This window comes from Thermobia domestica, chromosome 2 (assembly GCF_964235325.1).
Source record: "Thermobia domestica chromosome 2, izTheDome1.hap1.1, whole genome shotgun sequence".
NCBI lineage: Eukaryota > Metazoa > Arthropoda > Insecta > Zygentoma > Lepismatidae > Thermobia > Thermobia domestica.
In genome coordinates, this window is record NC_137455.1 from 316965322 (window position 1) to 317109500 (window position 144179).

Consider the following 144179-nt stretch of genomic DNA (forward strand, 5'->3'; position numbering starts at 1 on the left):
TAAATTGCCTTGAATATAACATTCTTTTATTCTTTTAAATAATGTTCGGTTAAAAATATCTAACTGTAACGTTCTTCATCGTTATGATTTTAATTATGAAAGAAACACTACAGTTCTCAGTATAAGCTCACAATTCCATCCTTTACCAAAACTGTGGCAAACAAATAAAATTATGCATTCCATCATTTGCCTTATTATGTTGATCAATTAGAGAAAGAAAGATATTTAATATTTACAGCCGCCTCAAATTCAATTAATAATGTCAGCCTGGTTTCATTTTTCTCTAAAATTAGCTAAATGTTGGATGTAGCTAGATATTTTAATATTGCCTCTTGGGCAACTAAGATTGAAGCTGTTAGTATCTGAAACTAACAGCAAACTCTAACGCACCCATAATCTGCAAGTAATAGTTTTCGATATTTGGACATGTTCCAACACTGCTTGTTTATTGGTGCGTAATGGAAGAAAATGCAAATGATTTATCTTATGAATGAATATTCATGATAAACTGATTTGTATGTGTGTAATGTATTGTCGTCGTACCAAGTCTGAAAGATACTGTTCTAGATGTCAGTGTCAGGTTTTAAAATGTTGTTGATAGGTTTGTGGTTGAAAGGCACATATCTTCACACCTTGTAAATATCCTGGGAAGAGGAAATAACGTATTCTGCTTCAACTTCCTTGAAGACTAATATACTCAGAATCGAGGCACAATGATAATTAGATAGAATATACTTTCATTGAATGAAACAATCTTTAAATATAATCTCTCAATATTAGTGAAGATAATTTCCGGGTACTGAAATGGTTAGAGGGCTTTAAATTCGTGCTCCCGAAAAGGAAATGAATTTCTCAATATATCTCTGAATAACTCTCTATAGCTCTGAATGAACAAGACAATAAGTTGAAGATTATATACTACTGGAAAGTGTTAAATTGTAGTAACACGGTATATCTATAATTGATTTTGAAATCTCCACATGCGTCCAAGATTCATTCCTGAAATATTGATGAAGAAAAATCTCCCTGACATTATCAACTTTGGCGTCGCACTAAAATTAAACATCTTTCAACATGGTGTCCGACGAGTGTGTTTTTGTTAACATCGAGATTATAAAATGTTTCAAAATGACACTACAGAAGTACTTGTCAACACTGACTTACAATACTAGATATTCGTTTATCATATACAAATACATAAAAATAGAAAATAAAATAAGATTGAGAAATAAAGTTAAAGCTTTTTCGTGAAATTATGATCCCCGACAAACTAAAACCTGAAGAACGTGACTTCAGAATTAAATATTTTTATCACCAATACTTATTCCAAATTTAAATCTAAAAATTCAAAAAAAACTTCTAAAATTGCATATACTAAGAAAAAGAAACGTTTTTGATAGCTAATGCGATGGTATTAATTAAACAAAAAACTTCAATATGTAAATGCAAATACCTCTGTTAGTATATGCACAGACCTCATTCAGTGTTTTAATCTCATTCGCAGCAATTCGTGTAATAATAAACCAATATGGTTAGTACTGTCATTAGAAAATTTATTTTGTAAATGCTTATATTTAATTCACTGAGTAAAGTTTATACCTTACGCAATTATAAATTTTAACAAAGAGTCAAACAATTCTATTAACTCTCATATTACCCTCACTAATCAGTGCAGAAATGCCAGACTCAAACTGATGTAGATTTACTCAAATCACTTACGCCATGCTTACAATTTTAATCCTATCTTATAACACTAAAACATATTTACAGCTCTGGAATAATCAAATTAGGAAAGACAGGCCTGGATCATATTAATACCTCCAGCAATATTTGTTTTTGACAAGTGATATTCAATTAGTTTACCCAGTTTCTTTGTGAGTCCCTTTGCACAATTTCAACTTGGCCTCAGTTGTGGCATCCTTATTGGTATGCAACCGTGAACATCATATTGTATCAGATTGAGGGAATATTATTGGTGAATTGGCAATGGCTTTCATATTCTTGACGCTAATCATTACTTTTCCGACACTTTGAACTCATGTTTACTGAGTATGAGTGCATTTATGGACATTTTTCGTTACGTGTTTCCACATATACGTGTTTCGTTACGTGTGAATCACCCTGCTTCATCTTTTGTGCTCTACCGACACTCCAGATGTCTTTCTAGAGCATTTGAGTACAAATGCGCTACACTTAATACTCAGAACGTCACTGTTGTCACCGTTGTTAACACTCAGAACGGCCAGCATCCGTACCTGGCGATTATGCAGCCATACACAACGGGCTTGAAGGTGTCCGTCATTTCGTATTTGTTCCAGATATCGATTTAATACAAATGAATTATTGTTACCTGGTAGAAACTCTATTAATTCATATCCATTTAGACCAATTTTCATTTAGCAGGTTATCCGGGATTCCCTACGTTCCTTTGGGGAATCCCTTGAGCGGGCATGGTAGGATTCTGGAACATGCTAAATTCAAACAGCAGGTATGACTTGTTCAGTGAATTTTTTACCCGCTCTCTTTACGTTGGATAGTTTTCGAACTATTGGCGTCCGATACCCGAAAGTTCAAGAGAACTTTTTTCTTGTCTCAGTGCTGGCAGGAGTAACTTCCCAAGAGATGTAACATATTTTGCAACAGCCGATATATATATATACATATATATATATATATATATATATATATATATATATATATATATATATATATATATATATATATATATATATATATTGTGGCAGAGCCTCCACTTTCAGATAGCAGAGCTCACAATTTAATGATTAATTTTATGTTTATTTGGAAATATTGGATTTATGAAAGATTTTAAATTTTTGTTTGGTGAAGGAAAAATAAGGAATATAATTAATGTCAAGCTTAAGATTCTTAATAATGCAACTCTCATGAAATTTATACAATTCTTTTGTCAGCTATTAAGAACAAGTAAAGCACATTATTTGTTGTCTGCGAATGCAGGAACTAAATTTAGAAAATGTGTTGGCAAGAACAATTTGTAGAATCCATTGAGTTGCTATTGTATAATGATTGTGAACACGAAACACATTCACGGGTATGTAAAAATTGTCTAGAATCATGAGATCAGAGCATTCCAAGTATTGCAGTTGTTGTTCGCGAAACAAGGAAACGAGCTTGTTTTCCAAAGAAAGGAGGCCACACGTGCTTGACGTCAGTCGACACCATCAAATTCCTGAGGATGAATTTCGAACAAAACCAGAGGACGAGAGGTCTCTAGATGAAAGAAGTTCCTATACAACGGAGACGTTGGTATGTAACTTAGTATAACAGATCCGATTACGAAGTTGAGACTGGAGTCTCAAATCGCTTATCTTGAAAAAACTAACTTTGGGAGTTAGTTACCGAGGACATTGGTAAGAGAAACACCGTTACCAATGTTAGCAGTGTCTTGACCAGAGAGACACCAATCTAGGATAGATATCAACTTGGCGATATCGACACTCAGAGACCAGCCCAGGAGAGGACCGCCGAAGACCGTCAACAGAAGTCAACATTCAAGATATGTGTGACCTCAAAATCAGTGATCAATTGCTCAATGCTTGGCATGCGTTACTCTTCTGGCAAACTTTCTAGATATCCGTATTAGAACACAACATTTACACCGCAACACAAAGTAATGAGAAATATAACTGTCAAATATCTATTTAATCTCTGAGTTGTCATTTTAAAGTTAATTCCAGAAATCAGTAACGTACCCACTCATTCTAGATGGTGAGTGGTAGGTAATCTTCTCAGTTCAACGATTACATCCCCATTTCAAAGACACGAGCTGAGGAGATTGTCAATATATATATATACAGATAGATAGTTATAAAAATATATATGGATATATCCCCCTACGCGAAGTTGTCGGTTGAATTTGAATTTAAACGGGATCGAAAGTATTATTGCTGATCTAAGTGACCTAGAAAACTGCAAATTCGATCTGATAGTGGCCATTTTCGATTATATTTATGTATCTCTTTCTCGCCCTCTCCCAACTATCGGGCCTTATTTTGGATTCAAATCGGATCGGAAATGTCACTGTTCTTCCGAATGGTCCCGAAAACTATGGATTAGACACTATATTTTGTCATTTTCGATCATTATTATATATATATCTTACCCTCCCCTTCTCCGTGCTGCGGCACACACTATCAGAAGTGTCACTGTTAATCTGAGCTACTCCTAAAACTATGGATTCGACACTAATACTAGTCGTTTTCGAAACTTTAAATGTTTATCCCCATCCCCTAGGTTGTACCCTTCCCGTCCCCAACTATCAGTGCTGAACTTGTTTTCAAGCTGCATCAGAAGTGTCACTCTTTCTCTCATCGACCCAGAAAATGATGAATTCAAGAATAACATCGGCAATTTTTGATCATTTTAGAATTTCTCTCCCTCCCCCCTCCCCTACGTTGCATCGCCAAAGTGAATAGCCTAAAATAATCCCTGCTCCTATATTCATGTATGTTAAAATTTGATTGAGATCGGCAGGGTGGTTCAAGCGGAATGAAATCAAAAAGGCAGTCATTTTTTATTTTAATTTTCTTACATGTATCTCCCCTTCCCCTCCAAAGATTGGCTCGTCAAAGTGAAATGATAAAAAACCTATAGGCCCGACCCTCATATATGTGAAAATTTGATCGAGATTGGTTGGGTGGTTCAAAAGTTATTTGGTTTTATTAGCTTTTATTTATACGTCCCCTTCCCCTCCACCTTTTCATAATATCTACGGTTAAAGTGAAGACACAGAAATGTTTCCAGATCCCAACCTCTTGTATTTTGAAAATTTGATTGACATATGTCGGATAGTTCAACTCTTATTAAGTTACAAAAATGGTCACTCTCCGTCTTATATAAATTGATATTTTATATCTCCTCCTCCTTCTCCTCTCCTCCTTTGTTCCATCAAATTTAAATTATGAACACGATCCCAGTCTTCAACATCATCTACGTTGAAAATTTGATCAAGATCGGTAGGGTGGTTCAGGAGTTATTAAGTTTTATTTATTTTTATACCCTCTCCTTCTCCCCTGACTTCTACCATCAAAGTGAATAGCCTACAATCAGCCCAGCCTCGATCCCAGTGATTTTCAATTTTATATATATACAGATAGCAGATTTGTGCCTATAGATCATATGAGGTTGATGTTACATGACGGAGAACTTACTGACAGTGCCAGTGAAGAAATGATCATATGGATGACTCCAATGCTGATCTTATTTATGCACTTTCAGAAGAAGAAGCACGGAAGACTGAAGTTATATGTGTGATAGTGAAGATAAAAATGAAAAAGATGATGAAATGGAATGTGAGATACCAGAGAAGACTTGACTACCTATTGATAATAGTATCCTTCCTGAGTATATGTTTTGTCCATCGAGAAAGAACGAGAATGGTTATTCATATCTGAGGTGCACAAAAGAGCAAGCTTGAAACAGTCATGTTCGAACTCCGGCGCACCATATAGTTAAGGGAGATTGCCAAGATTGACTTGTCACGCGAGAAGGATTGGAAATAATCCTGATACAAAAACATCTGGAATTTGAAATTTGAGTCTACAAAAGTTGACGCAATTGTTGTGGAGTTTAATGTGAAGTAATGTGTTTGCATTAGTAAGAAATGTTTACTGACCCATCATATAAATCAAACTACCGAGAAACAGACAATGTTGAGATCAATGTGGTTAAGATATTGCTACTTCCAACATCAGTTATGGAATCAAATTATGAAACTATGTTCTCAATGTTTCTGGCAATGTTCTCAAAATATAATTGCAATAGACCGTACTTCAGTGCAGTAAGAAATTGCTTAAGCGCAGTTGAAAGCAAAATTCAATATTTCGTTTCATTTGCACTTTTCCATATTTGTTTCCCAATTAACAAAAGTTCTTAAAAACATATACAATTATTATTATTGCATTTACGTATACTTTCACCAAATACTTGCGATTATAATATACCTTTCATGTACACTTGCTAGTTAAAAACAATATGTACTGAAAATGTTCATTCACAAAGTAACTTTAAATATTTTATATCATTGTGGACAGACTTAGGTAAAGATGTTTGTTTCCTTTTGTTGCTTAGGTGGTGTATACTTTATAAATAAAATTCAAAGTACCCGGCTCACAGACCGTGTATTGCAGTTAATGTTTCAAAAGTTATATTACGGTTACAGTGTTAAAGGAGCATGACATAATTAAATTTAACTCTTTTGAAGATTACCATTAAACAGAGTAATAGAAAACTATTGCTTATGTCACGGCGATTAAAACTGAATGAAGCACTCACCGCAGCTCGATATAATAAATCGCAAGAGACCGTTGTTGGTGCAGCGAACAAACTGAGAAATTAAATCAAAAAATTTAAATATTATCCGTATAAACACAAACGTGAAAAACTTTTAAAATTGTTATATAGCCCATGGAATTTGATGCATGAAGCAAGAATCATATGACGCAAGAATCAACTTTTAAAATCTAATCATTGGAATATCATTAAAAGCATCATTGGATATCTTCATTTTCACGTCGTTAACTTATAAAAACACAAATTGTTAATAACAAAGCAACGCTTTTTTTTAAAATGTCAGGCATTTATTGCAAACTAAACACACTGAACAATTTGATAATTTGTGTTGTTGTCGTCAGTTTTGCATTTTAAATTAGGGAAGGTTTAATTCTATTTCTTTGGTAGGCAAATAACATACTACAGGACATTCTCCTTCATCGAATTTATAAAGAAGAAAATAATAATGGATGATAGCGAGATTAAATAACTAAAACTTGGATTTTTTTTTAACAAATATTTAGGATGTAATCCAGTATTATGCTATAGTCTTCGTCTGTAAATTAAATTTCACATCGGTTCAGAAGTTATGAATAGAAACATCTACTCCTGTGCCATCACACAAATAAATGTACACCAGTTTGTGAGTCTGGCATTCCTGCACTAATTGGTGAGGATAATATGAGAATTCAATCAGTTTGGTCTGTAGTTTGGTAGTGAGGGGCATTGAAAGTCTCACGGACACGCTTAAGAGGGACAAAAGATGAACATGTAAATTATGCACAGTAGAGATATGTAATAGCAATCTCTGTGAGATACGAAGAATCTTTGAAACAAAATAAAATGTCGTAGAAGGCATTAAGTGACGTAGATAGCATTTATTTGTAAAGATGTGAGAAGCTAAATCTCCATCGCAAAGTTGTCATGATCAAATGATTAAGACAACAGGCAGTCAACACAAAAATCAATAGTTCCAAATCATAGAAAGATGTTTTATTATTTATAATTTTGTGGAATATCCCAAATGCTTCAATATTTTACACTGAAGTAAAATAGACACGCTATTCTTTGTAATTAAAATAGAACGAGGAAAATATATTTTTATTATCATAAACGTCTTTTTGCTTTATTTATTCTCTTACGATGTGGCACACTCAATATATTATTATTCGATTTCTTCAACCATTTTTCTTATTGGGTATTTCCATCTTACGTTTCTCATTCACTAAAGTTATATAAAGGCAAAAAATATAACTGAACGTCGGTTCTGATACTTTCGTCCTCAATGGGAATCAAACCCAAGATGAGGAGCATAAACTGTGGCAACAAAACGACTTGCAATAGAGAATTTCTATCGAAATTTTAAGGGAAAAGCTTGCATAAACTATATGTCATCGAAGAGTGCTGTACAGAATTTTAAGGTCTCCAAATAGTTGTGATATCCAGTCAAATTCCATTTCAAATTTCCAAAAGCATCAAACTGTCATCATGTTATATAAAGGAACTGATATTCAGTTTAAAGTAAAATTCAAAATAACCTGCATATACGAAGAAGATTTGCAGGAAATTATTATCCATATTTCACTGGTTTGCTCCTGTACATATTTCCGGTTTCCGTTTATACAAAGGTTGTTCAGTTCCCATTTGGGCGATTTCGACTTACCTAATAATTTAGAAGAATCCATGGCGCCAGGCCCGTAAGAGCACCATGTGTTTCCCTTGGTTCCTAACAATAGCCCGACAGCGTAATTTCCACTGTAATAGGCTTCTCTGAAGAACTGGGAGGGGAATCTTCTCCCATTCCCTTTGCACAGCTTTCCAAAGACCCTCCACAGTTGTCACACGTCATTTTCCCAAAGCCCACTTCAGCAATCCAAATCCAGATTAGTCCATAAGATTTGCATCTGGAGATTTAACAGGTACCTCATTGAAATATATCACCTCTATACAACTTGCCTCCTCCATCTCCCTATAGATTGCAAGTAACGATCGTGAAGTATGTGATGAGGCCTTGTCCATGTGAATGCGCACCAGATTGGCGTCATTTCCGTACATTGTTGGTATCTCTTGCTCGTAGATCGGTCGCATGATGTGCTCCTCAAACTACTGCTAATTTATTATGCAGTTCTTCGAATCTATTATGCCACCCTACGAATCTTCAGTTTACATCGGTAACAGAAGCCAGTAACGACCATGAATCATTTTGGGAAGGGTTCTTTACAGACACGGACCCACCTTCTGATGTTCTTGGCGCCTTTTTCTCGGTACATGATGGCAATCCGTTTGTCGCAGTTGGAAAGGTAAATCCATGCTTCATCGAGCGTTACGACGAACGTACATCCACCTTTGTTTTGCCAGATTCCTTTCGTACAGCTTCCGGGCGTTACTCTTTCGTTCCTTTTGGTGGGCATCCATGAGAAGATGGCCGCGAGCTTTCATGACTTTTTCGTGCTTGAGTTGATGGTGTAATTTCCGGCTCACAATCCCCAAAGACACGCCAAGACGATTAGGCATGCACTTTTGTGTTGGCGGGTTTTCTTGCATTACCATTTTACGAAGTTTCCTCTGCATGATGGAGGTGGCCTTGGTGCATTTCCGCTTCCTAGGCATCTTCGTTGGTGATCCAAATGGTGGAGCTTCGTTGCCCTCGAACTTTTTAATAACATTTTTTATTCCACTTAAACTGATGTTGCAACCACTCTTGCACTGTTTTCTAATGACAAAAGCACTAAAGTGTGCGTCATAAAGAGCCGCAATGTAGCCTTCCTAAAGCCGGCTTAGTTTGGGCGGCATTTTGGTCACAGAGCGGAAACCCACACACTTGGAAACAAATTTAACACAACACTCAAAACAATGGTCCTGGTTAGTGCGTTATTGTCGTCTGCGCGGAAAAACAACTCCGTTTCCAGGAAGCCACTGCACAACATTGCAGGACGCCACGAGCCAGGTCGGGTGAGCCCATTCTGCCCGGGAGGGGAATGAATGAAATCTGCCAAACGTAGGCTGAACAACCTACGTTTTAACCAATTCACATACTATTTGGTTTCGTAGTGCACATTTCTAAAGTGTCTTATACTTCAATAATTTAGAAATTATACTACATCCACAGGACGATCATTCTAAATTAAAATTCCAGACAGATTTCTTTCCTTATGAGAGCTATTTTCTTGAAACGAAAAATTAAAAGCAAATCTGTTGCACTTTTGGTACAAAACAAAGAAGATGGCTAATTCGTTACTACGCTCTTTTATCTCTCCTTTTATATGACAATACGTCACCACTGTCTACCTGGAAAAAATCGATTCTACTTCCTGAAGCTACTCTGAAGGGTTGAGGGATTCTCGACTATGCTTATTGGTAAGTAAAAGTCGGGAATAGATTCCAAATGTGCTAAATTAGAAGTTATAAAAATAAAGCAAGTGTAAAACATATTTAAAGTTAATAGACAAACGTAGTTACAATTTACAACACAAAGACCGAAATTTTACTTGTGCTGGATTCCGTGTGATTTTTTGGTTCTTTTTCTTCCTAGAAAATAACTTTTCCAAGAAGATAGTCCTGTTTGAGAATATTAGCCACAATATCCCGATTTGCTTCTAATGTATATCTTTCTTTTACCATAGTTTGTAGTCCTTTTAGCATTTCTTGTTATTTTGCCTCAATTCCGTCTTATCTTGATAGTATTTGGTTTTCTATTGATTCTGTTAAGAGTTTATGATGATTATGAAATAGTTGATCGTATTTGTAAATTATAACAATACCATATTTTACTTAATATATATTTTATCAGTGTATTGAATAAGATATATATATATATACAATATAGGCTATATTTTTCTAATATGTATAGATACTGTAATAAAAATATCACTAAAATTGAAAAATAATATAAAATGTCAATATGAATGTAAAAACACTATAGAAGTGTAACTACATATCATTTGAATCTCCTTTCTAACTACATAACAATATATAAAAGTTTTTAACTGTCGACTTCAGTCTGAATAAAATCAACTAAATTTCAAATATAATACAAACTGACACCCTTTATAACTCGTAAAACATATGGCTGCACAACGTGAAGTTTTACACACATGGGAATTAAGATCTTCCACCGTTCTAACTTACTGCTAACGGGATGAGTTGAATACGAGTTTGTGCTTTTAAAAATACGACGTAAAATTTGACCGTCGATAACCTGTGAATCATAATCTCAAAACTTAATATTTCACAGTCTTATATACTGTGTAGTAGCTTCAGTTTCACTAGCATGTCAAGTGTGATCCCAATCGGATTAGTTTGGCTTTCCAAGAAATGAAGCAATATTTGACCGCTTATAAGTCAAGAATCATACATGTGTGCAACATAATATTCCATATACTTACAGACCTCCATAATTTGAGAACCACAAACAGGAATAACATAACATCTGTGACGCTTCTATAGCAGGTAAAGTAATACCATAGAAAGTTTAATCTAGATTGGATTAGTTCAACGCGTGGGTATTTATTTTCAGACGTTGAGTTTTCGCTCAAAACCCAACAATCTGGAATATATATAAAAGTAACCAAGGAATTTCTGTCGCTTTTTCACCCACCACATCCGAACATGGATTTGTCACCTAAGACGTACCTAGCAGATCAAAAATAGTCCCCATCAGCATCAACGACCTTCTGCCAACGTTGTGAAAGACCGTGGATTCCATCGCGATAAAACTTGCTGGGCTGTGAAGCGAAGAAGATGTAAAGTGCATTTTGCACCTCTACTAGGGATTCGAGCTAGCGTCCTCTAATATGATTGTCCAAGGAATGGAATCCATTCATGATATGTACGGTGTAATATCTGGGAGTATAGCGGATACAACAGTGTTTCCCATACAAGGCATTGAATGGTATCCCGGGTCATCCTAACCATGTGTGGTTTAGCGCTTCCTGTAAGAGGAGAATTCCTTTGCGATTCATAGGTGCTAGCTCCACAGTTTTGAGTTTTTCTTGAACAAAGCTCCAAGGCTCAACTGCTCATAGTACACAGTCGCATTGATGCTCTAACCAGTTGATAGCAGTTCCCGATACACGATGCCACGAGCAGGCCACAAAAACACAAAGAAGGGCATTCTTCTCGTACAGTGCTGGTTTCGGCTGTTTTGGAACCGGGTCATGGGATGCTAACCAATGATGATGGCGCCGTAGAGCTTTGTACAGGATCCACTTCTCGTCACATGTCGACACCCTATCGAAAAATGGCTCCTTCCTCAGACGAGCGAGTAAAGAAACACAGTCTGCTGGCCTGGAGTCAAATCATGTAGGACCCACCGACCCATCTTGTAGTGCTTCTCAAGTTAGTGAAGGTGGTGCCGAATGGTTTCTCCACTCACGCTGAGTTGTAGTCCTAGGTCCTGTCATGTCTGGCCACTGTCAACCTCAATTGCTGCCTGAAGATCTCTATTTTGTACGTATGTTAGCCTTCCGGCAAGTGGTGCGTCTTCGAATGTTTCATCACTGTCCTTAAACTTGTTAAACCACCGCTGTACTGACCGCGTAGTCACGATTGCCTATTCAAAGGCCTGCCATATTTACCGCCCCATTTCCGTGGCGTTTGACCCCAATTTGAACTCGTACAGCATATATGCCATTATGAGGCTCTCGTCTTGGGCACTAAACATATTGAATTTTCAGACATCATATTAGGATGGTTTTCTTTATCTTAGATTTGGTGATTGACTGCAATAAATGCTCTTTCAAAAAAAACAGTCTGTCACCTTACAGTAGCATAAACGAAAAATTTGCAATAATATTGAATACTTTTAGCAGATCCATTTCTATTTATAAACATTTCATATTCAATTCGCCATAATGTATAGTTTATTCTCCTCAGCAGTACTTACAATACAGTATTACTGTTGGTAACACTCGAAAGTGCGGAATATTTAGATGACCGCAAGTAATGAATAAACAAGAACAAACATACGAAATTTGAGTTTGACTTAGGCATTAGCGGGTGCATTTGTTAAGTTGATTTGAATTTGATCTCTCCTTAGTAGGAGCTACTGCTGGTGCCGTCACAGTAGTTGTTTAAATGAGCATTTGAGAGAAAACAGGAGTTTACCTTTCATTCTACGCACGACCCCTTTAGCTCCCTTATCATTCAAAATCTTACTTACACTTCCCGAGTTTCAATAAGAGTCTTATTCAGATTCCAATTCAGTCAACAAAAAATAGGAAAGCAAAGGAACTTTGTAATTACGTATCGATGACTAAAATAAATAAACCCCTAGCAATTCAGACTACACTGTCGTTGCGTATTTATTTTTTGTCACACGTAAATGCAATTCACTCATTGCCAAATGTGAGGGAACTAATTTAAGCTTGTAATATGCCCGATGCTAACTCATAATTGATACCAAAATGGTGTTTAGCAGATTATATGTCCTCTTATTTACTCAGACGGAAAGTGAACATATATATCAATAAAGGTGTTGTGTATGTGGTATAAAACGTAATATAGCATTACCTTTAAATTTTCATGTAACGATAATGATACTTTATTTAGGTTTGTACATAGAGTTAACGTATTTTCAAACCAAAATGGAGGGACACATCATGCAGTTAATGGAAAGGGAATACCAGTTGTTCTTTTTTCCTACTAACATGTTCTAGGGATTGTGAGCCGGAAACTAAGTATTTTCTAGTTAATGATATTAATCAAAATGATAAAAGAAATATTGAATATATTCTACATCACACTATATAATTAAAAATATGGTAAATGTAAGCTACTAAAGAGGATAAAGTGTATGTAATTTATCTATTGTCAATCATTGATATCAATTAAAATATTTAGGTAATCAATAATCTCATATTTCGAAATACTATTCCAAAAATACAGAACTTCAAAATACGTACAACAGTGTTACGCGTAGAAATAGTTACCGGAATAATCTGAACATGACCAGTTGGTATAGAATTCTTTTGGTGGTGCAACCAACGCTTAATTTTCTCCGCTTACAAAGATAGTAGAATTCGCATTATTAGCTCAGAATTTGTTTTTCTGGCCACATTGCAAACTTCTCATCTGCGTCCTACTGTCCTTAGGTTTCCACTTATTTCGAAGACTACTCGAAATTATTATAATACTAACCTATGTCGTCTATAAACATGTAAGGTTGGCACTTTAAAGTCCTAAAGAATCATAGTCGGTCAGGGAACTTTTTCTTCGAAATCTGGATGGGTGGTAACTCTATCTGTACATCCCTGAAGGTCAAGTGTAACTTCTTTAGGGTAAATGATATATTGAAGATCTGTGCCTGTTTTCGCAATATAACAGAAGCATAATCCTACTTCTTAACCTATCTAATAGATTATTTTGTACCAACAGTTAAGAACAATATCACGTTTACAAAATAAACGTAATTTATTTAAAAATAAACTCAGATACATTATTCTTTCATTTTTACATAGAAATACTGTAGATAACTTGTACACTATGATATGTATGCGTTGATCTTCTAGGAAATCTATGTCGATTATTCGTTCGAAGCATAAGTGGCACATTATAGTATAAATGGCAAAAATTGTTTCTTCCATTCTGAAAAATAAGAAATAATACAAATTTTAAAATTTTGCATCCTCATTGTGAATGTCAAATTTTGAGAAATATACTGTTTTATCTCACATCCTACTAGATTAATCGAGAACTTATATAAAGTTTATTAAAATGCCATACTTATTATTTTTCTATTAACTTATCTATGCACGAATATATGGTAAAATTTGCAAATAAACCTCTAATTATTTAATATTAGAGTTTCGTGAACGGGAAACGTCATTCGAATAAAAAATACCCAGTATTGTTCTAATAGTATAAAATCGTCTTTTTGTCTAAGTGTTCTTGTAGATATACTATTTTGTTTTTTCTATTACACATAATTACATCATAAGATTCCAGTAGTAATCCACATTTATTTCTATTTATTTTATTTCTATGTTCATTTAATTTACTATTTTCTTTTTTCCATCTTCCACTGTTAATATATGATGAAATCAAGATTTCAGCTATTAACATAACTTAACTCCGCAGTATCTTTTGTTTGACTAAGAAAACTGGATTATGTATGTATATATATAATCTTAATAATATGTCAGTATAATTCATCTTTCTCCAATTGGTTCGCACAGTCAAGATTTCAAGTTGGCTGCTAATGTTTATTACTACGATGAAGTGACGTAGATATTATTTAATAAATTGTTGATTAAATAACCTTTTCCCCCAAACTCGCTCGTTCATTTGTATCTTATTTCAGTGATCTCTCAGTTCCCAATACTAACTGCAGTTTCAGTTCTTTATGGAAATCTGAATTGATAGTTATTAGTGGAATGTTTCTTCCTACATATGTGGAGCTGCATCTTGTGTGTCAACTGCTTTTCCTGTACAAAATGTATAAAGAAATTCAACAAAGATACTTATATAAAAATCATTTCCACCCTTCATCTCAAAAATCTTTCTCTTTCCTCTCTTTTGTGATCGCTACATTTAGTTTCACTTGCAAACTTTATCCACATTTATTTGTCTTCTTTGTCTATGGTGTCCACACATTTTGTAGAAGGTATTATTGGTTTTATTCAGCTCCAACTTGTGACTACGGTAATTCGTTCTCTAATCTAAAAACAAGCGAATGTTTAGTAATTGCTAAGGGACCACCGTTTGTACTCCGTGGGACTAAAAAGAGCAAACGGTTGTTTGGTTTATATCGGATCGACTCTCATCTATGTTGTTGAGACACAAACATGAAAAAAGATCTGTGTAACGTGCTCAGGATATTGCAAACTCCGCTGCCTTGTGTTGCCGCTACCTTTAAGAGTGCCAACATTATTTATCTATACAACCGAAAAGCGATACAGTCTAGGAAACATTTTCTACCATCAGAGTAATCAAGTCTAAGGATTCTGCTGTCAGAAAAATATAGATTGAACTTATACCGAAACATCAGAGAAGAAAATTATTCCCGTTCAAAATTACATCAAAAGTGTCGTTTCAGATAATCCACTACATAAAATTGAGATGACTATTGATTAAGTCTGGCCAAGTCTGCTAGCAGATGTAACTCTCTGGGTTTACAACCACCTCAGGGCAATATTGTTGAACACATGACAAAGTGTCCCAAGCTGAAGGAAAGCACTTAGAGTCGTGATCAAAATGAAAGATCAATATGAAGTTGTATGGGTATAGCTCGTTTGATAGTAGATAAGATAGGTCTCGCGTAATCTTATCAGTCCTGGAATTTCGTAATGAGACTTTTCTTGCAAAAAATTTATCCTATCACTACAGTGAAAATAATTGGCATGGAAGCATGATTATTACTTAGCACGTTTAGAGTAAAAAGTTGAAGGTACGATAGCTGAGAAAAACATTAATGTGGGAAACGAAAAGGAAAACTATTCTATACATGACGTTCGAGTAAAATCCAGGCTTATATCTCGTGCGGAGAGCGTAAACTTTAAAAATCAATAGAAAATCAGAAATCAGATTCAGACGGCGGACACTAAGATCTAGATAGGAATACTACGGGACTATGGATTTTACAAGAGACCATCATGCAATTTCTCCAAGACTCCATGTCTACGACAAGCCTCAATGACCTTCAGAAATTGTAAGTAACCAACACCTAAAATTACGGAGCAATACTGCAATCAAATTTAACCATATTTCCATAACTGTTCATTAATTAAGACTGGTTTTATTCATAATAACAGTGTAGGTAGAAGTTTTTTTGGTTCATAATATCCCGAGATTGTGCAAATCTTAAAATCATAGACGAGACATTGTCCTTCGTATGTCGTTACATTTGCTGTATATACTTACATTTCAAAATACCTCTGTTTCATGTTCATTTGACAGCAAACCAAACTAACAAATATTTGTGTATTTTGTTTTAATGTGATCTTCTTATTTAGTGACATGGGAGATACCGAGATAGATCTGTGTGCCAATTATGAAGGTTGGGTACACATCAGTCCGCACAACATTGGAGTTGCTTTCGTAGAGTACAGCCTGTGGAAGCAGCACGGCTTCAAAGTTGTAGCTGCACACCTATTGATCTAGATTTTAGAAATAGGCAGTATATAGTCAGAACATTCTGTCGTGCTAATGTACTCTAGCAATTGCTTCAACTTTCTACTTCTATATAAAGTCAAATGAAAACTACTTTAAGAACTTACAGCAACTGCAGAACAACATGCAATTAAAACACTGTATGAAAGACAAACACATAAACTATTTAAATGGAACCTCGCGTACCAGTAGAACATCCATGCCTACTGAAAATTAACCGCAAATTAATTTCTTGTTGGGATGTTTGAAGGCATCTAAGAGAGACCAAATTAAGTTATCATCTAAAAATGCAGGGCTGTTAAAAATTCCTTGCTATGAAACAGATGTTTATAAATTTCTTTAAAATAATAATATTGCTGTAAACACTTTCAAAATTGTTCCATGATCCGTAAATGTTTGGATGGCATATAATCTTATGCCAGACACATAATCTGTATTACTCCACTTTCCAACTCATTTACATACCTTGACAGCTAGCGGAAGAAGGTTGCTTTTCTTTTTCAATCGAGAAAATTCACTATGCATCTATTAGTCACTCCATTATTAAAACGAATGAATTTCTGAAGCTTAAGTTATACAACCCATGTAAGCTTTATCTTCTAGACACGTCAAGAATTGTTGTATAATGAGTATCCGGAATAAACTGGCATACCTATATCTTAATTCAGACGACCCGAACAGCGATCACTTTGTTTCATACATGTTTTGAACTGTTTCAGTATAGCCGTGAGAAAAGCAAAGCCCTGATTTTGGCTGTAGTCATACTCAAAACGGTATAACAATAGCTACGAATTTAACTCTCCATGTAGCGGACATCATCATCAGGGAGGAGATGCCGCTAAAATGATGGCTTCATTTATCATTCACATATATCCCCTCATATGCATGATATCGCATGTCCTCCCAGCCAGTGAATACCGCTACCAGACTCTCGGCTGGTTAGTTGGAGTCTTTGGAAATGAAGTCTGTGGATGTTTTCCTCCATTTCCGATGAACATTCTCCCATCCCGTCCTGCTGTTGTATGCGTCCTGTGTTTGAGTTGTCCCGATTCCAATCCTTTGATAATATGAAAAATACAAAAATTCTTATGACATAAAAAATTAAAACAAGAAAACAAAAAATCTGCATATTGTGTTTTCCTATAGGGCGGTGGGTTTTATTTTCTTTTTTATTAACTTTTATCTCTTTTTTCGATAATATAGTTTTAGTTCCAATTCTTTCTCCGGGACCTTGCGTTTCATATCGGTGAGGACGTCAGAAATCAACTATCAGTGTAATGTAAGTTTACGTTCAGTTACTGCTTCTTTCACAATTCCTAACCTCCCTGTCTCCCTGCGATGTAACGCACCTTTTTATTCTATATATGTATTAATTCTGAGACTAACATGACGAGTTACAGCAATGATAAATTTTACTTCGAAATCAGTAAAAAAATATGGATAGTGAGTAATCTCTGTATTTACAAACATGACACAGTATGAAAGAAAAAGACGACTGATATATCTATAAAATATTTTTCATAATATTGCCGAAAAATGTTTATATAATTGAACCAACCAAAACCAATATTTATCTATGTATTAAATTGAATGTACATTACAATTCCCATACTGACAATGCTGTAGTCTTATATTACTATTACCATATTAACAATGCTATAGTAATTACCATACGCCATTAGAGTCATCCTTACCATCTAATTCCTCTGAAACGTAAAATTAAAGTGCAACTTACTTAAATATTTGAAATTTGAGACAGAACAACAACTACGGACACTTAACTAAAAACACGTATGTAACTACTCACACAAGTATTTAATGACTAGATAATCAAGGAAAATCAAAATAATGACAATCTAACTTTAGACTAGCTATTAATGGAACTAAAATTTTTATTTCTCCCTCCCTTTACCTACCTATCTACATGTATGGCTTCTGTGTTTTTCATTCTGGAGAGAAGATATGTTAAAAAAAAGAGGGATAGAATAATCATGTTTCGAATTTTCTATTAAGTTTCATGCCAAGCCAAACATATTTCTTCTACCTACATTAAGCACTACCATTCTATAAATGAGTGCAAACAGAGTAATTTATCCACATTTTTCGTAATATGTACAATGTTATAAACTCCTTTTCTGATATATGTGGCTAACTGTAATAGTTAGTAAAATTACTGATCAAACATCTAGTAACTCATGCTAGAATAACCATTATTTTACATTCTACATATCTCAAGCAAATAAATCAGATGCAGACGATACAATTGTTAATTCATACAATTATCATTGCTCAGTATGTTTATATCAAACATATTCAACCAACCGGTGTTAATGTCTTACCGCAGCGTAAATATTCAATAAATGACTTTTGGTAAATTGGAGTTCACCAGAACGCAATATAGTTTGAATGTCTCTGGATTGTATTACCTCAGCAATTCATTAACAAGCTGCCTATATTTAGCTCCTAGTAAAATAAAATAAATTTACTAAAATTTGCTTTTAGGCTCTATTTGTGTTTGAATTATTTAATTTTTTTCAGCTGTTTCAGAAAGCCATTAGTCATGAATCCTCTATGACTAGTAATGCTGTACGAACACTAATATTCCGTAATTTTGAATGCTATAAAATTTTCAGAATGCTATTAAAATGAATTTAAAGATTGATTCTTACCACTTGAATATTCTGAAATATAACGTAAAACAAAATAAGTAAAACTTAATTGAAAGCTTGAAATTTAAAGGAGACACCTAACCACAAAAGGTTAACGTAAAATAAAACGTGGTTATTAAAATGTGTAATTTACGATTACATAAAAATATAAATAGAAAATAATTAAATTATAATCTGAGATTGACGTAATGAAGAGAACTAAGTTTATCGCTATTGTCATCTGTACTTTCCTCTCTCTCTTTAACTCACACATAGATACTACTTCTCTCTCTTTCTATATAACTCTCTCTCTCTCTCTCTCTCTCTCTCTCTCTCTCTCTGCGCATGCACAACCACCTTCGTATTCATTCCAGAGGGAGGAAATGTTACCATCAAAAATAGAGCAATAGATTTCTATAATCAAAGTTCACTGAAGTTTTGTGGCACCTGAAAATATTTTTCATCATCTACTATTCGTTACCATTTACTGAATTACAGGATCATTATTTCATTGCTTATGATCATTTGTTTCTAACTAAGGCTTATCTTGTGATTATTTATGTGATATTCAAGTAAGTGGCGTTCATATCTTGCATATTGCTATCCTTAGCTTAGATGCTTAATAAATAACTTTTGTTAAATTTGTATAAACCAAGATGCAAGATGGTTTCATTCCTCTCCAATTTTGTATTAATTACACAATTCACGAGCAAACATTGCAGGTTAGTTTCAACTAAAAATAATCCTGTGTAAATATTACTACTTTGGCTTTCCCAATTATATAAAAAGATAAACAGTGTTAATGAATGTAAAAATTAAATGATTGATCAATTATATGAATGTAAAGATTCATTCTTACCACCTATACCCGCTGAAATATAGCATTTGAAATTAGTACAATTCCTTTAAATGTTTAGAATTAAAAAAGAGACAGGAAATAATAAACAGTTAACTTAAAGCTTTCACGCAGTTATTAAAATATGTAATTGGTGATTATGTAATCGTAAAAATAAAAGTAATAAAATTCTAATTTGAGAAGTACTTAATAAAGAAAAATAAGTTTATAAACAATAACCTCTCTCTCTCTCTCTCTCTCTCTCTCTCTCTTTCTCTTTCCATGCGTACTAACCTACTTATTTCATTAAGCAGGGAAGAAATGTAAAAAAATATAAAAATACATTCATTATATTTTGCGTTTTCAATTACGTTTTAAGGCAGCTAAAATATTATGCACTCACTACTATTTATTACGATTAAATAAATTCAGTTACAGTAATTTAACTACATTTTCCGCCTTATGTGACATGTGTCATTAACCCATCAAGCGGAATGTATTTCCTAATCAGAAAGTAAGTAAAAAGCATACGTCATAGAATTACACTTCAAGGGATACGTATTTTCGGACACAATACACACTGCGGACACATGCGTCTCGTAATTATTTCGAAATGCTTGATTTAGACAATTATGATAACTTATTGACTTACATCAAAAGTTTCAAGCAACACGTGATAGAGCCTTGGATTTTTCTTATATCTAATAAACTACCTGCCTTATAAAATAATCTAGGCTAGAGTCCGTCAAATCTTATTGAATTTTGGGTTTCGTTAAAATCACATAAAGAATCATAGAATAACTCTACTTCTAAGTAAAGAAAATTCATCCAGATTCTAACCAGCACTTTTATTCTAACCATTTACATATAACTCAAAATGGTAGCAATAAATATCGTGAATCTTTTATTATGTATCATGGTTGTATATGTTCCTTCTGTTTCACTCACAATCTTGCAATAATTGCGAGGCTTATCTTTAAATTACGTATGTATAAAACTACTTTATTTTTGTATCCCACACGTGCTATATTTATTGTATAAGCCCTGATGATGAACGTACTCGGCACGATTAAACCTAAAAGAAAATAAGTAAAACAAGAATGGAATATAAAAAGAATTAAGCTGTTTAATTATTGATATATCCGTGAAAATTGTGCACAATATTTAAAAGATATTTAGAACATAACAGAAAGTTATTATCGTTATATTTTGTGGCCATAGAATTTCGCACACCCGATCCTTACATAGTTTTCAATATTATTCTGACACCTATCTAGACTGTAAACAATTTTTCTATCCTATTGTTATGGAAGGATACTGCCTTCTAATGATAGCCATGTCGGTGTTTTTCATTTTAACGTAATCTTTATCAGTGTTCTATAACAAGAAACTTATTAAGTTGAAGCAGCGAATAAAGATTCCCTGGTGCAAAGTCAGGGCTATAGGGTAGCTGGTCAACCTTTTCCTACCCAAATTATGAGATGATGTGTTGGGTTTGTTTGATTATATATAATCTTGCAGTTTCAAGAGCCAAGAAAATTTTACGGAATACGCTTTGTATCGCACAATGTAGTTCGCGTAGTGTTGTACAATACGTATTGATTTAGTCCTAGAATGAATTGAACAAGCAAAATGTTTTGGCTGTCCTAGAACTCTGAACATGACCTTGCTGAATTTTGGTGGTTTGCCTAATTTTTCAGGACACTTTGGAGGGAAATCATTTGGTTTTCATGAAAGTACACATTTAGTGTAATAACATATGATGAATGGTAAAATGATTACTATTCTATTGCACACTACATACCTTAATAAAGAGAAGTAGATGAAATGAAATCGCTAACTCTACAACCATTAATCTCTGCACACTATTACTAGTTAAGTTGTTCCTACATGTAATATATACCAGTAACAAGTATTAGTGTCTCGGGTTCTGCTATGTCCAGCGTAAATACTTAGCAAATTCTTAATTTTAGTAGATTAGCTCTTAAGTCTGTATGTAGGATAGTGAGAAAGCCTATTGAGTTCTGTATTACATAGTAATTTCGTGAGTAAACATATCTAAGCTTAGTTTCACCTTAATTGTTTTGATTTTAACAGCTAGTTTTGCCAAAATATATATATATATATATATATATATATATATATATATATATATATATATATATATATATATATATATATATATATATATATGTATGTATGTATGTATGTATGTAAATATTACGATGTTGTAGAAAATATGGTTCATATATTAACGATTATGCGTATATCATATTAATGTTATTGTGTATATACCACTATTGTGTAACTTAGAATGTTGTTGCAATTGCATTGTTCTCTTATAGTGAGTACAAAGTTTCATTCTTACCGAAGTGACCAGCTGAAATATAAAATTGGCAAAGTTACATTCATTTAATTAGTAACCACAAAATTTTACATACAAAATAAATTTATTTATATAAATACGTGGGCCTAAATGATGAATAGTAATCATATACTAATTTCAGATAAGTAATAAGGTTAATATATTAGCATCTATCTATTTCATTTTTCTCCTCTCCTTACAACCAAAAACTCATTCTTTCTACCCATTGGTGCAATCATATATACTTGTTTATTTCACTCACAATAAAAGAATGTTAGAGAAAAACAGACGAATAGATTTATAACATCCTGGATATTTCCAAACTATAATGAGAATTATCAGGTAGTACGAAGACAGTACAAAAATATAGATCAACCAAGGTGAAGAAATGATATTACCAGCCAAGAATTTGTAAGAATATGCAAAACCTTTAGTACCTTGAAAATAAACTTTTGTATAAAAAATCTAATAATAGTCGATTTTCATCAAATTTATCAATAAATTCAATATTTACAAATTTAAATGTGTTACTGGGACGGTTCAAGAGAAATTTCGATAGAAATCGGAGAACTTCGGAGTTCCATTAGCAAATCTTGAATGTCAAAGATAAATCACGACAAATGTAACATTTCAACAAGTAAATAATATTGTGCATTGTTCAAATTAGAACAATATTAGAATTCGAAAGAGCAAACCGACATGTTTGATTAGTCTACTGGCCTAAGTACAAAATAAACTTTTGGAGGTAGAAGTGGAATAAAACTAAGTGTTTATCGTTTCACAAGTATGCCTTTGGGTTAAAGAATACAAATGATTGATAGAAACCTAATTATTATCAAGGAACTTTTAGAATAAAAATTTAGGAGAAAATATAAAAATTTCGAAAAATAAGTGACAATATGTCGTCTACCTAAAAAGTTTATGGTCTGTTAATGATCTAGAGATAATACTTTTAAGTGTTAAACCACAGTACGTGGGGAACTGATCATCAAATGTAAAATTCATCCAGTTTTATTATCTTTAAATGTTTAGACTGTTATTCCGCTTCTGTTATTGTCAACTAGTAGTTCCCAACCCCTCATCTGTCATCATCGTATGTCGCTCGTGAAATGACGTCGGGTTCTTGTGAAGGAGATTGGTAGTAAATGCGATAATTGTTATTGTTTGTAAGAAAGATTGCTGCCGTATACAGTCAGTAAAAAGAAATAATGATAAAATCTGATATAAATGCTAACAACTTATGTTTTAGTATAATTGTAAAGGTAATTCAATTTTACCAGTAGTGTTTAAGAATGTCAAGTACATTATATGCGAGTTATAAGCATTGTTCCTATCAATAATAATGAAGTAATTTGGATATTTCTCTATTGATGTGGGGACGCCCAGTAGAGTTAATAAAGACCGAAGTAAAAAAATGATAGTAAGAGCCAGAAACATGTTGCAGTGCAGTGAATGAAACCTAATTTATATATTATAGGTAATTTATTGCATTTTATAAAAATACAAGACAGGTTTGTATTGTAAAGATATTTGCTTTGAATTTTCGTTCCTTATAATGTGAATATTCCATACATTAAATATATCACTAAAGAAATATTAACTAAAATTTTGAAACACTTGTCTTGGCTTGTCTCTTTCCAAGTATTTTCCGTTTTTGTATTCAAAACATTCTTCAGAACATTGTCATAGTAGTTGTCAGCCTTCTAGGATATCTGTAGGCGTTAATATCTAAGGATATTTTCAATACCTCCCCTTATTATTACCATATTTCACATTAGCATTAGCAGGTTTTTTAATACCAACGCTTCAATACCTGCGTAATCAACAATAGTAAACTAAGTTTTAGTCACTGCTTTAGTGAGTCACGATAAACATTACCAAACCTGTGATACTTACAACAAAAGTAAGAAAATAACATTTGGAAGATGCAGGTACTTACTAGAGGAATCTTAACTTTTACATAACTCAGGATATCACAAACGTATTACTTTATAAAACTTAAATCACTGCGAAGAAAACGTGACTATAAAGCACATGTGAACTATAATAGTAAGAGAAAAAGATAAAAGAAAAAGATAAAGAAACAAGTCAAGATCACAAAGAAGAAACGTGAATTATCACCTTTCTTTCATTCTGCAAAAATTGAAATTTAAATGATTAAACGACAGAACATTTAGTATATAGCAGAAGCGTTAAAGCTGTTCACTGAAAATAAAATATGCAATACTTTAAATTATATTAGGGCAAGATATTCTACTCCTTAAGACGTACACAATATCAACAACGCAATTTCGACCTAAATGTGTCACCAAAAAGTGACAAAAAGTAGAGGGTGGTATTTATTTACATCTTAAAAAATTAACAGACGAGAATTAAGTTTATGATAAAACCAAAGCTGAAATATTCGTTTCAGATCTAGGAATATATATAAGCAAATTGTGACTAAGCGAGGTAGGAAATCTGGTACAGTCACTCACAAAAGTACCTGGACCCCTGACTGTTACAATTCCATTACTTGGCGTAGAGGTACTTATATGGATGCCTGTATCTCAACTGCTCACAAATAAAATATGAGATGAACATGACTGCAGTGGAGAACACCCTATATATGAATGCAGAGCTCAGCCATCAGTTATTTTTTATTTCTGGTAATGATCCACAAGATAAAACAAAAGACTTTGACAACTACATTCTCTTCGATCTTCTGTTTGTGATGATCTCGCAAGATCTAGCATGGTAACCTCCCTTTTTAAGAATAATCTTTATTTCTACACTGCTGAAGCAATCGTGGGGTATAGTAGTTCTCAGTTATTAGAGCTCAGTTTGTATACTACACCTTATGGCTAGGGATCTAGGTCACAATATGTCAAGTAGTGTGATGCTTCAAGACTTATGATGAAAAGTACTTTTGTTGAGATAGAGCTCCGTATGTGTTGGATTTTTGTGTATATTATATACTAAATTTATACAAGATTTTCTTCAAATGACTCTACTGATATCCTAAAGTGGGAAATATGCTATCATTTGCTATTTCCATACTAATCATCGTTTTGCAATGGCTTATTTCGACGGAATCGATATTTTTTTGTAATCTCTGTTTATATTCAGTTTCATACAATATATTCTGAAGGTGATAACAGTTTGTAGATTCTCAATACGTTGGAGAACATTGAATTTAAAGGGATATTAGCGAGAGAACTACTGTACTCGTCATGACGCTAAAGAACCTTTCCAATCTTGTCTAGTTATCAATTTTTCTGTCTGTTTTTCATAGTTCTCCTCCAACAATAACGTGACCTTTCGTAGTTTAATAATGTAGTTAAGATATACGTCTGTATACATTAATTCCATATTACAAACAAAAAATGAAAAACCATTATTATCACTCAGATAGTTACAATATTCATTAGCAATAACAATATTATTTAATATCAGTACAAGATATCGCATTACAAGAATCGATGTAGTAATCGTTTGAACGTTTTTTGCACAGAAGATTGACCCTCGGTCTTACTAACACCAATTTCGTGATTCTTACGAGAAGGTAAACCCCAAAACAACTTAAGATTTTACATACATATTTAGTTCAGAGCAGAAATTGAATGATAAAAGTTATGTGCAGAAAAAAACTTCAAACTTATAGGCACGCACTAGCAGTAAAATTATGGTGCGAGCAATGTTAAAAAAAGAATGTTTAAGGTACGATTATAACGAGTAGAAAAGAAAATAAGACCACTCCAGGTAGTACACGTGTTCTACCACACAAATGGCAGTGCGAGCAGTTGTGACGAACAAAACTACAAGAGAGAATTAGTTTTGTCATCCCGTTTAAATTTTTAAATGCTGGATTGAAGTTATCCTACAAAACATATCAATGTTACATTTTCTCTGCTACTGCGTATAGAAATTCAATTCCAATTGTAGAGTATTAACAAAAATTTGATTTGTCTTTTAAAAGTAATTCGCAAAGTTTAGTGTGTTAAATTCATTCTCCGTGTTCGTTGAGATGTCGACCTTTTCCCTTCTCATTCCTTTGTGAATAAAAACTAAATTATTGAAATTTTTGTCAATGACTTTAATGCCATATAACATAACTCAGAAAATTATCCAATGCAATATTAGCAATGTACTATTAAATTACTGTAGCATAAATTTAAATGTACTTACCAACAGTAATTAACTCAGTAGTCAGCCAGTTTTGTATTTTTTCCTGATGGAAGGATAACATCTCTTTACCTTGGAGGATGACGTCTCTTTTCTGATTTCTTTTGTGAGAAAAACATCGACACGTCATGTAATGCACAATTAATTTTGGTACAATATCCAGTATATGTTTCTTACAGCACCCAATTTCAGGATCCACATTCAATTCACTCAGACTGTTTAAGCTTTCAAAAAACAGTCACTTGAAAAGCTTTTCTCACTTGATAACTTTTCTACAAGAGCTTTTCCACTTGATATAGCACTCTGTACACAGCTTTAAATGGATATCATAGATAAAGTTTCTTTTTGATGGAACCGTCTAGTAATCTGAGGAAATCGCACGAACTAATGAGGAACATGATTCACATTTTATTATCTTCTCGCTATTACGCACGATATATCAACCCAAGTGATATGTCAAACACTCTTTAGCGAAGGTCTTGCTCACTCATATCGGACATATTTTTTTCAATCTAGTATGAATTGTTCAGTAATTACCAGTGTATTATGTGTTCTTTATGATTTCTATTGTATGTCGCAGATGTTCTTGCTAATGATCGCATTTGATTAACGAGTGATGTTAGTGAAGACTCTGGTTTCTATTCACAATTTTCTCCGGACGACAAAGCAGTTTTTGGGACGCATGTACTGATTGTAGCATGTATGAATGAAGAAAGTCTAATGTAGATGGTTGGTCAACGCAGTGTTGAAGATGTGACCCCCTGGTTCGATCCCTATTGGACCCACCTCAGAGGAAAACTTTATTTTTTTATTTGATTTATGGAATCACAAGGCTACTGGAGTATTCTGCATTATTTTTCATTCTCTGTTATTAAAATTAGCACACAAGGCAAACGTCCTAGAAGTCCCTCACCTTTACTTTTAATTTCCGTTTATGCAGTCTATTGACAAACACCAAAAATGCTGAATCCTGTCTAACGGTTTTAACTTCCGTGATCAGCAATGAGGAAGATTTTCTACTGATGTTTGTATTTTCCTCGTTTGCTTTAAGAGTCAGAGATTTTTGTCTTCCGCTGGGACATCGAGTTTTTGCCGGGTTCGATTCCGATGAAGTCGGCTTGCACTGTGGACACCTGAATGACACTAAACTGATGAGCTAGACGTGGTTGGTGTCTAGAGGGAGGCCAGGAACTAATAAGGAAGATCGTGTGACGTGAAGGTGGAAAAACGGAGTTGCAACAAAAATAGCAGTCTGAAAGTTCTCGTGAAGGAGGGAGGTAGATCGTCGATGAGGGAACATTTACTAAATCCAGGTTGGGAAGCTAGTAACCGAATCATGGACATCCCTCAACAGTTAACGGCAAAGTACTATTTTGGCCAATCAGAATTCAAATACCAGACTGCATAAGCACGCCCCTAAAATTCTTCACTAATTGCTCTACCATCTCCTTTATTAATGCTGTGCTATATCTAAATATGAGTTTTATTACTAAATTATTACAAAAGGAACAGATTATTTAGAATCAAGTCCATACGTTATTTAGCCATTGCGTAATTAAGTATACATTAACTAGAGAAATATTACTCACCTATTGGCTCGTTATGGCCAATATTTAATGTACGATTCCTACATTCATCCTGTGACTGGAAATGTCAGAAATCCAGTTACGTTTCATGGTGGATGGCGCCTAGGGTCATGATCTCTGTGGTTCTCTCGTCAAATTAAAATGTTTACTTCCCACCTTTGTAAACATCAGAAATTAAAAAATTTTCCCCCGCCCTTTCACTCTCGATTTGGTTTATATCATGTTTGGTATAAGGATCTAAATTACTTTTTCTTTAAGTGTAATTATTTTCCTTTATTTGTATATATTTAGAATATTTTATGCTGCGCCAATTTGCCCAAGAGTGTGATGTTTTTGATGATGATTGTAATGATTTAGATCTTACGGAATATTTTGGAGTTGTTACATCCTCTCCGGGACGAATTCATTATACGAGAAAATGCTTTGATCGCATTCGCCAAAACTTTCCTTTTTCGCAATCTATTTCTGATATCGAGTCTCCCTCTAGTAGTTCTTCTTTTACCTTGTTATCTGATATGGCAGTTGGTGGTCAACAAGACAACCTGAGCGTTCTTAGTCACATTCTACGACCAGAAACGTTTTACATGTGTATGGGCGACTATGCGGCGCATTATATTGATCAATTTGAGGTATTGGCCCAAGTTAATAATTGGTCAGAACTGAAGAAGAAATGGATACTTGGCTCACAAATGAAAGGCCCGGCATCATACTGGTTTGAAACAATTTCTAAGCAGCCGGATTTTCCAGACATGATTTATGACCAGTTCAAGAATGAATTTAAGGATACCTTTAAAATGCTTTATTGCCGCAGTTAACGGAACACGAGATGCGTTCGAGGCAGCGTTCGTCTAATGAATCTGTTTTATCGTACCTGTATGCGAAGCGGAATTTAATTCTTCTCAATGATAAAGAGGCCCCAGTTCAGGAATAGATTCAGTTAATAATTGATGGTTTGATCCCTGAGTACATGCGTATCGCTATTAAAAAACCTATGCTACGATGGAACAATTAGTCCAGGACTTACTAGACGAAGAAAAGGCTAGGGTTTTATTAGAAAGAAAAGCGATTGTAAAGCTCGTCAAACAAAACCCTTTTCTCGCACAAGCGCCTGTTCAGCTGAATCCACCTGAGAATAGCGAAGCTCGTGGAAATTTTTTGTTCCGTGTCAGCAAGTTGATCGTTCACCTTGGACTTTAACCTCTGAAGCTTCCGCTCCGAAGGTGTCTGTGGATGAGTTCAAAGACCAGCTGGCTAATATATAGTTATACCAAGCTATCCGCACACGATGATTTTCTGTTAGCACATGAGGCCGATTTGAATCAGAAAGAACATTTATTACTTATCTCTAGATTTGGGAAAATACCTTCCACTACCTTGCCAGTCTTCTTATATGTGTAATGTATCTGCAGAATTTGCGACTATGATAAAACCATTTTTTAAAATTGTGTCGTCCACTTGGCTACCGCCTCGCTCGAAGGTTCGAGTTCCGATTCGTAAATGCTACGATTTGTTGGGGTCGAGAGATTAGTTACAGCCCCTAAACAGAAGTGGACAGCCTTTTTATGAAAGAGTCGATTGTGGACAAGGTAAATTTTTTATTTGGGTGTGGAGCCCTACAGACAGGAGATTTTTATTGTGAAAGGTTAAGGTCGTGGGACTAGCCATACAGAAAGCTATAGAAGATTTGTGCACGAATGTAACCGCAGAGAATGGTCCTCAATCTTCTGAAACTCCCGGATTTGACGTTACCCGTGTCAATGTGAACCCTGAACTTAATGATGGTCAGAAACGGCAATTATATGAGCTTTTTACAGAGTTTCAGGATGTATTTAGCTTGTCGCTTGATGACTTCTCGCAGACTTGTGGGTACGAACATGACATTCAACTTAAGGACCCTAAACCTGTTTCCGTTAAGCCCTATATTATACCCTTCCATCTTCGTGAAGCCGTCAACGAACAGATTAAATTATTACTGAAACAGGATGCAAATAAACCTTGCCATTCTCCCTGGAATTCTCCGATCACTCTGGTGGGTAAAAAAATTGTTCTTTCAGGATGATCGTTGATTTGAGAGGTGTTAATTCTAACTTAATTCCATCTAGTTTTCCTGTACCCTCTATGCAGGACATTTTAGAGCGTTCTAGTGGCCATAAATTTATCAATATTTCAGATCTGATGTCTGGTTTTATCAGATCAAATTAACGGAATGGAGCCAACCTATTACCGCCTTTTCAGTCCCGGGTGAAAGACAATACTGTTTTAGTGTTCTTCCCATGGGTTAAGTTACGAGCCCTAGTGCTCTTAACGATGTTATGGAGCTCACGCTTGAAGGTTGGAGAACGGCTCAGTGTATTATTATTTAGATGATGTTGTTTGGGGCAGACTCGTTTGAAAAAGTTATATCTACTACGCGGAACTTGTTTCAAAGACTCAGAGACCGTGGGTTGAACCTTTCCCCAGAAAAGGCTAAATTAGGCCATTACTCACTTGAGCATTTGAGCCACGTAGTTTCCAAACAAGAAATCTAAATTTCAGATCGTATCACCGATTCCGTAAAGAATTATAAGCGACCAAAGACGCACAAGCAGCTCAAGAGCTTCTTGGGGTTGTGTTCCTTTGTACGGTCCTATGTTTAGAATTTTTCTACGATCACGGAACCATTATTAAAGTTATTCCAAAAGGGTGTTCCGTATAAGTGGTCTGCTGCACATCATCAAACGTTCGAAAAAATGAAAGAAGCTATCATTTCTACCCTAACACTAATGAGACGATCCCAAGAAGGATGTGCATGTCTGTGATGCTAGTTTACATGGGTTGAGTGGAGCGATTCTACAGCCGGAAACGGATAAAAAGGACGCGCCGTTCGTGCCTATTGCCTTCTGTAGTCGAGCGCTTGGTCCACAACAACGTAAATATCACCTATATCATCTCGAACTTGCTGCAATCGACTTTACGCTGAGTCGTTTTAAGTATTTTTATTGAGAAGATATTTTTATTTAAAAACGGACTGTTACCCACTGACCTTTCTCCGTCAGATGAAGAACGTAGCGAAGTTTGCTCGCATCATTTCGGAGGTACAACAGTACTTATTTAAGATTTCGCACGTGCCCGGGAAAATGATTTTTTTGGCCAATGCATTGTTAAGGAATGGGAATTGTGAAAGAGACGTGGAAGACGAAGAGAAGAACCTTCAGCATCCGAGAGTATTTACGATTCAACTCGATGATACTCTGAAAGAAGAACAGCGCAAGGATTCTTACTTTAAAGATATTATTTCATTCTTAGAGGGTAGTAAAGACCAATATTACAATTTGGAACGTCAGGATTTGTGCTTCGAAATTAAAGATGGCATCTTATTCAGGAAATATCACCTTCCCTCATGGACACAGCTGTTGCCCGTCATTCCATCGACGCTAAGGGATCACGTTTTTAGACCTGCTCACAAATCCACGGAAAGGTTATGGAAAGACGTACCAGTTACTTTTACGTTGAAGTGTGTTGTACCTTTATGAAGAGATTCGTAGCGGATAGTTGCCGCCGATGTTAAGTCAGCGCTTCAAAAAGACTCCTTCGAAACCACCTGGAGTTCTTCAAACCATGCCTTCTCTGCCTCCTTTCTACAGATTGGCCTTATATCCAGTGGGGCCCTGCAGCGATGCAAACGCCCTTCGGCATAAGTATTTGGTAGTCTCGGTTGACTATAATACCAGATATGTTGTAACGGCAACAGTTCCTGATCAAACTGCAGCCACGCTTCCGGACTTTTTATACAACCATGTTTTCATGAGATTTGGTCTTTGTAAGGAAATTTTGGTCGACCGGTCTACAGACTTCACTGGAATTCTTTTTCAAGAATTGTGTAAAATCCTAGGTGTTGAGATTAAGTTCGTCAATCCTTGGCAACCCCAGACCATCGGCCTTGTAGAGGTCCAAATAAAACATTTAGAACCTCTTTTAAAGCGTAAGATAAACCCATTAGATCAGGGAAGTTGGGTGGATCATGTTCCTGCGGTCACTTTTTCGCATAAAGTCAAGGTGAATTTGTCAACTTCATTTTCACCTTTTTTTTTTTTTTTTTTTTTTTGCTTTATGGATTCGATTCATATCTTGAACATCAGGCCCTAATTAATGGACCGTGCATTCAAATTTCCAATGAAGACCGTTTGGTGACGTTGCAGGAGATTAGGGAAAGAGCTCAAGATAAGTTGTACGATCGTTTCCGTACGACCGCTACTTTGTATATACAATGAACTGCACGTAGCTGTCAAGTATAATATTGGACACTGTGTTTGGATTTATGACTCTTCCAGGAAACGAGGGCACGCCAAAGCATTCTCTGGTCATTATTTTCGACCAGGTATTGTGACAAGAGAAGACAATGCAAACGCCTACTTCATCAAATATAAAACATCGAAAGGAAGAGAGAAAATTGTGTCGATTGTCGTTACCAGGTTGAAGCCGTACTTTCCAGACCACCCTCCGCACAAGGACGCCGATCAGCCGGAGAACGTTTCGTGTATCCGTCAGGAAGGCCTAGACGATAGCTACCGGATAGAAGACTCCAAACATCTTACTCTTGTCACGAATCTAAAGAATCCAGTTCAATACGTACTAATAAGATACGTCCAATGAAGATACTAATAATAAAGTTAGTATTTTCTATGGGGATGCCGCTAAGCTAAAATGTGACGCTGTGGTTGACGCAGCCAATGAGACAGTGACGCCCAGATCTGGTGTTGATCGGGCAATTCATAGAGCCACCGGAAAGCAGCTCCTTGAAGACTTTAAGAAACTTGGTTCAATTCGACAGGGACAAACAAAAATGTAGCCAGGTTTCAATCTTCCAGCAGCTAACGTGATACCAAAATGTCGCTCTAAAGCGTCTTGATTGAACTTTACCGTCAGCATGTACTTGAGACAATACTCCATATATATTCTACCACTTCAAAGTACTCTGAACAGTAACTCTTAGAGAGTCCAAAAGAGTCAATTCAAGGCTAAAAGTGCTGTCATAATTGTTGAGTATGGTCTTCCAGTTCTTCAGTGTCTCATGTCTTTGTATAATGCTGTTAAATGTGTCGATGAATTAAAAGCGTTTATAATTCAATCCAAGTCTCTGTTAAAATTTTCGGTTCTCCCACTGTCTTCAAATCCTTCAAAGTGTAGGTCCCTGAAGAATTTAATTCCGGCAGAAACTGATTTACTGAAGAGTTGAAAGACGAGTTTTACGTTCGTTTTCTGGGAACAATTTGTGTTCATATGGGCCTGGGTAAGATTAGGACAAACTTCTATACCATAATATCCAGAGGACACGTCGACTTCATATAACCGTCAATAAAATTGGGTTACTGAATATAGTATCCTTGTAAGATACTTCATTCTTGGCGTAAAATTTATTTCTTATACATTTTACTACGTGCACAGAGTTTGAAAATGCCCACGAACACCAACTTGAGTCCGTGGGATGAGTCCGTGTCAATGACCATTTTCTGCTTTTTACTAAGAAAACTAAAGCTGTCACATATTTTTGTGCTAGATTTCGTTTCAGTAATCTTTCTATCGAGACCAATAACTCTTGCATTCGATGTACGTAATTTATTGTACAATCTAAGTAAGTGACGTTGCTGTTGTTTTATCTTTTTCTTTAAAAAATAAATTGTTTCAGAGGTATTCTCGTATTTGAATCCCTTTCTGTTAAAAGGGCATATGTAACATTTTTCACAATTTTAACTTTTTAAAAAGGAATGTTTTACAGGTAGATGTAGCAATTTGTGTTGAACGGACGTGTTTTTCTTGATACGTGTTGTAAATATAAGGCATTTTTCATTTTTTCATAAACCAAACCGTCTCGTAAGTAACTAGCATTTGTCATTTTCCGATATTTTTTATTATTGCACGTACCCCCTTTTTTAACTGACAGCGATTCAATGATTGTGTTTACTGTTGACAGTATTTATGTCTAAAGCAGATCTTTTTCTTTTTCTGTAAAAAAGAGATTGTTTTAGAGGCATTTTCTCGTAATTATTGTGTTCATTATTGACAATATTTAAGTCGATAACAGAATCTTGAGTATGACGTATTTTCGAAGATGTTGCATGAGAATCTGAGCTTTGAATTTTTGAATTAGGATTGCTTTTAATCCGTTTTCTTGGAGATTTACGGGAGTGATTTGACTTTGTGAAATATTTTGGAAGATTAGGAAATATATGTGGAATAGCAGCTGTCTTTAGTTACAATCTCTATCTAGGAGTCTCCACTTTCTCCCCATTTACCACGAAAGTATCAACTTTCACCAGAAGCTTCTCTGAAAGATGTGCGTTACACACGAAGCTATTGTGTGATACAGCCCACTCTTTTCTAGGCATAGCTCTCTTCCATTTAGTAAAAACCAATGGGGCTTTTGCCGGTCTAAAAAAGTGCTTACTTGCAGACTTATCGTAGCCATATCTCTGGTTTTCTCTAAACAATATGGTCACAGAAAATCACCAGACACAATCATAAATTTAAAAAAACACAACAAAATACCTCTCCGGCTGATTTCCAATACGTACAAGAAACTGCTCAAATTAAACGCTGCCCTCTGCTGCAGGGCGCGCAAACTAACATTACTAATCTTATGGCCAATAGACGAAGAGCTCGCAATTTCTCTTCTACTCACTGTATGGCACCGTGGTATCGTTGCTATCGACAAAACGTATTTCCCTATAAAAACGAAAACAAATGGAAGCAAAAAATTGCGGAATAAAAAAATATTAATTAACATTTCGTAAAAATGATGTATAATTATGTTTTATAAAGTTTCTTGTTAATTTTACTTTGGAATGCAAAACAGGAAAAAAAGACTAAACTAACACAAAAGAAATTCCAGATATACACTGAACCTAGATACAAGTAAAACATCCATACTTTGTGGACTCTCATCAAGCAACCTCAAGATTTACTACAATTTTGACAAATAGCAAAGGGATAAACATCGGTATGAAGTATGATTACAGCATAAAAGTAAGGACTAATCATGCCACCAATCGACTTAACCTGGAACAACTATTAATGTCTGGAAAACGGAATCACTAATACCAAATACCAAAGTCGCAAACAAGACAAACAAAGAGCATTTTAAACATCTCTTTTTACAGGAAATAAATGAAAATGATGCAGAGTAGTACAGGGTGCGGCACGTAAAACCGGCCCGTCGTAATATTCTTTTATATTGTGTTTTTGGTAACACTTAAATAATCTACCTTCCTACCAAGAGATGGCGTGTCGAGGTCGGGTCGACTTACGTGACCTGCAGCAGTCACGTGCAGCCGCATCCAGTGAAACTTGTCGAAACCAGTTGAGAAAAAGGCCTCGTTGTGTTAAGCCGGGTGAGTGTCAGTGTGTGATAATGCCGTATTCGATACCCAAGCGTGTTGCCATTGTTGAAGGGTTCATTCTCACTGGATCTTTTTTGAAAACAAAGAATTTGTTTCGGGAGAAATTTCTAGGACGTTCTGTGCCAGCAAAAAGCACCATTCAGGAATTGATTGAAAAATGGCGGCGTACAGGATCGGTTCAAAATGCTCCCAGGAACAGACGACCATCTGTCTGCACACCTGAATTAAAGATGCAGGTGGAGGAGATAATGACATTCCTCCTACACCTGCATGTTCAATACAATGAAATCTTCAATACATTTCATTTATGTGTTGTAGTTAATCATATTGAATACATTACATATCATTTTATGTGTTCACTTTACGGGCCGGTTTTACGTGCCGCACCCTGTATAATACTAAATAGGTCATAATGAATAAAATCTACCTATATATTCCAGATTAAAGAAAGAAACTGGACCAACTGTAATGATTTATTCATTACACTATATTATGATCGGATTACTTACCGCACACTCTTTCACATTCATCTTTTGTAAGGAATCTATTGAAGTTCCCTCCACATCCACCATATGTAAATAAGTGACATTCTTTACTAATCCTATCATAGTAATATCTTCTATAGTAGCCTTTACATGGACCTGAATCAGGTTGGCCTCGACATCTCGCTGGAGAATAAAGACATTATTATAATGAAATGGAGTACATTAATCAAACCATTTATATCAACACATAGCTGGTAAAATTAATAGTTTTCTTTCTGTGTTTCATTGCAACAAACTACTTGTAATTAGCAAATTGCTTCAAATTAGCACATATTCGAATTTTTAGATATAAGAATCATTTCAAAGCATGTATGCTCGTTATATAATCATGAAAAAATTTACTGTTTAAACGATCACAGGATAATAAAACAATTATATTAATCTCCGTTTGATTGCCAAAGTTGAGCTACCAACATCTCCATTGAGGTCATTGTGAAGACTTCCAAAACTTGTGTCTCTCTTCAGAAAGCCCGCCCTTAGACTTGGAATAATCCTCTAGAATTTGCTGCGGATCAGTAAACGAAAATGAATAGTCTGTGAATATCTTTTCCCTACTGTGTTTTGTGTAAACACATTTTCAATTAGTTTCTTTCAGCTGACGAAGTCCAGTATCGTTTTCTTTATTGTACGAAACAAAAAATGAGTATAAACATAAAAATAATAAAATAAATATTTTTAAAGCTCTGAACTATTGTTTCTAAAATCTACTTTCCTTTGAGGTTGGGGTCTATTTATCGATTATTCTGGTCCTATTTCATTATCATCTGTTATTTTTATATGTGTTTCGTTTATGATTTACTTCTGAATATAAACTTTATTCTCTCGTCTGCATTTTTTTACAGCTTGGGCTCTCCGTTTGTCCCTTCCGTCGATTTGGAATGATTTATTCTTTCATAAGCAAATTACTGGAAATATTGTTCTTGTACTTGCCTTGTGAGTGACCTAAATTCGATTCTCTCGAAGTATACAGTTTAAGCTATGGATTCCTTTGAAAAGGCTATATCCGAGATTAGGAATGGAAAGGCAACCGGAATATATAACATACCAATCGAATTCATTAAATTATGGGAGACAAGGGAAAGAAAGAATTTTTCCGACTATGAAATGAAATGTATGAAACAGGAGAGTGACCAAAAGACTTTCATGATACCAATGGCTAGGAAGTAAACTCAAAGACATCTTAGGATTATAGAACTATTAGTCACATATCTCATGCAGCTAAAAGTCTGCTCCGAATACTGAACAGAAGGTTATATGGAAGAACAAATGAAGAAGTTGAGGAGGAGCAGTTCGGGTTCAGAAGAGGAAAGGATACAAAAGATGCAATTTGATTAACAAGTGCAATTGGCGAAAGATTTAAGAAAAAGGGAAAGAGGTGTATGTTGTATTTATTGACCTAGAAAAGGCTTTTGTCAGCTTGAATTGGGAATTGTTGTTGGGAGTTCCAACGAAGATAAGATTGGAATGGAAATATAGAAGACTCATAAGAAACTTATACAAGAACCAACAAGTAAGCGTTAGGATAGGGGAAGAACTGACAAAATAGAGTGCAATTGGAAGGGGAATTCGACAAAAATGCTGCCTCTCGCCAATACTATTTAACATCTATCTACAAGAGATAGTGAAAAAGAGCCTACATGATGATGTTGACATTTTGGTAGGAAGTAGAATGATTAGATACATAAGATTTGCAAGCGATATAGCGCATGTTCCAGAATCCGAAAAGAAAATCAATAAAATATTGGAAAAAACAAGGAAAGGCTCTGAAGAATATGGGATGAAAATAAATGTTAGAAAGACAAAAGCCATGGTGATTGGAAGGAAGGGATCTGTGTCAAAAATGAAAGTGGGAGGGGAGAAAATAGAACAAGTGAATAGTTTTCGATATCTGGGTAATATTCTTATTAATGACATGAAGTGTGAACGTGAAATAAAAGTAATGAAAGGAATGGCGAAAGAACCCTCTAGGAGGAAGAAAAATCTGTTATGTTGGACCTTCAACAACGAGTTGAGAAAAAGACTCATAAAATACTTCGTGTGGAGTATTGTACTGCATGGGGCGGTAACGTGCACGAAAATAGATCAAAAAGTCGTGAAAATCGACTGGAAGCCTTCAAAATGTGGTTGTGGAAAGGAATGAAAGTAATTAGTTGGATCGAGCGGAAAACGAATGAGAGAGCGTTGGAAGTGTTGGCGGAGAAAAGAACAGTTTTAGGTATTATTAAGAAGAGGAAGAGAAACTGGTTAGTACATTGTCTAAGAAGAAATTGTATCATGAGGGACGTCCTAGAGGGTATGGTGGCTTGAAAGAAAGGGAGGAGGCAAAGCAGACTACAATTAGTGGATGATATAAAAACAGAAAGATTTTACAAAGAGGTTAGGGGATACGCGAAGACAAAGAGGTTAGCGAAGGACCGTGGAACATGGAAGCTTCTCAGTTGCGAGAAGAGACCTGCCAATAAAGGCAGAATACTTATGATGATGATATCTCATTGAAAGAGAAAAGTATTCTATGGCTGAAACTAAAGATGCGAATGTTATTAAATACACAATATTTTTATTACTAACACCTCTATTATTTAGGTAGCAGTAGATGTTCCAAATTAACTATAGGCAAAGAATCAATGATAAACTAACAATGGGAAGGCTTTCAAATTCTGAATGTCAATTGGTGAGTATTTACAAGTTTGGGACTCCATATCTCACCTCAGCATTAAATAAACAAAGCTTGGATCGAAGAAAGCTTGGATCACTGACAAGCGTGGATCGAAGAAAGAAGTAAGTTGAATTGCTTTAGTTCAGTTCCTGATTGTTACTCTTTGCCTACGTTCCCGAACTTCGTTGAGGATCGATATTTAAAAGTGAACTTCTAATATTTTCCAAACAGTCCATGTCATTTCCGTTTACTTTAAACATATCGATGTCACATCGATGTCAGTTTAAAATGTCAATATCAGTAATAGCAAATTATGGTCCACAACTCCGATTATTTACATATACATGTCTCTTTTGAAAATGATGAAGCAGAATTTGACTCCCCATAAACCTGTGACTATAAGCATATTTTTCATAATATTTTGCACAGTTATATTGCTACCTACCACCTTACTAAATATCGTCTTATTCGAATTTTTTGCACGTATATGAGTTTTTTTTAACTTCGAAACCTAATTAGATCTTCATAACTCGGAAACCATAACCTTGCAAAACATAATATTTTACACACATAGCAAGTGCAACTATGCAACTATGCCAAGATTGATTATAAATCAGAGTAAACCAGGACGCAGGATAGTTTGAAAATGTATAGATAAAATATGATCTCAACGATTCATGGGCAACCATGCTCTATTTTTGGTTCGCAGTAAAATAAATCCATTCGGCTTTTAGCTCCTATTTATGATCCAATTATTTAACTTTTCCGATTTTCTGAAATTTGATTGTATATATGAACCACAGTCGTAAATCCTCTATCATGAATGATGATATATGAAGATTACTATTCCGTAATTGAATCGATTTCTCTTAAAAGGGCGTATGTAATATTTTTCATGATTTTCATTTTTTACAAAACTAACTAGTTAAGAGGTAGAAGCAACGATTTCTGTTAACACTAGAAGCATCATAGGGGTCATTTTGACCCGTCTTTATGATTAATTTGTTATAATTTCTCAAGTATTGAAAATGTGGTCACTAGATGTCACGACTTTTTATCACTCTACCAATACTCTAACTTAAACACATTTTGACACTTAAGAATATTTATATATACCACATTTTTTACATTTTACCTAGAAGCCTCACAAGGGTCATTTTGACCCTCATGCCTAAAACGCGGATTTTTGACAATTGCAAACGTTTTGATACTCACATATTTTACACATACTAATCAGTATTACTTTTGTGACTTATTTAAATCACTATATGTGTGTTCTAAGTGGTTACTGTGAGTGTGATGCATGATGAGTGCTGAGAAAAAAACTTTCGTCGGATGAAATACTACAAGAACTACAGGCTATTGATGGAATGGACTCAGGTGATGACTATAGTAATAGAAGTGACGATGAATATATTGGTGATATCAGCATTGATGAACTGTGAGATGGTGAAAGTGTTTCTGCAAGTTATGAAGAATTTAGTGACAAAGGAAGAATGGGGGATGAGACTGATGCTGAAAATTTTGAATTATCCAGAGATCAGACAATTTTGGGTCGAACAAACCTGTGCAAGTGTTCGCGGAAGGGCTAAACATCATAACGTGTTACGTAAAACTCCAGGTCCAACCCCATATGCTTTTCGACATGTCGACGACACAGTTTCTAGTTCTTTCAGACTTATAATAGATGAACCTGTTATGCGACATATAAAGAAGTGTACGGAAGTCGAAGCTCAAAGAGTTTTGAACGACCCAGCTTGGTCAGTTTCACTTCAAGAGTTGTACGCCTTCATAGGGTTGTTGTATCTTCGCGGTGCTTTAGGAATTAAGGGGATTAGCATAAAGAACCTTTGGTCAAAGAAATGGGGACCGCGAGTTTTCAGTGAAACAATGTCAATAAGAAGATTTAGAGAAATTATGCGGTTTCTAAAATTCGATATAAAAAGTACTAGGATGGAAAAGTATCAATCTGACAAGTATTGTATGATTTCCACGGTTTGGAAAGCATTTATTAAAAACTCTCAAAAGTGCTACAATCCAGAACCTTATTGTACGGTTGATGAACAACTGTTTCCAATGAAGACGAGGTGCAAATTCATACAGTTCATGGGCAACAAACCAGACAAATATGGCGTTAAATTCTTTATGCTAGTGGTAGTGGAACACAAATACATAATAAATGGCTTCCCATATTTAGGGAAGTATGATGAACGACCAGCAAACACACAGCTTGGTGAATTTGTTGTACAGAAGCTTGTGAGACCTTTCTCAGAGTCCGGATTGAATGTCACATGTGACAACTTTTTCACATCCCTACGCCTCGCTCGTGATCTCAAGAAAAATAATATCAGTTTGGTAGGAACTATCCGTACCAACAGAAGAGAAGTTTCAGATTCAGTAAAAAAAAGTAGAGGGAAAAGACCTATAGAGTACAACTGTACTGAAGACTGAAGATGATATCACGCTCACGGCATATCATTGTAAGAAGAACAAAAATGTCTTTGTTTTGAGTAGCCTACACTCTTATGTTGATATCGATATCAGCCATAAGAAGAAAAAGCCTGAAACAATTTTATTTTACAATAAGCAAAAGGTTGGAGTTGATGTAATCGATCAGATGGGACGAAAATACTCCGTGAAAGCTGCGAGTAGAAGATGGCTAGTACAGATTTTCTATAACATCCTTGATTTGGCAGCTATAAATGCTTTCGTCCTCTACAAGCTGGTAACGAGCAGAAAGATCACTCGCCACCAATTTCTTTTGGCGTTAGGAGAGGAACTGTGTTCGGAAGTGAATTCACTAAAGGAGGACAGTAATCGTACCAAACAGTGTGTACCTGGATTGCTACAAACAACCAAGCGGAAGAGATGTCAAGTTGCTGAGTGTATTGGAAACAATACACAAGATCAATGTTTCCACTGTAAGAGGCACGTCTGTGGATCCTGTACAAAGATCACCAAAAAGTACGTTGTTTGTTCAAGATGTGATGAGTAGGTATGCAGATGTGAACATTATAAAACATACCTTCTTGGAAAGACGTTCATGTTCTAATTCATTTTTATTACATTTTATTTTAATTCCTATTGTTTATGAAGGGAAACTAAGAAATTTTACTGTAACAATAAGTAGTGTTAACTATATTTGCTATATTATGTAACTTCATTTTAAGTAACTTTATAAATTACAAAACTTATAATATTAAAATTCTTCACTAAGAATAATAACAAATGTAAAATAATGAAATTTGAATTTAAAAATAATAAAGCCCAACAATAAAACCACAAGTATACAAAAAGTAAAGCGTAGTACAGTTTATGACTGTATTTTTAAGTAGGGGTCAAAATGACAACTTTGATGCTTCTAGTATAAGTAAGATTATGATGCTCCTAGTGTTAAAATTAAGTGTATTCCTTGAAACGTGTTGAAATTATAAGACATTGAAATCTGCGTTTTCTGTTGAAAGGGCTTAATTCCACAAATACGCCGTTTTAACTGAAACTCAGACAAGCAGAAGTATAATAATGAAAAGTTTTACGCAAAGAAACATATCCCAAAATTCTTTCCTGGTCGCGATCCCAGCGACCTTCCATGTGACGGGGGTTTCACCATCATCAAACGAACTCTTAAGAAAGGTAAACGCCTTTACACTGTACATGAATTGACGGAGTTGATTATTCACAGTAGTAGGTCTGGTAACTTCACTGTTGTTCAATTCAGTAATGAAGATAATTTAGATTTCAGTTCATGGTGACCACAATACTATAAGAAAAGAATCTAGTTTCTCTGAAGACAAGGAACAAACAGAGAAATGATCAAATAAAATAACTTATGGGATCACCAGTCTTCACCACTTTATCTATTCTACAAACAATTCATGAGTACGAACAGGTTTTTTTCCAAGTCTTAATGGACTAATGAATAGTCATGCAATACTACGAAAACTGTATTACTTCCTAAAACCAAACTGAACGGAAAATGAGCTGTCCTTTAAAGATAAACTAGGTTAGACATGGAAAAGTGTATGGATCAAATACTGGATGAACATAAAAATTTATGTCGCTCAATTAAGCCATTATGTCGCCCAATCAGTGACATTATGGGGAGTGACTCATAAAAAATTCATTGTGTTATAAGATGTTGGCATTTTCAGAATACTGCATTGTTTGTTCTTCCTAAAATATTGTATTCTGCTGGTTTGTACTAGTGTTACATATTTCTGAAAAATCATAGTACTGAGTGTAATGATTATATTACAATAATGTTAATTATAATATATTTATGTGCTCTGTTGGTAGGTCTATCAGCTGTACTGGACTCTGAACACACGCTGAGGAATTTGGGGAATAATACTTAAAGAATACTCGCTTGGCTTAAAAATAAAATTTCTACTACTAAAATAATATTTTTCTTACGCAATCCTACTTACTTGCATTCCCAATCATGTCTTGTGTCACAACCAAAGTAAAAGCAACTTAAATTTATAATTCCTTGCTTTGGAGTTAGACCAGCTGAAGATCAGTCTCCGCTTTGTCGCTACAGTTACCGTGAGAAAATTTCACCTTTTATACTGGCACAATATTAAGATTTGCAGGATTCTAATTTAGCTTTTAGGTGGTCTAGGTATATTTCAGCATTAACTTCAGCATTTTTTGATATCGCTAAACATGGAAGTCAAAGTACTTTACAAGTCGGAGTAAGGCAAACAGTGACGACAAGTGTTAATTCAGAACTTGTCATGACAGAGATTAAATATTTTTTTACATTTATTTTTGGAAGACAAAATGTCTGCTTTCCAATTATTATTATTAGTATAACTAATTATTATTATTACCAACTACTACTATTAGTATCTCTGTCTTTCATCAATATACTACCAATGTAACAGTGTCTAAAATTTTAGATATATTTAAGAAAAACCCTGGTCTCACGTTTTATGTCACCATGTTTTCTGTTAAAACTACGCATGTGCCAAAAATTTAATGCTTTTTTATAAATTAAAACATCCCCAGTTACATCGTATAGAGCTTATAAACAATCAGTAGCTATGTACATTTACACATATTTTTCTTTTTCCATCAACCAAACCTACGCGTGAGAAAACAGTATTTTGTCATTTCCTGAAAATTTTGTTTATTGCACATGTGCCATTTTAACACAAAGCGATTCAATTCAGAATGCTATAAAAATACACACTGCTATTAAAATTTATTTCAAAATTCACTCTTACCATCTGGAGTTCCTGAAATATAACGTAAAAAAATGAGTGGAACTTATTTTAATTCTTGAAATTTAAAAGAGATACGTAACCAAAAATTGTTAACGTACAGCATGCACGTTGCTATTAAAATAATAAATCTACGATTGCATGAGCACAGAAAATAAAAATAAATTTTCTCCACAGGGTTATTGTTTGGACCCAGATGGTTCAGTTCAAGAAGGTTCTAATAAGTGGGCAAACTTAGCAGATACAAGCCTTCCGGAGATTAACAAAAAGTGTTATCAGTCACCTTGGTATACACCAATTGCATGTCAATTACATAATCATTTGTTACATCTGTTCTTGTTCCAGAAGATAAAGCCAGGCTTCCTGCTGCCTCGTCTCCCGAAGCGGGTACATGGTTGATGGCGATACCTTCTCCGCCTTTAGGCCTTCATTTGTCAAATGAAAGCTTTCGAATTGCTGCAGCCTTACGTTTAGGCTTAGCAGTTTGTGAGCCTCATCGCTGTCCAGCTTGTGGGGATGAGGTTAACCAACGTGGCCTGCATGGCCTTTCATGCATGAAGAGCGCTGGTAGATTCGCCCGACATTCCTCGGTAAATGATATAATACTACGAGCCCTCAACACAGCTGGATTTCCTTCAATACGGGAACCTTCTGGTTGCTGTCGTACGGATGGAAAGCGACCGGATGGGATGACACTGATTCCATGGATGAGAGGTAAATGTTTATTGTGGGACTTCACATGCGCTAATACATACGCTCATTCAAGTCTCCCTCGGTCAGTAATGAACGATGGAGCTGTTGCTAATCGCAGAGAAGCTGAAAAGCAAAGAAAATACAACAACCTTCTCAAAAAGTTTGTTTTCACTCCAATCGCTATTGAAACAAGTGGTGCTTGGGGTGCAAGAAGTCTAGAATTCATTAGGGAGGTAGGAAGGCGCATTTCTTGTGTTTCCGGCGAACTTCGCTCCACATCCTATCTAATACAGCGCATATCCGTTTCTATCCAACGTGGTAACGTCTCGTCGGTCCTTGGCACTTTACCACCTGGCAAGGAACTGGATGAGGTGTTTATACTCTGAGAAGAATTGTCTTTGTAGAAGAACGTAATCAGAATCTAATTGCTTGATATTGTAAAGATTTTAAATATATTTGAGATAACAGGAAAAGGTTTTGTAGCTGCTGGTGCAAAATAAATAATTTTTAATATGAGATGTGTCTAATTTATAGAAGTAATTGTATCAATATTATCATCTGTATCTCTCTCTCTCTCTCTCTCTCTATATATATATATATATATATACATATATATATATATCCCTTACAAACACATATTATCTCTAACTCGCATTATCTGTCTCTGCGCATAAATAGCTACCTAATCTTTCGTTCGGGGGTGAGGAAATGTTACAAACAAAAATAGATCAATAGAGTTACTGGATGCTCCAAAAATATTTTCCAAATAACCATTACCATTTGTAGTCCAAGAATTTTAGGGCAAAAAAGTCGAATCGACCTAACAAATTAGAAAGAAGTTGAGACTTTACACAGTTGTTTGTTAACTCCTACTAATGAAAATACTAAATGTCCCCTAGAATCCAACTTTTGCTTTGGCCGCCATCTTGGAAATTGGTGGCTAAATTTATGTTTTTTGAGGAACACCTGAAAACCATTACAGATATGAAAATTCCAAGGGACAAAAAATATTCTACATAACAAAACAAACATTTTTATATATAACATTTTTGTGTGGGATGAAAAGTTAAAAATTTACACAAGATTGTAAATCACAAATTTTGAATGTTATTGCGGATATGCAAAATTCAAATAGATTTTTCTAGTAGGTTTGTTATTATTATAAAATATTTTTTCTTACCAGAATAGTTTAGTCCTCAGAGGTATCAAATACTCTTTCCAGTGCTGAATTACCACAATTTGTTCCCTGACACTGTCCACACATCGCTGAGTAGAATAATCCCGAGTGAACACACTTGCACACTTGTGTTATGTACTGCAATTTTTAAATCAAACTTTACCACTTGAAAAAAAAAATGGCATCAGATAATTACAGTATGACACCAATATCAAGTGAAGATAGGGCGCGTTTTGTTTCTTTCTAGGTCGGGGAAGGGGGTGATAAGGTGAGTTTCAGCCCCGAGCGACAACTAGCTTAGTTGTGTCGCTGATATGTGGACAATGTCAGGGATCAAATTCAGAGAGTTCATCACTGGAACTAGTATTTGATAGTTCTGAGGACTAAATTACCCTGGTAAGAAAAACTATTTTATAATAATAACAATTATACTAGAAAAATCTATTTGAATTTTGCATATCCTCAATAACATTCAAAATTGGTAATCTTCAATCTTGTATAATTTTTATTTTTTATCCTACAGAAAAATGTTATATATAAAAAAATGTTTGGTTTTTATGAAGAATATTTTTTCTCTTGGATTTTTTATGTCTGTAACGGTTTTCAAGTAATTCCCCCAAAAAAACATAAATTTGGCCGCCGTTTTCCAAGATGGCGGCCGAAGCACAATTTGAATTCTAGGGGACTTTTAGTGTTTTCATTAGTATGAGGTAATAATTAATTGTACCAAGTCTCAACTTTCTTCTATTTTGTTCGGTCGATTATCCTATAGTACAGTCAATAGGTACCAAAATGTGGGTGCTGATTGCATTAAGTGAGATGGTTTTAAAAACTTGATAAAAGTATGTATTAGGATGATCTAAATAACATACTAAATTTGCAACCTCGTGAGATTTCCGTTGGCGCCGCCATCTTGGTAAAATGGCGCCTGAAGCAGAATCTTCCTAAAATAGCATTATAAAATGTTTTTCTTTCACAAACAACTCGGCTCCCTTACATTCTAGCACAAAATAAGTTATTATCGGAAACAAAGAGCTTAAATTTGCTACAATTAAGGTCCTATACATTTTTTTCGTAGAATCAATAGTTTCGATGAAACAGCCCTAGGAAATTGACATTTCTTCTTCTATGCCTATAAAAAGGTCTTGTGGTTTTTATGTAATTTGTTTTCTGTATCTGCCAGATTGTATTGTTTTTCTTTCTGCGCACCACTTAACTTTAGTATTTGCCACATTTTTCTATATTGCTTCAATAGGTTGTTACAATAATATTATTTCCACAACACCTTTTGAGGTAAAGATTGCGACGCTTTTTTTTTCTTTTTTTTCAATGTGGTATCCCCAGTAGGCCTACTCCACAGCATGTAATACAAATTTATTGTTTTGCAAGACTTCTTGTTTTTATTTGGAATAGGATCGCTAAAATCATCCTCGGTACCATTTTATAATTGGGTTCAATGCTAAAATTTTGGGTTCCATATCGCCACACTCTGATTGCAATGTGACGTCGTCTTCAATGCTTAGGAAAAATGTTTCGACCGCTGAGTCGACAATGTCTTCCTCGTATGACTCGTCGATAACTTATGTACTTGGTACACGATTGTCCGTTACAGTTTAAACAAATTATTGAGTATTTCAGTCCAGCTTTCTTGCAACCGCATGTTATTCCACACCCTGTCTTACATTTGCAAGATATACATTTCATTAACGCTGGAGGTGCATTATCCATCAATGTTGAAACTGGAATTAGATCACCAAGGCTTCTTTTCCATTCCCATTGTTCCGGATTCTTCTTAACTTCACGTCATAACTGAACTCGATGGTAAGTTCGTAGTTGTCTTGCTGCGATGGTTGTCGGTGGCTATGATGGAAAATTAAATTTACTTTTTGATAAGCATCTGGAGAAACAGTGATATCGATATTCGTCAATGGATTTTTTTCTTTCTTATTGTATCCGTATAATGCGAGTAGAAAACGTTCTCCGGCATCAGCAATAGGTTGCATCCAGTTCAGCATTTTCTTTCTGTAACTCCTGGATATTTCTTTCAAATGCTTTTGTTTACTCAAAACTGTTAGGATCGTCATTTTCCCATGACTGAATAGAGCAGAGGTCGTATCTGAGCCGCTGAATGCATGAAGAAATAGTATATTGTCTTCAATTATTTTTCCACCTTTTAACTGTTACAAAAATACAATGTTTGCAAGTTTGCTCCTTTTCCTGGCTTCAAGAAGTATAGATTTTCATAGGTTGCGCCTACATTTGCCAGAAGAACTAGGAGGTCAATATCTTCTCCAACAATTACTACATTCTCGAATAAAGAAGAGAATCTACAGTCTCTCCACATAGTGTACGTAGCTTGTGCTAATTGAAGCAAATGATTCGTTGCGAGGCCACACAACTTTATTCAGTAAATGCACTCCATCAATAACAAAGACGCTTCTTTCAAAGTTGATTTCTTCTTAAAGTGAGGCAAAAGCTTTGTATAACGAAGACTTTGATGTTTCTCGCATTCCAGCTTCATCAAACAGGGATAGTGGATAGGAAGCTAGCTCATATTGAAGATATTGTCGAAGGTCCTCCTCTGATTGTTTTGTAATAAAAAGTCTCTGAAAGATAAGCAGTGGATCAATTGAGATCAATTGATCATGGAGTTTGACACTCGAATTAACAGCACAGATTTTTGAGCTGTTTCGACAATGAAAATATCCTCATCATATTTCTGTAACAATATATTTTTCAGTATTTTTGGATCCGGACGAAAGTCTCCTTTGATCCCGTCTATAAGTTCTATTAAATTAAATTGACATTCATCACTGTTTGCCTCCAGGAACTCATATATATATCTTCCATAGCTTCAAATACAGTGGCGTATTTAGAGGGGTGGCTTCCGGGCTTAAGCCCTTCCCCCCGAAATCTTATTTACTATAGAAAAGTAAATGAAATATCTTGCAGAATTTTCACATTTCCAGGTAAAGCCCCTCCCGAAACAAAACCGTAAATACGCCACTGTTCATCTACGTTTGTAACCGGTGGACGATGTTTCTCCTTGCCAGTTCTTGAGGGTCTAGATAATTTTTACATGCACAATTTGTAGTATTTTCCATCTGCTGCAACTAGATCGGGCTTAAACTCGACTCGTTCAATAATTTTACGGGCCAATTCATCATTACGTTTTCTCAAGAATTTTAAGACTGTGTCCTTAACAGTTAAACTTCGCACGTCGTACACAATCTCGCGATCACTTACTTTAGTTTTTTTTCTTTTTGTCTTTTAAAGAATTCTGTTAATTCCTCTGCACACAAGAAGCGACATTTTTTTTGAAGTCAAATGAAACTTCACTAGATCTCAGCGAAGGAGACGGAATTCTGGTTTTAAGCTTGCGCTTAAATGAACTGGCATACCTTTCATTCGTATATCGTTTACGACACGCACCGTGAACGATTAAAGAAGTTAGTCCTTTTAAAAATTGTATCTTCTTATCACCTCTCTTAGAACTATACACTCGAAAACTATTCATCCCTTTCTCTTTCACAACACAAGTAGGACCTTCCGATAAATTTGTTTTGCAAATAAAACACTGCTGTTCTGAAGCCATCATCACACAATTCTTCACTTACAACATATGACTGTGAATTACCGAATAGAAACAGATTCTGGGTTTTTGAAGCGTCTATGCTCCCTTTTGAGGAGTCAGTGTAATGGATACTGCAATTCAACACAATGGAGACTCTTAGAATTATCCAGATGGTTAAGCATCTTCTTCCACAAGATTTTGCACTGAAAGCAAAATAAAATAAAAATTTTGAAAACGTGAGTCTGAAGTGGTAAAAGTACTAAAAACAAATGACATAAATACAATAAATTAACTTTTTGTAGGTACGGAAAAAGAAATGTCAATTTCCTAAGGCTGTTTCATCGAAACTATTAATTCTACGAAAAAATGTATAGGACCTTAATTGTAGCAAATTTTGTGCTCTTTATGTTTGATAATAACTTATTTTGTGCTAGAACGTAAGGGAGCTGAGTTATTTGTAAAAAAAAAAGTATTTTATCATGCTATTTTAGGAAGATTTTGCTTCATTCGCCATTTTACCAAGGTGGCGGCGGAAGCGGAAATCTCACGAGGTTGCAAATTTAGTATGTTATTTAGATCATCCTAATACACACTTTTATCAAGTTTTTAAAACTACCTCACTTAATGCAATCAAAAATTACCTATTGACTGGACTACTGAATTTCCTCGTCTATTAATAAATTACTGGAACATGATTTAACTACATTTAGCGAAACATGTAAAATATGGCATTACCTCTTGTAGGAAAATGTGTTGGCTAATCCAAAAGTAAGTAAACATATTGTAGAATCACACGATAACACTTGGAACCATAAATATTTTTAAACACAATGCTTAATTGAGACACATATGTCTTATAGTATGACAGAATTGACTATTTACGCAGTTATGATTGCACTGTATCAATAACTAAATAAATCTTTGACTTACATCAGAAATATTCAAGCAAACTAAGAGAATGTCTTGAATATTCCTACCACAGGCTTATGTTTAATAAAGCCTTACGTATCCCAGGCTTATGTACCAGCCTTATACAGTAATCCAAGCTTGTGTACATTATGACCTGAATAATTACTGGGTTGTGCGTTTCCTTAAAATTTCAAAAAGAACCATAAAGTGACTCTAGCTCTAAGTAAACTAAATCTATCCGTATTTTAACCACTACATTGTATTCCAAACATTTAAATACAATTCGAGATGGTATCAATAAATCGTTTCACATATAAGCTATCAAACCTAATATTCTTACTATGATTCATGGTTGTATATATTATCTTGTTTCATCCAAAATGCCGCAGTGTTTATGAGGTTCATTTCTGAAGTTAAACCTGTAACAAATAATTTCAATTTTGGTATCCCGTCAATGTTATATTTATTGCATAAACTCTAGTGATGAGCGAAATCAGTGCGATTAAACCTAAACCGAAATAAGTAAAACAGAGATGGAATATAAGAAAAATAAGGTGCCTAACTACATATATATCCGGGAAATTTTGATGTATGAAAAGGATATTTAGAAAACAATCAGACAGTTATTATAATAAAATTGTGTTCCCATAGGATTTTCCAGACCCCAGTTTATCTCCTTACATAATTTAAAATATTGTTGAGATATTTGTCTAGACGGGAAAAAATTTTTGTATCCAATTGTCATGGAAAGATACTGTCTTCTCTTGGCAGCTGTTTCGATGCTGACTTTTTAAACATAGTCTTCATCAGCGTTCTACAGCAATTAATTTATTCACTTAAAAATTTGTTAGTGTCAAGCCAGGGCCATAGGTAGGGTCGTCGTAGTATTTCTATCCAAATTACGACTTGAGTTATTGTGCTGTTTGATTGTATATAATCTCACATTCTCAAGAGAAAGGACAATGTTACGGATTATTTTTTTCTATCGCACAACGTAGTTTGCGTATAATCGCAAAATGCGCATACTTGTTGATTGTTTCAATCATTGAAAGAATTAAACACGCAAAAATATTATGACTAACGAAGAGAATTCAGAATATGACCTCGCAGAAATTTTCGTGACTTGTATAATATTTTGAATACTTTAAAGGAAAACATGTTGGATTTGATAAAGCTACACATGTGTCAAAAATCATAAGACCAGTGAGTGACTTGATGATTAATATTCTATTGCATACTACACACCTCAATACAAAACTAGATTAGATGAAATTGTTAATTCAAGCAGCAATAATCATTGTAAGGTATTACCTCTTAATAACTAAGTTTTTCTTACATCAAATATATTCAAGCAACGAGTATCAGTATCTTGGGTTCTGCTCCGTTCAACGTCAATCTTTATCAAGCTCTTATTCATGGATTTAAGCCTGAGTGCAAGAAAATACGAAACGCCATTCAGGTTCTATGTTAGTATTTAATATTCGTATTCACATATAAGTCTAGTTACATGTAAATTGTTTTGAATGTAGGCTCTGTATGTGCCCCAGTTTATTAAAATATAGTTTTAAGATATTTTAGCAGCTTGGTGCATATACTAACCATCGTGCATATATCATATGAATCATCTTGTGTGTATACTCTTATTGCCTTTCAATATTGTTTGAATTGGATAATGACCTTACAGTAAATACAAAGTTTAATTCTTACCAAATTTCGAACCTGGAATATAATACAAAATGAAAGTAATGTCTTTCATTTAAATATTTGAAATTTAAGAATACTTCACCACACCACTCAAGATACAAAATGTATTCATTTATTATAATACGTAATTGATTGTTAGTAATCAAATAGTAATTTAAGATACGTAAAAAAATAAGAAAAAATTAAGATTTATAGTATTAACTTCCATTTATTTCAATATTTTTCATTTTTTTCATCCAAAACTGTCTAGTCATATCCATCTGTCAACGCATACTCACATGTGTATTTCACTCAGAATAAAAAAAATGTTAAAGTAAATTAGGCAAATAGATTTATAATATCCTGCATGATTCCAAACAATAAGGACAATGATCAGGTAGTGATTCTTGAGACCTACATAGGACGAAAAACGAACTTAGGTGTAGAAATGCTTCCTCAGGCATAAGATCAGCCAAGATATAACCAAATCGTTACAGTTTAATTAACTCCTTAATTTTTTAAATCCTTGTCTAGGTCCGATTATTTTCAGACGCACTGTATAATATTGGAAAGTGTAACTACTGTTTACTATATACATTTTCTCGAACCTAAATATAAAATCCACCTAATATATCGATTGAAATGCATGAAGTAAGCCTTGACAACAATGAACATTCAATGCTTCGAAAGGAAGTCAGAAGTGTTAGGAACGGGCAGCTCCATGTTTTTCGTCAATGTATATTTCACGTTTTCTTCATTTATAAGTGTGAAATAAAACACTGAGAAAACTAAATACATGGAAGTGCGTCGGGACCGTAATACGGCAAATTGTGGAGGCGTTAAAATATTAAATAATGCTTTTGATAAAGTGGATACTTTCAAATATTTAAGATCAATATTAACAGACGAAAATCATATTCACGAAGAAATTAAATGTCGACTAAAAGCAGGGAATTCGTGTTACTATTCGGTTCAAAATCTCTTGTCGTCGCGAATTCTGTCGAGGAATTTGAAGCGTAAAATATATAAAACGATAATCATGCCTGTTGTTCTGTATGGTTGTGAAACATGTTCGCTTACTCTGAGGGAAGAACATAGACTGAAAGTATTTGAGAACAGGATCCTGAGAAGAATATTCGGACCCAAGAGGAACGAGAATGGGGAATGGCGGAAGCTTCATAACGAGGAACTACATAGTTTATACGGTTTACCCAACATTGTTAGGGTCGTCAAGTCTAGGAGGCTTAGGTGGGCAGGTCATGTAGCTAGAATGGAAGAAAGTAGAAACGCTTTCAAAGTCTTGACTGGTAGACCCATAGGAAAACGACCATTAGGAAGACCTAGGCGCAGATGGGAGGACAATATTAAGATGGATCTCGCAGAGATAGGAATACAAAGTAGAAACTGGATGCAATTAGCTAAGGATAGAAGTCAGTGGAGAGCTTTTGTGAACGCGGCACTGAACCTCCGGGTTCCATAGGCCATAGAGTTAGTTAGTTAGTTAGAAATAAAACACTGCAGCATACGTTTTCTCTAGTACGAGAAACAGTGCTGCTGACGATCCTTAACGCTTCCGACTTCGCATCAAAGGATTCTGTATTCAATAATATCAAGGGTTATCGTTTGTCTACTTTGGACCAATCATAAAGTCAAAGCATATCTCAAAATTCGGTTGATGGCATGTCTGGGATTTTCACCCTACATGAAATATTCTGTACACCCATTGAGCACTAATGAAATATGCATTTTTGGATTGCGTATACGTGACTTCTCTTACGCTGATAAGGACCACAATCCACAATTTTTCGAATTCGAAATAAGGCTTCCTGAAATTTGTTCTTTTCGCAATTTTGGACAGTCGTAGCTCTGAAACTTTTCAGCACAGGTCCATATGAACTTTTTCTCATATTTTGGCGTAAGGAATCACCTATTACAGTTTCTCGGTAAATTTCATTCACGCCCTGGATATTATATATATATATATATATATATATATATATATATATATATATATATATATATATATATATATATATATATATATGAAGTGTCAATAAGGATTTAAATTTTTTAATCAGAGAAACCGAGACTACAGATCTGACCGTCGGTCGCGGTTACTGTTGGTCTTGGGATCGCAACTAACCCTCCTGGTACTAAATTGTCTCTTCAGAATATTTGGAGATGTCTTGCACGATGACAACGTCATCCATGACTAACCCGGCGACGACTCCAGCTGTTCAAAATAGTGCTTTGGTTACGTTCAATCATTTTTCGTTTTATCTGGGGTATGGGCTCGAAAGTTTCATTTCGAGACGTAGAAGATTGCCAACTTTTGACGGGAATACTACTAATGGTTTACCCCGTATTTTCCTACGGAGACTACAGAAATGCCTTGGAATGTATAAGCGGTTGATCTATCAACTGTCCTACTCGAATACGAACATTTTAGAGATGTATCCAGGATTTCTTAATGAACAATACTTGATGGATCCTTACTTAATATAAAAAGAGAGAAATTGTGTGTTCCGATACTTCCTCCCCTAAGAATATACAGAATTGTAAGTTCTTGATTATTATTATTAAAAATTAACACACAACATTCAAAATCTAAAGATTTTCGATTGCACTCCTGAAACGAAAGAAGAATTATTTTTAAAAAATGTCCTAAATATATGGTTGTTGTACAGAGGTTGTTCAGTCTACATTTGGCCAATTTCGACTTACATAAAAATTTAGAAGAATCCATAACGCCAGGTTCGTAAGTGCTCGATGTGTTTCCCTTGGTTCCCAACAATAACCCGACGGCGTAATTTCCACTGTAATAGGCTTCTCTGAAGAACTGGAAGGGGAATCTTGTCCCATTCAATTTGAACAGCTTTCCGAAGTCCTTCCACAGTTATCACACGCCGTTTTCCCAATGCTCGCTTCAGTAATCCAAATCCACAATAGTCCAGAGGACTTATATCTAAAGATTTAACAGGTACCTCATTGAAAGGTATCGCCTGTATACCACTTGCCTTCTCCCTGTAGAATGCGAGGGAAATCGTGAGGTATGTGATGAGGCCTTGTCCATGTAAATGCGCACTAGATTGGCATCATTTCCGTACATTGTTGGAATCTCATGCTTATAGATCCGCCGCATGATCTGCTCCTAAAAATACTGCGAATTTATTTTGCAGTTCTTCGTCACCCTACGAATCTTCAGTTTACGTCGGTAACAGTAGCCAGTAACGCCCACACGATGACGGTTTGCCGCAGTCGGAAAGGTAAAGCCATGCTTCATCGAGCGTTACGACGTACATCCACCTTTGTTTTGCCAGATGCCGTTCATACAGCTTCTGGGCGTTACACTTTCGTTCCTTTTGGTGGGTATCCGTGAGAAAATGGACGCGAGATTTCATGACTTTTTTCAGCTTGAGTTGATGGTGTAACGTCCGGCTCACAGTCCCCAAAGACACGTCAAGACGATTAGCCATACACCCTTGTGTTGGCGGATTTTCTTGCATTGCCATTTTGCGAAGTTTCCTCTGCATGGTGGAGGTGGTCTTGGTGCATTCCCGCTTCCTAGGCAACTTCGTTGGTGATCCAAATGGTGGAGCTTCGTTGCCCTTGTACTTTTAATAATATTTTATTCCACTTAAACTGATGTTGCAACCATTCTTCTTGCACTGTTTTCTAATGACAGAACACTAAAGTGGGCGTCATAAAGAGCCGAAACATAGCCTTCGCAAAACCGGCTTAGTTTGGGCGGCATTTTGATCACAGAGCTGAAACTCACACAACTGAAAATAAATTTAACACAACACTCATAACAATGGTCCTGTTTTGTGCGTTATTGTCGTCCGCGCGGAAAAACAACTCCGTTCCCAGTAAGCCACTGCACAACACTGCAGGACGCAACGGCCAGGTCGGGTGAGTCCATTCTGCCGAAGGAACGAAATCGGCCAAACGTAGATTGAATAGCCTCTGTGGTATTAACAGTGAATGTATGAGTGAGTGAATGAATGAATATGCATGCTTAACATTCACATGTAAATGCATATTAAATGAGTTCTTAGCAAACTTTTTTTTATGCTAACAAAATTTAGTTAATGAGCAGGGTGAAAGAATGTGCAAGAATGTGCAAAAAGAGCAATAACGTGAGAATAAAATATTCAATAGGAGTCAAATAAAAGTGAATTTGGATTATTTTTATCCGTATATTCAATTAATGCCAAATTAGCTGCGTTTCAGGGGCGGCGCAACATTGACCACGACGTAAACTGGAGAATTAATTAGTTACATTATCAAACCTTGAACATCAAAGATAAATAACATCAAATGTAACACTTCAACGAGTAAGAAATATAGTACCCCGCTTAAGTTAGAGGAATACTATTAGAATTCGATGATAATGGTGATGTAGTGTTCTGCTTGAATGCAGGTCGCTGACCCGAAGGTTCCTAGGGTAAAGTAAACCCATGGTGGTTTGCCATTGACTACCATAGGATGATGATGACTAAGTGGATAAATAAGTATGTCGTATTTAAAAATTTAATCAATATTACAACCACTAGAAAAGTCTCAACTTGGAAATTGGATTGACTTTCTGACTAAAGAAGAATTAACCATTGCTTGCGGATACATATTAATTTCTTTCGACTATTCCTACACGCAAGGGCTCTATACGTATATATTAAAATTTCCATGAAATTATCGGAAATTTCATGTTCTTCATTTCTACAAACAAGCTAATTTTTAAGTTTGTAGAGGTTATTGAAGTCTTTGCAAATACCTACCCACTGATAACTTCACTCAAAACTTGTGGATACAAAGGTGAAAATCTTACAATATGGATCAAAAGTGAATTCAATGCATTATATGAATCTTCAAAATCCCAGCTTACAGAAGATATTATATTGTATATTTCTAATGTTTTACTAAGAAAGGTGTAGCCAATTTTTTTTATATATTTTATGTTTCTTCTCCCTACAATGTGGTAATAAGATTTCAAAAACTCAATGTTTCACTTTGTTCTGAGAAATTTTGTAGAATTTCCCTTTTTCTCCTTTTAGGAAAATGTAATTTTCTCAATTTTTACACAATAACAACAACTAATTAAATATCTTTTCAAGGTGGTATGGTTCATATCTCAACTGTGTTTACTATATGTATTATGGTCAGTTAAAATGAATGCTAAATTTTCTCGAAAACTTTGGCATTGCAAATAGGCTACCCAACATGCCGGCCATAGTGACCAAACCCGACGCGGAATTTTTTGGACTTTCTATGAGTTACTGAATGGGGTATTATGATCACTTTAGAAAAGGTTTTGGATTTTCTTGTTTCTTCTCCCTACAATGTTGCAATAAAAATCTCAAAACTCAATTTTTCACTTCTGTTCTGAGAATTTTTTTAGAGTTTTCCTTTTTTTCCCTTTCGGAAAAGTGTTAACTTCTTCAACTTTTACACAATAAGAACTACTAATTAATTATCTTTTTTTAACGAGATATGGTTTATGTCTCTACTGTGCTCACAACCTGTATTATAGTCAGTTAAAGTGTATGCTATGGTTTTCACGAAAACTTTGGCATTGGAAAAAGGCTACCAAATATGCCGGCTATAGTGACGAAACCTGAGATTGGATTTTTTTTTTTTTTTTTTGGAATTCCTCTGAGGTACTAAATAGAGTATCATGATCATTTTAGAAAAGGTCTTGGCTTTTTTTCCTTTTTTGTTTTTGAATGTCCGGGTTTTGCCTTTTTCTGGTCTAATTGCACTGAACTATTAAGTCGATAACTCAATTTCGGCCAAAAAGTTACAAATTACATGTCTTCTAAATGGCCTTCGGACGAAAATGGAAACAAAAATGTTAATTGGTAAAAAAAATTCAATGGTTCATAATTCAGAAATCTGAACACATCACAGAAGGGTTTCAGAAAGAGAAACATGAGGACAAAGAAGTTAGTAAGAGTGGTTAATTATGTGTATATTCAATTTGATATTTAATCATTGATATTTAATATGATGTGTGGATACACTTGATAGGTTGATGTAACCTTGTGATGTTCAGAAGCAGATTCTTTCTAAATTTTCGAATTCCTGAACATGTTTTAGTGAAAGATAGACGCACCACAAGTAAAATTAGACTTAATTGTATATACTTTTATTGTAGTTTTGAATACATGCAAAGCACAAATATTGTATTCTGAAGGTATTATGTTTGAGCGTTGAAGCGTTCAGTGTATAAGAGAATAAAGTAAACTTTTGGCTATTTTAAACGTTTTTCCACCAAAAAATCACTGTCTAAAATTCCATTCAGAGCTTAAAAGATTGATGTCCCGATACTTTAAATACATCTCATAACGTAAGAAACAGTGTTAACTTTTCCATGTACTTCAGTGTATCGTGCAAATTTTCTCTCTCCTTCTAACAACTATGATAATTGATTCGCTGGTCCTGTGAAAGACTCCTATTTCCACTCCGACTTAGTGAAAAAGAACATGAGTATGAAGATGATTAGTGTATAGAAATAAGAACTAATTATGCCATCTTCCGGCTAAGATGGATCCCCTGCTAATGATTGAAGAACAGAAACAGTCATATCGAATACCTAAGTGACAAACAAAATGAAGGAAACACATTTAAAGCATCTCCTTTTACAGGAAAGACTAATTCAAAAGATACAGAAGAGTATAATGCTAAATAAGGTTAGAATAGAGAAACTGATATTCCAGATTAAAGACAGAAATAAACACAAATTCTAATGACCTATTCTTTACTAGATTCTTGACCAGATTATGAATGCAGAAAAGAATAATGATAATATGGTAATATTGTAACTATATCTGTACGCAATTCAATGTTACATATGTGAACTTAATCACTTACCGCACACACGTACACATTCCTCTTTTGTAAGGAAATTGTTGGCGTTCCCTTCGCATCCACCATATGTAAACTTTCGGCAGATTCTATTATCAAAGTCATAGAAAAATCTTCTAGTATTGCCATAACATGGACCTGAATCACGTTCTAATCGGCATATCTCTGAAGAATAAATAAATATTATAATTAAATATAGTACATTAATGAAGGCATACATACCAATACATATCTCGTAAAGTCATCAGATTAGTGTCTTTGTTTCACATACATTCAGTGTAATTAATTAGCAAATTTCTTCAAATTAAGGACGTTTGAACTTTTAAATATAAGAATCATTTGGAAGGCTGTATACTTGTTATAGAGTCCCGGAAGAAATATACTGCTTTAAACACCAAAGGAAAATAAAACAATTATGTCCAATCCTCGATTAATTGCCAATATTCAGCGTGGAACTTCGCCATAAGGGCCATTGTGTAGTAGGGTGGATCGAAAAAATCAAAATTTGTCCAATTAAATAGCACTAGGTGTCAAGAGTTGTGAATTGACTAGTACAACATTCGTATTTTTTTTCATATTTTTTGTAATTCATCTTTATTCCCTGCAAGGGCCTCGAAAGTTTGCATTTTAGCCAATATTTGAATTTTTTGAAAATATTGAATTTCTTTTAAAGGTTCCCAATGAAGTAGAACTAGATGTCAAAAGTTTTGTATTGCCTAGTGTAACATTCGTGAATTTTTTCATAAGTTTCTACTTCATTTTCATTCCCTGGAAAGGCTTTATCATTTTGCAATTTTTATGAAAATTTGAATTTTTTTAAAATATTGATTTATTTTAGAGTTGCCAAATAAAAACGAACGAACTGACAATGTTGCAAATTACTAGATTGACTACACCATTCGTGATTTTTAAAATAATTTGCATTTTCATTCCCCTCAAGGGTATGAAATTTTGCAGTTATTATGGTATATTCTAAGGCACACTCTACAGCAATTAGATGGTCCAACAGTTGGTCCTCAAAAATTCTCGGAACTATAAGAAAAGGTTTAACCAAGTGTGAGGATTTACCAATCGTTCATTTTCAAGCAAATGAAGGAAATTTCCCGTCCATGGAAGAAAAAGACGTCAGAAACCGTAGCACAGACCAAAGATATATGTTAGATATTTGCAAAGCAATCAATGCTGGTAAGTGTTCACCAACTTTTCCATTTAAAAAAGTCCTAAAAAATTATCCCATGCAAGATGGATCACTACTACTAACGTAGTACTTAGAGTGCACTTAAGCACTACTGACCCATCTTCGAACTTGAAGGAGCTCGTTACAATCATCATGAAATTGTATGCTCTGATGTAATTTTACATTAAGTGTAACCCTGCTATCAAGGATGCTCCTGTGAACTTATATCGCTTTTTCGCGGTATTTAAGCAATGAACTGAAGCTCATTGTAGATAGGACAATTCAGTCAGTAGCTTCTTTGCCATTCGGATAATTTACTGGTATCTATGCTCCCCCATGATCGAAAGCATATTCGAAAACTAGTTATGCGTAAAATCCTTGTCGCAAAGTCAAAAGGTCAAACCAAACACCTGTACGCAAGTTCAGTTTTCCAGCAATACACTTTATTGCTCATGATTACATGGACCTAATCAACTGGCAGGAACGCGAAGTAACTGAAACATTTATCGGTAGAGGATCTACAGAAATTTGTAACAGGAGGTTTATCTTTCCTTCTGCCTGTTTTCCGCTTGCCTTGTCATACCGAAGCAGTCGGGAGGTGCATTAAAAGTGTTACCGAAGCTTCGTCTCAAGTGTGTGGTGTCTTAGCTCGAGGTCGATTTATCAGAGCAAGACTTTTGGATGTGCCAATTGTGCCCACATTCGAAACCCAACGAGTTAAAGAGATAATTTCCGAAAGTAGGGTGGATGGGATGGGCGGAAATCTATATGCAGCCATGTCTTCGTGCTAAGTTCTGGGTATTTCTGGGAATCAGCAAAGAGATGCATACCAAAAATAATTTCAATGCAAAATTATTAAATTTACATAATGTATCTTAATATGATGCTCAATGTTTTTTTTTTTTTTAGATATTACTGTGAAACTGCACATTAAAACTTGTTGGAGGTAACGAAGATGAGGGGAAAATATTTTAAAAAATCATCGAAATTATGATAGTCACGCACAAGGCTTTGTCACTATCAAGAATGAATTTTGAGATTTAGTGATTAAATTCCAAAATTTTAAAGCCTCTGCAAGTAATATGATAAAGCTCGAAAATCATTTCAAAATCATAGGTGTTACGGTAGCGAACACAAATCTTTCTTAAGTGTGAAGTGATTTGGCAGATTTTAAAACTTTTTTCAATATTTTAAGTGGAATTTCAAAATTTACAATAAAAACTGCAAACTTTCAGGCTCTTGCTGGGAATGAAGATGCAAATTATTTTAAAAATCATAAATGGTGTAGTCAATCTAGTAATTATGCAACTTTTGTCACCTAGTTCGATTTCATTGAAGACCTTTTTAAAAAGTTCAATATTTCTTTTAAAAATTCAAATTTTAATAAAAATTGAAAAAGTGTAAGAACCTTGTGGAGAATGAAAATGAAGTAAAAAAATTATGAAAACATTCACGAATGTTATACTAGTCAATACACAACTTTTGACACCTAGTGCTATTTAATTGGGCAACTTTTGATTTTTTCTATCCACCATATTGTGTAGGGTTTCAAAGATTTTAAATTTCTTCAGAAACAAATGAATACTTTTGTCGAACTTAGAATTCCATTTTTGAGTAAGATGTCAAAGCTTTTACTCAAAGATATATAAACCAGAATAATTCACAAGCCCTCTATTACATACCTGAGAAAACTGCACTTTAATCTAAAATATTTCTGAAAGTCTATGATGCTGTCCCTATCCACATTCAGGAATGTTCCTATAGGATTTCTTTGTGAAAACTAAAGTCAATTTGTGAATATTTAAATTCATTCCTCAACAGAACTACATAATTTACATAGGAAAATAATCTAAGCTTTTACACACAAACATACCACTGTTTCCTCGTCTACTTTATTTTATAAAGAGTTGTTTTAAGTAATGAATTGTAATTCTAGCAACATATTTTAGGGGAAACTCTCCATAACATACTCTAACATTTCGAGAACTGAAAACAGTTTTATATACCACTGAAACGCATAGTAGCTAGGAAGAAACACTTGAACAATATTTGTCAGCAGTAGCTACATCCACTTCAAGTAACTTAACCTCAAAGTAAAGGAGTTATAGCTTTTAGGTTAACTTTATTTGATATAGACAAAATACCCGTCAATTTGGGTTACCATTGATTTCCAACCCTTCCACTTTAAATAATACTCCAGGTTTTGCTATGCATTAGAAAACCCGAATAAATGATCTCTGAGTGTCTTTTTCCTACTATGGTAAATGTAACACATTTCCAGTTGTTTGCCTTCAGCTGATGAAGTACAGTAATCGCTTTTTATACTGAATAAAAACTATAAAAGTAATAAAGTAAATATTTTTTTAAAAAAAGTCCGAACTACTGTTTTTAGATTGCTCCTTTCTTGTAATGGGATAGATAAGGTCTATTTGTCATTTGTCCTAGTCTTAGTTTATAAGGTTTATATATAAGGTTTATGATGGGTTTCTGACCCCACACCTATTTTCCTTTTCTGTCTTTTATCGTTTTAATTCTCCATTACCGTTCCTTCTGTCAATTTTAATTATTTATTTTTCACAAGCTCCCATCTTGCTACACTTGCTACATAGTTAGTGGTCTTGCCTTGAGTGAGACCAAATTTGATTCCCTCAGGGAGCACATATGGTTTGAATCCTATGTTAAACTGTAGGTCCACGTGTCGTATAACCTAGCTTCTAAAAAGGGAACCTAACTTCAATTCAATCAACCCATATGTTTAACCTACTCTCTTTGAAAGTATTGGCCTTATTCTGATTCTACGATGAGGGCTTATCTTCAGAATTGGTATTTATAATGTTACATGGATCACGCTCCGATGTTATTGTGATGTATCTGCACGAAACTTTCCCTTTTATCATGTTAAAATAATCACTCATTAAATAAAAGAACTTTAGCTGAGGGGTAATGATCATTCTATCTTAGAAGATCCTACGTGATTGGAACTAAATGTCAACATTCGAAAGCAAATGTGGAAAAGATATATATATATGGATGCCTGTCTTACTATTCATTGAAAGAGAAAAAGCTGAAACTAAGTGTACAAATGCTAATAAAGAACTATTCACTTTCTATGTAGATAGCATTAGGTGTTTAAAAGTTAATTGTATGTTAAGAGTCATTGAGAAACTAATAGAGAATCTTCTCAAATTCGAAGTGCACAACCTTCTGAACGTCGATCGTCCAGTAACTACATGTTGTGGCTTACATAACTCACCTAACACGTAAGAAAAAATGAAAAAGTAATAATTACCCAAAATGTTCTGAGATAGCCGGATCAAAACAAGTAAATAACTTATCTGTTTTCAATCCAGTTCTTGATTGTTCTTTTTTGTTTGGCTAAGTTTCCGAAACTGGTAAAGGTTCGATATAATGGATTCTAAAAGTGCAACAATACATTTCCATCATTATTTGCTGTTTAAAGTGTCAGTTATTATGGTACAGCAGCACATCATGTGATACTAGTCGTACTTACATGGGTCATTTGTAGCAATAAAAACTCGTATTGTGAAATCTTATACAGCGGCCAAGTTTTATTCCGTTAACCGTAATGGTAATCACTCTGTTTGATCTATGGACCAGTGCCCTTCCCATACGATAAAGCAACGAAAGATCGCATGGTTTTTGCATAATATCCACTAGTGATATGATTCATTATTCCAAAGAAAGTGTTTCAACCCGCCACTCTTTCTGCTTACCGATATTCACCAGTTTATGATAATCTGATTGAAGTAGGCAACAGTGATTAGACACTCACATTCTGAACCAAAGCTTCTCAATTCGTTCCATCTTCCACAACATGACCCACTTACCTCCTTGTTCTAGTGCGTGATTAACTCAACTTTATTATCATTTTCCATGGTTTTGCTCTTATAAAACTCTAAATCATATATTTAATTATCTTAACATCTCGTCTTCGTTACAGAAAATTAAAACTTCCTCCAACTCACAAGTCCCCTTTAATTCCACCGTAATCGCATACGGTATGAGGCGAAGTAATGGATAATGGAAAGATAGTATGTGCCTTAGGAGACATGATTGTCCGAAATCTTTCAAATCTAATGCTTCTTCATCGGAAAATTAACGGTACCAGCAGTCACTTGAATTAATTTAAATAGCGTAACACTGGCTTGTGTCTGGGAGTTTCACCTTTATTCGTTATTAATTTTCAAATAACACGTTTTATTTTACCTCGTTTTCGAAGTACTATGAGATAATAACTGTAAATTTCGCATTTTTGACGACGCACGCATTCACTTATTCGGCTCACACCATTGGAAGTTATGGAAAATGTATCGCCGTAGCCACCCCTTACAACACTTCACACCTCGTGATAGGCTGTCCAGTAACGAAATTGTTCCAATTATTGAATTATTTCTTTCCAAAATGATGATTTCTTTGAGTTCTGTGGCACCTTCTAGTTTGCAATACTTGCCTAGCCTGAAATCCGAAGCTCAATATTCATTTTCAATGAAAACTCATTCACCATATAGTAGCATTACAAGAAAACATAATCAATTCAAATGGGAACCAAAATGCATTTTCTAATGATAAACAGAAAGAATAATTTACTTATTATTTGAATGCGAGATTTTTATATTACATGTAGAATAATTTTCACACTGTATGATTGAGGTGAGAAATATTTTTAATTCATTTCATGATATTAAGTAAGAAATGCATTGTCAGTAACTGGTAAGTTTGGAAGATGAAACGTATCATATACTAGTTACTACATAAGACCTTTTCAAATTTTGAGCTATATAACGTTCAAAGATTATATTGCTCAATGTATTGTTATAGCATATTAAGTATAATTCCAAGCATAATAATCACTGTATTGAATTTAGAATAGAAAATAAATCGTAAGCAAAATTGATCAAATGTTGCAGTGTTTGCCAGATTTATGGCCCTAGTATGGAGGAAGGAAATGAATGGAAATAAAAGTGAAGATTTTTCGCATGATTTTATTAGTCGCGCATTAAATGAAACTTTCATATTGTAAATAAATCACCGTTTGTCCGGTGATATTCCATCGGATGAGTAATAATCATAAACATCTCTTGGAAGAGTGAACTCGATTTTCGTGAATTATGGTTTTATCTAAATGTCTACCCTTTCCTGATATCCCATCGGACTTGTAAAGGAACATTTAGAACAGCATAATAAATGTAGACAAATAAGCTAATATTTTTGTACTTTAGACTCAATATTTTTTTTATATTAGCAAATTGCTTACCAGAACGATCTGACAAACATACTGACATTCGATACGTAATATGGAGAATGACACTGCTTTGAAATAGTCGTATGTATTGCGTCATCTGAAACAAAACCCGAAATATTAGTTAGGACAAGATGAACATTCTTTAGATTTTAAGTAATTCCAGTTCAATGCCAAATCATCTAATGAATTAAAATTATTCTCAATACCAAGAGAAAATTTTCAAAATTTAAAGAGGTAATTGATGTGAGAATTTTGTAAATATTGTAACATTTTTAAAATAATTAGTCATTAACTATAATTCTTTCAAATAATGCAATACTTATAGGTTTAACCCTACTCATTTCTATAGTTACCTCGAATCCTGAAATCAAAAACTCTTCAATCGTTCGGATGAATTTCGATCAATGAATAATAAGGTTCTTGGTTTAGTTGAATTCATAAAAAGCCAAGAATCTTTTAAGTCTTATGCAGCGTAATACTTATCAGGAATAATCATTCGTGTAGAAATCAGAGTTAGTGACTATAATTAGTAAACTCTTTTTTATATAGAAGAACAGACGTATACAATGGTTGATGATTATAATCTTATCGCTCTTGGTTGTCACCAAAAACAAAAAAACAAAACTTTCTGCAGTGCATATCTGTGTTTTCATCTGAATGAGGCATCCTGAGATTTAAATAAGACTTTAATAATTAAAATGAAATGAAATCTTTAATTTTTACGTCCCACTATTATGTTTGTTAGAATAAAGGAGACGGTGATGTTGAGAAATGAATGAAATCGTGGAGTGAAGAAAGTAGGAAGAAATGGGAGAACCCCGTGAAAACCTATTCACATCGATGTTTTCCACCACAAAGTTCCCTTGGAGCGAGCTGGGATCGAAGCAAAGACCCCATTGACTAGAGGTGAACACTACCACTGAGCCACCGCGGTCCCTAAAACTAATAACGGTACTATGCTATTAACTCAAACGCATATAATCAAAAAGAGAGCTAATAATAAGTTTTAGAGTCACTGGACACATGGTTGTTAAAACGTATGATTTGAAACATGTTACAGACGTAGATTGATGTTAGTTAAACTCTTGTAAAGATCAAATAGTTACTTTCAATGTTATGTCGTGTTATTTTAATAATGTACTAGCTGAACCTGCGCTCTTTACCCAGCGCATCATTCCTATATGAGCATGAATCTCTTTGTTATTCCTTACATCTGTACATGTCCCTTTGCAGTAGTGTTGGGCAAACCAATTCACCTCTGAGATCGCTCACTAAATTGAATCGATTCATTTGAACGACTCAGTGACTCACTTATATTTTTACAGCGGGGAAAGGGGGTAGTTAAAAACTAAAATTGTATTATCAGCCTAAATGCATAACATAAAATAAATTTAAAAGGTATAACTCCAAGTTTAGATTACAAGCATACTGCTATTAACAAATTTAACTTTAAGAAATTAGAGGAAGTTACACTTTTAGACTAATGTAAATTATAATTAACAGATGTAATACACAAAAATGCAATTCAGATACAAAATACACATGGAAATTAGACTAAATAAAATTACTATTAATAAACGTGAAAATACATCAAATGCAAAAAATCTATATGCAAATTACAGCTTAAATGAATCAAAATACGCAATGCAGACTATTACAACTTTAGACTCAATGCTATAGCAATACAATTTTAGAATTACTGCAAAAGTGTTGTAACTTTAAATTCAATACCAAAAATATTATTATTTTATTACAACATGGTTCAAAACTATTTTTTTTTCCTAAAAATGTTGGCCACCACATGCCCCTTAGAATACACATTTTAATCAAACTAACAAGTTCCCCGTGGCTAAGAGGTTAGCGTACGCGCCTTGGGCGTGGGAGACGCGGCGTTCGATTCCCGGGAGCTCATCTGGTTCGGGTTCTACGTTTATATGTAGGTCCACGTCTCATATAGGCTCGCTGCTGAAATAAAATGAGATATTTTAGTTTAATGACAAACGATTAAGCCCTGCAGGTTAAGAAAGACGATGATTAAAGCAACTAAATGATGATGGAAGAATTGGTGGAATGAGAAAGTGGGAGGAAACGGAGTACTTGAGAAAACCCACAGACATGATATCGGCCACGAACTTACTTGGCCGAGGATCGAACCAGGGACCCCACGCACCAGGGATAAGCGCATTACCACTGAGCTACAGTGCCTCGCTACTGAAAAGAACGCTAAACTCAAAACCAAATCAAATCAGGTCCGTAGCCAGCCCAAAAATGTAGTGGGGCCCGGTGGATTCTAGGGAGGACGATCCAACCATATTATATAGGTCATTTGCAAGCCTACCGGGAAAATTTTAGGTGAGACAGAAAAATTTAGAAGTGGCCCGGCCCCTTGTGGATACGGACCTGAATCAAATTAAAGTAACATGATAAAAACTGAATTCTAAGTAGGTGTTAATAACTATATCAAAAAAATAATTTTAAACGGTTTAACTGTTTTCCGTTGACGTGATTACAACATTCCTGTCATTTTATATAATAGACGTATTGTGTCACTAACATAACATTGCGGTTTAAGAACTGTTTTAAGTGCAGAAAACCTTAACAGGGGCACCAGTCCCACCCATCCCAACCGTGTGTGCTTCCATAAAATTCAGTTATGTTGTAGGTACAACTTACGGGAAATACGTTTTGACTTTTTTACATCACAGTTTTAAGAATTTCCATATAGGCCTATATTACAAAAGTATCTTAAAATACCCTTAGGTAGACCTTCGTTATTTAAGCTAAAATTACCTTTTGCAACGAAAATAATGAACTAAAACAGTCAGGATCAATTCTCTCCTAATATAAAATATATTTAAAATTTACTGTAATTATTACGAGTTTATTTGAATTACATATGCTCATTTTAACATACCATTTCCCTAGCGAATTGTATAACACATACTTTTGTTTAAAACTAACAGTTACACAATATTGATGTACGAACAAACACAGAGTGACTAATCAGTTTTTATCTCTACTACTTGTGAGTTCTCAACTGAATATTCAATTGTCTATGTGCGATTGCAAGAGCGGTTCCAGAGAAAAGGAAAGAACCGGCTCTTTCGGGATTTTACGTACTTGACCTACTCCCACATTCTGCAGATTCGATATTATCTGATGGTTAAAAATTTACGCTTTATATGTAAAATATCAATGTAAGTCCAACTGCCACATCAAAATTCTAATCATTTACATTGTTGATACTCTTTTTAATTTGTTCATACCAGAGGTACAAATACACTAAGGTAACGCACATTGCCGAACTCGACTGAAGAGGCGCTCGCCATAGCGAGAACCAGCGAAACTACCCCTCCAAAACAGCGACTGACTGAACCAACGAACAAGATTAAACAGCAAGAGGGCGGTTCGCGACTGAACGACGTATAAGATTCATGTTCTCCAAACATTGCCACTCCTAAAGAATCGTCTCTTCCAGAGAACAGTGGTTCAGAAAGAACCATGACTCCTGAAGAACCATGACTCCCGAAGAATTATGATTCCGGAAGAACCACGACTACCAAAGAACAACGACTCTCGAAGAGTAACGACCCTCGAAGAATAGTTGTTCATTCCTAGTGAACAACGACTCACTCACTCATCCAAAAGAGTTAGTCAGAAGAGTCGGCTCACTCGCGAGCGATACATCACTACTTTGCAGACACAAGTGAAAGAAGTCTTGCTAAAAATCGCCAAGAGATACCGTAAAGGGGAGATTTTTTCTATTACTTTTTTCAATATCTCGTGCCGTTTGCAAGATTTGAGCCTACTTCCGGGTAAAGTTTTTAATTCATGTATGATCTGTGTTTTCTTTCTTCTTGCATGTAGTATATAATAAGCAAATACATAAACTAAGTAACTCTATGGCCTATGGAATCCGGAGGTTCAATGCCGCGTTTACAAAAGCTCTCCACTGACTTTTATCCTTAGCCAATTGGATCCAGTTTCTACTTTGTATTCCTATTTCTGCGAGGTCCATCTTAATATTGTCCTCCTATCTGCGACTACGTCTTCCTAATTTTCGTTTTCCGGCTGGTCTTCCAGTTAAGATGTTGAAAGCGTTCGTTCTTTCTTCCTTCCTGTCTACATGACCTGCCCACCTGAGCCTCCTAGATTTGATAACCCTAACAATGTTGAATAAACCGTATAAATTATGTAGTTCCTCGTTATGAAGATTCCGCCATTCCCTGTTCTATTTTCTCTTGGATCCGAATATTCGTCTCAGAATCTTGTTCTCAAATACTTTTAATCTATGTTCTTCGTTCCGAGTAAGAGACCATATTTCTCAATCATACAGAAAACAGACATGATTATCGCTTTATACATTTTAAAATAAGCTAATACATTACATATACAATCAATTATAGTGTCAGTGATATATGGTGTTTATTGGGCAAAACACTCTAAACAATAAAGATTCAACTTCGACTGGAGAAATGGTTATCCTTCGTTTTTCACAAACACCTGAGAGATATGCAGTCCCTATATACAATCATATGGTGTTTGAATGGATAATAGGTAGGATATGATGCTTTAGTATTTGTTTTAATTCAACACTTCCAGTTTAAAAATGTAATAAATAAATAATGGCCATGTCTTTTTAATATTGAGTTAAAACTAGACAATCTACGCAAAATTTGCAATCGATCAGTGAAAACATCATCTTTCTAGAGCCTGTAATTTCTGAGATCTCACTGTCGAAAGGATTTGCAACAAACATATAAACGTCCACAAGCGTATAGTATAAAAACTCCAGAGATGGCAGCACAATTCATTAGCATTTATTTCGGAGAAGGCTTATTAAAATGCAAAGGCTTTGAACAATAATTTAAAAGAATAAACTTTGTAAAAAAAAAAAGATCTCTTTAAGTAATTTATTTAAAGTACACCTTTTAAAGAAATATTTGTCTATGTAATAAACGTAAAATCACAAATAACCGTAAGTCAAATGTTTGACAGCTAAGTTATAGGTTGGAGCTCAGTCGCTCTTATTTGCTATTTTAGCATTTTAATACATAGATAATTAAAGCATGTAGGAAAGTGAAATTCACATGACAAAAATCTAGGGTAATATTAAAATTCGAAATGGAGAAAGATAACACAATAACAATAATATGATTGCAAGTATCACAGTGAGTCATACATCGACAAGGATATTATTCACGAACATCTTTACTCATAGGAAAACAGGTATTCTCTTTGTTACTTCTTGATATGAATCCATCTCATATTCTGTCATTAGCTGTTTCACAGAAATACGAGTATATATGAGAACATATTATGAAACAATAACTCTGAGTACATGGGCGTCTATTGGGTTAAGAACAAATGCAGTTCTTAACTTCCAATATTTTCCATATTCCAGTTATTTCTTGTCATTTCATATTTGTAATTCACTGAGGATTACAAACTCTGTTCTTTGATTCGTTGCGCTAATCTCAATGACACGAATGCGACTGCTTTGAATCGGAAAGATAATGGAAAATGCTGCTCCTGTAAAATAGGTTCAAGAATTTTAGTGAACGATTTGTTACAAGAATGAAACATAGTGAGTTTTGTATAGATTATTTAAATGATTCATGAACATTATTACTATGTATGTGATGAACTATATTGATAGTTGAAGAAAACTGAATACTTTGCAGAATGTCCTAAATCTCGAAAACAGAAAGCAATGAATAAATGTTGAATGTTCATGTGCTTACGACCAAACAATCTCATCTTGCCCTGCATACTGAGTTTGTCCTTTTCTTCTCAGTGTGGTTCGCCTTCGAATTCAAACACTAGTTGTACTACGAAAGAACCAAATTCCCAACATAATTCCCTTTCTTGATTGAATACAATCAACAAATAACGAAACATAATACAATAAAATGATCCCATACATAAACGAAAAGGAACCAACTTGCTGATGGAACGTTTATAAGTCTCAGGTTTTGTTCAGATACTTGTCATTCTTGTAGACTATGTCGAATACTCCCAGCTGCCGTGATAAAGAAGGAAGGTTAACACCTTTTACTAAAACTATAGTATTTGGTTGCAAGTTTTTTTTTATATTTTCTTCCACTTGTTCCGTTGTTGCAATCCAGGAAAATAATCTGTAGAGCAACGTTTCAATATTAACCGTAGATTCTGTTGGATGTATTGCCCCTTTGAAAGATAAATCTTCTTAACACCTTTGGAATCTGATTTAGATAAATTCATCAACGGTGAGCCATTAAAAAAGGACTATGACTAAGATAGCTAGCGTCAGTAGGTCACTAGACAAAATAGTGATAACTCTGGAATTAAGATATGCTTTTATATGGGTTAATAAAGTACTCAATTCTTCATATGTGAGTGCAGTATTACTAACTAATAGCGTTAGCTGATATCTTATTGAATACGTGGTACTTTCGTGAATACCATCAAAATGTGGGTGCATTGGAGGAATAAAATAAAAATCTATAGTTTCTAATGCAGTAAACTCACTAATAGAATATTGCAACATTTCTGAAATGAATAACGTGCACAATGAATTCAATTCATGATTTACTACTACAAATTGGATCCACTATCACTGCCAATGTGTGAATACTTTAATCTTAGTGGTATTAATCCTTTAAGTACTGCTATGATTACTGATACGGTTAGATTAGATACTAATTCAAAATGAAATTTCGTTAACATAGAAAACGACTCATTTTCATTTTAATTACTATTCTATTTGCATATTGGCATCTAGCTTTGGCAGAAATGTGATAGTATTACCTCATCTAACAGAGTTTCTAAGTTCATAGTCATAACCATATTCAAACTAATATAAACCTTATTAACGAATTCTATTCCTTTGTCCTTTATTTATTAACAGAATTAATCTTCATCCGGTCCTGTATATATGTGACTGCTATCCAACTTTAATTTTCATAAAAATCAATAATTACATTAAAGGCTACATCATTATTCTTCTCAGTCACTGCCAACGACTCTATTAACTTCTACGCTTCTCGTTTCAAAGCTTATCTGAAGAAAAGAATATTTTGTGTCGCTTGCAACCCGTTATCGCTGTGGACCTTAATCTTAAACTATCCACGAAATTGAGCCAATTTTGATATCATTGAGTAGTGTCAAAGGTATGCTAGGGGGTCTAGTTTGACTGACAACATTCGCATTAGTCTCTTTACTCTTTGCTCGCTTTTGTTCATAAGGATTGTAAATTAAGCTTTGTATTTAAGAATATACACTAAAATACATAGTTTCAAATTCAGATTCTTTTGCGATTCATCCTCCTTTTCAATGTAACTCTCAACATTCTCAAACTTATTGCACACTTACATTAAATGTCTTAAGCACACATACAGTTCTACTATAATACGTGTTTAGCAAATTCCTGCGTACAGTTTTGCATATGAATGATGTTGTCTTTTATAACTATCTTTGTTTAAGCAATTCATTATTCCTCCTATCATACAGTGTAAAACGCGTTTGATAAACAAAAGAAGTTATGAAATAAAAGTATAATACGTATACAACAAAAATTATAACAATAGAACTGCTGTTGCACTCAATGAGAAAAAACATCGTTCATTGCTAATGCCCATTAACTAAAATCCTGTATAAATCCTATGTATTGCAATGTTACTCCCTATATAAATGACGAACTTTTAAGTCTCCTCCACGGAATGCGATCCGTTACGTCATGTCTATTTTTGTTTATCCTTAAGCTTTCCTACGCTACTCGACACTTCAATCCATTAATAATGAAAACCGTTTTGTTCCTTCATCCACTCTTCCAAATAACTACTTCAATCACGTTCATGAAGAAACACAGTTATTAATTAGTTGAATACACTTCTGAGTTTAATTTCATTGTAATTATCATCTGCAAAACATCCAGGAAACAGAGGACCAATACATGTCACTACAATGAGCTCTATGCCAAAGAGTTGAAAAATTATAACTATACCTATAAAACGATCTGTGTTGAACACATTAACTATACTGACACTGAAACAAAACTAAATGTTGTACAGTATGCCCTAAATCTCAATAATAATAATAATAATAATAATAATAATAATAATAATAATAATAATAATAATAATAATAATAATAATAATAATAACAATCGAACAAGTGTTGAATGTTTATGTTTGTATTAAACTACTATTAAACTACACTGTCTTCGTTCTCTTCTCAGTATTGTAAACCACCAATTGCAAACACTAGTTACACAACTAAAGAAGCTAATTCATAACAATGTTAACAGTGACGAAGTTGGTATTTTATGTGTGTATTTATTTTTTGGTACTAGCATTTCTCGAACTATGTTACAACGCACCTTCAATGTCTCAATGGTTAGGAAGTCAGACAGATACTGCCTAACATCAGTTAGCTCTAGAGCGACTTTTGCATCGTTGTTGGAACCAAAAGATTTGTAATGGTTCCCAAATAGCCTTTCCTACCTCATGGAGTTACATTCATTCCATTAAACTACTCTCATTAAACTACTCTCATCTTGCACTGCACATTATCTTCGTTCTCTTCTCAGTATTGAAAACCATCGATTGCAAACACCAGTTACACAACTAAAGAAACTAATTCATAACAATGTTAACAGTGACAAAGTTGGCATTTTATATGTGTATTTATTTTTGGGTACTAGCATTTCTCGAACTATATTACAGCACACGTTCAATGTCTCAATGGTTAGGAAGTCAGACAGATACAGCCTAACATCAGTTTGCTCTAGAGCGACTTTTGCATCGTTGTTGGAACCAAAAGATTTGTAATGGTTCCCAAATAGCCTTTCCTACCTCATGGAGTTACATTCATTCCATTAAACTACTCTCATTAAACTACTCTCATCTTGCACTGCACATTATCTTCGTTCTCTTCTCAGTATTGAAAACCATCGATTGCAAACACCAGTTACACAACTAAAGAAACTAATTCATAACAATGTTAACAGTGACAAAGTTGGCATTTTATATGTGTATTTATTTTTGGGTACTAGCATTTCTCGAACTATATTACAGCACACGTTCAATGTCTCAATGGTTAGGAAGTCAGACAGATACAGCCTAACATCAGTTTGCTCTAGAGCGACTTTTGCATCGTTGTTGGAACCAAAAGATTTGTAATGGTTCCCAAATAGCCTTTCCTACCTCATGGAGTTACATTCATTCCATTAAACTACTCTCATCTTGCACTGCACATTATCTTCGTTCTCTTCTCAGTATTGAAAACCATCGATTGCAAACACCAGTTACACAACTAAAGAAACTAATTCATAACAATGTTAACAGTGACAAAGTTGGCATTTTATGTGTGTATTTATTTTTTGGTACTAGCACTTCTCGAACTATATTACAGCACACGTTCAATGTTTCAATGGTTAGGAAGTCAGACAGATACAGCCTAACATCAGTTTGCTCTAGAGCGACTTTTGCATCGTTGTTGGAACCAAAGATTTGTAATGGTTCCCACATAGCCTTTACTACCTCATGGAGTTACATTCATTCCATGAGTGACATGATTTTCATTCAAGAAATCATAGAAAGTTATTTCTAAAGTACATGTATTGTATTGCAGTCGTGGTACAATATATTTTCGCCCACCATATTTAAATGTATTCTTTAGGCACTACGTTTGGGATTAGATATATACCATGATAGAAAAAAACAAAAGCAATCAGTTCAGTCATTGTTATCAACCTCGTAATTCAGTCTCAAATGTAGAGAAGGCGTTGTATCTGCTAAATGTAATACAGTCGCTTTTTATGCATTTTTTTACGATAGATAATTTAGTATGTATACGTAACAAACTCATTCAAACTCATTCAATGACGTTTAGGCATCAACTTTAGAAATGTAAACATAATTGTCTGCAAATAACATCACCAAATCGTTGCATTTAATCAGCTTTTATTCTATGACGACTTTATATTGGTTGAACTGTAAGTACCTGAGAGGTGTCTGTGGTGGTACAGGCCATATACAACCTATGTGCTTGAATCCAGTAACATGTAAAATGCTTACCAATATTGCTTGTCACATCTAAATTTATTACAACGCACCCAATTGTATGCGGTGTTGTAGAAGATAGTTTATCTGTCATAAACAATCTTCTGAAGTTCTTTACTTGTAACTTACGTGATAGACGTTTAATATCGACATCAGTGAGAGCTTCTTAAAGCCTGCGTCACACTTTAAACCTAAACCAATTACATGTAGAAAAAGAATTGCAGCTTGAGTCGTTTGTTTGTATTGTTTTTACACAGGTTATTTCGACTTTACTTTTCTTAGCATCTATTGCTCTCCTGGCAAATGGCACTGATCCGCGTACTACGCTCCCTTACCAACCAAATACAGCTAATAGCCAGGACAGTTGAAATAAATCCATTAACTTATGGCTACTTAAATGTCTTTAGTTGAGATAGATTCCATGTAACTTCAATAGAACTCGTCCTATCGTATTGTATATTCCGTACGCAGTTCTATATTTGCTGATGAATAAAGATCAGTTCAATCAACTATAACGTGTTAGGTTCTACTTCAATTTTAACACCCTTCCTTCATTTTCGGTTTATATCTGCACTGGTATTTTCATATACATTAGCACATTTGGGTTTTATTATCTATAGATAGAGTAACTCCTAATGCTGCTAATGTTTTACCGATACTGACTTCATTGCTAACAACAGGACTATTGTTTTAACTTTTAATTCCTTGTCTGCTCTATGCCTTGCATTCAGATCCTTTTTATACTCCAGAAGATTTTAGACACAATAATATGTTCTCAGTCTCTACTACCTCTACTTTTCATCGAGACGAGTGTTCGGACCACAAAATTGATACCCAGTAATATGCAACTAGAAAGGGAAATTTCACTAGTCAACAAGATTTTGGCATAGAAATGAAAATATCTGATTCTAGTAGAACATTTCACATAGAATTCGAATCTGGAATCAGTTTTTCTCCATCGCCCTCAGTTTCGCCGTGACAGAGGGATTTTCGGGAAATTTCCCTTTTTTTACAATTTTTGTAACTGTAGCTCGGGTACCCTTAGGTACATAAACACACAAATTGTATTGTGTGTTAGCTTGATTTATACTTAGTACGCCCTCTAACTTTCATAAGAATCGCATTATTCTTACTGGAGAAATAAACATATTTATATTAAAATATGCTGTGTGTACTGTTCATTTTACCATATTCATTAGTGCAGATAAAAATCACATATAACTTCCACGAAAATTACAATATAAGCACGGTTTATGCCTCATTGGATTTGAAATAAAACATATTTTCAATGATGTGTACACCATGTCGCCATTCTTGTATGAGGGAATTTCTAGAGGGATTTTGTGGAAATTCCCTCCAAAAGTAGTTTATAAGATATTTTTGTCTCAATTTGCAATTTGTATAAAGTGATACAGAAACAGGAACGGCACTAAAACATAGTTTTGTATCTACTTAATAAATAATGTTAATTTCATGTGAATCGCATTATTCTGTCTAGAGATACAAACTATTGTGTCTGTGTATAGGTAATAAAGAATATATTATGCAAGACTTTTACCAACACAAAAACCTAACGTTGACGTATTATTGTCGGCATATAGATGGATACTCAAATACAAGCACAAGTACACGCATGCTTTCTGTGGAAAATAAGTCACTTTTTAAATTTTTGATCTGGCAACAATGCATAAAAAATTGATGACTCACATAGCCTGATGACTGTTAGCAGCGTTGAATGGCGGTCCAAGCTGGACGAGCTTTAGATTTGGCCGCATGTGAGTTGAAGTGTTTGTGCATTGGTGGAGTTCGAATAGATTGTGTGGTGTGGTGACGCACTGAGTTAGATTACGTTTGTGCTGCTTCATGATTGGTGGAGTGTAGATTCGTGTGTGTATGTGTGTGTTATACCTTACAGGATACGAGATGCCATGGAAGTGTGTAAATCACATGGACAATTTCTGTTATGTATGTGGGGAGCTAACATTTAAATCGCAACGTCGATGTTTTACTCCACTTGTGGGGAAGTGTTATCAGTTATATTTCGGTTGCTGTGTAGGAGATCAACATAGGAATTGGGCTCCTCACTACATTTGTTGTACTTGCGTGAAATGTCTGACTGCGTGGGCAAATGGTGAACGACACATGAACTTCGCAGTACCGATGATCTGGAGGGAACCAAAAGATCATTCTTCAGACTGCTACTTTTGTATGACACAGATAAAAGGGATAACCAGTAAATCTAAGCACACAGTACACTACCCTAATTTGCCACCAGCAATTAGGCCAGTTTCACACAGTGCAGAATTACCTGTACCGGTACCTCCTGCTCATCTTACGGTAAATGAGGATTACGTACTTGAGGCAACTACTGAAGTTCCAAATGAAGAAGATGATCCTACTTATGTAGGAAGCACATCTGCATTGGATCCCCATCTGATAACTCAGGGTGAACAAAATGATCTCGTATGGGATTTAAGACTCTCCAAGATACAGGCAGAAATTCTTGCTTCTAAACTTAAAGGCTAGAATCTGCTAGGGATGCGCACGAGACAAGATTTGGGACTGTCTCGTCTCGAAAATGTGCTGCAAAAGTGATGTCTCGACTCGAAAAATATATATTTTTCTATTGGAAGAGCTGAGTCTCGACTCGAATTTTGTCATGAAAATTCTGTCTCTACTCGACTCGAGGGCATCCCTAGAATCTGCTCCATCGTGTCACTAAAATGTGTATTTTTCGAAACCGTCATACAGAGTTTCAAAACTACTATAATAAAATGATTTCGTGTGTTGTAATAGTGTCTGTGCTGTGATGAATCCACTCGGACATGTACATATAAGTACAGAGTGGAGATTGTTTATTGACTTTTCCAAAACTAGTTTGAATGCTGTCATTTTGCACAATGGCAACAAATTTCCTTCAGTGCCTTTGGCTTATGCAACTAATATGAAGGAAACCTATGAAAACATCAAAATAATGATAGAAAGAATTCAGTATGAGATATATAAGTGGACCGTTTTCTGTGATTTAAAACTTATTTTCTTGTTAATGGGTTTGCAGCGCGGTTATACGAAATATTGTTGTTTCCTCTGCGAATGGGACAGCAAGAACAAAGCGGAACACTACATCAAGAAGGAATGGCCAAAGCGTGTATTAACTGCTGGACAGAAGGATGTTGTTTATTCCTCACTGGTGAGCTCTGATAAGATAACATAAAGTTGGGGCTCTTCAAAAACTTTGTTAAGGCAATGGACGAAAGTAATGCAGGATTTTGTTACCTCAAGGAAAAATTTCCTCGGGTTAGTGACGCTAAAATCAAGGAAGGGGATTTTGTAGTCCCCAAATAAGATGTTTGATTCGTGACGAAAAATTTGAGGATCTCTCAACTCCGGTTGAGAAAACAGCTTGGTGTTCATTTAAATGTTTAAAAGAGAATATTTAGGAAACCAGAAAGCCCCCAATTACCGTGAAATTGTGAGCGAGTTCCTGCAATCATTCAAGGAAATGGATTGCAACATGTCCCTTAGAGTTCACTTTTTAGACTCCCACCTGAATTCCTTTCCTGAAAACCTTGGTTCTGTTAGTGACGAGCATGGGGGACGTTTTCATCAGGACATCTCCTCCATGGAGAAGAGATACCAGGGACAGTGGAGTTCACAAATGCTAGCTGATTACTGGTGGACACTTAAAAGAGATGTTCCAGCAGCCAAACACAAAAGAAAGTCGACAACTAAAACATTTTAGTTAAGGTAAGTAAGTGTTCATTTACTAAGAAGATACCACTCACTTCTTTTGTATTACGTATTAAGTAGACATAAAATTATGTTTTAATGCAGTTCCTGTTTCTGTATCCCTATATACAAATAGCAAGTTAAGACAGAAAATCTTATAAAATACTTTTTGGAGGGAATTTCCCAAAAAATCCCTTTAGAAATCCCCTCATACAAAAAATGGTGACACGGTGTATACATTATTGACAATATGTTTTATTTCAAATCCAATGAGGTATAAACCGTGCTTATATTGTAATTTTCGTGGAAGTTATATGGGATTTTATCTGCAGTAATGATTATATTAAAATGAACAGTACACATAGCATATTTTTATATAAATATGTTTATTTCTCTAGAAAGAATAATGCGATTCTTATGAAACTTAGAGGCCTTACTAAGTATAAATCAAGCTAACATACAATATAATTTGTGTGTTTATGTACCTAAGGGTACTTGAGCTACAGGTATGAAAATGGTTTAAAAAAATGGAAATTTGAGAGGAAATTTCCCGAAAATCTCTCTGTCACGGGAAAACTGAGGGTGATGGAGAAAAACTGATTGCAAATTCGAATTCTACGTGAAAAGTTCTATTAGAATCAGGTATTTTCTTCCGTGTCCCAGATAAAAAGTTTTTTTTTTTTATTTGTCGACTAGTGTTATTAATGATATTGTTGACCAACCAGTACCTTTATGCGTTTTCCAGAACAACGGTGTATTAATTAAGTGATCTTAATTAAGAAACTGATGCCTTTAGGATCAGCCACAACCAAATTAGGCAAGAGAGAGGCAATCATATCCATTGTACTTACATTTTATTGTTGAATGATCAATTACCAGCTATTACTTTATTTGAAACCATATACAGTGAATTCTCATTTTCAGATAATGTTAAAATATATTTTAATTTCTATTTTCATCGTTAGTAACAGTTCATTTACATGATCAGATATAAAGCAATTTCTACGTTGTCTTGACTCTTTTCTTTTATGCATCTGTTAATGAATAAAGGTACAGATTGTTCCTTTTCCCACATTATCCGACAATCATTACCTTATTATAATGACCACCTTATGAGACGTAAATGTCACTCTAGCTCTTTTGTTTCGATTTGTGTTTCCACGATTTGAGAGGCTTTACCTTTTGTAAGTATTCACTTTTCACCTCAGGATTTTCTTTCACTTTGTTGTGAGGAATCATATCTTACAATTTGTTGAAATAGTTCATAAACGAAAAAAGGAGGAATCTCACAAAACTGCATTTTCGAGAAAACGTTTTTATATATATATTTAAACCCCGTAAAAAGACTAGGGTAGTTAAATCTTTTGACCCTTTTTACATAGACATTTCAACATCTACGCATGCGTGACATATACTGTCAAAGAGTACCAAGAGTCACCAACAGGTAGGACAAAGCACCCAATAAAGCACACACATGGACATTCCTTGTTTTATCTCCTTGCCCTTCAAACATTCTGTGCGCAAACACACACACACACACAAGAAACAATGTTTGCAACATTCTGTCGTAACACAAGAACAACAATGTGGTCAACCCAATATAAAGTATTTTTTCTAATTGCATTACGTTGGCTTATTACACATTTCAAATCTACTTTTAAGCAAAAACTTACAACGTTAATTTTTATTCAATGTACCAATCCAAGGATGCTACAGTATCATACACATTCCAATTTTGCTGATCTCTACAACACTAATAACTCAAATAACATATATGAAGTGATGCATGTATAAGGTATCTTAGTGTCTGATAATGTGATCAAGATACGAGATATTGTGAATTAAGACGAAAAATATTACAAGGAATTGAAAAGTTGTCTTTTCATTTTTTTCGAAACCTGCTTAGATAAATAATTCATCCAATTGCATACATGGTAATTATTAGATAAGAATATTGCAATGCTGTTCAAAGCAATTTGATATCTAGAAACTGTTCTTGAGATATGGTGAAAAACACTGCTTAGGATTTGAAATTTTGTAAACTTGTTTACATTACACCTACCAAAACTATTGTTGTAATAGTAGTGAAGGTAAATACACAACAAATCTTGTCAAATCGCTTTTAAACGACATAATGATCTTTATATCTATTAGAAATCATTTACGTAATTCGTTGTGCTAGTTATCTCAAAACTTTTTTGTAAAGAGTTCTTTGAAAATAATTGAGTTTTGAATTGCTTGCGACTTTATTTCTGCTTGTTTGAAATACGACACATAATGACCATGGTATTCGACACTAAATGACCTGTGGTATGCATTACTCCGAGCACCTCATTTGTATTTTTAACGTTTGGAAACTACCAAAATTTGGCTATTTTCCGTGTTTATGATGCTGATGCATCCTAAGTTTGTAACACTGCATTGCAAGTGCATTATTGGAAGCTTTAATTTTTTTATATATACATTTAAATTATGCAGAAACCAGATGTAGTACTGTTCAGTTATGTTCTGTTGGGAACACTGATAACCTTTTATCGTAGAGCATACCAAAGAATGTCCTCCTCCGATATTTGCGTAGTAAAAATGATTCCTTTTCTTCTTTAGTTCAAAACTTACAAAAGTGTATCAGGATAAATAATTCACTTTACATTATGTGAATATATATGGTGGCGTTATATACATACATATATATATATATTTCAGAATGGCGAATGTCTAAATCGAATTACGTCAAAGTAAGGTAAATTCAAGAAAAGCAAATTTTCCTCAAAGTTGGGCTACATTTTACTTCGATATAGGCGTAAATGATTTGCAGACCTGGGAAGAAACTTGTACTGTATACGGACAATATACATTATCTAAAGCAATAGTCAACGGTTGGTTCAGCATCTTTTTTCAGTGAAACCTCGCAGTGGGAACCAATCAAAGCAAAGCTGCATACATTCTAACAAGATCGGCATGTAACCATCCATGATATCGCTAATGACCAAAACATCCGTAACCGAAGAAGAACCTTAGAACAATTAAGGAAAACTTCCTTCAAAAAGAAACTCGAAATTTGGTAACACATGATCTGATTCTGAAGCATTACTTGATCTAATTTCCATCTCGAACTCTACTAAATGGTAAAGAACATCAACCATTTCTAAAGCAGTTGCTTACTGGTGATAAAAAGTGGATAACATACGATTACAATGTACAAAGATAATGGTTGAAACGACAAGCCGACAAGCGTTAAAAATGGTTATCATTCAGAACAGATGTGTAATTGCAATGCAAGTAACGGAGGAACTTAATAAGTACGTAACACAGCCCATGTCGACAACTACACTCTACAGTGAGTTAAATGACATGGACAAGGGGAGTAGAGTAAAAGGTAAGAAACAACATATAAACGACCAAAGCTCTCTGACACGAAGCCAGTATTGCTGCAAATATGTAAAATGAATCTCTGATGACTGGTATCGTATAATATGGTCAGGTAAATGGTGTTTATTTCAAGCAATGGTTGGTGTTTATATGTGGAGGAAGCCAAAAAAAAAGTTTATGCTCCACAGTGTCTGCCTCCAACCGGAAAGCATGTTAAGGACTCACTTATGCTCTTGGCCACAATGCCCTTGTTTTCGGTTAATTCTGCACCGACGAATACCGGCTTGGTTACAGACAGTGGTAGCATTACCATTTTTGATGACTAGATTGATAATAGTTTGCAGCTAAAATAGTATTTCCGGGGAAAAACAGAATATTCCATGATGATTATGCAACCATTTACATGGCTAGAGCTGTTGCGTGATGGTTTTAAGAAATCGGGATGAAATTGAACACCTCTCTTGCTTAACTCAATTACGAACGAAATTTAGAATTGGGGCTAAATTTTAGAGACATGAATCTGACCCCATCAACTCTCAACGAACTGAGTGATGTTCGGCACTCAGAGTTGTGTAATATTCCACCTACTACTGTTCAGCAGCTTCATGACTAAAGTCCACATCACATCAGAACTACTTTCGGAGCAAAAGGTGCTCCAACGGAATGCTAATCTAGTAACTTTTCTTTTCTTCAGTTAATTCTAATTGATTGATAAGTATTTGTAACATTTAATAAAAATAGCAATTAAGCACCTACCTCAGGTGTACCAAATTTTCATGGAGATTAGCTTCTAGAAGCTGCTCTTATCATCATCAATGTTGAAATAAATAATAAAGCATACACACCTAAATATTGCGTTTTAGAATTGTGTTGTACAATGTGAAGATAAATATCAATGTCAGTGTGAATATATGTTCTTAAAACAACTGTTACATGTTATTGGTATATCAATTGTACAATGAGAAACATGTTTAATTGTGTAAACTGAATTGATAAATCGTCACCTAAGAAATAATTGTATATACAGCATTGAAATACACCTGTTGTAAATTCTACAAGAATTGTATATAAACTAGACTTCTTAGCTCATACACATTTGAGAAGGAGATTGAAGTATTTTAACACTAGAAGGACGGAGCTGTCAATTTGACCTTTTCTAAGTTTTCCTGTTGCTGTTCTCTAACCATTTTACTTAGAAATCTGACAGTCCCTGACTTTTTATTATTTTTATGGTAGACTATATGTAAAAATTTTGGAGACTGTCATGTCATTAGGGGAGCGTTATGAAACAATACCCCCAGAAGGACTAAGTGGTCAATTTGACCGCTTGCTTATATTGACACTGAAAACATATTATTTGCAATTAATGGTCAGTAACTTTGTTGGGCGCTAAATTCGTTGTACAAAAGCAGAGGGGTGATTCCTGAGAGCAAAACAAACAAGAAAGTTCTAATAAACATAGGGCGAAAATCGCTTCGTTTACGTGTTATAAGCTGCCGAAAGCATGGGAAATCAAACTTTAGACTTAAATATTGCACAAACTGCTTAGCGTAGACGTGATGCGGCATGATATCATCAAAGAATCGTAACCTGCTCTACCCAAATTTGCAGTTTTCAGATTTCTGCAATGTCGGCGCAAGGGATTCCTCAAAGGACGTTAGAGATTCCCGGGCATTTTGTGACGTAAATTAAGTTGACAAGAGTATGTAAAAGACGTCTCACTACCTGGAAATAATACCGCGCTGCAAATCAATACACATACACGCAGATAAAAGATGGCGGATAAGGTAATGATCACTGTGCATGGTTGCATACCTCCTCAAAAAGTACTACTAAAGACGTTGTGTAAGATTTCACTACAAACGCTACAATGTATAAATACGTACAATACAAGCCGATAGGAACAGAAAATAAAGAAATTCCGATTGCTAATCTGTTCATATTAATGATATCGCAACACTTTTAAGAACGTGTCTACCTTTAATACTGCAGGCATTGAAGAAGAACTACTATTAAGAGACCAACAAAGAACGATTATAACCGGGATTAAAGTCAATTATTTGACAAACACTGTATAAATTCATAGTTGTTTATTCATGCTTAAAAGTGTCAACTACTAATATGTTAAATATAAAACTCCCTTATAATTAAATTATGAAGTTTTCCGAGTTTTGGAAAGGACTTTTTCAGGCAATATGTTATCTCCATATAGGGGATCTCAGTTTATGAAATCGCGGTCTATGCTTTCATGCTAAGGTTAAAAGCATTTTATTAATTGGGTGCGAATTTCAATTTATTTGCCAGTGTCGTATAAAAAAGAATATTCATGTCGCCCCTTAGCCCGATGAGATACTTATATCTTGGCAAGAAACAGATTAATCTATTTTTATTATTTTTTTATTCAATTTCCTGTCTAGCGCGAAAAATCTAAATTTTTATTGGTAAATGATCTTGACCTTGGTGGGTTTTGGAGCCAGCCATGTTGTCTTACTCTTTGACCGTAAAGCTAGCACGTCGTATCAAAGTGATCTGCTGAGAATATTCACGGGCTGGTTTTAACTATACCATTGATTGAAGTTAAAACCAGGTAAATTCGTGCTAAAATCGAACAGGAACAGTTAGGAAGCAGAAATAACGAACTGAGAACATTAAGGAGCAATAAATTCGAAGTAAAAGCAACGAATTTACAATTGCAAATGTTTGCTGGATAATCACCATCTTACATGTAGGAAACAGAAAGGAAAGTTGAAGGGAAACAGTTATTTTTATAGAATCCTCAAGTGTCCAGTGCAACTAATTTCGGAGACATCTGTCCTTCAGTGGTTTTCCGCTCCCCAATTACTACCGGTTTCCCGTAGCCAATATAGTTAGGTTAGCAATTTGTGTATATTAGTTAGAAATATGGCGGTGTTAAATATACTTATTTGTGGCAATCTGACACCTATAACGCACGTTGTAACGGTGAAGTTAAAAAAAAAACAATTCATTAATAACTACGGCACTGGACAGTTGACAATATGAGACATTGAACTTTCATTAATTCGCTATAGATGACAGGTTTTCATGCGTGATTGAAAGCAGTTCTGTATTGTGCTGCCATCTACTGAAATTAATGGTAGATAATACAACCGATTGCTCGATGTATTTGATCAAGGTAATTCATCGGACCAACATGTAAAATTTTCTTAATATCAAAACTGGTTGTAGTGGATTTATAGATATGTGAAATGAAAGTGACAATTGTGTATAAAAGTTTTTGTACTAGGTGCTATGGAAAATAACGACCTGACCGTTACCTTATTTTGTGTTTTTGTTTGGTTAATTGCTTCTTTATGATATTTGTGCTGTGTCCAAATAAGGTCGTATTCTTATTGCCCATAGTTTACTTCATGGTAATATATTCCTTGTTTGGTAGAATAATATTGTTTAGGCACAATCTCTACAAAATTCTAAATTATCTAAGATATGATCCAATTTGTACGCCGTCAAACGGAGATATAGTTGGCATTAAGAAACAAATGCTCCCTTTCAATATTAAATTATGTAGTTTTGTTACATATTGTAAATGTTGAAAATATCTATGTAATTTGTTATAATAAATTGTTATCTTATCGAAAACTAAATTTAAAATCTACATTCCCAATTACTGCAATAAGCAACTACCAAAATTTCTCGAACTTAACCTTTAGGCCTCTAGTGCTTTATCCATCTGCGAGTTGCCGTTACAACATTTTAGTTACTTTGATCAAACACCGTTGTTTGGTGGTTGTGTGTTGCAATTTAAGAAAATAAACGGAATCGAACATATGAAATGTATGTTACAATTGTTAAAATAAACAAACTGTTTAGGAGACAGATTTATCACGTAGACTCTAAGAGTAAAATTGTAATAAACTATAAAAGAGGAAGAAATAATTGTAAATGTTCAACTATGTACTTCACATTGAGACATATATGTAAAGTCACGAATAACTGTTATGAATAAGGTATCGATGCTAATTAGTGAAATTGTTCAGTTAATATATTTTGTTCGTGGCACACGATTCGCTGCGTGGTTTAGCGATACAGCACCCAATACTTAAAATACCATTAGGGTTAAATTCTCTACGTGTAAATTATGCATACCAGGATATCCCAAACAAAACATTGGTTTTTACAATCTTTAAATCAAGCGATAAAGTTCAGTAATTGGAACTACTGTTCCCTTGTTCCCTTGTTCACAGTGATCTGTCGCATTTGAAATCTCGTTGCAGGTTCCCCTGTTTTCACTCTGCACCACCAGACGCAATTCGTGTGGGGGAAGGCCAGAGACCAAGACATGCATTAAGAAAAAAATTGGATAGTGAAGGACAGCAAGTACCTTCTAATTCTTTTTCTAATGGAATGCATGCCATCCGCAGTGATGGAGCAGCCATTGAATGGGGAGTTCCAGCGTCTACGCAGCGTCGTCGCTATCGTCAGTGGCGGCTCCGAAGGGAAGTCATCCAATCCAATTAAGGCCAACCAAGTGAATCAAGGGGTGTCCAGAACAGCGTCAAATCAGTACCACGGACTTCGGAGCCTAAGATTCCGTCTTAGCGAAATCGACGATCCACACAGGCTGATTTCTCAGGGGTGAACTACAACCACATTTCTTCTTCTAGACTAGGCCATTCCTTAGGGACGAATGAGTACAACCGGACTTTGGCATCCACACCTGATGATTACTTAGGGGCGAGGTACACCAACCGACCTACGGAGAGTGAATAAGCGGTTCCTTTAGGGGCTAATGACATCACCCGGTCTGCCGCTTCCAGAACAGCTGTTTACTTATTATCGAATAACGTCACCAGGGCTTCAGTTTCCAGACCAGCTGCTTCCTTATTGGCCAATACTCCTCCCCAGACATCTTCATCCAACTTAATTCATTTCTTAGGGACGAACAACATTGGAAGTACTTCAGTGGACTATTGTTCGACGGAAAGCTACGAAACAGTACCATCTGGTATTCCTGTATCTAATTCTGTTCGGCATGCGTTTACGAAGAGAATTATAGAAGAACTAAATGAGGTTCAATACTGTGCATAATATGTTTTAATACCGAATTAATACCATATGTTAATGCTATTTTTAGGGATTATAACAATGTGATAAATGAAGAGTTGGGTGAGACACGGGATTATCAGTATAAAATTCGGTTGGTTTACCTCTTCTGGTGGTATTGTACTGCCCTCTATTGAAATTAACATTATATAATACAACAAATTGCTCGGTGTATTTGATCAACTTAATTCATGGAATCAACATGTAAAATTTTCTTAGTGTCAAAATTGGTTGTAGTGGATTTATTGATATGTGAAAAGAAAGTGACAATTGTGTATAAAAGGGTTTGTACTAGGTGCTATGGAGAATAAGGACATGACCGTATATAGTATATTCATTTTCTATAATTACTTTATTTTGTGTTTTTGTTTAGTTTAGTTGCCTCTTTATGATATTTGTGTTGTGTCCACATAACGTCGTACTCTTACTGTCCATAGTCTACCTCATGGTAATATATTTATTGTTCGGTAGAATAATATTGTTTCGGCACAATCTCTACGAAATTCTAAATTTAAATGTGTTAAATTAACTAAAATATTATCTACTTTGTACCCTGTCAACCAGAGATGTAGTTGACATTAAGAAAATAAATGTTCCCTTCTGGTATTAATTTATGAATAGTTCTGTTATGTATTGTAAATGTTGAATTTATCTACGTTGTTTGTTATAATAACTTATCGCAAGCTGAATTTAAGATCTACATTCCCGAATTTCTGCAGTACCAAACTTCTCTACCCTAATCACTAAGCCTCTAGTGCTTTATGCACCTACGGATTGCCGTTACAATGTGTAAATTTCGTTCGGTTGCTCCTGTGCATAACAATGGGTTAAAGAAGTTATATTTCGAGAGTCTCTTTCCCTCAGAAAGGACCCAGGCTTCTTTGTTTAAGCCATCTCCGAAAAAACGTGAAAACAAAGTAAAACGTTTTGTAATTTTTTCCCCACAAGAGCCAGAAATAGACATTGAAGATTATCATTTAAAGCAAGGTAAGTGATCTTGAAATAAATTAGTTAACAAATCCAATAATTTTGGCTTACATAGGTTACCATTAATCTTAGGATACGTATGTATATGTAGTATGTATGCGTGTACATACTACATGTAGTATTGTTTATTACTGAGTTTAGATGTATGCGTGTGTGGTTTTATTTATTTGTGATGCGATATTCATATTTGTTATTGTCAAAATTTCATCTCTGAGTTTAGAGTACATGTTATTTCAAGTACCAGTATATTTGTAGGTTCCCCATGTAGAACGTATACGCGTGAGTTTACTGTGTAAATTTTAACATTCTCAGTACTTAACCTAAAATATGTTTAGTTCGTTTTGTTAAGTGAAAGAATTAATTTCTATGCAGATCCTGACATGACATTACTGACTTGAATGTGTGTGTCGTAATTCATTTGTTCTTTGCTGGTATACCTTACTTAAGATAAAACTCATTTTTAAAATGACCTAATTTTATTGAATATTTACGCTCAGTGAAATTTCCAGTTATAGTACGTATATAATTATCAAATAGGCAACGACCGTTAATGATATTCTAAATGTTATTTCAAATGTGCCATAGTTGAGCAGAAAAATCCGATTTCCAACTTTCGGTTCGCCCTTAAGTTGTGAACACCTATTTTGATTCGTTGGTACACTGTATTATGTACTTGTTTTCGAAATCTCGCTGCTGAAGTGATTATTCGTGGTTGGTATTTTCTTTGTAAGTATGTGTGAGTGATTTAGTAAACCAAATAGTAAAATTTAGTAAACCACACTTGAGTTTACTACCAAAGAGTAAATAATGATTATAAGTGCTTGTTATGAAAGACATTTGTATTCAATGTACAGGTTAGCAAACAATTTTTTCACATGTAGTTAGTCGGAAATTTCGATTCGTGATCCTGGAATGGGAATTCTATGCACTATTTAAAACTTTCTATACGCAAACGAATAGTAAATAACGAAATCTAGATATCAGTATATGATTTACTTATGTATCGGAGTGCTAGCATTTACTCAGTATAGATCGGAAATATGAAGTTTATTGTATTTGTTTTCTTAGACAGTGCGTAGGAATTATTTATCCAAGAATTAGATTTCCTAATAATCCTGTTCCGACCGGTAATTACGAAGTATAAGAATTTAGTTTTACTAGAAATACGGAGGTGTAGTGGCCTTTGGGAAGTTAAATGTATAAATGCGCTAAGTGTCTAAAGGGCTTAATCATATTTAGTTAGGTTTGGTGTATCAATGGTGCGCCCTGTTAAGTAAGTGAATATTTAATTAATTACTTTAATTGAAGAGAGGACTCGTTCCTCGTCTTATGTAAAATTGCGTCTGCAGTAAAGGCAAAGTATGTTTATTTAGTATAAACCCCTTTGTATCTCGGCTACATAGATAGGTACACGTATGTGTGGGTGTGTGAGGATGTATGTATGAGGAAGAAGTAACTCACGGTTTAGAAGGTTTTTCCTGGATTGAAAGTTTTATAGATGAAAGATGCATCTATAAATCGGATATCGATATTTCGAAACAATTTCGTCAAAATTAAATGGTTACCGCTAATTGAAGGATTTGGTCTGGGTGAAGATGAAGTAACGGTCTTACTTCGAGTCCCGAGTTTTTCGAGTATATGTGTGTATGTGGTTTGGAGAAGTTATGTGTTTTGAATGTGGACATACACCATACCGTTGTCTGAGATTCAACAACGAGTATCCCCTATTTTGTCGAATTTCAGTTTTTGTTACCATTAGAATTGGTATAGGATGGTGCACAATCTGGTTAAGTAGTACACCTATATAACGATAAGTGGCTCTGTTATTCCCTCAAAACAATACCGCGTATATTGAGGCTGAAGCGATATTTTAAACAGTTTTTTTTTGTCTAACCCATGAAATTGGTGAAATGTTACCTACCCGCTTCTGAACTTCAGACGACGATATGCGGGACGAAACAAACTACAATCCACAACAATATAATTTATTTTCTTCTGGTAATGATGAACTAAATTTAGAGTATAGGATGTTGTCGACCATTTGATGAATATTTTCTTTGATCAGACACGGAGGACGGTCGATATGCTGAGCTCGAATTTGTAGTCGTTACCTCTTGTTTGATTTTTCCAACTGGGCCTTCGAGTTCTTGGAACTGGCATATAGTGGTCAATATCGTATAAACTCATTTCGTTTACCGGTACCAAGCTATTCTCGTACCAACGCGCCGCCCCAATTCCCCTTCTATTTTGATTATTTCTATTCATAGTAATAGTTGAAATTAATTGCACTGGAAGAATCACGTCCTTTTGATGGGAGTGACCACCAAAATTTCGGCCTATAACAACAAGATAGTACAGAATTGTTGTTAATTCTTATTTTTTGTTATTTTCGGCTACCCCACTCAATATTTTGTTTCTCTTTCCTCCCTTTTCCGAGATATTTTCTTCATCTCAAACGGAATTGTTTCTTTCGCTGCCAACGATTTTTGTTGGGAAATTTCCAAATTAAGGCAGCGCAACCAACTTCGAACATAGTTTGGCCGAACCTTGGCCAATTTGGCCGGAAACTGTGTGGTGAAAGTTTCGTAAACATTTCTTCCTTTGCGAAACTCTCATCCCGGCACGAACTAGCATATTTTTCGCCAAGAGACCTAACGTGACCGTATAAGGCCCAAACTTTGCAGACTGTGGCATAGTTTTTTCTTTAAAATAAACATTTGTCGTATTTTTTGCTTTATTTGAATACCAGTTTCGGTAGCATTTTTCGTCTATTTATATCTCTCTCTTATATAATCTATTTCTATTCCACGCTCCAACTTTCTCTTCGAACTATTCCTTCTTTTGCTTCTACCTCCACATTTTTTATGTCCTTACTAGTAACTCTTCCATAAATTTTAAAGTTTAGCGAAGTATTTAGTTATTGTCAGTCTTAGTTATAAATGTAAGTGTTTGTGTAAGAACTTATTTATTCATTTCTCAGTTTATAATATTTAATTTTCGACATTGTACAGGACAGATTTTTCGTGGCTTAGGTACCTTTGGATCAAATCTACGGGACTTTTGGTCTATAACCAGTGTGTTTCCCCATCTGGATTTTCAGCTTTTCTGAGCGTACGGTATGGTTTTCGTACTTCTTCCCGTATTTGTTTTTTATTTTTTATTTTCATTTCTTTATTTATTTATTTATTTTGGTTTAACACGGAATATAATTTTCTCAAAAGGAGCTGTAAGTTTAAATAACTGGTTTTCAGGGTCCCACCAATCCGTTTATAGCTTTTAACCTATCAATGTCCTTCAGAGGTGAATTTAGTTAATTATGTAAATTTTGGGCCCACAATATTTGGTATATATATATATATATATATATATATATATATATATATATATATATATATATATATATATATATATATATATATATATATATATATATATATATATATATATCCGTGTAGCGTGGGTTCCTATCATCACGCCATGGCACGTCCTCAGGTTGCGGATCGGGGAGAAGGTCTCTAGATATAGAGCTTAGCTGCAAATATACTGAATAAGCAGTCGCGGACAGACGACTAGGAGTGGTCCTCCAGCTTGGGGGTTTGGGTAAGGCTAACAACCTCATCCTGTAAAAAAATGCACTTGTTCAGAAATATTCACAAAAGCCTCGTACAAGGACTGATAACTTGGCACGACCTCAGCAAAAGAAAATGGACATGAGATTTGGAACTTGGAATATTAGGAGTCTTTATCGGGCAGACGCGTTAAAATCCGTAACGAACGAGTTAGAGAAATACAGGATGGACGTAGTAGGAGTTCAGGAAGTTATGTGGGAAGGAAGTGGATTTGTGAATTCCGGAAATTTTACATTCTTTTACGGGGAAGGAAATAATAATCACCAGTTAGGAACAGGGTTTTTCGTCCAAAAACTAATATTACCAGCAATTAAACGGGTTGAACTTGTTACTGACAGACTTTCTTTTATTACTCTTAAGGGACGGTGGTGTGATATATCATTGTTTGAAATGTACATGCCCCAACTGAAGATAAGGATGACGAAATAAAGGACAGTTTTTACGAAGAAGTGAAACGGATATTTGACCAACTCCCGCGATACCATATGAAAATTCTGTTAGGGGATCTCAATGCGAAGATAGGACGAGAGGATATTTTCAAACCGATTATAGGGAAGGAAAGTCTGCATAAGGAAAGTAATGACAACGGTGTTAGACTCGTGAACTTTGCAACATCCAAAAACCTAATCGTGAAGAGTACAAAATTCCCACATCGTGACGTTCATAAATACACTTGGACATCACCAGACGGAAAAACACATAATCAAATTGATCATGTTTTAGTGGATAGAAGAAGGTAATCTCGCATAATTGATGTCCGGTCGTTTAGAGGGGCTGATTGTGACACTGACCACTACCTGGTAGTAGCGATAATACGAGAGAGATTATCGTTAAATAAAGATAATATTCATTGTCCGAAAACGGAGAGATTCAATTTAAAGAAATTAGAAGAGAGCAATACCAGATTGAACTTTCGAATAGATTCTCGGCTTTCGAAGATTCGGAGTGCACTAGTGTTGAGGATACCTGGACTGAAATTAGAGATAGCATTAAAATTTCAGCAAAAGAAAAATTGGGACACGCGGAAATACGTAGGAACAAACCTTAGTTCGACCAGGAATGCATTAAACTAGCAGAGAAGAGAAAACCCCTCAAAACTACGCCGGCTACAAAATCCGAATGAAATAACTACACAAAATTTCTCAGATGCCAGGCGGGAAACTTCCAAAACGTTTAGAACAAAGGAACGCAATTTTTTGAAAGCTAAATATAAGAAACTTGAAGATAATAGTAAAAATAAAAACATCCGGGACATCTATGAGGGAATCAGCGAATTTAAAAAAGGCTATTAACCTCGTGCTTATATATTAAAGAAATCGGACGGTACAGTTCTCACTGATACAAATAGCATCTTAAATAGATGGAAAGATTTCTTTGACGATTTGCTTAAGAAGCAACCAAAAACTAGTGTGCCTGGAGTAAAGGAGATACACACCGCAGAACATTATATTCCAGAACCCAACAGAATAGAAGTAGAAACCGCTATAAAGAAATTAAAGAAACACAAATCTCCGGCTGTAGATGAAATTCCGGCTGAGCTAATTTTAGCTGGAGACGAAAAATTGTAGAACAAGATACACAAACTCATCCTCCTTATCTGGAACAAGTAAGAATTGCCACAAGAGTGGAAAGAATTAAACATTGTTCCAATTCACAAGAAAGGCAACAAAACTGACTGTAATAATTATCGAGGCATATCTCTTCTGTCAACATCCTATAAAATACTTTCAAATATTCTATTAGCAAGATTGACCCCATACGCAAATGAAATTATTGGAGGTTATTAGAGCGGATTTAGACGAAATCGATCAACTATCGACCAAATATTTACCATTCGCCAAATACTCGAAAAAGAATGGAAATGCAATACCCCGGTACATCAACTATTTATTGATTTTAGAAAGGCGTACGTCTCGGTTAGAACAGAAACATTATACGACGTTCTTACAGAACTTGGAATACCGAGAAAGCTAATTATATTATCTAAGATATATTTAAATGAATCCCAAAGTAAAGTCCAGGTAGGAAAATTTTTGTCCACGAACTTTCACGTCGAAAATGGCCTGAAACAAGGAGATGCGTTGTCGCCATTATTATTTAACTTTGTTCTAATACGGTACAAGGAAAATCAAAGATAGCAACCAGGGCCTAGAGTTGAACAATATTCACCAGGTTATGGCATATGCTGATGATGTAAATTTAATAGGGGATGATAGGAGAACAATAGGAAGAAATTCAGAGATCTTACTAAACGCTTGCAGGGACATGGGTTTAGAAGTGAATGCAGAGAAAACTAAATACATGGAAGTGCGTCGGGACCGTAATACAGCAAATTATAGATGCGTTAAAATACTAAATAATACTTTTGATAAAGTGGATAGTTTCAAATATCTAGGATCAATAGTAACAGAGGAAAATAATATCCACGAAGAAAATAAATGTCGACTAAAAGCAGGGAACTCGTGTTACTATTCGGTTCAAAATATCTTGTCGTCGCGAATTCTGTCGAGGAATTTGAAGCTTAAAATATATAAATCGATAATCACGCCTGTTGTTCTATATGGATGCGAAACATGGTCACTTACACTGAGGGAAGAACATAAACTGAAATTATTTGAGAACAAAATCCTGAGACGAATATTCGGGCCCAAGAGGAACGAAAATGGGGAATGGCGGAAACTTCATAACGAGGAACTACATAATTTATACGGTCTACCCAACATTGTTAGGGTCGTCAAGTCTAGGAGGCTTAGGTGGACAGGTCGTGTAGCTAGAATGGAAAAAAAGTAGAAACGCTTTCAAAGTCTTAGCTGGAAGACCAATCGGAAAACGACCATTAGGAAGACCTAGGCGCAGATGGGAGGACAATATTAAGATGGATCTTGCAGAGATAGAAACACAAAGTAGAAACTGGATGCAGTTAGCTAAGGATAGAAGTCATTGGATAGCTTTTGTGAACGCGGCGTTGAACCTCAGGGTTTCATAGGCCATAAAGTGATATATATATATATATATATATATATATATATATATATATATATATATATATCACTTTATGAATACACTGATACGAATATAAAAATTCCCATTGAATACTTTCAAAAGGATAAAAATTATATATAAGCTCCGAAATGTGATAGTATAATACCGTATATATATATATATATATATATATATATATATATATATATATATATATATATATACGGTATTATACTATCACATTTCGGAGCTTATATATAATTTTTATCCTTTTGAAAGTATTCAATGGGAATTTTTATATTCTTATCAGTGTATTCATCGTCCTGCTCTTAGAGTATTGTATAGTATGCTCTTTGTTGGTATAACGCGGTCATATTTTTCTGGTCGGGACTCATATAATGTTAATATTTGAGTATTGACGTTAAGAGTGTGTAAATTGAGCACGCTTTAGCAAGGCGATGATATACATATATTTGTAATTATGAGAATCATTTATTGACGTAAATGTTAATAAGCTAGCTATGCAAGCTCGAAGTGTAAACTATTACCTTTTACCAAAGCATGAGCATAAAAGACTTAAACAGAATATTTTTGTGTATTTAAACGATGATTGGCCAGGTAAGAGGCCATAGTGACCTAACAAAGGAACTACCAAAGAGTTCATTTTGACCTCTCAACGTCATTCATCATTTTTAATTTGAACATTAATTGAAATATGCGAAACATATGATGCTACTTTTCTTCTCTTTAATCAGTGTGATTATATGCTAAATATCATATTTGAATTATTTTTGGTTTTCTTTATAAATGAAGATTTACCTAGAACTACCACGGGGGTCATTTTGACACCTGCCTATTAATTTTGAAAATGAAACTGAAATCTCTCAACTTTACGTCCCACGCTTATGCTGACTAGGCTAAAGGAGACGGTGATGATGAGAAATGAGTGGAATGGTGGAATGAACAAAGTGGGGTGAAACGGGAGAACCCCCAGAAAACCCACGCAGATTGTGTTTGTCCATCGTAAAGTTCACTTCCTGGATAAAAAATGTCTTTATAATTTTTGTTTATACTTTTTACTAGGTGTATTATAGAAGCCCTTCAAACACTTGTGAACAGCCATTGATTTCTGGTAGTTGTTTTGAAAAACGAGTATCACTGTTTACAAATGATGGAGTCTTGAGGTAGTAAACGACTTACAGAGGCAGAGTTTCTATGACACTTACAGGAATCAATGACGGAAATGTTTCTGGTGATGAAGACGGTAACAGCTGGATTGAAAAGGAAGACAAGGAATACCTTGAATAAGAAGACCTTTCTAGTAGTGATGATGTCCAATATACTGATTCTAGTGATAATGCTTCAAGTGAAGAATCTGAGCAAGGGAATTCTACTCAAATTAGTGGTAGGCCTAGTGAAGTGGTTCCGGATCAGATAGTGTGAACGGTAGTGGATGTAAACAACAAGATATGTGGAAGATTACAGAAACATTATATAGTTCGTATTAAACCAGGACCCACATCACTTGTTACGCGTAATATGGATGATACTTGTGCAAGTGCATTTAGACTGATGTAACCGATACCCTACTGCGAAATATAAAGAAATGTACAGAAATTGGAGCCCTTGAGTTTTACATGATCCCAACTGTCCAATTTCTTTCGATGAGTTTGATGCATTTATTGCATTGTTGTATTTCCGTGGAGCAATGAGGCTGAATAGTGTCTCTGGTCTGGAGAGCTTGGGCTGCAGCTTCTTTCGGGATGTCATGCCCACAAACATGTTTGAAGAAATAATGAGATTTATAAGGTTGATATCAGATCTACGAGGAGCAAATGACGTAAAACTGACAGGTTTTGCTCATTTTCTGATATTTGATATCAGTTGACTGAAAATACCCGAAAGTGCTACAATCCGGATATTTATTGCACTATTGAAGAGTGGCTCTTTCTCGCTGCCCATTTATTCAGTTCATAGGTAGCAAGCAGGATAAATATGGGGTCAAATTTTGGATGTTTATTGAAGTGAAGAAAAATGCTTTGTAAATAGTATTCCATATCTAGGAAAAGGTAAAACAAGCCAACGAAAATCTTTCTTGCTGAACATGTAGTTTTACATCTTGTGAAACCCTTCATACACAAGGGATTGCATGTAACATGAGACAACTTTTTTACGTATCTACTTCTTGCAAGGGAACTAAAAATTAACGGAACAAATTTGCTTGGTACTATCCGAGGCAACAGGAGGAAAATTCCAGCTTCCGTACGTTCCCATAATAAAAATTTCTACACCACAGACTATTCAAAACCGTGGATATCATACTCAGCATATATCAATGTAAGAAAAACAAAAAAGTGCTGATATTGAGCACCCTTCACTCTAACATACAGATAATAAGTGGTCATGGAAAGAACAAACCTGAAACTTTTGTTTTACAACTAGCAGAAAATTGGTGTAGACATTGTAGACCAGATGGATCGTAGATATTCTGTCAAGGCTGTTACAAGAAAATGGCCGGTACAGCTCTTTCATATCCTACTTGATTGGCATCTACAAACTCTTTTGTCTTGTACAAGAGTATTACTAATAGGAATATTAGCAGACAGTACTTTCTTCTGAAGTTGGCTAAGGAACATTCTGAGAAAGTAAGACGAATGTGTGTTTCGAAAGATTTACCAACAGTATCAACGACTTCTACCGGAGAAAAGGAAGAAGTGCCAAACCAAGACATGTAGCGGAAACAAAACTCTTGATCAGTGTATTGATATTTATACCTAAATGCCTAATGCTATTACTATTACATAATACTATCATATAATACTGTATTATTAAATAATAATATTATCACTAATTAGATTTACTCTTGAAACTTGCACTTGTCTATATACTCACATCTTATATTTTTAAATTAACGCGTAAGCTATTGGTATAGTAAATATTCCTGAGTTTATCTTTAAGAAGATTTCTAGTGTACGTTTATGTACAAATTGTCCAACATTTTGGGGGTGCGAGACCATGGTTTGATACCTGGTTAAGGCTAATGAGATTTTTAAAACATATTAACATTTATATCTAGTCACATCGAGTCCTGGTTGCCAAAGGACCGCTAAATTCCAATCTAAGAAACCTCTAAAACACAAGGGCTAAAAATGACCCCTTTGGTAGTTCTTGTATAATTAATTTCCTGGTAGTTCCAGTGTTGAGGACCAAAGGAGATTTTTCCTCCAAATTTTAGGTTATAAACGTTAAAGTCTTAGCTACATTCAGTATCTTTTTTTATATAGTTTTCAAATGTTTGGTACCTTGTTAGTGATTCCATACACTTGTTATGTCGACGTCAGATTTAACATAAGGACCATTCAAATATATAATTATCTCTCAAATTTTGTTCTTAAGTCATGTCTAAAGTACTCAAAATCATCACATTCTCGTTTGTTGTTTTCAACTAATGTGACTACTAATTTAATGATCACAATTCGCATGCGTAAATTTTGAATTCTGGAGATGCGTATGAAAATGTTCTTACTCAATTAACAGAAACAATGAAAATAAATTAATATTCTTTTAAATTACTATATTTTTGTAAGATGTTTCGTGGATTATAATTTGGTGTTGATGGAAATTGAATTGTCACTTATGAATGGAGCTTTTTCTCTTTTCTAGTCTTTCTTGACTTTCTTCTCTACTCACTAGTTTCATTAAAATGTTTTGTTCAACTGTAGTTAGTGCCTTTCCTATAAGAAAATATTTAAGAATATACCTCATATACCTAATATATATGCATATAATGTTTGTTGTTTAGTTGAGTGAATGGTAGTATGGATGAGAACTAGTTTTAAGTTTGAGAACCTAAGATAAATCAAAGCAATACATTCTATGAATTGGTTTTGATCTGTCCAGTGTTGTATGTAATAACATGTGTCTAGTTGCGACAGGTTCATAGATGAATCTGTTTTCTTTTGGTATTATACGCAAAGATTGGTAAGTGAACACTATATTCAACGTGTCACAAGTTTCTAATTATATTTCAGTATTTATCCTAATATCTCTTCTCTGTTTTCTTCACTCTTATATTTCTTTAACTATTCTTTCCTTCACATCTTTCTCGTAATTCTTTCTCTTGTATCGTTTCTTTACCTTCTATCCTTTCTAATGAATATTCTTTAACAAGTCATCCTAGTCTTTTTCTTCTCCTTTCTTCTTCTTTTCCTCCAATTGGCTTTACTTTCTTTTCCTATTTCTAATGTAATCTGTAGTTGTGCCTTTATAGTCGAGTACATGGTCTAATATTTAAGTAAATAAAATCTGTGGAAGTCTGAAGGCTACTTTAGACAAAACAGTGTTGATCTTTTACCTATCATAGAGTAAATGTAGTAATAGAAAACATTCACAGAACAGACTACAGATTGGCGACAATTTCTTCATCATTTATACACGACTCCCAATAACGACCTAACAGTATCAGATTACAAGGTGCTAGAAATGGTAGAGAAAAAAAAACAATTTTAGATATTATTGATAAGAGGGAGAGAAATTGGTTGCGACATTGACTAAAAAAACTGTATCATGAAGGTGTGGTGGCAGGAAGTATATTATTACATTTTGACATTACTGATGCGTTACTTTTCATTAATTATTAAGAACAATGTCGGGTGTACAAACTGAATGTTATTCTGCTAAAACGAAGTACATCATTACATATTTTAATACAGAAATACATAACTTTTTATTATTGCTTTCAGGTATCACCACTGTTCTATGTTTCGCAGAAATACTTGTCGAATATTCAATGAAGACTTCAATTGCTACTTTTGGGCATATTATTGTAAAACTGGTAACATTCATTTTTCAATCTGGAAAAGAAAAAGTGAAATAAATTACAATTGTTTAATAATTGTCAGTGAAAATCAAATTATGAACAATATCTTGCTTATCTTCTATCCTAAGCGATAAATCGAATTCAGTCGAAAAATTATCTTAAATAATCTTATATGAGTATTGCAGTTTCTTTCCCTTATTTCTATTTCTCTATTCAGGAAATTTCATTTACATTTTCTGATGAAGTTCTAGTTATTTTGTAATAAGGTTTTATGACAGGAAACTATCATTCCTAACAACACTCTACAAACTTTCTAATATTTCTAATAGTAACGACTCTTCTGAACTAGAAGTTTTTGGATATATATGCAATACTAGTTGAGCTAGAAACATAAGATGTATTTTCTCTTTTACTTTCAGAAAACATAACATGCGTCCCTGTAACACTAAATTCAATTAAAGTCACTTTAATGTGAAATTCAGTTCAGATAGAACGCGGCTTGCGAATCATCGCATAGTGGCATTCACAAGTTTGGTCGAAATGATGCAGTTAGTCAGAATACGCTATTGTTAGGAGTATCAAAATTGTACTATGATGGAACAGGAATCTCTAAGACATCCTTGTTTACTACGTAGAAATAAAGAAAAAGTTAATTTTGCTCAGGGCGCGATCTTGTATAGTCCTCGGTGGTCAGTTCAGAAGCAAGCTATCCACTTGAGTATTAGCAGTGAATACCATCATTCACCAATCCTTCATACAAATCTTCACTAATATCCTGACATGATAAAACTTGTCAATAAGTTTATTGAACGGGATAAGGAAAAGCAAAATGAATTTTTCAACAAATTCTTGAAAGCTCTGCAAATTCAACATGATATTATGAACTGGTTATGGATGTAATATGAGGTCCATCCCTACTTGTTCGATTGTCGTTCTTAAGCTACAAACTACCCACGAGAATTGATAGAACGTCCTATTTATAACGCAAAAGTGATATCACAATGCACTATTTCCTCCGAGAGATTACGAGAAAGTGTTCGTCTGTATGGTGCAAAATAACACTTTTAAGAAATAATAACATATGTTAAATCTCCCAGGAAAAGAAAAATTAATATCAGTAAATAGTAAATAATTACACTTGCTGAAGTGCTATTTCCTTTTCAAATTCAGTAGGTAATTCTTTCTCATCCTATATATATATATATCCCATAAAAATCAGGGTATTATTACATTTTGCAACATGAAATCTGTCCTTTACATATAAATATGTTTTTCTTACGTATTTTTGCATGAGAAAATCAAATCTGTAATTACGTTTTGTGTATCACATACCAATTTTGTGAAACATTGCAAAGTTTGAAATGCTACACTGTGAAATAGCGTATTTTTACGGGTGGTGATGACATATGATTAATGATCGATTTGGTAATTGAAATTTAGCGTAATTTTCTTCAATCTTCTTAAATTTGTGAATTGTCAAAATGAAATAACGTATTATACAATTCTGTACATTTCATTGGTCTTTTTAATTCCCTCCTATGGGTAAAAGAAACACCAAAATATAAAGATAAGCATTACGTTGTACCACGTGGAGGATGTTCGATTCATGTTATTGACCTTAATGAGGTTTAAGAAATTATATGAATATATGGTAGTGTACAGGGATTCATTTCCATTAATTGGACTATACACTTTAACGCTGCTTTTCAAAATTTGTTGCGGTTAATTGGGTCACTTCCTAAGTTAGGGAGTTACCAAATAAAATGTTTCTAGACCACAACTTGTTCTGGTTGTTTCCTTTTAATGTAAACAATTCCCAGAGATTATTGACCTAATTGGTGTTCTCAGAATGAGACCTAACTACAATATTTAATTATATGGTTAAGTATATGGTTAATTCTAATACATAATTATACTGATGCACTTTGAGACAGGTACGTAGAATCATTATTTAAATTTGTAAATTGTGATAAATTAAATAAATTCAATACTCGATTAATATGAAACAATACTTAGAATTTAGTCACAACTCATAATCTAAGATCGTTGATGAAAAGTTATCTTTACTGCAATGCCATTGGTTGATTTCACCTCCGACTTGAGCTTGAAATTATGGGCTTGAAATCTGATAGATAGCCTTAACAATTTCACTCTTTGAATCTTGGAGTTGTATTTATGGCTCACAGTCTAAAGACAATATTTCAACATATGATAAGTGATGTGCAACAACACATTGAACTTTAGTCACTACTGACTGTCTAAAGTGATGCAACTGGATTAGTTAATCACTGACAAATTTATTGTTGATGCAATCTGATTCGTTGATGACTTTCAAATTTTTCCTGCATACAGTTTTAAATGTTTTGATTGACATTTATCGATCAGTTTTAAATATTTATTTGAAATGCCTAATTTTAAAAAAAAGTGTTATTTTATTTAGAGAATTTGGGTAAAATTTTTCACTTTGAACATCTTCCTTCAACGTTTTTGAACTCACTGATAAATATTTTCAAGAATTGACACCGTTTATTTGTTAATCGAATTGTCAAAAATCGGATAAAGTTTGACGGTTAATTGTGAAGTTATTTTGGTGTATTTTAGTTGAAAGTTTTTGTTTTGAAAGATATGTTCATGAATTTAACTTCGACTAACGATGGAAGAGTTCAGAATTTTATGTCATCGAAATATTTATGTTTATTGAGAAATTCAAAAAAAAATAAGCTACTGGGCCTGAGAAGCCCCGCTTGCCCGGATAAGGGTTAAAAATGTGCATTACTACCTTGCGAAACATAGCGCCGAAGTTCCTTTACTACTGTCTGTGTTCCTCTTATGAGATACGTTCGGTGAATCAGTTAACTTAAAAGGAAAATAAGTAAGAATAGCGAGGCGTTTGAAATTACGTTAATGGTGAGCGACAATTCGGTAACCACTCCTGATTTTTTTCATTATAAGGATAAATCATTTTTCTAAATATAAAGTTATATTTTGAAGTAGTTTGAGGTGGTTATAAAAAGAAAATCAGATAATCAGTCAGCGTTCAAAAATCTGTCACTTTTATACGAGGACGATGCTATGGGAAATGCTAGCACTACTAAAGTGGTAATATACTTCTAAATTAATATCAAATTGAAAATACACGTCCAAAATGAGAATTCGTGTTTCCGCTTTATATGCGTGGTGATTATTTGGTTTACGATGGACAATAGTTATTGTAATTCATAACATAGTTCTTTCGTATAAAACAATACGAGCAATCATATAGAAAAGATACTGATTAATACGAAATTGTATCGAAATCCTAAAAATTTGCAATAACCACTTTTCTTATTTCTTTTTTAGAATATTTACGTCAATATACTTGTATACGATGTGTATTATCTGATATGTTACATACAACTATCTATAAATTGAATTTAATTAGAAAATAGTTCTATTTAGCTTGCGAACAGAAGAAGCATACGAAGTTAATGGTTGTAATTAAAATAGATTTTGCATAGTGTAGAAATATTTATCATGTCCCAATGAGATAAGTAGTCATGGATGATGGCATGAGAACCCCTAGTACTATTAAGAAAAGAATAGATTTCCGAGATGAATACCAACATGAAACCAACCGTCTATATTATAGATAAATATACATGGGCGGATCCAAGAATGTATAGGGCCTTTAGCCTTACCCCATACGTTCCGCGTCCATAGAATCCGCCTTTCTCTTTCCCTTTCTCTCTCTCTCTGTATATAGGGTCCGGAAAAGTAAAGGAACGTTCAAATATCTCAAAAATATATAGAATAGAAAACTGAAACAACACTTGTTAAATAGTTTTGAAAAAGCTATTCAACGATACCAAACGCAAACCTCTATTCCCACCCCATTCGGGGTACGTGAAGTAACTTTAAAATTTTAAAGTGGAACCCCCATTTCTTATTGCACAGTTCGATTCTCCAGAAAAAAGTGATTTCATTCAGAATTGAAGGCGGTTCCTTCACGGATGGCGCTTTGATCGACACAGAAAAAGAGAGGAACCAAAACGTAATGAAAATGTGGGTTGGCAGGCCCGTGCTATGCATTTATGTATATTTTTTGTACTCAAATAATAATTCATTCATTTTAACTTCGCAAAAATAATGTGATTATCCCTAATTTATTAAATTGCAAGAAAATACAAATTGCGGCAAAAACGGTTTGGTTTTTGTTGTAAAAAATAATATGACATCTAATCATAATAAGCGTATTACAAAGTACCACTTCATAAAGCTAGTTTGCAAAACAAGTATAGAAATTTATGTTCTGTAACTTGAATAAAATACTAACTGAAGCTAAACTGTATAAAATTATTATTTGTGAAAACAAAAAAGACGTTGCCTTGCGCGGGGATAGAACTCAAAACCTCTAGCTCCACAATCGAGTCCACTAACCATATGACCACAGACTGCGGAACTGATAACCGCTACTTTCATAATATTTTCTTTCCCTTTTTTGTGTGTCGATTCAGGCGCCATCCGTGAAGGGCTTGTCTTCAATCCTAGGCCAAATTGTTGACTATTTGTTCTGGAGGATCCAAAAATGTAAAATACGAAATGTGAGTTCCTATTTAAAATTTGAAAGTTACCCCCCAAGGAGGTAGAGATAGGAGTTGCGTTTGGTATCATTAGATAGCTTTTTCAAAACTATTTAACGTATGTTGTTTTTGTTTTGCTCATCTGTATATATCTCGAGATATTTGACCGATATATATATATATATATATATGTTGTTGTTGAATTGAGTTTAACGTCCCTTTTCAGCAGCGAGGCTATATGAGACGTGGACCTACTGATTAACGTGGAATCCGAACCATATATATATATATATATATATATATATATATATATATATATATATATATATAGGGTGGTGGGTAACTCCACCGAAAACGTTTGGGAGACGGTTTCTTATACGAAATACAAGAAAAAAGTTCTAATATACATGGGTCGAAAAACGTCTCCTTTCAGAGTTATGAACTAACGAATATTCGAAATATCACTTTTCAAAACTCCCTAACTTAGAAACTAAAGGACCTATCCCAAGTGGTTTAAGAAATTACACAGAAACTGGTATACACTCTATCTAAATATCCATGTTTCAGAATTCACCGGTAACAGCGAAACGAACGCACCACTAATACTTAAAGGAGTATCCCTATACTTCAACTTCCTTTTTACAGTCCCTTCCACCGATAACGGAGGATGGTAAGACATGGATATTTACATAGAGCACATACTAGCTCCTGTGTAGTTCCTTAAACCGCTTGGGATAGGTCCTTTAGTTTCTAAGTTAGGGAGTTTTGAAAAGTGATTTTTTCGAATTTTCAATGGATCATAACTCTGAAAAGAGACATTTTTCGGCACATGTTTATTAGAAATTTTTTCTTTCAGTTCATATAAGGAATCGCATCCCAAAGTTTTTCGGTGAAGTTACCTATCACCCTGTATATATAACGCTTGTGTTTTCTATAAACAGTTGCAAGTTTAGTTCATAATTTTGTCAATTTACATAACGTTTCCAAATACAAAATTCCTACTAACAATCAGTAATAGTCAGGCTTTCTAATTTTGATATAACCATACCGATACAAGATTTCGAATAAAGAGCACACACTATGACTGTCATTGGTTTGAATCGAGCTTTGGAAGTGGATCTTTAAAATTATGTTTTTCTAATGTGGTGTAATAAAAGGATATACATGTGTAGAAGTGTTAACGCAAATATAGCAAAGCATTGTTTAGCAGATATATCACTGGAAAAAGATATTAAATTTTAAACCAGGAAGTAGAACTTTACGTATTGTTTTTTCTGTAAAACAGATTATTGTTTACCTTTACTGGAAAATGTTGTTGTGTCAAAAACATTGGGCGTAGCAAAAAAAAACAGCAATGGAACGAATTAATTTCTTTACAAAAAGTTGTCATTTCTAATGGAAGCAAGTATGGCAGAAACACAGAAAATAAACATAAATCGAATCCTATCTTAAACCAAGAGTCACAGAACACTATGATGTTGAAAATATTTCCATTGATTTCGTCTTATGCCTAGAGGCAGTTACATGAACAGTACAATATTGCCTGTTAAGGTGTAAAAATTTCCTTAAGGAAAGCAGATCAAAATACTAAATATTAGATCTTATCACTTACTAAACAACTGTGCAGTGCTCACTTTAAGTCAAACAACATATATCGAAATAAGAAGTGGTTCCTGGCTGTTAGCAACTAAAATCTACTACTTTATGAGCTGTTGCAACAACCAACTGCACATACTAATAGAAATAGAAGCTACTGCTAGAATTAGAAGAGATTCTAATACTTCAGCAAAAGTGAAACAAATGCTTTGAAGCAATTGAATCCCGAATACTATGAAAAATTATAATAAATGACCGCAGCGAGAAAAGAACATGGACTCCCAGGTTTTTAGTTCATGACTTTACCGTTTTTTAAAATATAACTGATTCACCGAACGTTCCTCATTAACTTGCTTATCTACTTATTATTAGTTTCAACTTAATTTTACTCGCGTGGGCCGCAGTGGTTCACAGGTAGAACGCTCACTTCTGGTACCTAGTGTCGCTTGTTCAAACCCTGCTCAAGCCAATTGAACTATGTGGTGGACAAACAGCGTGTGCGTGGGTTTCCTCGGGATTCTCCCGTTTCCTCCTACTTTCTTCATTCCACCATTTCATTCATTGTTCATTAATACCGTCTCCTTTAATCTAGCCGGCATAAGCGTGCTACGTAAGACTCAAAATTTTAATTTTTAATTTTACTCGCTTTTTCCTTGTTTAACTTACTTTACCAGTAACCTAGAACGACAGAGACACGAACACAGAAATATCGAGGACAGTTAAATTCCAACGGCTTTTCCACCGGGAATCGGACTCGGGACCCCGTACACCAAAGGCACAGTGCTAGTCACTAGACCAGCGGGGAGGCCACCGTTTGAGAAACGACTATTTGCTTGCTTTCATCTGGTATATCAATGAATTTCGGCACCACTTAGGAACATGAACAGAAACATTAATTTCCGTGAACATTGAAGCGAAATAATTAGAATGATGGGATTCATAGTTTGAAGACACTATTGCCAGGCTGGTGGGGCAATACTTACAACATTACGCAAACTCCATTTCATATGCAACCATTATTATATATTTCATTTTCATAAATTTGCTATTATGATAACAATACCGATTCCTAATTAAATTCAATGTATTGATAATTGTTGGTTTGAATTGATATTGAATTTAGTGTCCGTTTCAGTAGCAAGACTATATCAAACGAGACCTATTGATTAACGTGGAATCCGAACCACATGAGTTCCCTCCGGGAATCGAACCAGGGTCTCTCACGCCAAAGGTTTAAATAATTATGTTTTACATAGCAGCTAATACTTTTGCTATAAAGTATAATATAACTAAAAATTTAATGTTCAATTTTAAGCAGAATACCTAGGTACGTCTGTATGACTACTCAAGTTGCTTTATAAAGATGCAGATCATGAATTATACTAATGTTTTGAATGAAACGAAATTCAATCTTTAAGTTTGACGTCCCTCGACCATGTCGACTAGGTGAAGGAGACGGTGATGATGAGAAATGAATGAAAATCGTGGAACGAAGAAAGTGAGAGGAAACGGGAGAACGCAGAGCAAACCCACGCACACGGTGTTCCTCCACCACTTATCTCATTTTGTGCAAGCTGGGATCAAACCAAGGACCCCATGCACCAGAGGAGAACGCTCTACCACTAACCACTACCACTATGAAAAATACAACCATATTTCTCTCCCTCTCTCTCTCTCTCTCTCTCTCTCTCTTGTTTCTAGAAATTCATCAACAGTATTAAACACGCTTGACCACAGAAGCCACTGACGAAAATGCATTGTGATATTGCTAATAGAATCGCTCCAAGTGCAGGTTTACACTTGTAGTTTCAAATAGTCATTTCCTGTCTTTTTCAGTAATTTCAACTGAAGATATTGATTGATGTCGCATATTGGAACTTTGGGTGAAGTGTGAATTGTATGTTCATCTCAAAAATACTTTGTTTTCTGTTCTTTTAATTTAGGGGCTGAGCCAAGGTACCCCTGCCAAAATTTAGAGGGGATGGTCGTAGGTACCCGTCGGTCATTGAACCCGATGCAGGGGCATTGACTTTTGAGGAGTGGCTCATTCCGGCGAACGCCTGTCATTACTACTTTGTCGTTACTACATTTGATAGGTTGATGTAACCTTGTAATAGTATGACGTTCAAGAACATTCTCCCCGAACTTTTCAGTTGTAGAATATGTTTTCGTGGAAGAAAAAATGAAATGAAATCTTTGAGTATTACGTCCCACGGTCATGCCGGTTAGGCTAAAGGAGACGGTGATGATGAGTAATGAATGAAATGGTGGAATGAAGAAAGTGGGAAGAAACGGGAGAACCCCGAGAAAACCCACCCACACGGTGTCTGTCCACCACAAAGTTCACTTGGCGGGGGCTGGGATCGAGCCCGGGAGCCCAAGCACAGAGGTGAACGTTCTACCACTGAGCCACCACGGCCCCCTCTTTTTGTGGAAGATTGATAGCTATAAGTCAAATTAGACTTAATTGTATACACTGATTATGGTTTTGAACATATGAAAAGCACAGTCACGCGTTCAGTTTGTAAGAATATAAAGCAAATTTTGATAATTTTAAACACTTTTTCTGTCAATTTAAAATCACAATCTAAAATTACTTTTAGCGCTTAGAAGATTTATTCCCCAAATTTAAATACATCTTATAATGTGAAAAAACAGTGTTAACGTTTGCATGTAAATGTATGGTACAAACTTTTCGTCTGTTTCTAGCAGCTTTGATAATTGATTCTCTTTTACTGTGAAAGACCGCTATTTCCATTGGGACTTAATAATTTAGTGAATAATTTGTGAGTAATAATAATTTAGTTTCATACGATGTAATACTTCTGTATAGACATATATGTATACTTATATTGTTATTTAGATAACTTTAAGTAAATTTGTTAAAGAAGCTCCAGCATTTGGGTGTATTCCGAAAACTGTGCCTTAGTTAAATTTAATTTAAGCAATCAATCAATTTCCAATTTGATAATCTATTATCCTTTTCATTTGAGTCTTTAAAATACATCTATTTCTTTCCATAAAGTTCAGTATGAAATACGTATCATCTGCATTTAATCGCAAATGGATGTAACAGTTTAAAATACGTGTACGATTATTACACTTTGTATAAAACAGCAGAACCCAAGGGCCTCTTCAGGTACCCTTCTGCAGTTGTAAATTAATAATGATCTGTTGTAAATTTTATTTAGCTATATTTTTCAGATATAAAAGAATAATTCCATCATATTTAGGGATGCACGCGAGACGCGAGAAGTCTTGTCTAGTCTCGCGTCTCACGAGACACGAGACGAGAGTGAAAACTTTATGCGAGACGCGAGACGAGGCTAAACTATGCGAAACGAGACGCTAGACGAGACTCGGTTAAGTCTCGCACGAGAAGTCTCGCGAGACTTCTCGCAGTCTCGCAACATTTATGAATTACATGTAATTGTATATTTAGTCATTTTACATTTAGTGAGTTTACTAAGTTGAGCGTTAATGCCTCCAGGAACAAAAACGTGATTGGGGCAATAGACATTTTATGAGATTTATTATTATTCAAGGTTGATTTTCAGAATTAAAGCCTTTTTTAGTTTTTAAACATTATTAAAAAAGAAAATCTTTGTAAATTGGAAATTTATTACAGCATCGATTTAGGACTTTATTTTGCGACACAAACACATACACGCGGGCTAGCACGAATACATGAACTTCTGTTTTTGGTCTGAAAAGCAAATAAGACTCCGTATTGCTGCGAAATGTGATCTTTCTATTGTTTCTGTCTTTTTCACATTACTACTAGCTATTAATGTTGGGGTATGACGGGGAAATGCCCTCTCATCAAAGTTTATCCCCGGCTCGGCTTGCAGAAATAACGTGATATTTTTACATGGAATAAGTATTTTCTTTCTATATATTTATCAAAAACATCCCCCTCTAGTTCGGAAGTTTAATTCAAACACTGGTTTGGTAGGATGGCCCTATAGGTTTGGTGCGAAATGGTAGGAATGACCCTATATCTGTCAGTAATTTTGTTTTTTAGATCTGGCAACACTATATAAGTTGAAAGCGAAAGTTGATAAAATCTGATAATGCAACATTGCTACAAGCGCAAACGAACCGAAAGTATTCGGTTGTATTGTGTTGCGGGGAGTTCTTTTGTTGTCTACAAGCGCTTTTGGTGGTATAAAAACATCTTTATAATGGAAAATCACCCTTCAAGGAAACGATCAAAACGTGCAAATGTTGATAGTGGCGACGATATTTTAGAAGAACCCAAATATTGCTGAAGACCTCTAAGCTGGAAAACAATGTTGGTTCCAGCAACAATTTATGCTGGAGCTCCCTCGTGGCTAAGCGGTTAGCGTACGCGCCTTTGGCGCGGGAGACCCGGGTTCGATTCCGGCGGGAGTGCAAGTTGTTCGGAGTCCACGTTAATCAGTAGGTCTACGTCTCATATAGCCTCGCTGCTGAACGGGACGTTAAACTCAACCTCAACTCAATTTATGCTGTTTTCATATTCCATGGAACATTCATCCCATGCAAAGCAATGGCAAACCACCATGGATTCACCATGCCAAAGGACTTTTAGGTCAAATACTTGCCTTCGAACAGAATATCACATCATCATTAATTAAGAGCCATAGAATAACATATTGCAAAATTTTGACCCAGAATATATGCAAGATTGTGAGACCATGCGAGAAAGTCTCGCGCGAAACGCGAGATGAGACTCAAAACTTTATGCGAGACGCGAGACGAAACTTCACATTTGCCAGACGAGACGAGACCAACATTTGAGGCTGTGAGTCTCGTCTCGCGTGCATCCCTAATCATATTATTCTTGTTCGTAAATACAGGCCTGTTAATTCAAATATGATATATTAAAAAAAACATTATTAAATACATTTGTAAAATCAGATATAATGGCTCCTCGGTTTCCTTTTAATTTATTCTCATATTTTGCCTCGTTAATAGATCTAGTAACTCGATATATGGTATCATATTTTACCTAATCATTACTATATTTAAGTTTAGTACTGCGATTTCTGTTTAGCCCTGAAGCAAACAGTAGGGCTTAATCATGTGATATTTCTTATCTTGGGGAAATCTAGAAACGATTGTAAAATCTGTTGCTATTTTTTTTTCTTATAATGTACCATGAAGATGATGACGATTTGATCTGTTCTCCAAACGTCGGAAAACGATGAATTTACGTCGTTCTTAGTCCGAGAAATACTACGTTCATCAGGACACCAGGAAAGCTTCAGATCTTTGTAGGTCATATTGTTTGTAAGCGGTCAGAAACAAGTTGTCCAAACTCCTCCAGGTGAATTCTCAACTCAAGTTAAATTGAAAGACCAATAGCAAAAGGAAATTTGATTTGTAAGAAAATTACTGTCCATTTACTATCGACTTTGCAACTGAGATTTAGGATCTCAGTTTTCGTGACTTCATACTTGTACTTTAAGCCAGTTACATTAAATGCTGGATACCGTACTTTGATTTATCTTCTGTTCTGATGCGTTTAGAAAACTACAACATTAAACTATTCCACGACTGAAATTCAGCAATCGAAGCAATTCTACTAAACCTACAAGTTTCCAAAATTGTTTGGTTAGACTATTTTACTGTATGTGTTTCATGGATTTCTCCCAATAATAACGATCCATTTAGTAGTTTAATAATATTATTAAGTTATTCTGCTGCAAATATTAATCCCATATTATAAACGAAAAATGAAAACCCATTAATAACATTGTGGTGGTTACAATCTATGGTACGAGCGGCGTCATCAAAGCAAATGGTAAATGAAGGATGATGTCCCTAGAAAGGGAAAACTGAAACGGAAGTTAAGAAATGCTAAATAAACTAGAAGTTATTAATTAACAATAATATTAAAATTTTCCAAAAAGGGTTGCAGAATTAAGTTCTTTGTAAAGTTTTCTTACATATTTTACTTTCAAACGCAACAAACACAATAAGGCTGAACTAACACAAACGAAATTCGGGGAATACATTCAACTAGGTAAGAGTAAAACCACCAAAATAGTTTATACTTTCTGTGCTCATAAAAAACACCCTAAAATCGTGCTACAATCTTGACTACTAAGAACGAGGGGATGAACGGTGACTAGTGTATAGAAATACGAACTAATCGTGCCATCTTCCCCTTAATCAGAATCCGCTGCCTACGGCTGAAAGACAGAAATAGTAATATCGAATACAAAAGTGAAAAATAGGATTCAGAAAATACAATTTAGAACATATCCTGTTAGAGGAAAGACTCTTCCAAAAGACACAGAAGAGTATAATACTAAATAAGGTTAGAATAAAAAAAATACCTAGATATTCCAGATTAAAGAAAGAAACACAAACTGTAATGATCTATTTATTACTACATATCTTGATCAGATTACGAATGCAGAAAATAATAATGGCAGTATTGTAAATAATATTTGTATGCAAATCAATGTAATATACGTATTTAAACCTAATCACTTACCGCTCAAACTCTTACATTCTTCTCCTGTTGGTGTTCCTTCGTATCCACCGTATCTGAACGTTTGGCATATTTTATCAAAATCATGGAAAATTTTCTAGTATTTCCATAACATGGACCTGAATCAGGTCTAATCGACATCTCTCTGAAGAATAAATAAATTGTTAAAATGGAATATAATACATTGATGAAGACAATACAAAGCTCGTAAAATTATTATACTATTGTCTTTATTTCACAGCGTAGTTAAGTATTCGTAATTAGCAAAGTTCTTCAAATTAAGGACACTTGAATTTTTAAATATAAGAGTCGTTTCGAAGGCTATATACTTATTATATAGTCGCGGAGGAAATCTACTGCTCTAAACACTAGTGGAAAATAAAACAATTGTATTCAATCATTGTTTAACTGCTAATGTTCAGCGTGCAGCTTCGCCATAAAGGCCATTGTGTAATTTTTCAAAGCTTCTGACTTCCTTCAGAAACAAATAACAAACGATTCTGTAGAACTTAGAATTAAATTGTTGAATAAGATGTAAAGCTTTTATTGAAACATGTATAAAAAGCCTTATTCATAAGCTCTTCGTTCCATTTCTGAGATAAATACAAAGTTAAAAAAATATTTTCACCATAGATGCTGCAATCTTTTTGAAAAGCGATTATGCTGTCCCTTTCCACATTCAAGAATTTTGCTACAGGATTATTTTGCGAAAACCAAAATCAATTTGTAAATATTTAGATTCAGTCCTTAACAGAATTATTTAATTTACTGATTAAAATAATCTAAACTTTTCTACACAAAACTACCACCGTTTCCACTTTTATTTTATTTTATAGAGAATTGTTCTAAGTAATGATTTGTAGTTCTTGCATCCTATTTTAGGCAAAACTTTCCATATCCTACTATAATCTATTCCGAAGACTAAAACAAGTTTTATATACCACTGAAATGCATAGAGCAATGGAGAAATCTTTGAACAATATTTGTCAGCGATAGCTACATCTCCTTCAAGTAACTTTACCTCAAAGTAAAGAAGACGTTGTAGTTATTAGGTTAACTATATTTGATATACATTACTTTCCCATCAATTGGAGTTACTATTGCCGGCCCTTACACTTGGAATAATTCTTCAGGATTTGTTAGGTATTAGTAAACTCGAATGAATATTCTGTGAAAGTCTTTTTTCTGCTATGGTGAGTGTAAGCACATCTCCAGTTGGTTGTCTTTAGCTGATAAAAGTTCACTAATCATTTTTTATACTGAATGAAAACAAGAAAAGTAATAAAATAAATATTTCCGAAAGTCGGAACTACTGATTTTAGATTGCTCCTTACTTGGGATGATGGGGTCTATTTTTCGTTTATTCAGGTGCTGTTTTATAATCATACGTTTTTCTATAGATACATATTGCGTTTATAATGCGTTTCTGACCACATACTTAATGTCCTCGTTTGTCTTTTACTATTTTAGTTCTAAGTTATTGTTCTTTCTGTCGAGTGAAATGATATATTTATCACGAGCTCCCTCCTTGCTACTTTGTTAGTACCCTTGCCTTGTGAGAGACCCACATTTGATTCCCTCAGAAGCACATGTGGTTTGAATCCCATGTTAAACTGTAGGTTCAAGTCTCGTATACCTTAGGCTTTGAAAAGGACACCTAACGTCAATCCAACCAACCAATATGTTTAATAAACTCTCTTTGACTATGGTGGCCTCATGATGATTCTACGATGAAGGCCTATCTTCAGAATTGGTAGTAATAATGTTACTTTGATCCATGAACGCTCCGGTGTGATTGTGACGTAACCACACGAAACAACTTTCCCTTTTACGATATTGAAATAATCACTCAAATAAATAAAAGAACCTTAACTAAGGGGTCATGATCATTCTATCGTAAAGAAGTCCTACGTGATGAGACTGAAGGTCAACATTCGAAAGCAAATGTGGAAAAGGCAAGTATATTGTAATATACTGATGTTGTAAACAAACAATTCCACGCACCAGTGTTTACAAACACCGCCACGTGGTTTGGCAAGAGGATCTCTCACCAGATGGACCTAATCACATGTAGACGACGGCTTCTGGCCCCTCCCACAAAGCAGAAGACGACATCGGAGCAGCAGCGCCACAGCCACCCAAAGACCCTATAAATTGGATAGACGAAGGCAACTCGACACCAGTTTTCTGGTGACCCTCCTTTAGTCTGCTACGGGACTCTTGGAATAACCTAACCCCAGGCCTCTAGTCTGCTACGGGACTACGCCTATCCTATCTCCTGGCTTAGCCTGCTACGGGGCTCTGTCTGGGAATCCTAACCTCAGCCGCTTAGCCTGCTACGGGCTCTGTTGGCCAATTAACCCGCCTCTGCTTGCTACATAGCATTGGTTCCTTAATTCCACTTCTCTTAGCCTGCTACGGGGCACTGTTGGATATCCTGTCTGCGACCTTACGGTCAAAGACCACCTATAACTAACCTTGATTCTAGAGAGATTAATTTGTACAGTATTTTGTGAAAATACTTTATAGCGGAAGTTTTATAATAAAACTGGTAGTGGGAGTCGATTTCCGGACGCTCTTTTTATTAAATGCTCTACCCAAAATCCTACATGAGACAAAGTTTTACAATATATTAGCATGCCTCTCTTATTATTCATTGAAAGGTAAAAGTATCCGCTAAGGCTGCTACGAATGCAAATAAAGAACTATTTACTTTCATTATTAATACATGTATTAATATGTAGATAGCAGTAGGTGTTTAAAAGTTAATCATGTGTTAAGTGTCTTTGGGAAACTAATAGAGAATCTCACCATATTCGAAGTGTACAACCGTCTGAATGTCGATCGTAGAGTAATATGCTGTTACCTATATACGTCACCAAAGAAAGGATCATACTGGCAATAATTACTCAAAATATCCTGAGGTAGCTCGGATCGAAAGATATAAGTAAGTTGAACTCTTTTCAATCCATTCATTGATTCTTACTTTCTGTTTGGCTACTTTTCCGAAATTAGTTAAGGATCGATGCTATCGTTTTCAAAAGTTTACAATACATTTCCAACATTTTCTGCTGTTTAAAGGGTCAGTTATTGTTGTACAGCTGCACATCGCGTGATACGAGTCGTGATTATTAGTGTCATTTGCAGAAATAAACACTCGTATTGTTAAATGCTATACAGCTGTCAAGCTTTATTGTGTTCGCCATAGTAGTACACATTCTCATTGATCTACTGACAATAAACAATCATAAGTGACAAAGCAACGGAAGATCTAATGATTTTTGAATAATGTCCACTAGTGATGTCAATCATCATACCAAATAAATTATTCAGAACTCGCCACACTTTCTGCTTATTGAAATTCACTATTTTCTGATAATCTGACTGAAGTATACAGCAGTGATCACAAATACTCATATTTAAGAAACAAAGCTTCTCAATTCGTTCCATAGGCTAGCACATGACCCACTTACCTCCTTGTTCTATTGGGTGATTAACTCCACTTTATTTTCACTTGTTATACTTTTGCTCTTATTAAACTCTAAATCATATACGTAATCCTCTTAACACCCCGTCTTTCTAATAGAAAATTTAAACTTCCTTCAACTTACAAGCAGACTTTAATTTAACCGTATTCTCATAAGGTAGGAAAGGAAGCAATGGGTAATGGGCAGATGGTAAATGCCTCAGGAGACATGATTCTCTGAAATCTTTCAAATCTAATACGTTTCTTTAACGGAAAATTAACGGTATCAGCAGTCACTTGAATTAGTTTAAATAGCGTAAACTGATCTCTGTCAAACAATACATTTTATTTTATCTCGTCTGCGAAGCACGTATAAGGTAATAACTGTAAATTTCGCGTTGTCGACAAGGTAGGTACCCATATTTTCGACACTCATCATTTTTGGTATATAAAAATATTTTGTTCATTAAAATACACTACATAGCAAATTAATTTCTTCTCAACTTACAGTATATTTATTCGTCATTCTGTAGTCTTCTCGGTAGCAGAACTTCTTTAATTCTATAATAGACATCAACCACAATGCATACCATCAAAGTTTGAATTCCTTCTGAATTGATGGTTCTTCCATAACAGTATTCGATTAGCAGGTCAGGAAGCTTGATCTTAATAAATGAAGTGGTATTAGTTTTTCTACTGTCTCCTATTGTATACACTTTCTAAGCTACATCTGTGTAATATAATGATTCCCAGACTCCTTCCTTTACATTCAAATCAAAAGTGAGTTGCCACAATTATTTTCCTTTCCGTTGTGTTAGACAACTTCTTTCTCATTTGTATATCACAGATGTACATTATTAGTATTGGTGTTGTTTTGTATGCGTAAGTTATTTCTTGATACCAAATATGAGTTGTCAACATCATGTTATGTTTAATGTGCTGAACAATACATAACATTTTCTATGTTATGAATAGCCGGGCAGTGAATCTTGTCTGTAAGATCTTTCTTACATTGCATATAAGTGTATCGCTAGTATCAAAGTAAGTTTCAATGCTAAACCATTGTTCAGTTTCATTTTTTAAGATACTTTCCTTCTCTCCAGCCTTTATTTTGTCAGAAGCTTACAGAACACTGGCATCAAACTTTTTGCATGCATAATCTTTAACACTTTTTCTCGTGTGCTTTTCTCAACTTTAGTGAGAAGAGAGGCCAGAATCGTGTTGTTAGAATTACATAGCAAAATTAAATGAACGTGAATGAAAATTTAGTTTAATTTCCCACGAGAAAGTTCTCTAGGCTAAAGGAGATACATGATTAATAAAATAATAACGGACGTAATACTGTTACTAGTACTATTTAAATCACAATATACCTTAGTCAGAAGAAAATAAAGATTTGTGTATATATAAGAACTGCAATGCTGAAAGCTTTTTTGTGACAAAGAAGTACAATAAGACAATAAACACTTATCATTGTATACGCCTGTTGTTCTACATAAATAAAACTACACATGCTGAGTTTGCTAATTAACCCTTAAAGGATCTTATGGTACAATATGTACCATACGGGTGTTTCATGGTACATTGCGTTATAACTCTTCTATTTGAGTCTTTTCGTCAGTTTTTTTTTAAGTCCAGAGGCATTGTAGAAGACGTTACGTGTGGTTTCACGCCTTCCTGTGTCGAGACAATGTTTTATTTTATTAAGCCTATGTTCATTATTTTTTGGCGGGCTTATTTTTGCAAGTATAAGATTGATATTTTGTACAAACATTCAGTATACCGAGTAGTATTTACCAGGTTTTTTTAAATTTCTGCGTTAGCAGAAGGGGGGTACAGGGGGCAAAAGGGTAAAAAAAAGATATTTTTACCAAAAAATCTATTTGTCACTATTTTTACGCCTCAGATACATGATGGAGACACGTAAGTGGTACCGTCTGAAAGGCAGTTCTATTCTAAAGAGAATGATGTGCAAACCATGATCCTAGGGTAATTAGAGATGTCTCAGGAAATTTTTTACCTGAGATCAGAGTCTTTTGCAGTAATTGTGGGGATTCTTGATAAAATTTCTCCCGCCCTTATTATTCAAGATAGAAACTTGAAATTTAGCACACACACTTATTCTATTAAGTAGTATTTGTCAAACGTTTTTGATATCTATATGTTCACACAGGGCCGTTCCACAGGGGCCCAAATTGTAAAAAAAATATTCCCCCAAAATGTTTCCTTTGATCTCAGTTTTTTCCTCTCCTGGTATATGGTATGGGTATATAAGTGATACCAGTTCAAAGCCTGTTTCATTCGGAAGAAAATGAGGTATGAACCATGATACTAGGATAAATAGCAACGATACAATAGCTACTTGACTGAAAGTCTAAAAAAATACTACCAAAACCCAAGATCCTTGGCATTAGGTCCAATTTCTACTCGGGTGATTATTCCGGATAGGTATTACGCTCTTTAGGACTTAAAAACTTCTTGCCTTTTATAAATTCAACTGTACTAATAAGTTTATTACTCATTGATTGAAATTGGTCAAAATGACTGAAGAGGTTTGGCTTCCATAATTCTAGGTAACTATAGAAATGAGTTTAGTTTTAACCACAAGTATAACATTATTTGAAAGATATATAATTAATGACAAACCATTTTCAAAGTGTTATAATGTTTACGAGATTTATATATCAAATACTTTAAACTTTCAAACTTTTCCTTTTAGTATTAAAAAATAGTTTATTTGACATTGAACTAGAATTACTTCCGTGTAACGTGGGTTCCTGTCACCACGGCATGGCGCGTCCTCAGGTTGCGGATCGAGGAGAAGGCCTCTAGATATAGAGGTTAGCTGCGAATATACTGAATAAGCAGTCGCGGACAGACGACTAGGAGTGGTCCTCCAGCTTGGGGGTTTGGGTAAGGCTAACACCCTCATCCTGTAAAAAAAGGTACTTGTTCAGAAACATTCACAAAAGCCTCGGACAAGGACTGATAACTTGGCACGACATCAGCAAAAGAAAATGGACATGAGATTTGGAACATGGAATATTAGAAGTCTTTATAGGGCAGGCGCGTTAAAATCTGTAACGAGTGAGTTAGAGAAATACAGGATGGACTTAGTAGGAGTTCAGGAAGTTAGGTGGGAAGGAAATGGATCTGAGAATTCCGGAAATTTTACGTTCTTTTACGGGGAAGGAAATAAAAATCACCAGTTAGGAACAGGGTTTTTCGTTCACAAACGAATATTACCAGCAATTAAACGGGTTGAATTTGTTACTGACAGACTCTCTTTTATTACTCTTAAGGGACGGTGGTGTGATATTATTGTTTTAAATGTACATGCTCCAACTGAAGATAAGGATGACGATATAAAAGATAGTTTTTACGAAGAAGTGGAACGGATATTTGACCAACTCCCGCGATACCATATGAAGATTCTATTAGGGGATTTCAATGCGAAGGTAGGACGAGAGGATATTTTCAAACCGATTATAGGGAACGAAAGTTTGCATAAGGAAAGTAATGACAACGGTGTTAGACTCGTGAACTTTGCAACATCCAAAAACCTAATCGTGAAGAGTACAAAATTCCCACATCGTGACGTTCATAAATACACTTGGACATCACCAGACGGAAAAACACATAATCTAATTGATCCCGTTTTAGTAGATAGAAGAAGACAATCTAGCATAATTGACGTCCGGTCGTTTAGAGGGGCTGATTGTGACACTGATCACTACCTGGTAGTAGCGATAATACGGGAGAGATTATCGTTGAATAAAGGTAATATTCAATGTCCGAAAACGGAGAGATTTAATTTAAAGAAATTAGAAGAGAGCCAGGTAAGAGAGGAATACCAGATTGAAGTTTCGAATAGATTCTCGATCTTAGAAGACTCGGAGTGCACTAGTGTTGAGGATACTTGGATTGAAATTAGAGATAGCATTAAAAGTTCAGCAATAGAAAAATTGGGACACGCGGAAATACGTAGGAACAAACCATGGTTCGACCAAGAATGCATTAAACTAGCAGAGAAGAGAAAACAGGCAAAATTACGGTGGCTACAAAATCCGAATGAAATAACTACACAAAATTTCGCAGATATCAGGCGGGAAACTTCCAAAACTTTTAGAACAAAGAAACGCGATTGTCTGAAAGCTCAAATTAAGGAACTTGAAGATAATAGTAAAAATAAAAATATTCGGGACATGTATAAGGGGATCAGCGAATTTAAGAAAGGCTATCAACCTCGTGCTTATATATTAAAGAAATCTGACGGAACAGTTCTCACTGATACGGATAGCATCTTAAATAGATGGAAAGATTTCTTTGACGATTTGCTGAACACGCAGCCAAAAACTAATGTGCGTGGAGAAAAGGAGATACACACCGCAGAACAATATATTCCAGAACCCAATCGAATAGAAGTGGAAGCCGCTATAAAGAAATTAAAGAAACACAAATCTCCGGGTGTAGATGAAATTCCGGCTGAGTTAATTTTAGCTGGAGACGACAAATTGTGGAACAAGATACACAAACTCATTCTCCTTATCTGGAACAAGGAAGAATTGCCACAAGAGTGGAAAGAGTCAATCATTGTTCCAATTCACAAGAAAGGCGACAAAACTGACTGTAATAATTATCGAGGCATTTCTCTTCTGTCAACATCCTATAAAATACTTTCAAATATTCTGTTAGCAAGATTGACCCCATACGCAGATGAAATTATTGGATATCATCAGTGCGGATTTAGACGAAATCGATCAACTATCGACCAAATATTTACCATTCGCCAAATACTCGAAAAGAAGTGGGAATACAATACCCCGGTACATCAACTATTTATTGATTTTAGAAAGGCTTACGACTCGGTTAGGAGAGAAACATTATACAACGTTCTTACAGAACTTGGAATACCGAGAAAGCTAATTAGATTAATTAAGATATGTTTAAGTGAATCCCAAAGTAAAGTCCGGGTAGGAAAATTTTTGTCCACGAGCTTCCACGTCAAAAATGGCCTGAAACAAGGAGATGCATTGTCGCCATTATTATTTAACTTTGTGCTGGAATACGCCATAAGGAAAATCAAAGATAGCAACCAGGGCCTAGAGTTGAACGGCATTCACCAGGTTATGGCATATGCTGATGATGTAAATTTAATAGGGGAGGATAGAAGAACAGTAGAAATAAATGCAGAGATCATATTAAACGCTTGCAGGGACATGGGTTTAGAAGTAAATGCAGAGAAAACTAAATACATGGAAGTGCGTCGGGACCGTAATACGGTAAATTGTGGAGGCGTTAAAATATTAAATAATGCTTTTGATAAAGTGGATACTTTCAAATATTTAGGATCAATATTAACAGACGAAAATCATATTCACGAAGAAATTAAATGTCGACTAAAAGCAGGGAATTCATGTTACTACTCGGTTCAAAATCTCTTGTCGTCGCGAATTCTGTCGAGGAATTTGAAGCTTAAAATATATAAAACGATAATCATGCCTGTTGTTCTGTATGGTTGTGAAACATGGTCGCTTACTCTGAGGGAAGAACATAGACTGAAAGTATTTGAGAACAGGATCCTGAGAAGAATATTCGGACCCAAGAGGAACGAGAATGGGGAATGGCGGAAGCTTCATAACGAGGAACTACATAGTTTATACGGCTTACCCAACATTGTTAGGGTCGTCAAGTCTAGGAGGCTTAGGTGGGCAGGTCATGTAGCTAGAATGGAAGAAAGTAGAAACGCTTTCAAAGTCTTGACTGGTAGACCCATAGGAAAACGACCATTAGGAAGACCTAGGCGCAGATGGGAGGATAATATTAAGATGGATCTCGCAGAGATAGGAATACAAAGTAGAAACTGGATGCAATCAGCTAAGGATAGAAGTCAGTGGAGAGCTTTTGTGAACGCGGCACTGAACCTCCGGGTTCCATAGGCCATAGAGTTAGTTAGTTAGTTAGTTACTAGAATTACTTAATAGCTTGCGGAATTTTTATCTTGTCTTAACTAATATTTCGGGTTTCATTTCAGATGGCGCAATATATACGTCTGTTTCAAAGCACTGTCAGTCTCCATATTACGTTCCACATGTCCCACTGTATCCGAAATCCTTCTGGTAAGCAATTTGCTAATATTAAAAAAAACATTAATAAATACAGTAAGTCTTAAGTGTGAAAACATTAGGTCGTTTGTCTAAACTTATATTTCTAACCTCAATCCTACTGTGTGAAAATTATTCTACATGAAATATAAAAGCATCTTTTCAAATGATACTTAAATTATTCTTTACGTTTATCATTAGTAAATATTTTATTTCCCGTTTGAATTGATTGTGTTTTATTGTGATGCTAGTGTATGATGACCGAGTTTTCATTGACAATAAATATTGAGCATCGGATTTACGGCTAGACAAGCATAGAAAAGTGTCTGCGAAACAGAACTCAGAGAAATCAACATTTTGGAAAGAAGTAATTCAACATTTAGAATAATTTCGTTCGTGAACAGCGTATGACTGGGTGTGACGTGTCGCACCAGGTGGCCTACGGCAACAAATTGTCTAGGACAGCAAAATCCATCAAACACCGACAGTGAATATTCAATTCTTGTAAAATGTAATAGATTGTCTCTTACGATCCTCTACTTCACTAAGTATTTGCGATTGGTCCAGGAAATGAAAATATAAAAAGGGTGAAACTACCTAAATTAGATAAGATTTCGCGTTTCACTGGAGTCGCATCAGTTTCCGAATTTTAGTCGCAACGGAATATCAAGTTTGGATCTTCTCAACGAAGCGTATGTCGACGTTAAATTTGAACTAGCAGATCAATATGTAACCGAAGTAGTTTGGTTCAATAGTAACAATTTAAGTGGATAAAGTGAACGGATATCACTGAACCTCATTTTATGTTTGACTATTTATCAACCGAGACAGAGGTCAGTATCAAAAAGTCAAGTTTGTTGCAGGTTAATATTTTCTCAGTATAAATCATACTGAGTTTCCTGAACGTAAAATCCATATCGTATCCGATAGGTTTAGGAAACTAATACGTCTTAAAGTAAATTGAACTTGTCGAATATTGTTACTGACAAATGAGATGTGTCTTTAAATAACAGTGTAATCAACAAAACTAGAATATAGACTGAAATTTCAATCAGCGATAGCATACTAGTAACTGTTTCTGCCGCATGTATTATTATAGACTTACACCACTAGACATGCTGAAAATAGTTGCATTCCAGAACGTGAAGACGACAGTCTTGATAACAACTTCAATAGTGCCACCTGGGAATCTGTAAAATTACCATCATGAGAGTGGTATTTCCACTAGGAATCAATATGCAGCTACTGACAACCTTCATCCGGTAGAAATATCATTAAATGTCTGTCAATAGTCTGCCAAATGTGACTTTTGTTTGGCTTAGCTTTCCATAAAATATGTACCATTGTTCTATTACTTAAGCGCCTGTGAACGAACGAACTGTGAACGAAAGAACGAACTGTGTTGATCAATGAACGCAGTCCGTAGAATGTCATGTTTAATTGCTTTCGTACTCGCATCAACGTATATTCTTAATTTTAATTATTCCTAGTGCAGAAGATTATAACTTTCTCCATTAGTCTATTGATTTCTAATCTGCTTTGCATTTGTCGTCTAATTCTGCTATAAAGACAGCTTTATAACATCCGATATGTTGCAAATCTCTTAACATCACATTCAGTTACTATTGTTACTGCTGTTTAACTGTATCTGTTTGCTCGAGACTCTAACACTCTTAAAAGCAGACACGTAACTTGCTATTTTCAAGAAGCACGTATCCAATTATTTTTTTAATGTCGGTATTAAAGGAGGTGAAGGACCAATTTCTATAACTGTTGTTCAGTATTTATGAATGATCAGCAAAACAGATGAACCGCTTGAAATGATTTGTTTTCTACTAAATTGTATTTAGCACTTGGGTTTTTATAATGTTACATTCGTTAGCATGTATATCGTAAGAGGAAAGGTGATACTACGTATACAAACATCTTGTTTTAGAATACTGAGCAAATCTTCCATCGTTCTCACATATCCGCTTTGAAGGGAAATGGGAGCATGTTCCAAATACGTGGCCAATATGTAAAAGTGACATCGTGATTGTCTGTCTGACCATCACAAGAAAATGAATGAACTGTTTGAAATGAATATGTGAAAACATCTAGTACTTACAAAAAATGCTTAGTATAGGTCCGAGGATTAATTACGCCTAAATAATTTCGAGTGGAAGTGTACACTAGCAGAGAAGTAATAAGGATTTTAAGTTTAACATTGGAAGTCATTGACATGTAGATGCGCCCGAACGAAAAGAGTAATATTTATAGGGTTTGGCCACGGGATTAACAGATTATTTTCCCCAAATGCTCGGATATTTCTTATGAGTATCTAAAGTGTTTAGCTGCTATGAAATTGGTGCTGACACGTTACAGGCTGTCGAAAATACTATTCCTTATTGAGTTTTAATACTAAACTTCTCTTCAACCTCATAACTTCTCAGCGTGTGCGCTTCCACTTCTGTTTCATTATGCAGGCATAGGCTACCATGCACTAAATAGTGTCCAAGTTTACCAGTGGGTACCACGTGACCAGTTCTTAGTTAACTCGGCCGAGCTTTTATCTTGTTACAAGTTTTATTATAATGCATATCGTAAGTGGGGAAAGGAGTATTAAAAATGAGCTTCACAAAATATTGTATTTCGCGAGCCTCTGATTATAGGAACATGAAACTGGGTATTTAATCTTCTCATTACAAACTGTGATTATGTGCTCCATGGTTTTCCAAAATTCCGCTTGTGGCAAAGAAAGGAGTAGCTGCTCAAATTTCTTATTTCCTATTTTGTGTTCATATATTGGCAGTAAGAAAACACTTTAATTGTTTAAAATGAATCTTGAACATAGTTAGCAGCTGGATTCGCTTGGATCTTTATTTCAGTTTCATTGACATGCAATCCTATTGAAAGAAGAGGTTTACATATTTCGCAAATAATATTTTCATAAACTTTTTCTTCTCGTTCGAAAAATGGGAATTTGAACTAGCTTGTGTCTGCCTTTCAAAGATTTCCTCAGCCAATAATTTGATAGGAATTGTGTATCCAATGTTATGATTTTTATAACAAGAGTCCTTTGAGCCCATATTAGGTGTAATAAATAACTGAATCGATGTTCACGTATACAATTTCAATGTTAGTCCCATATTTGGATTTCTTAACCTCATAATAGAACTTATACATGACAAGCTTGAGAGTTCAAGTACGGTTACGTCAATATACATTGGTTTCGGTAACTTCATCTACTTTTTCACAATATTGAACAACGCAAGGTTTTCTTTATATAGAGAAAGATTCTTTAGACTTAGAGATGCTAGTAGCTTTCTACAATTTCCTCGTTGTATACAAGTATTAAATCTTGATATTTGCTGACGTTCTCCAATATTTTACCATAAATGATATTTTTGAGAAGTTTGTTGACATTCTTCCAAAGATGGGTTTTGGCTACTAAAAGTTTGCGTGCGTTGAATTCAATGTAACGAAGCCAATTACTTCGACTATCTAAACCATACTACTTGATGCATACGTATGCTCTAAAGCAGATTTACACTCCGTATTCCCCAATAAATACTACAGCAGATGGCAATGAACAATATCATTTGATTTATTTTTAAAAGCTTGCAGTAGTTTGGTTGCTGACTATAACGTGAGCGTTCACAGAAGTCATTCAGTACAGAACTTTGTCATGAAGCTCAGCTGGGTAGTCTAAATCTATCACAAGAAAACAGCCTTGAGGTTGATCTTCTGTACAGTGCATAATATCATCCTTATTGTATATCGATACTTTAGTATCCAATGAAAATCTCAAACTACAAGTCTCGCACGTGCCTGTACAAGTTATTGAAATTCTCGTATATAAGGTAGTTATAGGTTTATGTCGCTCAAATGTGTCTAGATGTCGCACTACTTAACAAAGGTTTTCTTACATAAAAGGAAATAACTGTTCTTAAAGGAACTTTCTGCGCTGAATTCGAATATGCACTCGGTTTTTCTCCATCATGTAGGATTTTCCCGTAACAGAGGGATTTTCCGGAAAATCCCTCAAAAATTTCCCTTTTCGATTATTTTACACCCCAAGATCTTGTCCCCTTGCATATACTAACAGAAATTATACCTAAGTATACTTTGATTCATATTTAACAAACCCTCCAAGTTTCGTAATAATCGCTTTATTCTTTCTAGAGAAATAAATATGTTTGTATGTATACTGTGTGTACTGTTTATTGCACCTTATAGTAATGTTTTCAGATCTCTTAAGTTGAGGTAAAACGTTTTGCTTTATTACCACAAACACATATATAAAATATAATACAATATAATTTACAAGTGTGACAATTTACAATAAACAATAATACAAATGTACCAAAAGGTCATGAAAAGACAATCAAAACTATCACAATATATGAAACTTCCATTGGGTTACAAAAACGTACACTACTTCCTTCTTTTGTAAGAAATATTGCATTTTCTAACAAGACCCCAACAATATTCCCCCATCATTGAAGGATCCCATCGTCCCTGGTACCTTTTCTCCATTGCCATTATATCTTGGTGGAATCTTTCCCCCTGTTCGTCGCTGAGAGCACCTAGGTTAGCAGGAAAGAAGCTGAGGTGGGAGTGCAAAAAGTGGATTTTTAAAGGCATCCTACAACCCAACTCTTTGTATTTCTGTATCATGTCCTGTACGATTTCTGTGTAACTCTCAGCTTTGTTATTGCCCAGAAAGTTGCGCACAACACACTTAAATGCTGTCCAGGCAGCTAGCTCAGCACTGTTTAACTTGCTGTCAAAGCTATCATCAAGCATTAATTTCCTAATTTGGGGACCAATAAACACTCCCGCTGAAATCTTAGCATCACTCAGGTTAGGGAACTTATCTCGCAAATACTTGAAACCTTCACCAGATGTGTCCATGGCTTTGACAAAGTTTTTCATAAGTCCTAACTTGATATGAAGTGGCGATAGTAATATCTTATTAGGATCTACCAAAGGAGCGTATTTGACGTTGCATTCTCCAGGTACGTAATTCACTCTAGGTTCCCATTCCTTCACTTCATAATGTTTGTCATCAGCTCGGCTATCCCATAAACATAAAAAACATTGGTACTTCGTGTAACCGCACTGCAGTCCTAATAAAATACCAACTACCTTGAGATCACAACATATTTGCCAACAATGGTCCTTGTAATTTATAAGATTTAGCAAAGTTGACATGGTGTCATAGGATTCCTTAATCTTCACTGAGTGCGCAAGTGGTATAGAAGGTTTTTTATTTCCATTATGTAAAAGGACAGCTTTAAGGCTGACCTTTGACGCGTCGATAAATAACCTCCATTCTTCTGGAACGTAAGGAATTCCTAGCTCCGCCATCAACCCATTTATATCCGTACATACGCACACATTATCTTGCATTGAGAATTAGCTTGAAAATTGAACATGCCTTTTCCTGTACACTGATATATTCGTTTCTGCATCCAATAAGTTCCACTGCTGGAGCCTTGATCCCAGAAGTTCCGCCTCTTGTTTTGTCAGGTGCAAATCACGGACTAGGTCATTAAATGTGGCTCGCGAACACAGTCAGGAATGAACGTTGGATCCTTGGATGTACATGTTGATGTCGATGGTTCATCAAGGTCATGATCATCATCAGAGTCTTTTGGCCATATCTGTTCCCAGTTGGTTGGGGGCTCGGGAAGTGGAAGTTCATCCCCGTGCGGAATATGTCTAATTGCGGATTTAACGTTGGGATAACTTATTGTGTATTTGCTTTTTTTAGAATGTCCCTTAACTACTGTGAGACAAAAATAACAATCATCCAGATGGTTGGTGGGTTCTCTCCACACCATTGGTACAGCAAATTTCATGAACCTCCGTTTCCCTTTGGCCCATGCAAGTAAAGTGACTTAGCACGACGCACAAATTATGTTGGGTGCCCAAGTTTTGTCCTGATCTCCCACACGACATCCGAAATATATATAATATGCTAGTTTCACCGATGGCGTAATGGATCTACACTGTCCTTTAACTACAAACTGGCCACACACATAACAAGAACTATTTGGTGAGTTAACACACGAACGCCGTCCTCTTGACGCCATTGTACTGATCACAAACTAAACTTCTGGTCTTAGTTGGGTATAATGCCGTTAAAATCAAACATGAAAGCACTCTTAGCAGCAAAGACAACTTTGAAAGTGAAGTAGTGTTAAACCACACGTCAATATAAAAATGTAAAAACTCCCTCACCAGGTGTCAAGAACACCAGAAAGAAAGAAATGCGCGGGGGGAGGGGGAAACGATACCGGGGGGAGTGTGTTGTTGACTATTGTAAATATTCATTTTTATGTCTGTGTTTGTAGTAATAAAGCAAATCGTTTTTACCCCAACTCAGGAGATCTGAAAGCATTACTATCAGGTGCAATAAACAGTGCACACAGTATACATACAAATATATTTATTTCTCTAGAAAGAACAAAGCGATTTTTACGAAACTTTTAGGGTTTATTAAATATATATATCAAGGTATACTTAGGTATAATTTCTATGTTACTATATGTAAGAGGACAGGAGCTAGGGGAATAAAATATCTGAAAAAGGAAAATTTTTGAGGGAATTTCCCGAAAATCCATCTGTTACGGGAAAACTGTACGTGATGGAGAGAAACCGAGTGCATATTCGAATTCAGCGCAAAAAGTTCCTTTAAGATCAGGTGATTTTTCTCATGTAACAAACAAAAAGTTTAAATTTGTTAACTTGTGTTATTGGCAACACCATCATGAAGATTCCACTAAGTAATTCCACTTCGAATACTCGAATGTTAATTACTGGTTACCATTTAAAATACAATCCACTTTCCACTAAGTAATTCCACTTCGAATACTCGAATGTTAATTACTGCTTATCATTTAAAATACAATCCATTTTGTTTCCATTAGTATTAGAGTTGCATTCTAAGAGAGACAAGCCTGTGTCCAAAATTTACATTCTTCTATACAAAATGTTCGGAGTCTTTCCAACACCTCTACTGTAAGAAGAATGTCACTCAATAGATAATGGACATGAAAATCACTCCACGTTTTGCATGATAACACCATCCATTCTTGCAGAACATTTTCGAATACTTAGCATCCTCACATTAGTTTCAACTTAACAGATCATCGAACACACCTTGAGATTGCGGTCTATTTTCTCTGAAATTGCTTCTATTTGCTGAGAAATTCATACCAAAATTTTCATTTTCTCTTGTCTAAACCTTACTTCTCTGCACTAAAGTAAGAAGATCATTTTTAGGTCGTTTACATCCAAACTCTTTACAAGTTTGTCGAGATTGTCTGGAAGGAAGTGCTATAAATGAAGAAAACGCAACTCTATCAAGTCCTAATTCTGATCATCGAACACGAACTATTTTGATAAAGCTGTATATCTCATCATTCTTTGCTATCACTTCGGTTTTACTCCTATGAACCTTATTACCTTTACAATTGAATAATGACATACCGACTGAGAGTAATGTATTGATTTTGTTGTTTGTAAGTTTCACTCCTTCTCATTGTGTGAATCCTAAATGTTTTACAAACGGAACCACTTTGTTTCTAAAACAATGTTTTTGTAATGCGTCAATACCACGACAAACGTGCACTTAGGACATGAAAGATCTTATCAGCACTAATGAATTTAATAGAGTTGAAAAGGATTGTGTTTGAGTGACGATAGAAAATTTACTGATGGTCAGAGGGGAACAAGAAGAGAAAGCAAGAAGCAAGGCTTTTATTTTCTAGAACGTTTGTCAATTAATCAAAGTGCTTAAGAATTTCATTGAAACTCTGACAAATGTTTTGCTTAACGTTTTTCTCAGAATTGCAATCTTCACTCTACATGCATGTGTTTCGTAGCTTGGCTCACTTATAGGAAGTTATTGTTCTACTATGACTTGCTTTGAAGAAAGGAAGGGAGACGGAAGAAAACAAACGTAAAGAAATGATAAAGAGGTTGGGTTTTCTAAGGATGGCAACATTTTTTCGAAAACGAAAAATGAAAACGAAAAACGAAAAAGTTTTCGAAATAAGAAAAGCGAAATTTTTTCGAAAAAACGAAAAACGAAACATTTTTCGAAAAACTAGAAACAAAATTTTCTGGAATACGAAAACCGAAAACTTCTTCGAAAAACGAATTTTTTTTCGAGAAACGGAAAACGAAAACTGCCGAGAAACGGAAAACGGACAATTTTCGGAAAACAAACTGAATTCATTTCATTTGTTAGTACTTCCAAACTATAGTATACTATGCATACGTATAGGAAGTCTTATAGAACGGCTAGGTTCATCTGTCTGTCTATCCATCCGTTCGTCTGTAAGAAATAGCGAGTAGCATACACAGTTTTGCAACACGAATAGATTAATCTAATCCATTTGACTTTTATTTAAGCCAGAAGTGGTAGAGATGTATCGCTTTCTGCTACATTGTTGATCGCCACAGAACACAAACGGTAATATATGCAAAGACGCGGTTTTCCAGAATCAATTCAATGTCCCGAGAATATATTCAATGTTCGCCCTTATTACACTTGCAACTTAAGCTATGCATAAGTGTCGGAAGTCTTTAGAATGGCTTTGTCCGTCTGTCTGTCGACAGGTGTCAGAGCACAAACAGTAACAGATATTGAGAAGTCGTTTCTTGCGGTCGATTTACAGTCCCTAAAATAAGTTCGATCTCTTCCATTAACCCACATTCAAACCGTAAGTGTTTCAAATACCATTTTTTGGTTTCAATTTTTATATCTGTAGAACGAAAAGAGTAATAGATAGCGAGAAGCGATTTATTGCAAACAATTTAGCGTCTGAAGATAACATATGCCTATCCACAACATTCAATCAAAACCAGATATTTTTACATTTATTATTATTTCCGGTTTCAATACTGAATTACGAGAAATCGAGATGTAGTTTTTTACAATCGATTCAGCAACCAAGAAAGAGGTCTATCTTTTCCATTAATCCTCTATTCAGATCGGAAGCTGTTTCAAATAACCATTTTCGGTTTCAGCATTGATTGATATAGAACAAAAATAGTAATAGATAGCCACAAGTGTTTTTTTTTTTTCAATCGAATCGATACAGCGTCTCAAGAGTATATATGTCATATATCGTCTCAACCCACAATACTATTGAAAGCGAAAGTGGCTGAATTAACTAGTATATTGGTTTCAATACTGATTTTTATAAAGGAAAAACTTGGAGAAATCGTGATGCGGTCTTTTGCGACCGACTAAGCGTTCTAAGAATAGGCTCTACCTTCTCCCTTGATCTCTATTCACACCAGAAATGGTTCAAATTAACGATTACAAGTTTCAACATTTATCCCCAAAGAACAAACCTGGTAATATATAGAGACAAGTGGTTCACCTACAATCGATTCAAGGTCTCAAGAGGAAATGCCATTACAATCCGCAACACTCCACAAAGAAAGAAATGGTTGAAATTTATTACTATTTTTGATTTTATAGGTAATACTAATTTTCATAGAGCAAAATCGGTGAGAGATATCGAGTTGCATTTTTTAAAAATCAATCCAGCATCCAAAGAACAGATTCCACCTTCTTCGTTAACACTTTACTTGAACCAAAAGTGTTCCAATTAACCTTTTCCGGTTTTTAACACTTGTCGCGATAAAACAAAAATTGTAATAGATAGCGACAAGCAATTTTCTGAAATCAATTCAGGGTTTTAAGAGATCATATCGTCATAACCTGCTTCACTCTTTTCTAACTAGAAATGCTTGAAATTTACTACTACTTTCGGTTCCAATACTTATATTCATAGAGCAAAAACTATAAAAGATATCGAGAAGAGGTTTTTCTGAAATCGATTTAGCGTCGTAAGAATAGATTCCATCTCCTCCCTTGACCCTCTATTCAAGCTGGAAGTGGTTCAAATTAACCATTCCTGCTTTCAATCTTTATCGCCATAGAACAAAAATGATAAATGATAGCTAATAATGGCTTTTTGATACGGTTTCAGCATCCGAGGAACAGATTCTATCTGTGATCTTATTAATATGTTCCAACCAGGAGTTTTAGTTGTGCTACTTGTTGTACTGAAGTTTCAGTATTCAATTCGCATAAATTGGAAGTCTACCGTAGTTTTACACTGTGAAACGAAACTCACTTGTTTCTGCACAAAAACAGAAACTAGGAAAAATGTATCACAACCAGGGGCGAATCCAGTGGGGCGATCGAAGGAATGCCCCCCCCCCCCTCCGAGAAGAGGACAATTTCTTATTTTATATATAAATAAAACCCATTCCAGAGTTTGGTGCTCTTAAAAGTAGCTCTAAGTAGCAGTATTACAACCCACCGCCACCCCCAGAAGTCCGTCCTGGATACGCCCGTGATCACGACTCCCGGTTTCAGTATTGATCACCATAGAGCAGAAATAATAAGAGATAATAAGATATGTTTATATATATATATATATATGAATCCAGGATTCGATTATTGTCATCTCGACCGCTATCCCTCTATGTAAACCGGAAATAGTGAAAAATTAACACTTCCGGTTTCATAGTAAAGAGAAAACGATAGCCGGAAGCAGTTTTTGATATCGATTCTGTACCACAGTGGTAGTTTCCATCTCTAAGTTTATTGCAACTGAAAGTGATAAATACTTACTATATCTCTGGTTACAATATTTTTTTCTCATAGAACGAGAGAAGTACTAGGAAGCGATAAACGTTACTTTTAAATATATAATTTCATAATTCCAATAAAAGATTTCAAGCCCTGCCCAGTGGTATAGTGGCTAGCGCGTATTCCTTTGATGCACAGGGTCCCGAGTGGGAAAACATTGAACGTATTATGGTGGCTCGGATTCCACTTTAAAATGTAGGTCCACGTCTTGTATAGTCTCACTCGATACTGAAAAGGGACGCTGAACTTCAACAAGCAAACATATAAAAAATATTTCATCTTAATAGTATTCTTCTACTGAAGTTAGTAGCAGTAAAAACTAATACGAAAACGAAGACTCACATCTTTAAAATTTGAATTCTCGTTTGATGAGATTATTATAGTCAGATACTTAGTTCTTTGTCCTACTATATATAAAACCTCTTTAGAACAAATAAACCATTCAACAGTATTTTGTTAGTATTAAATTGCCTATTTTTGAAAGCAATCAAATTGTTTTTGATACTCACTTAATTAGTTATAGAAAATAAGAGAAATGAATGGAATGGGAGATCTTAGTGAAAAGTCTTTAGAATCAGCATCAGTACATATAATCACTTCATGTTTCATATTTTGTTAAAATCAATTGTTAAAAGTCAATTTATTAGAGAATTGTCTGATACTATCACGATCAGTTTAGACAGTCTTTTTTTACATTATAAAATATATTGTCGGGTTAACTGCTGTATCGCCGGACCAATTTTAGGAAATTTGCCGGGTCAATTGGAGAATGTATTTAAGTTTATGAGGAAGAGTGATTGAAAGTCAGGTAAGGGGAATAGTAAAAGCTCAGAAAGTGACTGTATTTGCTGGTTGTTTTTGATGTTGTAAGCGACACTGTATGTATAGGTGGATGGACAATTTTCCGGAGAGGTACACTTGTTTTACTATACGGATCCATAGATTGTAAAATGTACAGGAAAATTTGGGCAAATCTTTGATTGGCCCATTTCATGTCGAGAACAGAACCCAACCAACCCCTGCGGGGCTTCTAACCCGTTCCTACTACTACTTCTACCCGTACTCCTCCTCCTACTACTACTACTACTACTTATACTATGGATCAATATAGTAAAACTGCGCACCTAATAACATAATCTAACGTAACTTGATGTAATCCAACCAAATATAACCGAATGCAGTATATGTTGCTCCATTTTCGATTTTCAAATTGGTCCGGCGATACAGCAGTAATGCTAAATTGTCGATAACACATCAATAATCACTATTTGTAAATAATTATTATTTTTAATATTCTGTAAAATATCAATTTTACACTGTTTACCTTTGCGAATTATTATTTCTAATTTATATCCCTCAAGAATCGAGAACCAAACGTCTGTGCATCACAATATTTCGTGCTGAGCTCGCACGCGTACCAGACTCGTTAAAGTCTCTGACCATATCAACTTTGGCCAATATCGGACAAGTTTGAAGCGTTCTAATGAAATTTCTTGATTTTACTAAGTTCAAGTCAAAATTTTCTGGACAGTATTTTGAGAAAAAAGTACTGCTACCAGCTAGTCAGAGCATCAATGCAGCTGTGTACTGTCAGCAGTTGAGCAGTGTTCAAGAAAAAACTCAAGACTCTGTAGCCAACACTCTGAATCGCAAAGGGGTCCTCCAGCCACAGGACAACGCTAGTCCCCACGTAGCTAGGATGATCCGGGACACCATTCTACACTTTGCATGGGAAACACTATTGCATCCGCCATACTCCCCGGACATTGCACCGTCCGATTATCACCTGTTCCATTCCTTGGACAATCAGCTTAGAAGACGCCAGTTCAAATCCCTAGTAGAGGTGCAAAATGCACTTGATTCCTTCTTCGTTTCACGACCCAACAAGTTCTACCGCGATGGAATGCATGGCCTTCCAAAACGTTGCAAGAAGGTCTTTCTTGGTTACCTTTATAGTTGTTAAGCTCGTCAATATCTACCACCTTGCCAAGTTTGGTAAAAATTGGATGAGTTCCATCTTTCACGCTTTAATGAAATTTCTTGATTTCACTGATTCCAAACTTAACATTGATAGCTAATAACTCAGGAACAAAAAGTCTGTAAACCATAATATTTTATACTGTGCTTCCATGCATACCAAGCTTGTCAATATTTACGATCCTACCAACTTTTGTCAAGATCATTTGAGTTTAATCAAATGTGTCTTAGCGAAGTTTTTTGATATCACTAACTTAAAACACAAATTTGATTAGCAATAACTCTGGAACCAAAGTCGCAAACACCATAATATTTAACGTGTGTACTAAATACATCCCAGTCCATAATCATACTAATTTTGGTCGTGATTGCATGAGTTTCGTCAATACTAGGCATTATAAACTATCCTTTCATTAAATCCAAATCCAAGGGGGCACGGTAGCTGTGTTAGAACGCTTACCCCTTGAGCATTTCATCCCATGTCAAGTAAGTTCGTGGCAAACAACATCGTGTTCATGTATTTTCCCGGGGTACTCCCGTTTGCACCCGATTTTCATTTCACTAATTCCGAAAACTTTTCGAGAAACAAAAAATCATCGAAAAACGGAAAACAATTTTTTTCGATAAAACGAAAAACGAAAAACCTTTCGAAAAAACAAACGAAATTTTTTCGAGAAAACGAAAAACGAAAACTTTTTCGAATAATGAAAAACGAATTATTTTCGAAAAACGAAAAATGAAAAGTTTTCGAAAAACGAAAAACGAAATTTTTTTTCGAAAAAGCGAAAACGAAGAAAACGGAGAATGAAATTTCCGAAAATCGAAAAACAGATTTTTCGAAAAAGGACATTATTTTGTAACAAGTTTGTGAGGTGAATAGTTTGCAACCGCGTTAGAAAGGTTGAGAAAAATAAGAGCACCTATTTTTCGAGTTTATATAGCAAGGGTGTTCACTAACATCCTTACTAAGTGTCTAATTGTCCACTGGTTTTTGGTCCTTCTCTTACACAGGTATTCATGTATAAAGTAACATGAGTTGATTATTTTTTTATAGTATTGAGTTGATTTTGTTATGAACTAGTTTTACTATGTGTGATTATTATACTCGCCCTCGATAGGAACTTCTCGTGACTAAAGAGAAATAAGTCAAAGCTAACCTAACATAAATCAGCCAATCAGAAGAATTCGTACCTCCTTTATATATAAAACACCCTACTTACCTATTTAAGAATAAGTAGGAGCGCATATGGGAATTTTGTTGGGAGCATATGTAGAAAATATATCGTGTGCGTAACTCCTGCGCATCGACTGCACATTACTGAAATACGAATTTTTTGATAGCATATGTGCGACTTCTTTTAAGACAATAAGAGCCGTTGCTCTATAATTCTTTCGTTTCGATGTGTATTTCTCAAGCTTTTGAGCGCCTTTACCTCTGAGACTACTCAAGTTTCACCCTTGGACCTTATTTTTATTTTCGTGTCAGGAATCACATCTTACGCTTTGTCGAAATAGATCATTAACACTCTATACACAACACACACACACACACACACACACACACACACATATATATATATATATATATATATATATATATATATATATATATATATATATATATATATATATATATATATATATATATATATATAATGAACCATCTTTCTTGATAAACTATTGTAACCAAGCGATAAAATTTCTGAAATTGTATATTATGTAAATATCAGCGGAGGGACATTGTTTGCAATATTCTGAAAAATATGAAATATTCTGACAAGTTATGACAGCACGTCAGAACATTGCATATTTGACGGTGTTCTGAGATACCAAATTGCTTTAAGCGTCATAATGACCTCTATGTCTACTGGAAATCACTTACGTAATTCGATGTGTGACTTATCTCAAAATGTTTTCGACAGAAAGTGTCCTTTGAAAATAGTTCAGTTTTAAATTTCTTGGAATTTTATTTCTGATTCTTCGAAATACCTATGGCATATAATGACCGTACTATGCTATACTAAAATTATTGTGGTGTGCATTACCCCAAGAATCTCACTTGTATTTTTACTGTTTTGAAATTTCCAAAATTTGGTTACTTTCGATGTTTGTGATAGTGATGTATAATGAAAAATGAAATCTTTAAGTTTTACGTCCCACGCTTATGCCGGTTAGGCTAAAGGAGACGGTGATGACGAAAAATGAGTGAAATGGTGGAATGAAGAAAGTGGGAGGAAACGGGAGAACCCCTAGAAAACCCACAAACGCGGTATTTGTCCACCACAAAGTCCACACGGCGCGAGCAGGGATCGAACCAGGGACCCCACGCACCGGACGTGAACGCTCTACCACTGAGCCACCGCGCCCCCAGTGATGTATAATGAGTTTGCAATACTGCATTGCAAGTGTAAAATTGGAAGATTTTATTTTAAGCTACATTTTAAATATGTAAATAAAACAGACGTAGCTCTCCTCAGTTATGTTCAGTTGGCAACATTGATAACCTTTGGTATCGTAGAGTATTCCAAACGATGTCACGCTGCAATTATTTGCATAGTAAAAAGTTATTCCTTTTCTTCATTGGTTCAAAACTTACAAGAGTGTATCAAGAGAAATCATGCACTCTATATTACGTAAATATATATGGAGCCGTTACATTTTTTTCTAGGGTGGTGAATGTTAAACCGAATTACGTCAAAGAAAGGTGAATTCAAGATGAGTGAGCTTTCCATAAAGCTGGGCTTCATTTTGAAATTTTACTTCGATATAGGCGTAAAAGCTTTCCAGACCTGGGAAGAAACATGTACTATTTACGGAGAATATTCGTTACAAAAGCCATAGTCAAAGGATAATTCAATATCTTCTATCTGGAAATTTCGGTGTCCAGGATGAACCTCGCAGTACGGAACGAATCAAAGCAAAGCTCGATAATATTCTACCAAAATCGAGCAAGACCGACATGTAACCAATCATGACATCGCTAATGACCAACACATCCATAACCGAATTAGGTTAATGTCCGGTGGCTTGTTGTATCAACCACAATAATCGTGATTGTTATCGTATGTTATCCACCTTTTATCATCCCTGAGAAACTACTTTAGAAATGGTTGATGTTCGTTGCGTTTTAGTAGAGCTCCAGATAGAAATTGGATTAAGTAAATGCTTTAGAGTCAGATCACGTGGTTCCAAAATGTCTAGTTTTTTTCGGAGCCACCTTTCCTTAATTGGTTTAAAGATGGTTGTTACTCAGCACAGTCACGTGATTGCGATGCAAGTAACGGAGGAACGTAATAAACACGTAACAAGCTTATGTCGGCAACTACACTCCACAGTGAGTTAAGTGACATAGGCAAGCGGAGTAGGGTAGAATGTAAGAAACAACATATAAAAGACCATACTGCTTTGGCACGAAGCCAATTGTGTCGCAAATATGTAGTATGAGCCTCTGATAACTGGTACCATATCATATGGTCAGTTATGTTATCATTCACCTTATTTCAAGCAATGTGTTATGTTTATGTTTGGCGGGAACCAAAAAAAAGCTTATTATCAGCAATGCCTGACTCCAACCGAAAAACATATTAACCACTCGCTTATGCTCTTGGCCGCAATATTCTTGTTTTCAATTTATTCTGTGCTGACGACTACCGACCAGGTAGCTGACCGTGATTGTTTCGCCACTTTAGATCACTATGTTGATCCTGTTTTGCAGATAATATAGTGATTCGGAGAATATTCCATATACATTATGCAATCATTTATGTAGCTAGAGCTGTTGCGGAATGAAATTGAAGACCTTTCTAGCTTAGCTCAATTCCCGAACTTAAACATAATTCTGTAACGGGGTTGAATTTTGAAGACATGAATCCGGTCCAAATTTTCGACGCCATCAAATCTCTACAAACTGATTGATGTTCGGCACGCACAGTTGTGTAATATTCCACCTTCAACTGTTCAGCAGTTTACGACTCCAACTCACATGACATCAGTACTACATTGAGAGCAGAAGGTGGTCCAACGCAATGCTAACCTAGTAATTTTTATTTTCTTCAGGTATTTCTATAGCAAGACTATCCATTTCTTTGGATTGATTATTTTAAAAAAGAAACACTGACCAAAGCTTCAAATCCACTGCATTTTAAACTACAATATGTAACGGTTCGGATATCTAACATATCTTTCCTCAGACATTATAGAACATAAATGACAATGACTATATATATGACTGTTAAGAGAATTTTAAAAATTGTTCGTAACAATGACAATATATATGTCTGTATTTAGCTGTTACATATTACAGTTTAAAATACAGTGGATTTGAAGCTTTGGCCAGTGTTTCTTTTGTTATAGGTATTCTAATTAATTGTTTAGTATTTGTAATATTTGATAACTATAGCAATTAGGTACCTACCTCAAGTGTACCAAATTTTCATGGAGATAAGCTTCTAGAAGTATACTCCTATCATCGTCGATGTTCAAATTAATAATAAAGCATACAAAGCTAAATACCGCTTTGCTAAAATTGTGTTGTACAATGTGGAGAAAAGCACCAATGTCACTGTGAATATATGTTTTTAAAACAACTGTTATATGTTCTTGGTACACCTATTGTCTTCTGAAAACGTGCTTAAAATATGTGCGCTAAACTGATAAATTGTCGCCTAAGGAACAATAGTATACTTCGAGCGTTGTTTTAATTTCTACAAGAACTGTGCATAAACGTTAGAGAAGGAGATTGAAATATGTTTATCAAATCTCTTGGATATATCATTCCTTCATTCTTTAAAATAAAAGAAAACATTCAGTTAAAAATAACTAAAGGTGACATTCTTCATTGTTGTAGTTTTAACTAGAAGCCAACATCAACACTTACAGTCATAACTTCTATCTTAAAATTCTATCCTTTAACAAAGCTGCGTCTAACAAATAAAACATTACATTTGAACGTATGTGTGTATCATGTTTATCAACTAAAGGAAGGAACAACTTTAATATTTATTGCATCCCCGAAATCAATTAATAAGTAAGTGTTAGCAGTAATACTTACGCCAAGTATAAATCTAAAAATTGAATATAAACTTCCCAAACTTACATCTATTTTTGAAGGGCAGACGTTTATGAACCGTCATGCCTTGATGTTAACTAAACAAAAACAGTTTCAATCACTTTTAACATTATTTACAGCAATTTATTGCAATATTAAATCAACATGGTTAGTGGTGTCATTAGGATATTTATTTTGGATGTTATTAAATTTAAAGTACTCAATAAAGCTTATACACTCTTTATTTCACGCAAATGTAAAACTTTCACAAAAATGTGATCAATTTGCCCGTTCATCAGCTGACATCGGACAACAAGCGTATATTAGGTTAACAGACATTTACAACTCTGAAACTCAAGAAACGAAGACCCGGGATCATATTATTGGAGTATGACAGAATGTTTTTATCAAGGGTGGATAACTTAACGAAATGTGCAATATTTACAATTTGTTATCTGTTACGGTTACTATTTTGTAACCCATTTCTGCACCTAGTTAATAACGTTATTGGTCAGTGTAACTTTTAAAATGGTACGCTCTGAATTATGTTACGCTGAGTAACGTTACTCAATGGAACATTCTGCATTTTGGTATTGTAGTTACGGTCACCAAGGGATTAGCGTTACTCGAAATACCCACGTATGTCGTACCTGCTTGAGATTGTTAAGATAAAACTGGTTCCACTGAATACCAGTTCTCTCTCGAACCCAAAGGGTTTTGTTCCTTGATTTTAGCGATATGAAACGTATTGAAATTCTGCAGAACATTTTTGTGTAAGTAGACATATTTTTGTTATGATGAGTACCATTTCTATGTTTCTCTTTTCTTTATCGGTTACCTTTTGTACCTGTATTTCATCTTCTTCAATTCTGATGGTCTTGGAGTTACGCTTGAGTAACGTTTAAACATCCTTGGCGACAGGGAGTCTAAGGTTGGCTTTAAAAGAATCTCCATTATACTAGTAAATTCCACGTTTTTCAGTCTGTTTTCTTTTTCCTCATACTTAAGATTCAGTAAACACCTTAGGCCCTCAGGCACATGTCCTTTGAGAATAGCATTACTTTGATTGCTCTGTATTTAAAAAGAGGAAAAAGAGAAATGATCAAAGAGTGAAGTTTTTAATGTAAGCTTATTGATAAGATTTTTACTTCTTGTGATGACACTGCCGATAGTTGAGTTGATTTGGAGTTTAACGTCCTTTTCGGCAGCGAGGCTTTATGCGATGGGACCTACTGATTAACCCGGACCTACTGATTAAAAACATGTGCTCACACCGGGAATCGAACCCGGGTCTTCCAGGCGAAAGGCGAGTACACTAAACGCTTAGGCATTAAGGAGCTCACTGCCGGTAGTCACCATATATGCTTATTTTACAACAATCTTGCACTGACCAATGTGGTTAAAGCTCGAGCTCACTTCCCAACAAGGATCGAAGCCGGAGCTACATACACCAAAGTTACACATATATTGGCCCCCAGGGAAGCAGGAAGGACATTTCATTTGCTTGCAAGCAAGTTAGTTTATAAATCAAACACATATAAGACATCAGTGGCGTAGCGAGAAACTCATCAAGGGGTACCAACACACAAGATTTGGTACAAAGGATCTTCTAAGGGGTGCACCAATAACTACCAGTAGGCCTACATTTGAATTGAATTGGATTTTTTTAAATGCCTTTAGGCACCTGTGGCGTGAATGAGGAAATGCCCTGGATATCCTAAGTATCTGTTCTCGGAGAATCCTTTTGTTGAACTTTTAGAAAATTGACTTAAACTATCGATTTTGCAAAACTTCCCTTTGATTTAAGCCCAAATCGAAACGGAAAATTTCGGAAAGTGTTGCTATTTTCACTCCTAGCTTCTCACTTTAGGTAGTATATATTTACAAGGAAGGGGGTGCACGTGCACCTTTGCACCTTTAAACATATTTCTATTTTATTTTATTTTTGTAAACAAAAAAAAATCTGCCAGAGAAAGAAAATTGTTAAAAAGTGCTACCCATTCTGAAGACTATTTTCTTCTCATGTGAATGTTTTGACTTCTCATGGCAATGTGGTAATCTACAGTTTATTTTGTCTTTTTTTCTCCCTTTGATTTTTAATGTTCATTGCATTGTTTAAATGCTTAAGAGTTAACTTGCGAGAAAGTGTCATAGTCGAAGGTTGTACTACTTGTAGAACTGATATTAAAAAGTAAATAAAAGAATTATCATGGAAACAAATTTTTATGTTGTATTCAGAAAACAAACATAGGGTTCTTGCGGTTCTAAATTGCGGTTCTGAAATTAACATATCGCAGGCATTCGTTGATATAGTAGCCTACATGTTGGTTTTCACCAGGTACATTCGTGAAGTGTCCCCTCGAGATTCGTGTAAAATTGATTTAAATACAAAGTTCTCTGCTGTCTGATGTGTATTGTACTAAATTTAGCTGCCCATGCCGGTAATTGGCATATTTATGGGCCTTCATATAGCTATCCGGAATTCTATCATACCCTAGCATAACGCTCGGACACAAAATTCATTTTAGTTTCTTTAGATGTTACTCACTGGACATGAATATGGGCATATGAAAAACAAATTGGATCAAGCACTGCTTCTGACACATGTTACCATCCCTTCCGCCATCTTAGATCCGCCATATTAGATTTTACTTTTGGTTTTTCAAATGGAAATAGGCGCAAGTGTTACATCGGACATTTACGTTTACATTCACTGGTGTAATGTATTTTACCGTAGCTTGTACCATTTGGAAGGTATTACATGTTCATTCCCTCCAGCCACTTTGCGAATAGACATTGCAGGTTAATATCAGTTACGCTTACGTTTTTGGTGTTGACAAATCAAAACAATTTCTAACTGGTAAACTCCTTACAACATAGGTATCATAATCTTATTACATTTCCATGAGTGATTGTTATTACTTCCATGTTATACTATAATAAGGAAGTATTGTATTACTGTCAAAATGCCTAATGTAGATCCAGATACGGCCAGAGTTGGGTGAAGACCTACCATTTCCGTATTGACATCTGTGTGTCTGCATGTATATAAGTTCAGAGAATATTTCATCAACGATAACACATAAAAGATTGCATATACACACGGGGCCCTGCACAACTTTCTATTTGGTTCAATATGAAGTGCTTGACATTTAATGGTATATACAAGCTACGATAAAACTCAGTACACCAATGAAATTCCGAAAAAAGTTTACATTAATTTGATGTATCATTTGAACCTATTGCCATTTGAAAAACCGAAAGTTAAATCCAAGATGGCGGCCAAGGTTGGTAACATATGTCAGAGAAGGAGTACTTGATTCAATTTGTTCTGCATATGCCCATATTCATGTCCAGTGAAATCTAAAGAAACTAAAAGCAACTTTGTGTCCGAGTGTTATAGTAGTGTATGATTGAATTCCGGATATATGAAGGCCCATAAATATGGAAATTACCGGTATGGGCCGCTTAAATTAGTACAATACACATTGGGTCACGGAGAACTTTGCATTTGAATCAATGTTACACGAATCCCGAGGGGACACTTCGCGAATGTACCTTGTCAGTCTCCGTACAACTTGGAATCGCTTAACATTAGTTTTACGGGAAGGAAAAACGACATCATTTGGAACAACTTTCCAGTTTCGATCATCTGTATTTCCTCCTTATTTATTCGGTGTAAGAACCTCAAACTTATTTTGTTGGATCTTGCTTATCGAAAGGTTTTTAAAACTGCCTTACTGCCCCCAAAGTCTGAAATTCAGGGTGGGGTGGGGGCGGATGCCCTCCTGCCCCATTGACGCCCCTATCTAGCGGCTGTCATATGAAACTATCCCACGGCCTTTAACGTGGTTTTAGTTATACTTATTGCGAACTCTTGACTGCGAAAATATTACGTTTGGAAATAGAATTCATTTGCTGAGCAAACCTGAACCTTATTATTGAAAAAGGACTTGGATCCATAGTGCTCTGAACGCCTCATATATTACTTTTCTTCAATGAATTATTGACTTAAAAAACAACCAATTACATAGGCTTGCAGAAAATATTCTAAAGTTAGCACAACATGAAGTGTGCTTCAAACTATCATTACTTTACGAAAGTTTATTATTTTAAGATAATTTTATTAGTATGAAATAATAATCAAATTTTTGCAATTAAAAATCACACCCGCCTCCATGAAACGCGATCTTAGCCCCTAAGAGCATAATTAGGAATTTTTCAGAAGCAGTAACTCCGAAATGACTTGTTTTAAGGCTAAAGTAACCGCACAAGCGTATTTCTGGTAAAGTTCTAGCCTTAAAACACGTAACATGACTCCATTTGTATTTGAAATTTTGAATTCCAATCAAAGATGGCAGCCATGATGCTTGATAGCACTATCTGATGTGTCAGACCACTTAAAAGTTTCATCATTCTCCCTCAACCCGTTCTCAACGCACAAGGGTGGTGAGGACTTTTGTTTCACCATGCATATTGATAGA

General features: G+C 34.9%; 1 protein-coding gene and 2 long non-coding RNA genes across 3 annotated transcripts; all 3 read right to left on the reverse strand.

Moving 5' to 3' along the window:
* Positions 1-13700: 13700 nt before the first annotated feature.
* LOC145678639 (uncharacterized) lies at positions 13701-18123 on the reverse strand. The gene is made up of 2 exons (XR_014130420.1): positions 18086-18123; positions 13701-13893 (listed from the first exon to the last, which is right to left on the reverse strand). It is a non-coding gene; the product is annotated as an uncharacterized LOC145678639 (long non-coding RNA).
* Positions 18124-22194: 4071 nt separating this feature from the next.
* LOC145679495 (inter-alpha-trypsin inhibitor-like) lies at positions 22195-83208 on the reverse strand. The gene is made up of 6 exons (XM_081750074.1): positions 83054-83208; positions 65169-65253; positions 58723-58881; positions 43820-43831; positions 35900-36058; positions 22195-22279 (listed from the first exon to the last, which is right to left on the reverse strand). Exons 2-6 carry the CDS (start codon positions 65251-65253, stop codon positions 22239-22241), a joined length of 456 nt encoding a protein of 151 aa, XP_081606200.1. The 5' UTR covers positions 83054-83208; the 3' UTR covers positions 22195-22238.
* Positions 83209-99625: 16417 nt separating this feature from the next.
* On the reverse strand, positions 99626-139220 carry LOC145679847 (uncharacterized). The gene is made up of 3 exons (XR_014130578.1): positions 139063-139220; positions 112439-112580; positions 99626-99830 (listed from the first exon to the last, which is right to left on the reverse strand). It is a non-coding gene; the product is annotated as an uncharacterized LOC145679847 (long non-coding RNA).
* Positions 139221-144179: the final 4959 nt, after the last annotated feature.

Excerpts from the sequence above, each read along its gene's own strand:
- LOC145679495 (XM_081750074.1), bottom strand. The coding sequence starts at position 65,253 with ATGACGCAATACATACGACTATTTCAAAGCAGTGTCATTCTCCATATT. Across the intron at positions 58,882-65,168 it reads ATGTTTGTCAGATCGTTCTG|AGATATGCCGATTAGAACGT; the intron begins GTAAGCAATTTG and ends TTTATTCTTCAG. Across the intron at positions 22,280-35,899 it reads TGAATGTGAAAGAGTGTGCG|CTGGTCACTTCGGTAAGAAT; the intron begins GTAAGTAATCCG and ends TTTATATTTCAG.